General features: G+C 41.8%; 1 protein-coding gene across 1 annotated transcript; it reads left to right on the top strand.

Annotated features, from left to right (window-relative positions):
• Window positions 1-18730: 18730 nt before the first annotated feature.
• RGS20 (regulator of G protein signaling 20) lies at window positions 18731-120610 on the top strand. The gene is made up of 5 exons (XM_033934005.1): window positions 18731-18878; window positions 92095-92243; window positions 107196-107282; window positions 114965-115199; window positions 119404-120610. Exons 1-5 carry the CDS (start codon window positions 18774-18776, stop codon window positions 119590-119592), a joined length of 765 nt encoding a protein of 254 aa, XP_033789896.1. The 5' UTR covers window positions 18731-18773; the 3' UTR covers window positions 119593-120610.
• Window positions 120611-139987: the final 19377 nt, after the last annotated feature.

The raw sequence follows: 139987 nt of genomic DNA, 5'->3' as shown, positions 1-139987 counted from the left end.
CTGTTTCTATTCTGACCATTTATTCCGTTTCATGGTCATTACAAAAAATATTTTTTTACATGGGGGGGTGTCAAAAAATGATGGGCCCCGGGTGCCACATACCCTAGTACGCCACTGCCCAAATGCATTACTCTGCATTTCTTTGCATTGAATTTTAGTTGCCAGGCATTAGACCATTCCTCTAACTTTTGCAGATCCTGTACTAATTGGTGCCAGTTTTTTTTAAGGACACTAATCTAATCTAATCTTCCATTTGTGAGTCGCACAAACCTATACAAGCTCAAGGCGACAGATCAAAGAGGAAATGGGAAAGAGTAGGGGTGGGGGGCATGGAGAAGCACAGGGAGGAGCCTAGAAGTAGGGGGGTGCTATACAGAAGCTGAAACAGTTAATTGTCAAAGAGGTGGGTCTTCAGGTTTTTCCTGAATGCGGTGTAGTTTGTCTCCTTACTGATTGCCCCATATGTACATCTATGTTAGTGCCTATTTTATAGACTTGCTCAAATTCATATATGTGGTACAATGCGGCAGAAAGTATGGCACCTTGAGAAACCTTCTTGCCCAAATGATCCAAGAGCTATTCTTTGGTTACCAGGAGGTGTACTGAAATATTTTCTGCACTTTGATGCTTTCTTCTTATCCTTTCTTTATGTTATCCGTCAAGCCCCTTACCTTGTTTAAAAGCGGACTGAAAACCCACCTTTTTGATATTTATTTATTTATTTAGTTAATTTTCAAGCCCAGGAGCCAAGAACATGTTACAGTGAGACATTCACAAAGTTTTGAGGCATACAAATAGGGATACATTCACATTACATTGCCATAAGGTACATTGACATTACATTTCCATAGGGCAGTGATTCTCAACCCTGTCCTGGAGGAACACCAGGCCAATCGGGTTTTCAGGCTAGCCCTAATTAATATGCATGAGAGAGATTTGCATATGATGGAAGTGATAGGCATGCAAATTTGCTTCATGCATATTCATTAGGGCTAGCCTGAAAACCCAATTGGCCTGGTGTTCCTCCAGGACAGGGTTGGGAACCACTGCCATAGGGTACATTCACATTGTATTGCCCTAGGACAGGGGTAGGCAATTCCAGTCCTCGAGAGCCAGAGCCAGGTCAGGTTTTCAGGATCTCCACAATGAATATGTATGAGATGGATTTGCATGCACTTCCTCCTTGAGATGTCAATCTATCTCATGCATATTTATTGTGGATATCCTGAAAACCTGACCTGGCTCCGGCTCTCGAGGACTGGAATTGCCTACCCCCTGCCCTAGGACTAAGGGTATAGTCACACTTTTTTTCAGAGAGAAAAAGATAAAGGATATAGCAGCTTATTCATCATATATTGGTGGCACAAAGGGCTCCTTTTACTAAGGTGTGCTAGCGTTTTTAGTGCACGCACAAGATTAGCACGCGCTAGCTGAAAAATTACCGCCTGCTTAAAAGGAGGCAGTAGCGGCTAGCACGTGCGGCATTTTAGCATATGCTAAGCATGCGCTAAAACTGCTAGCGCCTTTGTAAAAGGAGTCCAATGTGTTGTACTTGACATGTACTCAATCTAAGCATATAGAGATGCCATCCTATTGAATTAGAGGTTTTGTGGTTAGAGTACAGTAATTGGCTCTCTGTTTTTCCAGTGTAGCAAAAAGACTCTTCCCTGACGCAGCGGGGATGTAATTTGATCCCGCGAAAAGTAGGCCACGTTGGACTGAGAGTAGCAAGCAACGGTCCTGGTTCTTAAAGATCTTAATAACAAAGCTAAGTACTTTAAGCTCTATGAGGTTTAAAAGTTTACAGCACATATGCACTTTTTGGAATGACACTTTATGAAACGGCACTTTAAGCACTAGTGCACTTTCTGTCGGTCCAGAGTCTCTGAAATGAACTGTGAGGTTTAAATAGTTTTTATTATGAATGAAGTATACAGTCCCTCTAGTGTTAAATAGTAGTAAATAGTATTAAGCAGTAGTCTTATTGAAAATCAGTGAAGAAATAAAATTATATTTAATGTTAGAAAGATGGTAGGAAGGATGGGTTCAAGCCAGTGATGTGAATGTGAGTAAGAGAAAAGAAGTGTATTTTTCTTTGAAAGAGCCCTGAATGGGTGAAAATTTAACACTCAATATTCTGAGGCTTGTTCCGGTCCATAAATAGAGAAAAAAAGAAATTATCTCCAGTGTCATTTTGGTTTATTTTGGTGGTTCTATATATTATATTTAATTGATAGGCAACCATCCGGTTTTTTCTACTTTTGAGAAAAGGAGAGCCTTCAATCCATAACCCTACTCCCCACTGCCCACCAACCCATAACTGTTCCCCTTAACTGTATCCATGACATCCTATTTGTCGGTTTAGATTGTAAACTCTTTTGAGCAGGGACTGTCTTCTCTCTGACGCTGTACAGCACTGCGTACGTCTGGTAGTGTTACAGAAATAATTAATAGTAGTCATTAATAGTAGTAGTAGTTATGAAATACTAGCCATATGCTAGTACAGCTAGTACAGCTAGTTACAGCTATGCATGTAACTTTTGGCATAACTGAACACTTTCTCTAGCTCTATGGCAGACATAAATGTGTGTGCCTAAATGCAACACTTATGTGCATAACAGATAATATTCTCAAAGCTTAGGCCCTCTTTTACTGAGCCACAGTAGAGGTTTCTACCGCAACCTGGGGTGCTAAATGCTCCGATGCTCAGAAATTCTATTGAGCGTCGGAGCATTTAGCACTCCGGGCTGTGGTACAAGCCTTTATCGTAGCTTAGTAAAAGGGGAGTTAGTGCGTGACTGCTTCCTTTGCCTCTGCCCCATCTCAGCCCCTGCCATATTCATGCCCTTCTCACAGTTATGAGCTATAGAACTTAGACACTATTATAGACTATCACCTAAGCTTTGTCTGTATGTGCAGTGTTGCACACTAAGCACGAAAATGCACACACAAAATTAAAGGATGAGGGAGATAGGGGCAGGATCTGTCCAACCATTGGGCAAAACTAGGGGGTTGCCTAGGACTGCTGCCTCTAGGGGTCAGCAAAAAAGCAGCTGATAGCCACACACACCCCAAGAGCCATCAGCGCCTACTTTTACCTGTAAATCAAAACTTGAAATTTAAAAGCGTGATGCCCAACTATATCTTTTTATAAAATTGCTGTGGGATGATCATTAAATTGTTTATTTATTTATTTTTAAATTCTTTATTGATTTTCAAACTACAAATGCGCCATAAATGATTCACATATATGTACATTGTATAATAAGTGCAGCAAACTACAACAAAGAAATTTCCCTCTCCCTCCCAGCTAATATACAACCAAATAAATCCAACCTTCATGAAACCATTCATAAAATCATAAAATTCCATTACCTTCCCTCCCCCCCCCTCCCAGGATGTGTATGTGTACTTGTTTATAAAATGATCATCATTTTAGAGTTTATCAAAATCTTGGAGGAGGGGAGCCAACAGACTAGGGATCAGAGATTAATAGTGGGGAAGAGGGGGTGTATTGCTGAAGATTCAACTAAAACACCTAATAGTCTTAAACCTGTGCGCGCGCCTCATCCCCTTACCTTTTTGACTTTGGCGCAAGCAGCCACCAACTTACTGCCCACGTCAGCTTTAGCGCTCTCTTTCTGACATCACTTCCTAGGCATGGGTCCCAGAAGTGATGTCAGAGAATGTGCTGAAGCCGACGCGGGTAGCAAGTTGGTGGCTGCTCGCACCAAAGTTAAAAAGGGAAGGGAGAAGGGAAGGGGCGAGCGCACGGCAGAGGGAGGAGTGGAGGGCAGAGGGAGGGCATGGGGGGCAGAGGAGGGGTGCCAGCCCCCCCATGCAAGATGGTGCTCGGGGCGGACTGCCCCCCTCGCCCTTACTACACCATTGTATGCAGGTCTTTATCTGCCATCATTTACTGTGCTGCTGTGTTACATTAGGAATAGACCTGGTATAAATATGGGCATATAAATGTGACAAGGATGCACAAAACTTATAATATTCTGTAAATTTTGCATGTAATGCTCATGCATCTCCTTCCCACATGTATGCTCCCCTTGCAGCTACACATTATAGCACTTTCATTTACCCATGTGCAATAACAGGGCGCTCATGCATGTCAATGCTATATTTCCCTGCATTTATACACGCACAAATACAAATGCATATTTATAGGACGGATCTGTGAAGTGTGCTATGCCGGGAGTTGTATTAAGACCTGCACTAAAATATGACTGTTTGCTATCAGGCCGCTTCAGAGACTTTTCTTTCTCTTACATTTGTTTTATTTTATTTTAATTTTTTACCTTTTCTATTTCTTTGATTTTTGATCTTGGAAATGTATTACATATTTTTTTATTTTAATCAGGTACTTTAGCTAGATTGTGAGCCTTCGGGACAGATAGGATAGATTTTCTCAAGTACCTAATTTCATTTTAGTTTGATACATTGTAAACCGTTTAAGTCAGTAAAATGCAGGAGCTGTATATCAAATCTTAAATAAACATATATGACTGTTGTCCTTTGTATGCCTAACTCTATCTTGCTTGTCAATGAAAAATGAAGGTTACATCTAATCATTGGCATGAAAAAAATAGTGGAGGTGGATACACAGCTGTAACCTTAGGTGCACCACAAAGGATAATGGTGTAGTTACCATACCCGACCACTTGGGGACACACAGGAATTGTTACACTGGCAACCCTGCTCTTGAGTACTATCTACCAAGTTTGATTTCTTGATTAGGAATCACTGCTCACAGGGAACATTAAAAGAAGAAGAGAAACATGTTACACTCACCTACAATCCTGTGATTTCTCCTTCTTTGTCTCTCATTGATGCAGTAAAGAGGAAAAGCTTTGCTGCTAAGCACTATTTCCAGAATGAGGAATCCAGGAAATTATAGCTTCCCTTTTAGTTTATATTTGGTTACCAAACATTCAAAGCCATGTCACTGCTTGAAAGTCAAGTTGCTGAGCTGGATTTGTAAATAACTGATGGCATGAGACTTTAGATAGTGCTATCTTACCCTTACACTTTAAGATCATCACATACAATCACACCCAAGTCCCGCTCTTCTGTCGTGCACATAAGTTCTTCACCCCCTAAACTGTACCGTTCCCTCTGGTTTTTGCAGCTTGAATTTCTTAGCATTAAATTTTACCTGCCAAATTTCACATAGTGAGTCTTTTAACTAAACTTAAGAGGATGCAACTGCATTAGCAGAAAGCAAAAATTCCCTTGTGTGCTCTCAAGCTGTCTAATCTCTGTTTAGGATTTAAACTATCTAATCTTTGTTTAGGGCTTAAATTACCATCTTGATCAGCACATACTTGACTTTCAAGCCACTGTTACATAGAAACATAGAAAAATGACGTCAGAAAAGGGCCAAACCCCATCAAGTCTGCCCACTCTAGTGACCCTTCTCCTTGATTTTGCTCACCACCCCCTGTCATTACATCATTAGAGATCCCACATGAATATCCCATTTATTTTTGAAATCTGCCACGCTGTTGGCCTCAATCACCTGCCGTGGGAGTTCATTCAAATGATCGACCACCCTCTCGGTGAAGAAATACTTTCTGGAGTCACCATGAAATTTCCCTCCCCTGATTTTCTCACATCTCTTTTGGCACTGCCTTTCAGCTGCAGAGGGCAACCTTTGAAGGCATTTTTATGTATAGAGCTATGTGGGACCTACTTATTAAAGTGTGGTAGGTTTTTAAGAACATAAGAAGTGCCTGTTTCATGTGTATTTTTGTTTAAATTGCTGAAATATTGCCTCCAAACGGAAAACTCTCAAAGTGGTGTACATTCAGGTAAAGTACATATTTTTCTGTCCCTGGAGGGTTCACAATCTGAGGCAGTAGATGGTTAAGCGATTTGCCCAAGATTAGAAGGAGCTACAGTAAGATTTGACCTGGGCCTCCCTGGTTCTCAGCCCACTACTCTAACCAACAGGCTGCCCATCCACAGTTAATGCAACTTGTTAACTCTTACCCCCTAATTCTAGAAGCTTCCATGCCTAATTTTATGATTAGCGCACAAAGTTGCACACGCAAGTTATAAAATACTGTCATTTGCATGCATAACTTAATTTAATAATTAGATGCTAATTGGCATTAACAACCAATTATTGGCTATAATGTGTGCTGACTGGCGCTATTTGGCACTATCGGAAGTTACACACATAACTATTCTAAGTCAGTATTCCAAAAACTGCATGCAATATCCAAAGCGAGTAATTGCAAGGAGGTTATGGATCTTGGAGAGTCAAGGCCTGCACTTGCATGCACAGGGATGCGGGGGGTGCAGTATGCCCCAGGCGCGGTCTTACTAAGGGTTCAGTGCCACCCCTTCTCCTCTCCGCATCCCCCCCCCACTTGCCTGTCTGCCTACTCACTCCCCACTCCTCTCCCTGCCATGTGCGCCCCTTGCCTCCTCCTATATCTTTTTGGTGCTTTCTCTGACATCACTTCTGGGCCCTGCTCCTAGGAAGTGACGTCAAAGGGGAGCCAACATTGACGTGGGCAGCATTCTGCTCACGCTGGAGAAGTTTAAAAGGTATGGGGTGAAGGAAAGGGGCACATGTGTGGCGAGGGTGGGGGTGGAAGAGGGGCAGGGGAAAGGAGAGGGGAGGGACACCACCACCCTGGGCACTGCTCACCCTTACTACGCCACTGGTTATAAAATACTAACATTTTTGTGCCTAATTGCCTACAATTAGGTGCAAGCATTTACTCCACCTTTGAGGTAGCATCAGTGCTCACATGTAAAGTTAGCTGCATAAATTTGACTTATGCAACACAGGGAGAATCTATTCTATAATGGCTTCTCGGCACACAGATTCCATTATAGAACACTATCATAAGATGGCTTCAGCCTGCCTAACATTTACCTGCCTGCAGGACAGACGTCTATAGTCTATGTCCTTCAAATGACAAAAGACAGATGACACACAAACAATTGCCATTACAATAATTACCAACAGGGAAGAAAGAATGATGCAGTTGGCTTCTTATCCAATGTTATTTTTTTTTGAATACATATTTTATTAACTGTCTTCTGCATTATTGGTCATGCCATTCATGGGCTATGGTAATCACTGCTTTGCTATAACTGCCTGGCTATTCCTGAAAATGCGAGAAACATCCCAAACAAAAAACACAGAGGTTTTGCACCTAATTAGCCTTATCTTAGGATGTTAACTTGCATTAGGTACAAAACCTTAACACAAATTACAAATTAGGTCCTGAGTACATGAGTTTTCACAAATACAGTAGTGGGTGCAAATTTGTGCTCATATGTTTTCTTAATTTTCAGAAAGGGAAAATTTTCCCTTTTGAAAATTGACATAAATACTTACACAAACTCTGCAGCAGATGTATTGTTTAAAGTTGGATTGCAGTGTCCTTGGGAATCCTTTGTCGCTAAGTAAAGTGCTCCTGATGCCAAAACATGTAGAAAAAGCATACATGGGCATGGCTATAGGAATGCTTTCCAATACAAATTTATACGAGATCTGACAATTAATTTCATGAACTTGCCACAGTGTGCTTATGTTGGCAGTACCGTATAAACAGCTTGGTAACACATAACATAACAATCGGCTTTTATACCACAGGACCATAAAGCTCTGTGTGATTTACAAAAGAAAAAATTATTACAATTGAATGAAATAGCTTAGTTGCTCAAATATTTAGTAAACAAGTATGTTTTTAAATGTCTTCTAAATTCGAAATAGGTACTAGAGGTCATAATTAAAAGGTCTAAATCTTTACCCCAGAGTAAGATAAGATAAAAGGCGGTGATGATATTTTTAAAATTTGCATCCTTTAACAGATGGAAAAATGAGGTTTGCATGAAAATGTCTAGTGTGTTTACTATTTTTAATTGGTAAGGTTTCATAACCTTTGTATATCAGTGTCTCACAGCTGTGTTCAAGTTGACATGGCGGTTTCTTCCTGAGTGGCGTTCATTATTGTTGTTGCATGTTTTTGTGTGCTATTGTAAGAACATCAGAGCTTGAATTAGAGCAACAAACAAACATTAAATTTATTGTTAAACTTGGCAAGAGTGGAAGTGAAGTCAGGGACATGTTAGTCTAACTTTATGGGGATAATGCCATGAAGAAAACAGCAGTGTACAAATGTATTAAACTAAACTAAACTAAGCCTTAGGTTTATATACCGCATCTTCTCCACTGAAGTGGAGCTCGACACGGTTTACAGAGTTTAAAAAATATGGGAAGAGAGAAGAGAAAGAGTTTACAAAGCATAAAAAGATTAAATGTTTTTCTGAGGGGAGAGAAAGCGTCACTGATGAAGAGCGGTCAGGGCAGCCAGTAACGAGCAGAACTGATGAAGACATTGCAAAAATTCATTGAATTTTCCGTCAAAATCATCAGCTGACTGTGAGAAGCTTAGCAGACCAAGAAAACATCAATAGAGAAACAGTAAAATCTTATCTGAGAATCTTGGCATGAGAAAGGTGTGTGTAAAAATGGTCCCTTGTGGCTCTTGGATCACAATAAGACACCATCTCACATAGCACTGTCTGTGAGGGAGTTTTCAGACAGTAAACAAATAACTTTATTGGACCACCCTCTCTAATCACCTGATCTGGCCCCCAATTACTTTTTTTTTTACCCAAAGATAAAGGACATATTGAAAGGAAGACGTTTTGATGAAATTCAGGACATCAAGGGTAATACTATAACAGCTCCGATATTCATTCCAGAAAAAAGAGTTCCAAAATTGCTTTGAAGGGTGGACTAGGTGCTGGTGTCAGTGTATAGCTTCCCAAGAGGAGTACTTTGAAGGTGACCATAGTGATATTCAGCAATGAGGTATGCAGTACTTTTTCTATGATGAGTTCATGAACTTAATTGTCAGATCTCGTAAAAGGGGCATTGGTTGGGGCTTGTTTGAGGGAATGGAGAGTGTCATGCATGAGGGAGTACAAATGAGGTTGTTTATGCGATGGGTGATTAAATTTGCGGATGATACGAAGTTATTCAGAGTAGTGAAGACGCAGGGGGATTGCGAAGATCTACAACGTGTCATAATCAGGCTCGAGGAATGGGCAGCGACATGGCAAATGAGGTTCAATGTGGATAAGTGTAAAGTGATGCATGTCGGTAACAAAAATCTCATGCACGAATACAGGATGTCCGGGGCGGTACTTGGAGAGACCTCCCAAGAAAAGGACTTGGGAGATCTGATCGACAAGTTGATGAAGCCGTCCACGCAATGTGCGGCAGCAGCAAAAAGGGCAAACAGAATGCTAGGAATGATAAAGAAGGGGATCACGAACAGATCAGAGAAGGTTATCGTGCCGCTGTACCAGGCAATGGTGCGCCCTCACCTGGAGTACTGCGTCCAGCACTGGTCGCCGTACATGAAGAGGGACACGGTTCTACTCGAAAGGGTCCAGAGAAGCTGCCGTACAGCGAAAGATTAGAGAAACTGGGCCTCTTCTCCCTTGAACAGAGGAGATTGAGAGGGGACATGATTGAAACATTCAAGATACTGAAGGGGATAGACTTAGTAGATAAGGACAGGTTGTTCACCCTCTCCAAGGTAGGGGAACGAGAGGGCACTCTCTAAAGTTGATTTCGTACAAACGTAAGGAAGTTCTTCTTCACCCAGAGAGTGGTAGAAAGCTGGAACGCTCTTCCAGAGGCTGTTATAGGGGAAAACACCCTCCAGAGATTCAAGACAAAGTTAAATAAGTTCCTGCTGAACAAGAACGTGCGCAGTTAGGGCTAGTCTCAGTTAGGGTGCTGGTCTTTGGCCAGAGCGGGACGCCACGTGAGCGGACTGCTGGGCATGATGGACCACTGGTCTGACCCAGCAGCGGCAATTCTTATGTTCTTATGGGTATGTGGAGATGTGGAGAGTCTATGAGCTCCTTTTACAAAGCCACGCTAAGGCCTTAACACGCTAAATAGTGCACGCTAAATTGCCATGCGTGCTAGCCGCTACCGCCTCCTTTTGAGCAGGTGGTAGATTTTTGGCTAGCGCGCACTAATCCAGGGCGTGCATTAAAACCGCTAGCGCGGCTTTGTAAAAGGAGCCCTATATGTGGAATATAGGGCTATATGCAGGCTGATGGTACAGGCATGTATCTGGTAAGATATATGATTGTGTATGTTTTTCAGTGGCTAGGGGTTGCGTGAGTGGGAGGGATTTGTGAAATGACTGTCTATATGTGGCTGTGAAAAATGTGCTCTTTTAAGAATATGGTTGTGTTTCTAGGTAGAAAAAGTGATTATAAGGCCATGTATGTAAGGGCATTTGTAGAATGGCAATTTAAGCTTGCAGGTATTTATGTGGATGCTTCTTTGCTTGGGAATGTTTGCAAGTGTACATATTTCTGAGCATGTAAGTGTGCATGTGTATAAGTGTAAGAGAGTGGTGGAAGGTCAGATGTGTGTGTTCAGATAGGTTCTTTAGGGGTAATTTGTGGCACTATTTTATATGTAAGAAAAAAATGTAAGGCTTATGTAGGTATGCAGTTGTGGAAGGGTCAGGGATATGCTTGGAGCAAGTTTGTACAGGGTGTGTGTGCTCATGTGTGTGTGTGTGTGCCCATCATTGTCCTTTTTTTCTGAAGTGAGTGCAATCCCAGTCTTTTAGGAATATAACAGTGACCAAAAGAGTAGCCCTTTCTATATCTTCTACCGTGCCCCCCCCCCCCCCCCCCCACAAGCAAGCTCAAAACATCCAGGTTATCAAGTCCATTAGCACCTCTTCTGTTCATTCAACCCCTCTACTGTTTCATACTCCTGCCAATAGGAAGAAGAACTCTTAAAGAATATTTGAAACCTCTCTCATGTACTTCCAAAAGAGTTCCAAAGTTAAACAGAAAACCAATGTAGGGAAATTTTCCATAAATTCAGGGCTATCCAGAAGATCTCAGGCTTTTCCAATTTCAAAAGTACCATAGTTTTGTCTTGAATAAGATTCAGTTACACCAGGTTTGTCAAAGTCCCTCCTTGAGGGCCGCAATCCAGTCAGGTTTTCAGGATTTCCCCAATGAATATGCATGAGATCTATTTGCATGCACTGCTTTCATTGTGTGCTAATAGATCTCATGCATATTCATTGGGGAAATCCTGAAAATCCGACTGGATTGCGGCCCTTGAAGAGGGATTTTTGACATCCCTGAGTTACACAAACTGATGCTTGGTCATGGACTGCTCCACCTTCCTAATCTTTTCTCCCTGTTGGCAAACAACAATATCATAAAATCATATCCTAAGTTGGATATCTATAATCAAAGCAGTTAAAGATGAAAGAAAGTGTTCTACAGAAGCCATGCATTTCCAGAGACTGTTCATAGTAACTACCTATAAGAACATAAGAACATAAGAAGTTGCCTCCGCTGAGGCAGACCAGAGGTCCATCTTGCCCAGCGGTCCGCACCCGTGGCGGCCCATCAGGCCTAATTGCCTGAACAGTGCCTCTGACTAATTTTGTAACTGCCTCTAATCCTATCCCTATAACCTACCTCTACTCCTATCTGTACCCCTCTATCCCTTTGTCCTCCAGGTACCTATCCAAACCTTCTTTGATAAGAACATAAGAAGTTGCCTCCGCTGAGGCAGACCAGAGGTCCATCTATAGTTTAAATAAACCTGGCTTCTTTTTAACAGCAGAGAAAGCCCCCATTCTCTCTAGGAGGACAGTCCCTCGCTTCTCTGACATTGTATTTGCAGCACTTACTACAACTGACTCAGTCAATGCAGGAACTTCCAGGCATTTAAAGGGCAATACTATAGCAGCATGACTCTATATCTGCATGCCTATTCTATAAAGGAAAGTAGATACCTACTTTCTTTTATAAAATACTAGCATAACATGTTAAATGCACCACTATAATTTAGGCACAAGCACTTATACCAGTCATAGAGCTGGTGCAAGTGCTCATGCCTAAATTGCTAAAACATGTAAATAAATATAGTGGAATTAAAAAAGGTACAGAGAAGGGCAACAAAAATGATAAAGCGAATGGGATTACTTCCGTATGAGGAAAGGCTAAAGCAGCGAGGGCTCTTCAGCTTGGAGAAGAGATGGCTCAGGGGGATATGACAGAGGTCCATAAAATACTGAGTGGAGTGGATCAGTAGACATCACTTGTTTATTCTTTCTGAAAGTACTAAGACTAGGAGGCATGCAGTGAAACTACTTAGTAGATTTTAAAACAAACCAGAGAAAATATTTATTCCCTCAACATGTAATTAAACCCTGGAATTCACAGTCAGAAGCTGTGGGGAAAGCAGTTAGCATACGAGGGTTTTAAAAAGGTTTGGATAATTTCCTAAAAGTTTATAAGTTTAAGATGGACTTGGGAAAATTCACTGCATATTTTTGGAATACGCAGCATAAAATCTGTTTTAATCTTTTGGGATCTTGTCAAGTACTTGTGCCCTGGATTGGCCACTGTTGGAAAGAGGATATTGGGCTTGATGGACCTTTGGACTGTCCTGTGTTGCAAATCTTATATTCTTAAATTATAGTATTCTATAATTTTTGCATGTAATTGAATACCCGACCCATGCTGTACTCAAGCTCTGCCATGTGTTTGCCCTCTTTCAAACCATGTGCCATTGCATTTTGGCAGCTTTTTCATGGAATAGTGCATAGCTAGAATTTTGCTATTTACATGCATTTGTGTGCACATACACATGTCTATGCTAATATTCTGGTCATATACAAATTTAGCTGGTGTCTACTTTATAGAATTACCTCCATTGTCACTGAAGTTCCACCCCTCATGAAACTGCCGGCAGTAGCACAATGAGTGGCACTCCGCCATACCTCACACCGCTAATGCAGGAAGGGAGACTGCTCCAATTCCATTGACTCATGAGATAGAAGTAGCATGGTAAGAGGGCCTTCAGGAATCACAGAAATCTCTAGCCCTAGCCAGCCAGTCATTCTGATGCCATCAGCAATGAGCTCATCTCATAGTGTATTCCAAGGCTCAGCTGCAATTAGCCTTGGAACTGATGACTAAGTCCTTCCAAAGGTTTGAGACTTACCCACAAAGAGCTTTATTATACTTCTCCATCCAAAGTTGAAAAAATAAAGAAGGAAAATCCAGAGCTCCAGCAAATGTGTCTCATCAAGACATTATCTTGGATCCCACTAGTAATAGGCATTTCTTATAAAAAGGCTGGCCCCTCTTATTTTCATTTAAAAACAGGGGTTCTCAGTCCAGTCTTTGGGACAAAACTAGCCAGTCATATTTTAGGATATCCACAATGGATATGCATGAGATAAATTTGCATGTACTATCTGTACTGTAAACAAATCTATATCATATTAATTGTGGGTATCCTGAAAACATGACTGACTAGGTGTGTCCTGAGAAGTGAATTGAGAACCTCTGCTCCAAAACAAGCAGAATCATCAAAAAGGATACCTTCCAATTTGGAGGCAAGGGAAATTTTAATAGCAAAGATTTTTCTGAGCAGTTTCACAGTTACCCAGACAAGACTTGTGAATATCAGCTTTTGTGGATATATTACACAGTGGATTTTAAAAATAGTATTTATGCTAGGTATTCTAATAACATTTGAGATACATTTGCATATATTTAATCTCCATGTCATGCAGTTCTTCTCATGTATATTCATTGTGGATGTCTTGAACTGGCTGTTGACTGGCTGTTGTCACAAGTTTGGGAAAATTCTGCGTTAGCATGAATTCACTCACTTCCAGTTCTAATTTTCCTACAGGGTAAGGGCAGAATTAGTGTGAATAGGATTCAGCACCATGGACAGTACCATAATTAGAACAGCGTAGAAGTCATTGTAGAAACCGTACATGGCTTCTACATGTGAAAATAGCAGCATTTATCTGTATTGATTGACTGCACATGTAAATGATGATTTCAAAATGCCACTATTTAAATCTGGAAATGCCTAGAATGAGCAGATTCAAATACAGTGTGTCTTGGACATGGCTTGGGCTGACCAAAAATTATATGTGCTATTTCACTTTTTACAATGGGAATGCACTCCTATTTTAAAAATCTCCCCATCAGCTTTTGCTCCATCTTTGAGTCATTCATAAGATTTAACAAAGTGTTCTTTTCAGCCAGAACTTGAAATAAATGAATGAGGGAATACATGTGAATAGCTAAGAGTTTCTTTATGGCAATGAAAAATTTAAAATCCACATTTTGGGCGCTACACACATACATGCACACTAACACATGTGCATTTAAATGAAACCAGTTTTATATAGTGCGAGCTAATATCCTCAAAGCCCCCCATAATATACCAGACAAAATTACAAACCTTCCACACTTGTACATTCTCCTGGACTTCCCTGGTGGTCTAACATGGAGCAGGAATGATCCCCAATGTCTCTTCTCTATAAAGCACTGATTATCAAAATTATGCTTTTGACGCCCTAGAAGTAATCTTGCAATAGGTCCTTTATGAAAGGCATATGCACCTCTTATAAGAGATTTAAGAAGGCCAAGCCTTCCCTGCCCCTAGCTATGACCTCACTAACTCTAAATCAACATGGAAGGTAGCAGAGCCAAGGTAAATATGGCAGTATTGCCAGCCAGGGAAAAAAATTACCCTTGCCCCTCCCAACCAGCATATTTGTTCCTTCTTCCCTCTCCATGTCTCCTCTTGTTGCTACTTGTCAGTAATTGACTATACTCAGATTCAGCAGTGGCCTTATGCTGCTTTTCTGTTTTTACTATTGCCTCCAATCCCAGGATGTAGCAGCAGGCAGAGGGGGATGAATAAAAGATGGTCTGTCTGTGTTCTGCATGTGTGAAAGAGATCAGGTATTATATTGGCCCTTAATGTTTATGTAAGATTGATCTGTACTAATCTGGCTTGTTTAGATTTCCCAAGAAATGTATTGATGTTCTAGTGTGATTGCAATGTTTAAAGGTGTTCCTTTTCTTAGGTAGGCCCTTGTTGTGTGTGGGTCCTGGAAGTTAGTGCAGTTATGATATGGTAAAATTGCTCTATGGGTCCTGAATGACTGTTTTAGAGATTTCTGTTACTTCATAGTATGCCTGGTACTAGATTTTGAATTTAGTTCATGCCTTTCTCAGTAGCAGCTCAAAACGAGTTACATTCAGGTACAGTATGTATTTTCCTGTCTTTGGAAGACTTACAATATGTTTGTACCTGAGGCAATTGACGATTAAGGAGCTCTTTTATCAAGCTGCATTAAGTATCCCTTCCTCCTAGCTTCCCCCCACCCCTCCAAACATAAGAAGCCCCCCTCCCAGACTCACATGTAGGTTGCCATCCCCCCCCTTTCCAAATCTAACTTACCTCCCTGGTGGTCTAGTATCTAGTCGGGACAGCAATGATCACTAGTTGCTCCTGCCATCTCATGTTCATAGTAAGAATGGCTGCCAAAACCTTCTTCCAGTCACAATCTCATAAGACTGCCACTGCAAGTCATGGCAGCCATTCTGATTGTGAACACAAGATAAGCAGGAGTGACTGGAGATTATTCCTTCCTAACTAGATTACCATGGTGATAAAGTAGGATCAAAGAGTAGCAGTGGTCTATGGATGAATCCAGAAGGAAGGCTTCTGTCTGGGAGGAGGGAAGGAAGAAGTGGGAGGAGGGAGAAAGGAGTGGGGGCTGTTCCTGTTTGGTGCCTTGGCCAATTTTGGTTTTGGCCAAAACTAGGTGGCAAATTTAGGTTGTAGATTCAGTTTTGGCTGAAATAACAACAACAAAACAGTTTCAGTTGCCCTCTAATGCTAAGCAACATAGGGGAACTAATGTTAATCTAGACCAGGGGTAGGCAATTCCGGTTCTCGAGAGCCAGAGCCAGAGCCAGGTCAGGTTTTCAGGATATCCACAATAAATATGCATAAAATAGATTTGCATCTCAAGGAGGCAGTGCATGCAAATCCATCTCATTAATATTCACTGTGGATATCCTGAAAACCTGACCTGGCTCCGGCTCTCGAGGACTGGAATTGCCTACCCCTGATCTAGACAAATTGAAGATGCTTAATTAAAGAAAGATTGATCCCTTCATAAACTGTATTACAATAGTCAAGATGCTAGTGCAGTGTCTCAAACTTTTTTAGCTCTGGCACACTAAATAGAGCAAATGTTTTTTGCAGCACATTATACTTTAAATTATAAAATTGCAAAACCAACAAAAAATTAAATTTGAGAGTTATTTATTTAAAATTCTTTAAGCTATGTATGGGTAATACTGTAGTAACAACTGTGAAACTAAAGTAGATAGAACAGAATTGCTAATCAATACGATGAATGTGCTTGTTTTTGAGTGCAAATTAACTCAAAACGTGACTCAGTAGTTGACAAGCAAACACGCATTTCATCATCCACCATCTGCAGTCGTTCTCTTTTTTTTTTCAATTTAATTTGTTTGAGCTGAAAATCCAAGTTCGCAAAGATAAGAAGATCCAAATGGTAACAAAGCCTTGATTGCTTTGTTGTTCAAGTTAGGATATCAAGTTAGGATATCTATTGCATAAAAAAATAAAACTAAAATTACTTGCCGTTAGTTTTCAAGGACCAATCACGTCAAAGAATGTTGCTTGTCTGGGCAGTTGCATTCTTATTCACACAGACTCATAACATTGATTGACTCTTGCGTATATGTCATCTATTCTAGTATATTTTATGAAGGGAATTTTAAAAAATAAAGTAAAATTCTGGAATCTCTTGTGGCACATCAGGAATCTCTTTGGGGCACACCACTGTGCTGTGACACATAGTTTGAGAGACACTGCACTGGCGCATAGACCATTTTTTTTGTGCCAGCTGGTGCGCTGAATGCTTTGCGCTGCTCCCAACGCTCATAGAGTTCCTATGAGCATCGGGAGCAGCGCAGAGCATTCAGCACGCCAGCCAGTGCTAAAACCATTTCTGTGGTTTTTTAAAAGGGGGGGGGGGGGGGAGTAAGGCAAATTGGGCTGCACAGGGCAGAGTCTGGGCACATCAAGGGTAGATCCGCATTATACACATGTATTTGATAATATATGCACCTGCTCACATATGCACCTGCTTTGGAGCAGGCATTTGTCCACACCTTGAAGGTAGATGCTTTTGCTTCAGGATTTCCACCAGTATTTTATAAAAACACCTAGGTATCTTCTTCCTCACTTAACCCAGGTGTCTTTTATTTGGTCATCTTTCTTCTGAGCTCTGACAGGCTGGCAAATAGGTAAACACCTGGCATATCTTTATTAAGAGTCACACCTGTGTCCTTTAGATTTTATGACAACAGTTTGTTGATTTATGCTTTCAAATCCAGCCCCATCTGAATAAAGTGATTGATAATCATGCCAGATTTTCTCCAAAAGGAAGTTAAAGAGCCTTGCAACAATTCTAGGATTAGCCAGGAGATGGCTGAATTCTCACTGAGGTGTGCAATCCATTTTAGGGTTTGAGTTATGTATTTTAATAGCTTTGGGGAATAAAACTAAAGCTATTTTACACTCAGTTCCTCTTGGCGTACAGTCTTTTTTTGTGTGTGTGGCACAGAAGCCCTGTAAGTAAGTGCAGGTAGGTCTAATTTTGTGGTCTGTTCGTGATGTTCTCTGTATCCAGGGAACCCTTATTACAAGTCCAGCAAAACCAGAGGAAGTGACGTTCATGTTATTTATTTACAGGGATTCTTTCTTTTTTTTTTTTTTTTTTTCTTACAGCAGGAAAGCGCCAGTTAGAGCAACAGCTTGCAAAAGCTGAACCTGCAACAGGAAAAAAAAAAAAAGGAACCTTTCAACACTGGGAGATTGGGGAGGGGGGGGGGGTGGTTTGAGACAGATCAGTCGCCTTCATGTATGTTTAGTGCTATCCCAATGCCACTAGAAAAAAAAAATCCAGGCTCATTCAAATATTTATTAAAGTGTCCATCTTCTGTGCCTATATGAAGATAAATAAATGCCAATGATCTGAGCTATTGAAGACATTATGATAAGATGTAATCCAAAAATGTCTTTCCAAGAAAGAATTCATTTAACACTCTTCAACAGTTCATGCTACTTTTTTTTTTAAGTATTCCTTATTAAACTACATAGGATTGCATTTTAATGAAATCATGTGGTTAGACAGTGTAGTAATACAGATTTAAAAAATTGGTGTTTTCTAAGTAGAATCTGTAAAGAAGGCAAAATAAAATAAAGCACACGTATCAATTGTAAAAAAAAAAAAAAAAAAAAAAAAGGAAAAATCTCTGTGACTCAGGGCTGAAAGCAAATTTCTGCTACTGACCCAGAATAAAAGCCAGATTGTTCTCCAGTTTTCTTGAGCACACCTGGGTTGTGTAAGTTCCTGTACAAAGATGATTTACTTTTTTCCATAATCACTTGTGCATTTCACAATTGGTTGAGGATCAGTGATTTTTTTTTTTTTCCTCTCAAAAGGTCCTTCCCAGGCCAGCATAGATAGACTTCCATGCTAATACTGTCTAGGGATTTGAGGGAAGGAAAGCTGTTGTCTGCACGTCTCAAATAGCAGCATTTTAATCGGTCTCACTGGTATTCACGGTTCATTTCTCATTTACTCCGATATAATCACTTACTGCTCCCAATCCTGGGCTCCTTCCCCATCGTACTGCCTGAGCTCCGCAAAACAACACCCTGCTCCTGGTCCGTGAGTGTGATTCAAGCCTGGATTCATGTGAACGGAGCACTCAAAAGCGTTCGGAAGAAAGACAATCAAGGCAGTGGATCTACACAGTATAAAAATAACCCTTAAGACTTAAAAGAAAGGGGGAATCCAGGGAGACGCATGCGCATGGATGATGAACAGCTGGTCCTGGGTGAGCAGCCCAGTGCTAACGGATGTGAATCGGGCAAAGATTTAGAGCAATCTCCCGGCGTTGATGGTGAAATTGTAAGTAGCAATCCGAAAAATAAACCCCCCCACACTCAAGGTCTGTGATGGATGGATGGTGGCGCGGTGGCTGTGCCTGGTAGGGGGAGGGAGCTGATTTTTACCCTGCTTCTGGCTTTTGAGAATGTCCCAGATTTTCTGATGACCTGGATTTTTAGGGACATGGTGAGTGCATCTCAAACCGGAGAACGATTTCGCACAGTTTGGGGTTTTGTGGTTTTTTAATGGTGTGGTAGGCGGGGGTAGAATTTGGTGGCTGTTGCCTTTTATTCTGCATTATCTTTATTTCATCTCTATGATTATGTGGTACATAAAAAAAAAAAACAACAACCCCTCGATGATTTTACACACTTTATTGGGGATTTTCTGGTAGTATACTTTAACTTTTCAGAGGTAGGTCAGGATCAAAGCAAGAATCTAAACGTGGGCTGTACATTTCAATCTTTTCCCTATGCTGTTGCATTAGAATCACAGAATATTATCAAGAGATATTTAAATAGGACCAGCATATCAGCTGATTGTGTTTGGTTTAGATGCCAGGGGTGTAATAGAACTGGCAAGGAGCAGAAAGGTGAACGCATTCCAATGCAACAGATTACTTGGCCATCTTTCCCCCTGACCGGGGAAGATGGAAATGGGTAAGAAACAGTATTAACATCTGATATACATGTATATTGAGCATAGTGTGGGTCACACCGGTGCTCTTTAGGTTTTATGACAATCTACTGGGATGTGCTGAATCCTCCATAGGGTGTACAGTATATCCTACGATCTAACTATAACAAGTAGCAGCAGGGAATTTAGTCTAAGTGACGCTCTATTATTCCTTTCTTTTCCCAATGAGATGATCGTAAGTGGCAGTGGGATTAAAATTCTCAGGAACACTGTCCCAAATAGCTGAAAAATCAGGTATGCTGGTGTAGGGACTATGGGGGAAGATGAATCTGATAACCGTTTCTCCATCCACAGGCACAATATAATGCAAAGCTCTAAGGTAGAGAGGCCTCAAACACAGAGATTCATAGAAACAGTCTTCAGCTTGGTGTTCTCTTTAAGGTTAAGTGTACAGTAAAAAAAAAAAATATATATATATATATATATATATCATGTGCTGTAATGTTTTTGTCCAAGTGAGACGAAACCAAAAAAGCATTGTGGAGTGACAGTGTTCCTTAAATGGACTTTATTAAGAATGTCAAAGATCCAAAGGTACAATAGAATCATCCATATAAAAATAAAATAATCCACATAAAAACCTAAAGGACCTAGTCCGCTAAGGACGCAGGACCCAACACGGTCCGTGTTTCGACAAAAAGTCTTCTTCAGGGGTCCCTGAGGGTCCTATAGTGGTGAATACGTGGAAGAGCTGATATATGGAGAGCCTCAAGTGAAATGCTGTTTGCAACCAAAGCCTATCGTATCAGCTCTTCCACGTATCCTCCACTATAGGACCCTCAGGGTCCACTAAAGAAGACTTTTTGTTGAAACGTGGACCGTGTTGGGTCCTGCATCCTTAGTGGACTAGGTCCTTTAGGTTTTTATGTGGATGATCTTATTTTATGTGGATGATTCTATTGTACCTTTGGAACTTTGACATCCTCTATAATAAAACTCTAAGTGCATATGCGCACTTAGGAGGTCGTGATCCCTGCCACCGTGATGTGTGCCTCTGTGCCGAATTCCATTTGCAGCGCGTGGGGTGGCTTACAGTGCATGCACCGACTTGGGGCAAGAATTGAGCGGTGGTTTGTCTCTAAAATGGCAGGAGTGTGTCATGCGGGTGCTGCGAGGTGGCCCATGCTGGTAAAATGTGAAGGGGGAGATGGAAAGGGGGCTGCTTTGGGGTGTGCTCGGGGCAGACAGCAATCATGCTTTGCTCTGGGAGGGGAGAAAACAGAAGAGGGCCATGGAGAGTCAGGCAGGCATGGCGCAACAGAGAAATACAGGCAGGCAGGGGGCCAGGGAGAGAGACAGACAGAAAGAAAGACGGACAGACAAGGGGCCAGGTTAAACAAAGGGAGAAGGGCTGCTGCTGGACAGGGGGAGCATGCAAGGGGTGCTGATGGACAGCTGAGGAAAGAGATAAACAGAAAGAAAGAAAGACAGACAGCGGCCAAAGAGAGAGATAGAAAGAAAGACAGACACACATCTGTTCTAGCACCCATTAATGTAACGGGCTTAAAGACTAGTTCTTAATAAAGTCCATTTAAGGAACATCGTCACTCCACAGTGCTTTTTTGGTTTCTTCTGGATTTTCTTCTCTGTGGATACTTTGGGGTCATCTCTCTTTGGTTTTGTCCAAGTGAGACACCAGCAACCTTTTCAGCTTATTATCTGGGAGGCGCAGGTGTGCCTGGAGTAGATGAGCTACACTGCACACAGTATAACAAGAAGGTAATGTGTACTCCCAGAAGATGTACCCAAGAATCCATGTGATGTTCTGATTCACAAGGCTATATTTATTCAACTAAACAGACATCTAGGTACATGGTATGTTCCTGTGGGTGAATAAATCCCAGTAAATCAGGGGTGAGCCTCAAGGACCAGAACCCAGTTGGATTTTCAAGATTTCCCAGTGAACATGCATGAAATTTATTTGCATGCAATAGAAGCAATATATGCAAATCAATCTCATGCATATTCATTTTGGAAATCTTGAAAACCCAACTGGGTTGTGGCTCTCAAGAACTATGGTTGCTCATCCCTGCGATAAAAAAGTAGAATATGTTGTGTTTTTATCAGTGACAGTGGTGCTGTTTGGTTGTTTTTCCTGTGGAATGCCTCACACTATGTGGTCCTTTTTACTAAGGCGCGCTAGTGCGTCTTAGCGCACGCTAAAAATTAGTGTGCACAAATGCTAGCGCATTCTAACGCGTCCATAATGGACACGTTAGTACATGTTAGCATTTAGCGTGTGCTAAGACGCACTAACTCACCTTAATAAAGTAAAGGGGAGTAACACTGGACCACAGCCTGACCATGAAAGACAAGGTAGACTCCTTGATTAGAAAAATCTTTCTCACCCTCTGGAAGCTTCGGTCCATCAGAGCTTACTTCGATGTCTCATCATTTCGAAATCTGGTACAATCCCTTATACTGAGTCAACTCGATTATTGTAACATCGCCTACTTGGTACTCCCCCAGAAGAATATGCGGCGATTGCAACTGGTACAAAATGTAGCGGTTAGCGGTTACTTTGTGGACTGAAGAAGTTTGATCACGTAACACTTTCCTATCGACTTCTACACTGGCTGCCGATGGAGGCACGTGTGAAATTCAAGTTTGGTTGTTTTTGTTTCAAGGTACTTTATGACTTAGCCCCTAAATATATAACAGACCTTTTCTCTTTCACAACCAACAGACACAAGCGAAGCTCACACCCGAACTTTGTTTCTCCACCGGTTGGAGGTTGTAAATTTAAGTCATCACCAACATCTTTTCTCACATCAAGCAGCACTATGGGGTAAAGATCTAGAACAATTACTCGTGCCTACTACTTATAGGGAATTCAGGAAACGCCTAAAAACACACCTGTTCCTGAAATACTTAGGAAGCCAACCCATACAATCTTAGTCCTCAACAAATGATCTCTGGAACTGTTAATCACTAAGTCTGAACTTTGTTTATTCCACTCAATCTGGAACATCCTTAATCATTGTAAACCGCATAGAACTTCACGGTCCTGCAGTATATAAATTGTTATTATTATTATTATTATTATTAAAGGGACCCCTATGTATCTGTAATGTCCATAGGGTGTACCCATCTTTATCTCACACTTTGCACTTTCCTTACAGGGCTTTTACTTTTCTGTTTTCCAGCCTATTCATATCTGATCTGCTGATTTCTCAACCTTTTCAGATATATATATATATTTTTTTTTTTTTTAATAACGAGAAGAAGCCTCTTTCTGTAGTTTCCATCCCTGTTCAAGATCTCTCCTCACGTTTCCCTCCATCTCTCTCTCTTTATCTTCAGTCAGTATTGGGAGCTTTCTGCCATCCTTGCTGTATATGTACTCTTATTTATTTAATTAAAATATTTATAATCTACTTAAATCCCAAGCGGCTTACAATAAAAACATTCTTAAAAAGGATAGACAAACATCAGCATCAAATAAGACAAAACCCTCATATCTTCCCTTACAAAAGCTCTATGACAGAACTGATTCAAAACAAATTCTCAGCCTAAAAATAAATTTCTGATATTACTTCAGTGTAAAGCCTCTAGCTCTGGTTCCATACCTCTCTTCACGTGTGTACAAAAAGTCCCAGTTTTTGCAATGTCACTTCAGTTTCTTTCATGTCTATTTTTACTGCTTGGATGTTCACTGTCCAAGCACTCCCATCTGGGTCTCCTAACTTTGCCTCTGTTCTCTCTTCTATTCCTCTCCACTCTTATTCATATTGTATCATATGGCCAGTTTTGTGAGCAAGCTTTCCATTGTATTTATGCCTGCCTGTCCTTCCAGTCCCTGTCTCCACATTCTACAATTGCCCATCTCCTCTGCCCTGACATCCCACCAGCTGACAGTTTTTTTGTGTGTATCTGGCCCTCATTATAATCTGTTTTCATAACATGACAAAGCATAAAATTTTATTTGTATACCGCAATACACCGTGAAATTAGAAACATAGAAAAAGACGGCAGATAAGGGCCGCGGCCCATCTAGTCTGCCCACCCCAATGACCCTCCCCTATTTATCTCTGTGCAGAGATCCCACGTGACGATCCCATTTCTTCTTAAAATCAGGCACGCTGCTTGCCTCGATCACCTGAAGTGGAAGTCTATTCCAGCAATCAACCACTCTTTCAGTGAAAAAGTATTTCCTGGTGTCGCCGTGCAATTTCCCGCCCCTGATTTTCCATGGATGTCCTCTTGTCGCCGTCGGACCTTTGATAAAGAAGATATCTTCTTCTACCTCGATACGGCCCGTGAGGTATTTGAACGTCTCGATCATGTCTCCCCTCTCTCTGCGTTCCTCGAGTGAGTATAGCCGTAATTTATCCAGCCGTTCCTCGTTCGGGAGATCCTTGAGTCCCGAGACCATCCGGGTGGCCATTCGCTGGACTGACTCAAGCCTCATTACATCCTTGCGGTAATGAGGCCTCCAGAATTGTACGCAGTATTCCAGATGAGGCCTCACCATGGATCTATACAATGGCATAATGACTTCAGGCTTGCGGTTGACGAAACTCCTACGTATACATCCTATGATTTGCCTAGCCTTAGATGAAGCCCGCTTCACTTGATTGGCAGTCTTCATGTCTTCACTGATGATTACCCCCAAGTCCCGTTCTGCAACAGTCCTTGCTAGGATCTCGCCATTTAGGGTGTAAGTCTCGCATGGATTTTGGCTGCCAAGGTGCATGACTTTGCATTTCTTGGTATTGAAGCTCAGTTGCCAGGTCCTAGACCATTGTTCCAATAGGAGTAGGTCGTGTTTCATATTGTCTGTTGTGCTCTTGCTTGTTATGTTACACAGTTTGGCGTCATCGGCGAATAACGTTATTTTACCGCGAAGCCCCTCAGCCAAGTCTCTTATAAAGATATTGAAAAGGATCGGGCCCAAGACCGAGCCCTGCGGCACTCCGCTGATCACTGCCGTCTTTACGGAGGGGGTGCCATTCACCACCACCCTCTGAAGCCTACCACCAAGCCAGTCCCCAACCCATTTAGTCAAAGTGTCACCTAATCCTATAGAACTCATTTTGCACAATAACCTGCGATGAGGGACACTATCAAATGCTGTTAACAGAGGTTAAATAGAGGATAATATATAAGAGGTGAGGGTACAATGACAAGTAACATAGGAGTGTAAATAACAAAGGATCGTGGCAGGCCTGAGTCAAATACAATACAGGTGAGGCGATATAAGGAGAACTCAGGAGATAAACAGAGTTTAGATCTCGGTACAGATATACAGGCGAGGCGATATAAGGAGAGCTTAGGAGATAAACAGAGTTTAGATCTCGGTACAGATATATAGGTGAGGCGATATAAGGAGAGCTCAAGAGATAAACAGAGTTTAGATCTCGGTACAGATATACAGGTGAGGCGATATAAGGAGAACTCAAGAGATAAACAGAGTTTAGATCTCGGTACAGATATACAGGTGAGGCGATATAAGGAGAGCTTAGGAGATAAACAGAGTTTAGATCTCGGTACAGATATATAGGTGAGGCGATATAAGGAGAGCTCAAGAGATAAACAGAGTTTAGATCTCGGTACAGATATACAGGTGAGGCGATATAAGGAGAACTCAGGAGATAAACAGAGTTTAGATCTCGGTACAGATTATAGATTAGGCCATTTTGATAAGAGAGGAATGAGTCCGTACCTAGAGCTTTCCTTCGTCACCTCTCTCACTGTTCAAATCCCCTCAACTCCTTCACTGCCCTTCCTCATACTAATACTACTGTCTTCTGCAGGTGATAGAATTCATTTTATAAAGTACTAGCTGAGTTAGAAATTGACCAAAACTGCTTTTTTTTGTTTGTTTGTTTCAGCCCAAACTGAAATTGCAACTGAGATTCATCACCTGGTTTCAGCTTAAAACTGAAAACTAAAATTTGGTTGTGTTAATGTAGACCCGTGAGGGCTGCTGGGGATTATCAGAGCTTGCAGTTTGCAACCTTCTGCTAAACCCACCGTATCCAAGCTTGAATATAATTTAAAGAAAAAGAAAGGAAAATATTTTCTCCCGAAACAAAGGGGCCCTTTTATTAAGGCGCGCTAAATGCTAAGGCATCCATTATATTCTATGAGCACCTTAGCATTTAGCGTGCGATTATCTTTAGCGCACACTAAATCAATTAGTAGGTGCTAAATCGGTTTGCGTGCCTTAATAAAAGGACCCCAAAATAGCCTCCACATATATGGACCACAGTTAATGAAAACTAAGGGCTCCTTTTACTAAGGTGCGCTAGCGTATTTAGCGCGCGCTTAAGATTAGTGCACGCAAACCATGCACTAAATGAAAAATACTAACACAAGCTCTATGGAGGCGTTAGCGTTTAGCACGCACGGCATTGTAGTGCGTGCTAAAACCGCTAGCGCACCTTAGTAAAAGGAGCCCTAAGTAAAAGCCAGAGTGCTTTTACCGTGGCTGATTCTGAGCCACACTTGGAGTGTCAGCTGACATCAGAACTCCACAGAGAGAGGCTAATACCTAAGGAGGTTATCATCTCAAGTTTATGGACCTAAATTCCTGCTAAAATTTTGTGCAAAAGCATTTATTTGGAGCACTTTATTTATAATATAAACTATAGCTGCATTGCTTGCAATTGCAGTACAAAAATGATAATAAAAAGACTACAAAGAGTACTGTATCCCCCATCCACATCCCCAACCCAGGGCTTACAAATCCTGTGATCTAGAGGTGAAGTCAGGGCAGGAGCAAAGCCCCAATCACGGCAACCATTTTGAGAGTAGAGTCAGAATGGTCAGGAGTAACTGGAGATCGCTACTGTCCCAACTTCACTGGTAGACCATCAGAGATTGTAAAATAAGCCTGTGGTCTACGGTTGGGGGGGGGGGGGGGGGCGCAGGAAGAGAGGCAACTCCTGTTTGGTGGGTTAGGGGAAGGAAGGAAAGACAAATAGGACAAAGCACATGCTTTGAGCTTCCACTGAAACCACATGGTCATTTTCAGCTGAAACCGAAAACAAGGCTGAAAATTAAACTAACCATTTGGCCGGCAAATAACAAACTGAAACTAAAATTTGGTCAGTCTCTAAGCTGAGTTACCTTAGCAAGTTCAGTATCTAATGGCTGACAAATTAGAAAATGGTAAAAGTCAACAAACTGTAAAAAATATATCAAATCGGTGGGGGGGGGGGGTTAACAAAGCATTGAGATTCAGGGCCTACTTAACCATTGGACCAGGTGAAGCTCTAACCCATGGCACCAGTGATTAAGGGCACCAAAACACTCAGCCTCTAACCTCACCTGGCCTACAGGTTCAGCCTTTTTTCTTCCCCTCCCCCTGGTCTGATCTCCCCCCCTTCTCTCTTCCCCCTCCCCATGGGTCGAGCACTGCTCCCTCACCTCTCTCACTCCCTCACAGTCCTGGGGCTTCCCACTGCTGCATCCTACCTTGTCTGATGCATTTTCCTGTGGGCGGGATGCAGCAGAGGGAAGACTCAGGAGCTGGTCAAATGCAACCTGGAATGCTGCTGCTACTACTACCAGTGACTGATGTATACTTTACCAAACCGTGAGAGAGGTGCGGAGGCAGTACTGGATATGCAGGAAGGGGAAAGAGAGACTGGACTGGGGGGGGGGAGAGATGCTGAACCTAACAAGGGGTAGGCGGAGGAGAGACGGCACTGAAAGCATTGGGGGGCATAGCAAACACAAGTTAGCTCAGGGTACCATTATTCCTTGAGCCATCCCTGTTAAGTTGCATGTGCATCTTTGTTTTAAAGTTAGGAGCAAATGCATATAAACTTTTCCCGCTTCGAAATGTTGAGTATGCTACAGTGTGACATACAGCTGCCTATGTGAAAAGCAAGGAAACTTTAGGATAATACCTGCTAGCTTAACAAACTGTCTTTGTACTTTATTGATAGATAGTCAATGAGAGCATAAGTGTGTGTACAGTATTTCTCAGTGCAAGCCAGAGAGAGTGAGAGAAAGCATGTGTGTGTGTTTTTTTATAATTAAAGGAGGATCTCAGTTTGAAGCCTGTAGCAGAGGGGTAGGGAACTCCGATCCTCGAGAGCCATATTCCAGTCGGGTTTTCAGCATTTCCCCAATGAATATGCATTGAAACAGTGTATGCAAATAGATCTCATGTATATTCATTGAGGAAATCCTGAAAACCCGACTGGAATACGGCTCTCGAGGACCGGAGTTCCCTAACCCTGCTGTAGCATGAGAAGACTGGAAAGTTCAGGTACAAAGTAACCCTTAACCTTCTACTGGAACAAAAGGCATCTCCCTATCGAATTTGGCTGCATCTGACTGAATGGTCTACAAAAACATAAAGAATAACACATTTAAATTTTTTTTTTAAATTATAGATTTTCTAAGCATAAAGCATGTTTTACACTCTCTAGTACAATGGTCTCAAACTCAAACCCTTAGTGGGGCCACATTTAGGGTATGTAGGTACTTGGAGGGCCGCAGAAAAAATAGTTAATGTCTTATTAAAAAAATGACAACTTTGCATGAGGTAAAACTCTTTACAGTTTATAAATCTTTCCTTTAACAGTTAAAGGAAAGATTTATAAACTATAAAGTGTTACCTTATGCAAAATTGTTATTAATTATTTTTTCTGTGGCCCTCCAAGTACACTATTTTTTCTGCAGCCCTCACATTTAAAGTTTAATATCTTTCCTTTCTCAAAACTGACACATTTCAATCACTATATTGAAAATAAAATCGTTTTCCCTACCTTTGTTGGCTAGTGACTTTATTTTTCTGTGCTTTTAACTATGTTTCCAGGGCTTTCTTGTCCTTTGACTGTTTTTCTCTCCGTCTTCACTTTCTGCCTTGCATCCATCTTTGGCATTAACTTAATATTCAATTTTTCTGTTTTCTTTTCAAAATCTATGTTTCTATGTCTCACCTTCCCTTCTATCTCTCTCTTCTTCCGTCCCTATTTCCATGGTCTGACATCTCTTTTTTTCCTTTCTCTCCCTCCCTCCTTCCTTTCCCCTGGTCTGGCATCTGTCTCCTTCCCTCCCCCAACTTTCTTTCTCTCTCTCTCCATGCCCCCTTTCTTTCTATATGTCTGTCTTTCTCTCTCTCTCTCCGTGCCCCCTTTCTTTCTTTTTTCTTTCTCCATGCCCGCCCTTTCTTTCTGTCTTTCTCTCTCCATGTCCCTTTCTGTCTGTGTCCCGTCTCCTTTATTTCTTTCTGTCTCCCTGTCCCCCTCTTTCTTTCTTTATTTCTCCCTGCCCTTCCCCAAGCCACCACCATTGGGGAACAGGCCGCCACCGCCGTAATCGGGCAACAGGCCAGCGCTGAGGTCTTAGCTCTCACTGCTTATCTTCCCCAGCGCGGGGCCAACCAATTCTTGCCACCCAACGTCAATTTTAACGTCGGAGAGGAAGTTCCGGGTCAGCCAGGCAGCGATTGGCTGGCCTGGAACTTCCTTCCTGACGTTAGAATTGACGTCGGGTGGCAAGAATTGGTTGGCTCTGAGCTGGGGAAGATAAGCAGAGAGAGCTAAGACCTCGGCGCTGGCCTGTTCCCCAATTACGGTGGCTTGGGGAGGGCAGTGAGACGGGAAGGGAAGCAGATTGGGGACCCCTGTTTTAGGCGAGCCATGAGCCATTTGCCGTCATTCCCTCCAGAGAGACTTCTGCAAGTCCAATTACAGCAGTCGCGGTCTGTACGCGATTGTCCTCTCCACAATTGGAAAACTTGTGAAGTGGATCGCGGGCTGCAAAATAGTCCTTGGGGGGCCGCATGTTTGAGACCTCTGCTCTAGTAGATAGAAACTAAACACGTTACCGGGCAGAGCTCTGGGTTTCTAGCCCAGAAATATCTAAGAAAAAGGTCCATTTAAATTAAATGATTAATTTATAGAGCATGTATGGTTGGGCAGACTGGATGGACCATTTGGGTCTTTATCTGCCATCATTTACTATGTTACTAACCCCCCCCCCCTTTTTATCCCTTCCCCCTTTTACTAAACCACAATAGTGGTTATTAGCGCAGGGAGCCACGCTGAATGCTCCATGCTGCTCCCAATGCTCATAGGAATGCTATGAGCATCGGGAGCAACATGGAGCATTCAGCGTGGCTCCCTGTGCTAAAAACCGCTATTGCGATTTAGTAAGGGGGGGGGTATGTTACTTGTACTTTTAGAGGAGCCACAGGCAGGTGTTGCCAGGGATATAGTTTGAGCAGAGCAGGGTCATCATTGTGAGCCATCTGGGTGCTTTATAGAATACAAGAGTATCCATACATAATATACACATAAAGTACATGTAAAGGGTCATGGATTTGATATACAACCTACAAGGGTACAACCAAAGTAGTCTACATACAGTATATATTATATGCCTACTCTGTCCTTAGTGGGCTCACAATCTTTGTACCTGGGGCAGTGGAGTGTTAAATGATTCATCTTTGCTTCGTCTTTTCAGTGTCCAAAACCACAGCTGATTTATCATCACTTGTAAGTAAAATCGATTTTTCTGTTCAGAATCATTTGTGCACTGCTGGAGATTATTCAGGGGGCCTTTTTTTTTTTTTTTTTAGACAGGCGCACTTGCGCATATATGTTGCCAGTGTAAACTAGGTACATGGACCATTCAGGTCTTTATCTGCTGGAGTGGGCGTCAATGGCAAATCCAGGAGTGAGAACCTAACGACAGTACTGGGCAGACTACTATGGTCAATGGTCTATTGCCCAAGAATATTAAAGAAAAGACAATTTAAACATGAATGTATAATGAGTGTGACTGTTGGGCAGACTGGATGGACCATTTAGGTCTTTATCTGTTGTCATTTACCTATGTTTATTTAAAAAATTTTGCATAAGCTCCTGTTATAAAATTACCCCCATTGCCAGCATAAGAACATAAGAACATAAGCAACATAGTGTTAATGTCACAGGTCAACAGGCATCAGATTAACCAATAGCATTGCTCAGATCTGTGTTATGCTAAGCAGAAGCAAGCTGCATTGGCAAAATTCCACAAGGAGGTGGCAGTCACTAGTCGACTCAACTTGCCATTGGTTGAGCAAAGTCCCGCTGCTCTGCCTCTGCAATCCCCCAGATTTCAGCAAAATCCAACTGACTGTGTGTTCATGGCAAGGGTTTCACAGACAGACAGACAAATGAGCACACTCCACCTTGGATAGAGGTGGATCATAAATGGATCTAAATATTTTTCTGAAGATATATTTTTACATTACATTACATTATTGATTTTTAATCCGACATTACCTTGCGGTTCAAGGCGGATTACAGAAGAGGATTTCTGGACATGTCCAGAGGTGTTATAGAGTAGAGCAGGTTGCTTCAGAGGATTGTAATGTTTCATACGGTGTTAGTTAGTCTTCATGGATTTCTTGAATAGCAGGGTTTTTATTTCTTTTCTGAAAGTGTTGTAGTCTGGGGTCACGATTAGTAGATTGGAGAATTGGTGGTCTAGTTTTGCTGCCTGTGTTGTTAGAAGGCCATCGTACTGTTTTTTTCCATTTGATGTCTCTGATTGGAGGGCATGTGAAAGATGTCTGGGTTCTCCTGTGTCTGGTTGTGGTAGTTTGGATTAGGCGGTTGTTCAAGTAGGCTGGGCTGTCACCATTTATGGATTTAAATAATAGACAGTAGAATTTAAATAGTATTCTTGCTTGAATTGGGAGCCAGTGTGAATCGAGGTATGCCTCGGTGATGTGGTCGTGTTTTCTCAGTCCAAAGATTAAGTGAACTGCAGTGTTTTGCACTAATCTCAGTTTCTTTATTGTTTTTTGTGGGATACCCAGGTAGACGATGTTGCAGTAGTCCAGGGTGGATAGGATCAGCGATTGTACCAGTAACCTGAAGGATGTTATGTCAAAGTATTTTTTAATAGTCCTTAGCTTTCATAGTGTATAAAAACATTTCTCACTATTACGTTTGTATGGTCAGCCATGGTCAAGTGCGTGTCTAGTGTGATACCCAGAATTTTTATGGTTTTGGAAAATGGATATTCGTGGTCGTTTATTTTTAGTGATGTTCTCGTTATTTTGTCATTGGAGCTTGCCAAGAAGACTTTTGTTTTATCTGTGTTTAGTTTCAGTTTGAAGTTGGTGGTCCATTTTTCAATTTCTATCATAATGTTTGAGAGGTTGTCTATAATTTCAGTTGAGATGTCATTTAAGGGGATTAGGATGGATATATCGTCTGCATATATGTAGTTCTTTAAGTTTAATTTTTGTAGTTGGTGACCTAAGGATGCTATGTAGATGTTGAATAATGTAGGTGATAGAGGGGAGCCTTGGGGTACCCCTGACGGGTTTTTCCATGGGTTGGAGTGATTTCCCTTGCTGTCTACTCGGTAGGATCTGTTTGTTAGGAATTCTTGAAACCATTTCTTTACCTTTCCCGAGATTCCCATTGCATCAAGGCATAGTAGCATGATTTCATGGTCTACTAGGTCGAACGCACTACTAAGGTCTAGTTGCATAATCAGTGCGCTTTTGCCTTTGCTGAATAGATCATAGAGGTGGTTTAGTATGGAGGCTATGACCGTTTCTGTGCTATATCCTTTCCTGAAACCTGATTAATGTTCGCTGAGGATGTTAAATTTGTCTAGGTAGTTTACTAGTTGGAGGTTGACCAATCCTTCTAGTAGTTTAGTGAAGAGAGGAATGCTTGCTATGGGTCTATAGTTAGATGTCAGTGCTATAGAGGTTTTCTGATCTTCGGGAATAGGTGTAATCAGTATGTGACCCATGTCTTTGTTTAGTGTTCTGTTTGTAAGGGCCGTTGTTAGCCTTGTGAATAGTTCCATTTTGAATTCTGGAGGGGAAATTGTCATGATTTTAGGGGGACATTCGCCGAGTAGGCAGTTTGATTTGTTGTATTTGTTGAATAAATTTAGGACCTGATGCCAATTTGGGAATTTGAAGTGGTCCCAGATCATGTCTGCTCTGGTATTCTGGTTGTGGGGTTCGAGATAGTGGAGGATATCGTTTGTGGGTGTGGGTAGAATTGTTCTTAGGTCTGTGATTTTGTTTTTAAAAAAATTGGCTAGGGCTTGGGCAGATGGGGTGCTCTCATCCTTTTTCAGGATTCTTGTTGTGTCTCTTAGTGTTTTTACTAGTTTGAACAATTCTTTGCTTTTATTTTTTCTGTACCTATTTTTTGTGCGTAGTGTTTTGTGCGTTTTTCTTTGATCATATTTTTATATGTTTTCATTTTTTGTTTCCAGGTTGTCTTATCCGTTTCTTTGTTAGATTTTTCTAGATTCTCTCCAGCTTTCTTAATTCCTGTTTATTGGTTAGTAATTCTGAGTCAAACCATTCATTTGGTGATCTATTTTTTCTTTTTGTATGTTTGGTAAGGAGCTATTTGGTCTAAGAGTTCTTTACTGAATTTTTTCCATCTTGTAGGGAATTCCTGTGTTTCATCGGTTATAGGGCGAAGCTCATAGTGGGCCCAGAATTCAGTTGGGTTTATAGTACCTCGGCTGGTTATTGTTTTCGTGGTTTTGCTTTTGAGTTTAGGCTGGGAATTCAGTTTTTTCCAGTGTAAGTGGAAATTGCCAATATAGTGGTCCGACCAGATACATTTTTCCCAGGACCCTGTATAATATTGTATTTTGGGGTCTAGGATTTCTTTTTAAAAGAAGGTGACTAAGTCAAGTTTGTGGCCTTTTTCATGGGTTATCTCTTTGTCTGGAATAGGGAAGTCGAGTGACATTAGGAAGTTGGCAATTTCGGTTACTTCTGGCTTTCCCTTTTGTTCTAAGTGAATGTTTATGTCCCCTCGTAGTAGATTGTATGGGCCTTTTAGGGTATTAGCAGTTAGAAATTCAAAGAATTCTTCTCTGGCGTTTGATCACTTTTTGGGAGGGATATAAAATAGAGTTGTTGTCAGTGAGTCTTCTAACTGAGCATTAGTGATTTTGCAAGTTAGTATTTCTAGGTTTTCTTTTAAGTTTTGGAATCTGTCTTGGTGTAGTTAAAGGGTTCTTTTAGTATAATCGCTAGGCCACCTTCTTTTTTCTAGCTTCTTGATAGTGGGAGTATTTTGTATCCCTGTGGAAGGATTTCTTTCATGATAGCGTCTGTGTCAGAGACCAACCATGTTTCTGTCAGGAATAGAAAGTCCAGTTGTGTTTGTAATATCCAGTCATATATTATGTATGCTTTGTTTCTCACGGAGCAGGTATTCAGATAGTATCCTTTAATGTTATCGTAGCTGGTTGGGATTGGAGTTTCAGAGTATGTTTTAGAGTATGATAGGTTTTTTAGGTTTCTGTTATTGGTCTTGTTTTTGAGTGGTTTGTGGTGTTTGCGGGTGGTGTTTATCACTGGGATTAGAAGTGGGCCTTGTTCTGGAAGGTTTTTTTGGAGTTGTGTGGAGTTTGTTGCTTTGGTTGGTTTGACTGGTCTTGTGCCAAGAGGGATAAGTGTGAATAGGTTGAGGGGATTTGTCTTCGTTGCCCCAGCATCTAGAGCAGATTAGGTACAATATTCCTAGGAGTAATTGGTGTTTGTTAAAAATTGCCACCCTAAAAACACCCTAATAGGCACCAACTGAATCCACTAAGGAAAGTTACAGTAATCTAGATATGAACTTACCGCTAAGAGAAGAAATTGAGCAAAATCATCCTATGAGAAAATCCCACAAACTCTCCTCATCTGCCTTTGCTGAAGGAAGCACCTTTCTAACCCCAGCTGAAATTTGAATTCCCTTTAGGTGACTATGCTATAGAGCAGTGTATCTCAAACTGTATGCCTCCCGAGATTTCAGGTGTGCCGTGGCACTCTGGGGAGGAGGAGAGGCACTGGCTGACTGACTACAGGACATGCCTTTTGCAGTGAGAGGCACGTCCTGTAGGCAATCAGCCAGTGCCTCTCCTCTCCAGCCCTCTTCCCTGCTGGCATTCCCCCCCCCCCCCCACTGGAGTCTTGGGGCCCATCTGAAGGGCCTTCACGCATGCTCGGATGTCGACATGATGATGTCACACATGCGCGTGACCTCATCATACCCTTCCGTGTGCCTTGAGCTGCGGTCACTACCTTTAGTGTGCCGCAGCTCAAGAAAGTTTGCAGGACACTGCTATAGAGGGACGTAGGTGGAGCCTAGAATATATCTAATGGCATCAAATGAAGGCCCTTGGATCTGAATTACAAGACTTAGGCAGCAAACCAGCTAAAGAATTTCATGACCAGATGGTGTTCATGTTTGTATTCCTTTCCTCATTCCCCGGCATAGCTAAACAAAGGAGCTCACAAATACAAAGCATTTGAAGCAGTGAAATTCAGAAGAGACTGAATCAGCATTCAAACAGGGCATGGTATGAGTAACTGAATGCAGCAGAAGGTGAGTCGGTCCTCACCTAGCAAGCCACTTCTCCATCCATGTCACCATCAGCCAGTTCCTGTACAGTTTGCTACAAGTTGGCTGGTGGTTGAAACTGGCAGCATAAGATATGAGTCACTCATCAACACGATACCTTATGACTCAGTGCATCGCACTCTGCTGGCGCTGAAGCTTATAGGCAGAAGAATATGAGATGAGTCAGGTTCTAGTACAGTAGTGTTGGCTTACAGAACCCATTCACAATATTGTATGAATGCTTCAACATGATCTGATGGAAATCGGCATCCACGACGCCATGTTATGAATCAGTTCACCTTGAAATACACACTGTGCATTGACGAGTCAGCCCTGTCATATTGTTAGAAAGTTGCAGTGCAGCCACACACATATATGCACATAACAACAGCGTATAATAGCTCACCAAATTTCTTGTTTTAAAGAGTAGTTATTACATTAATAATATTGCAATTACATTTTATTATAACTGCATACAGTTATAGAAGGCAGTCAAACATATTTGTAAATCCTGATTAAAGAACCATACAAAAGCAATTATAAATAGCCGGAAATGTCCCATTAGCATGTTTTGTTTTAGTTTTAAAATTTTTGGTAATTGATTTGTAAAACAATGTGGCAATAAGTGTTCACTGTATAGAAGTATGGTCTGCAAATTTCTATATTTATTGAGTGAAATTTCAGTTATTTCTATGCATGCAACAATGCTGTTAGTACAGAAATGGATTTTAGCATGTAAATCCACCTTATGTAACATACCCCCTCCTTTACAAAGCCACGCTAGCGTTTTTAGCACCAGCCATAGTGGTAACAGCTTGGGCGTGATGTGGCAGAGGGTAGGGCCCGATGGGAGAAAACCACGAAGCAGCCTGTTTAAAGTGCTGCTGACGCTGCTGTTTGGAGGGAGGTATGTCGGTCTTGTGGTGGGAGGATCAGTGGGGTTCAGATGGGAGGGAGAGATGGAAAGATGCTGCGCAGGGTGATGGGTGGGAGGGTCAGCGGGGTTTGGCAGCGTGGTAGGGAGGGGTGCTGCTGCAGGGATGGAGTTGGGAAGTGTCGGGGACATTCGGGAGGGGCTTTGGTGGCAATCTAACTAGAGCTTATTTTGGGGGTAGGACTTATATTAAGATCTATCCCAAAAATCATGCTAGAGCTTATTTTTGGGGAAACACGGTAGTAAATTATGGCAGATAAAAACTAGCATGGCCCTCTAGTCTGCCCAGAAAGACGGTCAGGGTTGTACATGAGACTCTAGGCAAGTTACACCCTTTAAGTTGTAGGTTTGATGCCTAGTGCAGTTTACCCTTCTCTACATCTTTTTTTATTTAAAGTGTGAAAGTTATTTAATATTTATTGTACATGGAAATGCTCTGTACCTTAAGTCCATCTTCACACCATATAGAAAACCTCTGTGTTTCTCCAATGCTTATTTGAATGCCTTTGTATTGTTCTATGGTGCAGCTACATCACGAATACTGTGCAATTCTGGCCACTTATCAAAAAAAGATATAGAATTTGAAAAGGTACAGAGAAAGGTGATAAAATGATATAGGGGATGAGACAACTTCCTTTTGAGGAAAAGTTAAAAACAGCTAGGGCTCTCCAGCTTGAAGAAGTGACAGCTCAGGGGACATATGATAGCGATCTACAGTATATATAATTCTGAGTGGAGTGAACCAGGTAAATATTAATTGCTTGTTTAATTTTGAAAAAATACTAGGACTACGGGGCATGCAATGGAGCTTCTAAGTAATAGATTTAAAACAAATTAGAGAAAATATTTCTTTACTCAACATGTAAATAAGCTCTAGAATGCATTACAAGAGAATGTGGTGAAAGCCATTAGCTTAGCAGGGTTTATAAAAGGTTTGGACAATTTCCTAAAACAAAAGTCCATAAGCCATTGTTAAGATTGGCTTGGGAAAATCCACTGCATATTTCTAGCATGAGCAGTATAAAATCTGTTTTACTCTTTGGGATCTTGCCAGGTACTTGTGACTTGAGTTGGAAATAGGATACTGGGCTTGATGGACCTTCAGTCTGCCCCAGTATGGCAACTCTTATATTCTTATGTCCACCACTGTTTTAACTATGCAGGACCACAGCTTTTTCTGGCTTCATTGAAGAGGAAGAGCTGAGGGGGGGGGGGAGTTGTGCATGAAGTGTTACTACTATTTGGGTTTCTGCCAGGTACTTATGACCTGGATTGGCCACTGTGGAACAGGATACTGGGCTAGCTGGACCATTGGTCTGACCCAGTATGGCAGTTCTTATGTCCTTATCCCAGAAGTGCTGGACTGTGGTATTGGCATCTGGAGTTGTATGTGCACACTTCTATGCATAAACAGAAGTAGTGGAAAAATTGCATGCACAGAATAGCATTCTAGCACATGTGTAAATGCACAGTCATGCAACTCCAGGGCCAAGACAATTTTGTTGTGTGCCAAATATAGCTGCCACTAGGGCAGATCCACATGCGTATGCATCTGGTATGTTCATTTGTTAATGGATACATGCTTTGTTCTGATGCATATACAGTAGACTCTCAGTTAACCGGCAACCATGGGGAATGATAGATGCCAGATCAATGTAGTTTCTGGTTGCTTGAGAGTTACTATTAAAAATTGGCTGAACTAATACTATACCCCATACTATACTATGCCATACCATAAACTGTTCTAGACAAATTACCGGAGATATGGTAGGCAAAGTGTGGGCATACTCAGGTGTGTCAAGACAAGTTTACATTTAAATTTCCACCAGAAATTGATTTTTATTTTAAGTATTACATTATGCTTGATTTTTATTGCTGGTTGCTTGAGCGTTCCAGTTAACAGAGAGTCTACCATATTCCTATTTATCCCTGTTAGACAGAGGATCACATAAAACAGAATTGATATTTTGCAGACAAGGACTTCTGATACCAAGGGATAAAGATTAATGGACTGACTAAAAGTACAAGGGGGTGCTGAAAAGTTGTCAACCCAGCAAACCAACTTCCTAAGTTCTGAGTGTTATTTTGCCACGGTAGCTGAAAAGAGTATTATAAGTGTCAATTGATAGAAATGAAATTCTATGTTTTTGATATTGTTTCAGATCATTGATTGAATCATATCCACGTCATTCTCTTCTTGGTTGGGCTGACAACTTTTCAGCACCCCCTCATATACATCTATTGGGCCTCAGTATTATTCATATTATTAAATACGGTGCCATGAACAGACCTGGATTTAAACTATATTGAATCCCTAGATAAACATGCATTTGTGGAACTCCTACCATGGAGCCCCATTTTTTATTTCCTCATCCCCTTCCCCCACCCCCCTTAATCTCAAGTCACATTCCAGCACAAGCTTGGGAAAAAAAAGCTTTTCAAGCAGTAGCTGTGAGACTGACAGTTTGGCTGTCTTGCCTTTCTCTTTAGTACACTGTGGGTGTTATTGGATGCAGACTCTGCTCTTTGACACCTTTTGACACACTCCCCCCCTTTTTTATGAAGCCACGTTAGGATTTTTTTATTGCCAGCTATGGCAGTATTATCTCCAACACTCACAGGAATTCTATGAGAGTCGGAGCTAATACCACCGCGGCCGGTGATAAAAAAGCTTAAAGAAGCTTTGTAAAAAGGAGTGGGGGATAGTAACACATCTGACAGAATATTTGTGACCTCTGAAGCAGGCAATTATCCACCGAAACACAGCCCCATGTCGGGTCTTTTTATCTGTCTGTGCTTTGCCAATAAAAGAGTGCTTTAAATTCTACACTTGTGAGCAGGACTGTGTTTGGTCCACCCCTACTTCTGTGTGTTCTTTGGTTTTTCTACATAGGGGTTTTCTCCTTTCTTTGTTTTTTTTCTTCTGGAAAAATAAAGTACCCAGACAACAAAGGTAGAAAAAATGTTTTATGTTGAATTTATTTGATGGAATATGTTAACTTTCAGAAATGTGTATCATGGATTCTTCGTATTTTTTTTTATTATGTACAAGAGGAAATACAATTCTATTTTTATTTATCCTATGTTGTGGTACATGCCTAGTTTGACTTATTGGGGTTCAGATGTTTTCTTTAATAATGAATAGATTTCCATTTGCTAGAGTTTTCCTTCAGTTGTGGATATGCAGAGCACAGTATCATCGCAAGCAGTGCTTTGTTTAAAACCATATGGTACCATATATGGTGCATGCAGGTTTTTTTTGTGTCATCTGCTATTAATGTACCTATGTATGTTGGACTTTCTTCAATTAGATTGTACATCATTATTACGCTTGAAAATGAGGCAGGGATATTTGCCAAGACATGGCCGTGTTGGGTCATCCAATAAAGTTTGTTTCTACACCAGTTCTTGAGGATATTTAGTTGATAGAATCATATTTCCACTTTTGTTTGAAGGTACATTGTCAACCGTTACCTCTTTTGTTGGCCATTTGGAGTGATTCGGGTTTGTGTTCCTCTTCTTTTTGGTCAAGAATAAAAAAGTAACCACAATTATATTACTTTCATTAAATAAATAAATAAATAAATAATTAAATAAATACAAGGGACTGCTGAGAAGTTCTCAGTCCAACCAAGAAGAGAATGATGTGGAAACATGAAACTTAAAAGTTATGCCATACTTTTCTTGACACTTCGTATCATTTCACATCATTGAAATGAAAAGTGTCAAGAAAAGTGTGGAATAACTTTTAAGTTTCATGTTTCCACATCATTCTCTTCTTGGTTGGACTGAGAACTTGTCAGCGGTCCCTCGTACAGAATACCTCAGCTTGACTAAATTGCTTTGGCTCTCAATACAGGAATAGATCCTTTTTAAATCAGCCTGTTTAGCATTTCAAACATTTTACAGGCTTACTTCTAAACTAGTGGTGATTCTGCTGAGAGCGCCATTATTCATATATTCTTCCTGAGTTGCTAGTTGCAAATTATCAGCATTGATTAATCTTTTTAAACAATTAAGGGGTGATTTTATTAAGGCGGGCTAACCAACAGTGTCAAGAAAAGTGTGGCCTAACTTGTAAAGTTTCATGGTTCCACATCATTCTTTTCTTGTTTGGGCTGAGAACGTTCGGTGGCCACGTGTAGCAACTGCAATATATTACCTTTTCCTTGCAGTAACTAGTGACTTTAGTATATTATTTTTAAAAAGTAGCTTGCCCAACTCTGAGTATGTTCAGCTGTGCCTCACTGAAGATGCAGTTGGGTTTTAAATTGTTAACCGCTTGTGCTGGATAATAACAGATTCTATTCGCCCAACGTTCCGAATCTGGTGTAAGAAACATCACTGGATTCGGTTTGTTTCTTGATATCCAGTAGCATTTTTATGCTTTTTTAAATCTCTTTATAATCATGTGAATCTTAAACAAGCAGCATACTTGTCAGAGAAAAATGGAAAGCAAATAATAACGGACTCCTTTTACTAAGCAGCATTAAGAGCATTTTGCCACGGGCCAGTGAGGTATATGCTCTGACGCTCATTGAATTCCAGTGATTTAAGGATTTCATTTATCTTTATAAGAAGATAAGAAATCCAGCATCATAAGACATTTTAAATGTGAAGGGTGCAAACACTCTACAGCAGTGGTTCTTAAACCTGTCCTGGGGGGCCCCTAGCCACTTGGGTTTTCCCTAATGAATATGCATGAGAGACATTTGCATGACTACTACCTACTTTATAGGCAAATTTTACTCATGCATATTCATTAGGGATATCTTGAAAACCCGACTGGCTGGGGGTCCCCCAGGCCAAGTTTCAGAACCACTTCTCTACAGATAAAAGAATTTGTGAATCCTTTTGACAAGAAAACATGAAAGATAAAACAATTCACTAATTGTAAAACTGATTTTGTCATATACGGGATCATTTGTCCCTGTTCGAAACTGGTACCAATTTTATTAAGAGTTTAACTTAGGCTCTTGATTGACCACTGAGGTTTCTTTTCCACCCTATATCACTATAGTTTGAAGATTTAATGTGAAGCTCATAATTTTTCACGTTTTTCTTTATGATTGTGCAATCAGTATAGGAAGATACTTCTGGCCTTCCCTTCCTTTCCCTCCTCTCTCCATCTTACAAGGCTTCGTTTCCTTTTATAGTCTTGTGGTGCTGCATCTACTCACACTATATTAAATTTCCCATAATTATGTTCTGTGCATAGTTCCAGTTGGGACTAACTATTAGCATTGTCTTCCTAAAACAGGGGAACAATCCAATGTGGGTCAAGGTCAAAGTTAAGGGACTCGCTATTCAGACCGCAGGAGACAACCCGAGATCAGCAGCAAACCCAGAAATTCAATGTCGAGCCATATCAGGTGACTGGCACTGAATTTCCAGGGTTTTTTGATTACTAAAAACATACCCCCCCCCTTTTTTTTTTACAAAAGTGCAGTATCGGCTGAAATGCTTGACACCCATTGAATCCCTATGGGTGTCAGAGCGATTTCCGCAGCTGGCTAATTTGTAGCATCTAAAGATACAGGAACCTGCTATTTTTGCGGGTCTAGCTGGTTGCTCAACTTAGCCGGTCAGCCAATGAGTATTGGCACTAAGGCCCAGATTCTCAAAGCAGCACCAAAATTGGTGACTGCCTTAAAGTGGCCACTGATCGTGTGTCAATCATGCATTGGCACCGGTTTCAGAATTGCACCGATGCAATAGATAGGTGCTGAAAATGTAGGCCAGAGTTTTCCAGGCCTACATTTCCAGCACTTAACTTCAAGTGAATTGTACCTACGTAGGAGCTTTAGGCCGCCTAACACCACTTCTGACATTGGACATACCTACTTTGATGTTCAGCAGCCTATACCACCTACGTAGGTGCAATTCTGGCACTGATTTTACGAGGCTGCCTGGACAGAACTTATACGTTGTGACTTAGGCGATCTAAAACCAGATCTAAATGCCCAGAAGGTATCCAAAGTGACCAGATAATCACTGCAGACACAAAGTACAGACCCCACACACACACACTCCCCCCATGATCACTGGCAGCGCTTCCCCCCCCTCCCCCCGCCATAAAAATTGGAATAAAAACATACATACCTGCCTTCAGAACATCAGCACCTAGCATAGGAAAACCTAGTAGAGCTGCACAGAGGTGGCTTAAGTAGTCTGGGGTGTTGGCTAGTGAACCATAGAGAGGAGGTTCCAGGCCCATAAGCCACTTTAACCACTGCATTCTTGGTGAAAAATGTGAGTCCCCCCAAAAAATCCAAAACCCTACTGTATTGCCATATAGGTGGCACATGAAGCCATAAGGGCTATTGGGGTTGTAGACAGGTGGGTATAGTAGGTTTTGAGGCTATTTGGGGGGGGGGGCTTACCATGACCTGTAGGGGAGCTCTGGTGAGATGTTTATGTGGCACCCTTTTTGTAGTGCCCTGTAAGTTGCCTCACTTCTTTGTTGCCATGTCAGTGTGGCCAGTCCATCACTTTGCTGGCCCCTCCCACGTCTAAAAGGTCTTGTTCTAGGTGTTTGGGATGATTTTTTGGGATGAGAATGTAGTATACAGATAGGACAATCAAATGGTTGGACATAGAAGTAGATGATTTTTGGGGAAAAAAAAATTTTGGACATATTTTTCGAGAATGGACTTTGTACGCTGCTGATTTTGGGCGACTAGCACCCTAGGCCCAATACAGACTTAGACCTTTATTTTGATTATGCCCTCAATGTCTCATAGTACAACATAGGATGAGGTGCAAAACTTGGACTACACAACTTTACAGTAGAAAATAAATAAGAGAATTACTAGAAACTTACACGGGTTACAAGAGGCTTGTAGGGTTGTCTCCCATAGCTATATCACTTGTAAATCTGACCACTTTCACTATGGTCCTCCTTTTGCACAGTCTTTCTGAAAGCCACAGTTTGTCTTTTCCATGAGTGGCCATGCTATGGCTATGGTTATGATGGCCATGTTAGTCTACACTTTAAGATAATATGTAGAAATAAAACATAGCAAAAAAACCCAAAACCTTTTTTATTGGACTAACTGCCCCTCCCCCCTGCCTTTTACAAAACTGTAGTGTGGATTGTAGCACCGTCCATGGCGGTAACAGCTCTGATGCTCACTATGAGCTTTGGAGCTGTTACCACCACGGTCGGTGCTTAAAACCACACTCCGGTTTTGTATAAGGAGAGGGGTTACTGGAGTTTGTGATTAGCTTTCAAAGGAAGAAGGGGTTACCTTCGAAAGCTAATCATAAACTATCTTTAGTCTAATTAAAAAGGTATTATTTTTTTTCCTTTATGTTTTTATTTCTACATATTTCCATGAGCAACACATGTGCCCTGTTCTCCTTTGAACAAAAGCACCTTTTCTTATGATGCATGCTTGCCCACACAGTTCCAGGTCCTCATGTCTCACTTCCCTAACATTGCTTAGTAGAGCAGAAACTCAGGGGTTGATACTGAGCTCACAGCAATCAGCTTTTTTAAAAAACACCAGTTACCATGAGTAAAGGGAGAAACCCCCCAATATATTCAGTGCCAGTATCCTAGTACTATCTTGCACTAAATATCCTGGAACTGTTGCTGCTGACCAGTGGTGCCATCCAGTTAGCAGCAATATTCAGACCACTAACCAGATAACTACCAGATAAAGATATGAGAGAATTTTTGCTATCCTAACTTTATCCAGTTAGCTATCTGGTTAGTGATCTGAATATTTTATTTATTTATTTAAAAAATGTATATTCCGCTCTATCAAATAAACTAATTAATAGGGAAATAAATATCTGTATCCTGTGATGAAGATCTTCTGCAATTATAATTATCACAGCTCTACTTATTTTATAAACTATATAATAAAATACTATTCAAATTAAAGTGAAGTGCTCAGACCTTATAACCAGTGCTTTAGTGATGTCACTAAATTGAGGTTAACAAGGGGACCATCATCGCCTTCACTGTCCCCTGACCACCCCTAATGTATATGCTAGGTGCTCCAAGTGCGTTGTTATATCCTATGTTGTACTTATCTTTGCTGGGTGGTTGATTGTATAATGTTATTCCTCAATGATGATAAAGTGCTTAAAACTTGTGCTGGTGAATTAAAATAAGCCGTTGTAAGCCATTCATTCTATAGTCCCTGTCCCCCCGACCCGAGTTTCACATCTTCATCAGGGAGGGACACTAATACTAAAAACAAATAAAAACAAATGTTTATTAACTCAAATGACATTAAAAGCCTGGATATCGTATAGTGTATCTAATTCTATTTCAACGTAATTCTTATACCAAACAAATTCAATACAATCTCATACCTGTTATTGGCTCACTAGGACAGGACTGATCCAAAGTATTGGGAGAACTGAACCCCCGAACTCAGGACACTTGGTTTTATGGGTAAACTAACAGGCGGGGCTACCATAGGCCAAATTGGAAATGATGTCAAAAATAAGGAACAGACAGATTCATACACCTTCCTTTATACTAATAGCCATTCAATATCTGAATTTAGATCCTCCGGTATTAAAGTTCTCCAATTGTAAATGAAGCGTTGTTCCTTTTGGATCAACAATTTAGAGGTATCCCCCTCAAATTGTTTGATGTGTATCAGTACCGTATATTGTAAATCCTCTAAAGAATGGGATTCACTTATCCAACGAGAAACCAGGGGGGCGGAGACTCGTCCTGTACAAATATTACTCAGATGTTCTATAATTCGAGTCTTAATCCTACGGGTTGTCTGCCCAATGTAAATTTTTTTACATGGGCACTGGATGCAATAAATCACCCCCGTGGATTCGCAATTGGTACCGGTGTTTAATTTGAAGTGGCGACTCCTGAAAAAGGTATTTCCACTTGGGTGACGTCCATAACGTCCCCCTGATTTCTCATTGGATAAGTGAATCCCATTTAGAGGATTTACAATATACGGTACTGATACACATCAAACAATTTGAGGGGGATACCTCTAAATTGTTGATCCAAAAGGAACAACGCTTCATTTACAATTGGAGAACTTTAATACCGGAGGGTCTAAATTCAGATATTGAATGGCTATTAGTATAAAGGAAGGTGTATGAATCTGTCTGTTCCTTATTTTTGACATCATTTCCAGTTTGGCCTATGGTAGCCCCGCCTGTTAGTTTACCCATAAAACCAAGTGTCCTGAGTTCGGGGGTTCAGTTCTCCCAATACTTTGGATCAGTCCTGTCCTAGTGAGCCAATAACAGGTATGAGATTGTATTGAATTTGTTTGGTATAAGAATTACGTTGAAATAGAATTAGATACACTATACGATATCCAGGCTTTTAATGTCATTTGAGTTAATAAACATTTGTTTTTATTTGTTTTTAGTATTAGTGTCCCTCCCTGATGAAGATGTGAAACTCGGGTCGGGGGGACAGGGACTATAGAATGAATGGCTTACAACGGCTTATTTTAATTCACCAGCACAAGTTTTAAGCACTTTATCATCATTGAGGAATAACATTATACAATCAACCACCCAGCAAAGATAAGTACAACATAGGATATAACAACGCACTTGGAGCACCTAGCATATACATTAGGGGTGGTCAGGGGACAGTGAAGGCGATGATGGTCCCCTTGTTAACCTCAATTTAGTGACATCACTAAAGCACTGGTTATAAGGTCTGAGCACTTCACTTTAATTTGAATAGTATTTTATTATATAGTTTATAAAATAAGTAGAGCTGTGATAATTATAATTGCAAAAGTATTCCGCTCTATCAGCATTTCTAGGCGGATTCCAACAAACATACATAATTTGTAACAAACAAATACATTAAACAGCAATTACTTAATAAACTTGAAAACACTTTAAAAAAAATTCTAAAAATTCAACATTGATATACCTCCCTAAACAAAAACATTTTCGACAGAATCTTGAAACAGTCAAAATCGCCAAGCCCTTGCAGTTGCTAAGATAATGGGTTCCATAATTGTGGTCCATGCACATAGAATATAGATTTCCTATACAGTGTTCCCCCGGTCATTTGCAGTCGGCGATTCACAGTCCCGGTCATTTGTGGTATTTTCTGACCACGAACCGCCGACCAGGAGAAGACAGCTGGAGAGGCAGGAGAGAGCAACCAGAGTGCCAGCGAGTGAAGGAAATCACTCACTGTATGCTCCAACCGCCTCGTCCTGCACTAAAGTTGGGCCTTACCAATCAGGAGCTGCTTTGACACGCAGCTCCTGATTGGTAAGGTCCGACTTTAGTGCAGGACGAGGCGGTTGGAGCATACAGCGAGTGATTTCCTTCACTCGCCGGCGCTCCGGCTGCTCTCTCCTGCCTCTCCCACTGCCCTCTCCAGTCTCCCCCATGAAAAGCAGTATTCGCGATTTTTCAAGATTTGCGGGGGTTCCTGGAATGGAACCCCTGTGAATAGCAGGGGAGTACTGGATTTCACAAACAGATTGTTCCACCAGGGCATTACTGTTACAGGGAATGTAAGTTCCATGTTGGTCAATAAATACAAAGGGAGTCTAACAAAACTAGAGATTTCCCGCCAGCCAATATTTTAAAAACAAGTAGCAACAATTTATAACAAATGCGATACTCAATTGGCAACCAGTGCATATGCGGAATATATCTGATAACCACTGGTTCTGCTCACAGGATAATGCTGAGATGGTCAGAGGGAATAGTCAGTAGCACTATCCAGTCTGGCTTCTATAAGTTGTTTTGAAAATATTTTGTCAGCCTTCCATCAGCTTTCTGGCAAGGGTCCAGAGGCATTATTATAAGACTGCACTTTTAGAGAATATTCTGCTTTATAATTCAGCCAATTAGGTTATAGAAAAATCTTACTAACACTGATATAGCAGCAGCTTACTTTCCTGTACAGAATACTGTAGTAATGCTTTATCATATAAAAGTTTCTTCCACCTCTGGAAAAATCAATAGCTAATTGTTTTGCCTCATTCTTTGCTACTTTAAAATGCCTTTCAGTTTATTTGAGCTTTCTTAAAATTGCAGTAACACATGCTTTCATCCTAAGTACATTGGTAATGGTAAAACCTTTACTATTTCAATGAAAGATATCAATCTTGTTAACAAGCGAAAAGATTTCAGCATGCGGGAACCTGCTTTATCTCTGATCCTCTGTTTCATGGCTAATGGTTAACAATGCCTGGAAAGGGCCACAGAGGGACTTCCTTTATTACAGTTTTGCACCGCTGTAAAAACTATACCAGAATTATCAAAGAAAATAGCCCATCCTTCTGTAAGTGGACCCCTGGCATTGCTGTGCATAGGACATGTTAAACAGGTTCCAAATGCATCCATTCTGACACCGAATCAATTAAACCTGATTCTGAAGCCCTAAACTCTCAATTTACCCATCTTTCCTCACTGTCGAAGCTTCTTCCATACTGCACCATGGTGGCAAAATTTTTTTTGCAAACAGAATCTTAGATCTGATACTGTGATTCTGTAATTTGTAGTAAGGGATGCACATGACACTCGCAAGCTATAATAATCCATAAACAAGATGATAAATTTTTACCACCCACAGAGTGATTCATAAATCACAGGGCAGGACCCCCAAATTTACTGGTGCACTGGGAATCTTTTGCAGAAACTCTGCCTTAACAATCATCATTTTTACCTTTTTTTAGACGCCTTCACCTCGAATACTAGGATCCAAGACTATTATCTTCTCAAATGTATGGTGTAAGTGTTTAGTACTTAAATAATGGAGAGCTCTCAAACTACATAGAATTAGTTGTCTATTAGTCAACAAATACAAAATAACAACATGGGGAAAAAAAATCCAAACCCCATCTAATGCTCCATTCTTACAACACAAAAAAGAAAAAAAAGCAATAAGGTCTTCAGAAAAAAAAGGAAACAAACCCCCTCTTTTACGAAACTGCGATAGCAGTTTCTAGCACAGAGAGCCGCACTGAATGGCCCGCACTGCTCCCTACTGATTTAGATGCCTACCAGCCAATTAATTTTATTTTTTTGCCAAATATGAGCAAATGGTGCTAATTAATTATAGAAACATAGAATATGACAGCAGAAAAGGGCCACTGGCCCAACAAGTCTGCCCACTCTAAGGACCCTCCCCCCTAAGCACTTTCACGAAGTGAACCCACATGCTTATCCCATTTTTTCTTAAAATCGAGCACGTTGCTTGCCTTAATTACCTGTAGTGGAAGATCATTCCAATGATCAACCACCCTTTCAGTGAAGAAATACTTCCTAGTGTTGCTATGAAATCTCCCACCCCTGAGTTTCAATGGATGTCCTCTTGTTGCCTTAGGTCCTGTAAGAAAAAAGATATCTTCTTCTACCTCAATACGGCCAGTTACATATTTGAACGTCTCTATCATATCTCCCCTCTCTCTGCGTTCCTCGAGAGAGTATAGCTGCAATTTACCTAGACGTTCCTCATATGGGAGATCCTTGAGTCCTGAGACCATCCTGGTGGCCATTCGCCGAACCGACTCCACTTTCAGCACATCCTTTTGATAATGTGGCCTCCAAAATTGAACACAATATTCCAGATGAGGTCTCACCATGGACCTGTACAACGGCATTACAACTTCGGGCTTCCGGCTGACAAAACTTCTTCGGATGCATCCCAGCATTTGCCTAGCCTTGGATGAAGCTTTCTCTACTTGATTGGCAGTCTTCATATCTTCACTAATAATTACTCCTAGGTCGCGTTCTGCAGCAGTTCTTGTTAAGGTCTTACCATTCAGAGTGTAAATACTGCATGGATTTCTGCTGCCAAGGTGCATAACTTTACATTTTTTGGCATTAAAACTCAGTTGCCAAGTTGCGGACCATTGTTCCAGTAAGAGTAGATCCTGCGTCATACTGTTGGGCATTGTGCTTTTGCCCACTATGTTGCACAGTTTAGCATCTTTGGCAAATAATGCAATTTTGCCTCGAAGTCCATGAGGCAGGTCCTGTACAAAGATATTAAATAGGATGGGACCCAAGACCGAGTCCTGCAGCACTCCACTGATTACCACCCTCTGAAGTCTGCCGCTGAGCCAGTCTATAACCAATGCCATCAATGTTTCCCCTAATCCCAACGAATTCATCTTGTTCAATAACCTACGGTGTGGGATATTGTCAAAAGCCTTACTAAAGTCCAAGTACACGATATACAGGAACTCTCCCATATCTAGCTTTTTCGTTACCCAGTCAAAGAAACTGATCAGATTGGATTGGCAGGATCTTCCCTTTGTAAATCTATGTTGGTGGAGATCCCTTAGTCTCTCATCATTTAGGATCGTATCCAATTTGTGTTTAATCAACGTTTCCATAAATTTACACACTATCGATGTGCTAATCTAGCTAATTCAAAATTTTTAAGTTAGGCACCTAGATCAGCCAGGCACACCAATCTAGACACCTAACTTCAGGCACCATTTATTGAATCTGAGCCTATTCTAGGATGGTATCTGGGTGCCCAGATTACATATATAGAATATTAGCATAAACCAATATCAGTGTGCCTCATGTTCCCATGGTTACGCCAGCCATAAACCTGGTATAAGTGTATGCGCCTTAATGTGGCAAGGGTGTGAATAACGTACAATATTCTGTAAAGTGCGTGCATAAATGGTAGCCTCACCCATGTCCATCCTATGATCCCCCCTCTCTTATATTTATACACTATCCCCCTAGTTTTATAAGTTGCACACTCAATTTTGTGACTAGCGCAAACGGTCGTGTGCATTACTTAATAAGCTAATGAGATAATTGGTATTAATGATCAATTATAGATTATAATTGGTGGCAATTGGTACTAATTGGCGGTAATTATAAATTATGGATGTAACTGCCCCTAGTCAGTATTCTATAAATTGCACTTGCAAATTCCAGAGCATGCAACTGCAAGGGGGGGGGGGCATGGATATGGGAGGGCCATGGGTAGATCAGGGACATATTTTTCCTACTGAGCATTTACAATACCAAAGTATTTCATTAACATAGAAACATGATGGCAGATAAAGGCCAAATGGCCCATCTAGTCTGCCCATCCGCAGTAACCATTATCTCTTTCTGAGAGATCTCACATGCCTATTCCATGTCTTCTTGAATTCAGTCTGTCTCCACTGCTTCTTTCAGGAGACTGTTCCACACATCTACAGCCCTTTCTGCAAAAAAGTATTTCCTTTGATTACTCCGGAGCCTATCACCTTTTAACTTCATGCTATGCCCTCTCATTGCAGAATTTCCTTTCAATTGAAAGAGACTCGGCTCATGAGCATTTATGCCACAGAAGTATTTAAACATCTCTCAAGATCAAAAAAGTAGTGACAGTAAAACCCCAAAAAATTACAAAAATGTCACTCACCAGCAGTGCTGCATGCTAAAAACGTTTTTGAGGCTTTTTCTCCATCTGTTTTTGAATTTCAATCTTGGATCTTAGAGAGGTGGCCCACTGCTGGTGAGCGACATTTTTGTAATTTTTTGGATTAAAATGTCTCTATCATATCTCCCCTCTCCCATCTATCCTCTAAAACAGTGATTCCCAATCCTGTCCTGGAGGAACACCAGGCCAATCGGGTTTTCAGGCTAGCCCTAATGAATATGCATGAGAGAGATTTGCATATGATGGAAGTGATAGGCATGCAAATTTGCTTCATGCATATTCATTAGGGCTAGCCTGAAAACCCAATTGGCCTGGTGTTCCTCCAGGACAGGGTTGGGAACCACTGCTCTAAAATATACAGTAGGGCAGGGCCCAGCTACTCTAGATTTGCTAGGGTTATGTGTGAGCATACAAAGACCTTGCACTTTATATTGCTATCAAAATCTATGCATTTACTTATAAAAAATTTACCCTAGTGCTTCTATCCTGCCCACTCCATCACAGCCAAGCAGGTAAGTCAATGGACAGGACAGTTTTGGAACTGCTATCTCCCTTGTGCCCTGTGTTGGTGTGTTGTATAATTCTTGCATATTTTGGACTCCTTTTACAAAGCTGTGCTAGTGTTTTTAGTGCAAGCATCAGATTAGCACGCGCTACCCAAAAAACTACCGCCTGCTCAAGAGGAGGCGGTAGTGGCTAGCTCGTGCGGCATTTTAGCGCGCGCTATTCCACGCGTTAAGGCCCTAATGCACCTTTGTAAAAGGAGCCCTTTGTTCTTAATAAAAAGCAGCCATTCTAACCACACATAGCTTGCTACAGCATTGCCAAAAAGTAGTGTGAGACCTTCTTGTTTGCCCTTACTTTTCTTGGTATTTGAGTTTTATGATGACTCTTGACTAACATTTTAAATTGACCTTATTTGGTCTTATTTTCCATTTTAGCTATTCTATAATCCATTGTACAGTATTTTGAATCACTCCAGTGTTAATTTGTTATCCATTCAGAAATACTCCTGATGAGCAGGCCACAAATTTGTTATAAATAAAGAAACAAACCGAGGCCAGCTTGGTGTCTTAAGTAATAATTGCTGTGCATTCCCATGTGTAAGATGCTGCTTTTATCCCTGCATGGAACCTTCTATTCCCTATATCAACAGAGAATGCTGTGAAGGCAGAATTTGCAGTCCTGGGGATGGGAGTGAGGAGTTGTGTCTATTACTTACTGGTGACCCCTAGTGGCCAAAGTCAGGGCTCATAATTTTATGATTCCTCACAGACCCACAGTGCATAATTCATGGATAAGGACAATTTGCACAATGAACAGAGTAGAAGACCAATTTTGCATAGCATGTCTAGCTGGGAACTGGGATGTCCAAGTTGAGATGTTCCTAGTTCCTCGAGTATTTTAAAAGGACTATTTTACGGAAGGTTTTGCTGAACACAGCCTTTTGTAAACTATTAGGTAAAAAAATAATGTTATTTGGAAAATTATGCTCATTGTTTATGCAATTAATAGCCTGTGCACTTCTTCAACATGACCTGGTATACTTTTGCTGCAAAACAAACAACAAACGGTTTGAAGTTCCAACTCTGTCAAAAGCAGACAAGCAGATTTCAAAAGCCTCCATTTAGCTGTCCTGCAAAGGAGTTTGAAATGCTCTCCCTCTGTGCTTCAAACAGATTTTCCAATCACTCTCTGGGAAACAATAATGAGGACTGTGCTATAACTGGAAATCCCAATCAAGTGCCTCAGACTGAGTTGAAAAGCAGGAGCATTATCTTTTCAATAAAATGTCCTTAGCACGCTGTTCTCCAGTCATTCTTCTCCCAGGCGATATTCTCCCATCTCCTTTATTTCTATTTGAGCCCCAAACTCTTTTTATTTATTTTCTATACTGTTCTCCCAGGGGAGTTCAGAATGGTTTACATGAATGTATGCATTTTTCCCTTTCTGTCCCTGCGGGTGCACAATCTAATATACCAAGGGCAATGGGAGGATTAAGTGCCCAGGGTCACAAAGAGCAGTGTGGGTTTGAACCCGCAACCTCAGGATGCTGAGGCTGTAGAGTTAACCACTGTGTCACACTCTTTTATGCTTGACATTGTACTTTTAATGACATAAGAATTGCCGCTGCTGAGTCAGACCAGGGGTCCATCTTGCCCAGCGGTCTGCTCACACGGCAGCCCTTAGGTCAAAGACCAGTGCCCTAACTGAGATTAGCCTTACCTGCGTACGTTCCAGTTCAGCAGTAACTTGTCTAACTTTGTCTTGAATCCCTGGAGGGTTCCAGTTTTCTACCACTCTCTGGGTGAAGAAGAACTTCCTTACGTTTGTAACTGAATCTATCCCCTTTTAGCTTTAGAGAGTGCCCTCTCGTTCTCGTAGAAGAAGGAGGAAGTAACAAAAGGTGTGTATTTCTCTGTTGAAATTGCAGCCCCCTGATTTGAAACTTTCTTCTTCCTGCCGTCTGTCTTCACTGTTTCTTCAATGAGATTAATGACTCTGCCAGGTCATATTTCAGATAGAAAACTAGACAGACTACTCGGCAAACATGGATGAAAAACTTTCTAAGGACAAGTTTTATATATTTTAGAAATTAATTCCAGATACCAGATTGGGTAGGTTTTTTTGATTTCATATCTGTGACGAATTTATAAGATGAACTAAAGAATTCTGAAAGAGTAGGCTTTTCTTTCTCTGTTAATGGGGAAGCTGTGATCTTTCTTGTTTTGTTTTTTGCAATACACCAGCAGCAGATTTGGCAGGTTGTAAATCAGTTGTCATAAATTACCTTTCTGAGACTGTACCCAAAATTATACACAGGAGTACATGGGAAACATAGATATGGTTGAGCAAAGCCCACCCTGGACCAGAAGGAAGGAGACATTGAGCAGCATGCAGCTCCATGAGCCAGCGGAAAGCACTCTTTCCATCTAGGCAGCCTACTTGTATGAAGCTACCTAAAACTATCTGCCCAAGTCAAGATACTATTGTTTCTCACATCTGTGATCATCCTGGGCTTGGTCAGGAATTGCTCAAGTGTTGCCTCAGACCCTGCCCCCTAGTACTAATTGTAATGCCAGAAATCCCAGTGGTTCTGTGGTGGCAGTAGCAACAACTACAGCAGGAAGAGACAACTGACCTGAATTAGTAGCAGTTTGTGTTGTACATTGGTTGTTTTTTTTTGTAAATTCTTTATTCTTTTTTAAAATCTTACATCAAGTGAAATATATGTAATACATACAATTTTAAACGAACACTGGAAATATCAAACAATTACTCTTATATTGTAAAGTAAAGAAACCCCTTTTAACAGAATTGTATATCAAATTACCCTTACAATGATTTACCCTCCCCAACATTGTATTAGGGATCCGATTATCTTAAGGTGGCTAAAAAGGTAGAAAGGGTAATGGCCAAAGTCAGAAGGAAGCATAGGAAGAGGACCAAAAATGGGTGGTAATTGCATGGAATGAGCTCCCACTGGAGGTGGTGGAAATGAGGACTATATCTGAATTCAAGAAAGCATGAGACAGGCATGTGATATCTCTTAAGGGATAGGAAGATATAATGGGTGATATATGGATGGGCAGACTGGATGGGCCATATGACCTTTACCTGTTGTCAGTTTTTAATGATTCTATGCATTCACTGGGGTGTTGGTCCAGCACAGGGCTGCATCACTGTTGCTCTTGGTAAATATGATGTGGCTAATAAATATCCTGTGACAGTATCTAACTAAAAACAAGTGGCAGTGGCTGAAGGATAAAGGAGATTGGGTAAGTGTTTATCACCCATCTGCTGCAACTGGCTCAGCTCTTAGAATCATATAACAGCCACAATTTTAGTGTGACTTTTCCATGACTTGGCATCTAGACATCCTCTTCTTACATCTAATTTTTATATAATACTCAAGCTTTTATTTTAAATATTCATAGAAAGGACTTTAGGCAATAAAATTGGGCCTTAGGCCCCTCCCTGATGCATCATGTGATGCACCGGGGCGGGGCCTAAGGCCCTGATTGACTCAGACGCCTTGGAGGGACATGAGGTGTCTGAGCCAATCAGGGACTTAGGACCCTCCCTGTGCATCACATGATCTACTGGGGAGGGGCTTAAGGCCCAGTGTCATCATCGAGGGAGGAGGAGCAGGAAGATTTTTCGGTACCTCCTGCTCCAGACTTTTAAGGTACAGAGCAGGGGGGCCTGGAGGGGGAGTAGGAACCTTCATGACAGGAGGGAGTAGGCATCCCTCCTGCCTTTTTTCAGGGGGGAGGGAGTAGACGTTTTCGTGACAGGAATGAGCGGGCATCCCACCTGCCTTTTTTTTTGGGGGGGGGGAAGGAGGGAGTTCCTTCATGGCAGTAGGAAGTGGGCATCCCTCCTTCCATTTTGTTGCAGGTCGGCGGGGGATGGGGGTGGACGGTGGCTCGGGGTGCCAGCGCAGGGTGGGAGGGCATGGCGCGGGGGCTTTTCTTTTTTTTAATGGGACAGGTTGTATTTAACACAGCACATCTATGCCCTTAAAAGAAAAAAAAAATCTAGAAGCCCTAACAGCAATGACAGGAAGTTCCAAACATTTATAAGAATAACTGAATATTTCCTTCAACCTGGAAATCCCTAAGAGCCTTAATTGTCTTCTCTTCTATCAATCAATTTGTATTTCTTTTCCCATCCTTTCCTCGTGTTTTATTATGTTTGTAAAGTTAGTCTTCAATATGCTTTGTAAGGTTTGGCTCTCTGGTTTTTTTTTGTTGCCCCCCTTAATTTTGTAATTTTACTGATGTGTTCATCACTTAGAATTTTGAATAAGCGATCAATCAAATTTATAATAAACTTGAAACTTGAACTTGAAACTTGTTACCTATACCAGTAAATGGTTCAAAGAGTCAATCATTATGATTAAATTCAAACCTAACTATAGCTAAATCAAAAATTTTATGGAAAGATTGGGTTAAGGCAGGTATTAGAAAAGTGTCCTTCAATCCGTCTGGTGATATGAAGATCTTTATTGTTCAAACATCAAATTAACACATTGACTCGACTCGACTCGACATGCGCATGTTTCGGCCATCAGGCCTGCCTCAGGAGTCTTAGAAGTCACAAGTGATGATATATGAAATGTGCTAACACACAAATGAATTTGGCCAGAAATCAAACAAAGAAGAGTGTCATGCCACGAGGAGTTCGAGTGCTGTCTGCTGACACCACGCATATAGTTGTGTTAGCACATTTCATATATCATCACTTGTGACTTCTAAGACTCCTGAGGCAGGCCTGATGGCCGAAACATGTGCATGTCGAGTCGAGTCAATGTGTTAATTTGATGTTTGAACAATAAAGATCTTCAGATCACCAGACGGCTTGAAGGACACTTTTTTAGTGCACATCATTCTTTTTTGGACAATTCCACTCTGGTTGCTGCATATTTTTGTGTGTGTGGTTTTCCCTGTTTCTTTCTTCAAGGCAGGTATTAGGACAGTCGAAGATGTATGTTTTCATGATAATTTGGCATCTTTCGCCCATTTGCAATGTTCATTTGGATTCGCAAAATCACAATCTTTTAAATGGTTGCAGTTATAGCAAGTGATCCAGAAGGGAATTCCCCAATGGAGATCATTATTGGATCAACATACCTTGCTTTTCTTATGCTTCCAGGTGGATTTCTCAGGTCTCTAAAGCCCAAATCTGGCTTGTGTGACATTTGGAGTTTAGAGATAAATTACAATATCTCAGCAGTACAATGGCCCACTTTATGGAAACGCAGACAGTCTTTGTACTTTTTATTATACGAATTCCTTGGACCCCTATGAGATTGCATAAAATTGACAAAACATGATCTAACAGATGTTGGCATTGTAATTTGGAAATAGACATCTTAGATCATCTTTTTTATTGTCCTTTGATATTCTCATTTTGGCAGTCAATTTGGAGTAAGATAATATATATTCTTGAGGTGCCCATACTGTTATCATATAGAACGATATTGTTTGGTACCTCATTTATGACTAATGTTTCACTCAAAAAGTACAGGGATAATCTCCTAATTATGACGGGTGTGGCCTTACAAATGATTATGAGAAACTGGAAGCAATGGGATCGATTGAACTTATCCTATTGGTGGGAGTCTCTTTGTTTGTATTATCGTTATGAGAAAATACTAGCAGAGGAAATTGGGGACTCCAAAATATTTAAAGAAATTTGGGGACCACTGGAGTCTTATATCAAAGATCTCTGATAAGGTTGTTTGTTCCTGTCTGCTTTTGATGTTTTATTGTCGTTTCCAGACTTGGGGATAATGGGTGGGAGAGGGGGGGAAGAAGGGTGGGGGGAGGTATTTTACATTTAGGGTTTATGGTAGAATATAAGTGTTTCGCTGTATCTATTGTTCCATATTTCTTGCACTTTCTGTATGTTGTTCATAAAATTAATAAAAATATATAAACTAGGAGGTTTCTTTCCTGTCACTGCTGTTAGGGCTTTGTGCATGTGTCAATCACTGAGCGATGGAATCGGTCGTGTTTGCATGCAAATCCTCCGTGCAGATCATTTGCATGCAAACTTGTTTGTGCATCGATCGCTGTTGGGGAATCGGCCAGTAGCAATCCGGTCGGTAATACTGACTGACTTTTGTGCATCTATTCTAGGCCTTAGTGCATATTTACAAAAGGATATACATGGGGGTAGGGGTAAGCATAGCTGAGACATAGGCAGGGCTCCCACATACAGAATACGAGCATCCCTACTACATTTTGGCACCCACACTTACTCTGGTTTAAGTGTGGGCAGCTAAATGTTATATCACTTTGCAGTGGCATACCAAGGGGGGGGGCGGGGAGGGGGGCAGTCCGCCCCAGGTACACACCTTGGGGGGTGCACAGCCGTCCGGTTTTGAAAGCGACGTTGGACTGGCAAGCTTAGCTGTCCTGTTCTCACTGCCTCTAACGCAGGCGCTGCAGCTCCGGACTTCCCCACACCTGCTCCCCTCCCCCACCCGATCGCTATTATTTTAAATGTTATGGCAGCCGCGGCGCTGTATCCATCGGCGGACACTTCTAACCTCGGCCTGCCCTGGAACTCTTCCTGCAGCCGCCTCCCGCCTAGACAGGAACAGGAAGTTGCTGTTGCAGGAAGAGTTCCAGAGCAGGCCGAGGTTAGAAGTCTCCTCCGATGGATACAGCGCCGCTGCTTCCATAACATTTAAAATAATAGCGATCGGAGGGGGGGAGAGCAGGTGTGGGGAAGTCCGAAGCTGTAGGGCTGGTGTTAGAGAGACTAAGAGCTGATGGTGCCACAGGGTCCCGCGTGGGGGGGAGGGAGGAAGAAAGAAGAGTAACCGAAGCATTGGCAATTTGGGGAGAGCAGGTGTGGGGAAGTCCAGAGCTGCAGGGGAGACTGTTGCTGTACCCAGCTGGAGGGAGAAGGAAGATGAGGGAGGGAATGAAAGGAGATGCCAGGGCTTGGAGGGAAGGTGGAAGGGAAAAGGGAAAAGGAAGGGGGAGATGTCAGAGCATGAATGGGGAGGGAAAGATGGAAGAAAAGGAAAGGAGAGAGATGCCAGAGAATCAGGGAATGGAAGATACCAGACTGTTGGGGGCGAAGGAAAGAAAGGAGAAGAGAGAGATGCAAGAGCATAGGGGATGGGGTGGTGACAGAGAGAAAAAAAATGGAGAGGTGGCAGAGCTGAAATCAATCATGTACAAAGGAGAGAAGGGGGCACAGGATAGATAGTTATGAAAGGAGCATAGAAAAAAGGAAGATGTCATATGGGAGAGAGAGAGAGAAGGCAGACATTGGATGGAAAGGGCAAAGAGAGCAATGACTGGAAGGGGCGAGACAGAAGGTGAACAGTAGATGGAAGGGGTAGAGAGAGGGGCAGACACTAAATGGAAGTGTGGGGGAGAGGGGGAGCAGACGCCGGAAGGAAGTGGGGAGGAGAAAGAAAAAAGGGCACATGCTGGATTGAGGGACGAGGATAGAGTTAGATACTGGAAGGGGTGAGAGAAAGAAGTGGCAAGCTTTAGATAGACAGTAAAAAAGGACATTGATGAGAGGGTAGTAAGAACGTAATCTAGACAGATGCAGAAAATAAATTGAAAAGGAAAATAAGGGGAAAAAGGGAAAGGGATTGTAGAGGAGAGGTGTGGGAGAGGAGAGAGATGCCAGACCAATGGGGGTGAAAGGAAAGATGGAAGGGGAGGCATACAGTTTCTGGAAGGGGCATAAAAGGAGAAAAGATGCCATATAGGGGAAGAGAGACGGCAGACAGTGGATGGAAGGAAGAAAGTTACAAGAAGATGAGAAAAGCAGAAACCACAGAAGACAAAGGTAGAAAAAAAATTTCTATTTATTTATTGCTTTAGGAGATATATGTCACTGTTTCTGTGGTGCACTGTATGCAGAGTCCAGCTTCTTGCTGGTTCAATTTAACCTTTGTCTATGTATTTGTATTTAATCCCCCTTTTACAAAACTGTGGAGTGTTTTTTAGCACCAGCCGTGGTTGTAGCAGCTCTGATGCTCCGAATTCTATGAGCATCAGAGCTGTTACCACCATGGCTAAAATCCACACTACATTTTTGTAAAAGGGGGAGGGGTTAGTTTGTGATGACATATTCCATACTAGGCGAAGGTGTTTTCTGTGTTCTGTGTGTTTGAAAGAAATGGGTTTCTGTTAGGATTGACGGTGTAGGATTGATCTATACTAGTCTGGCTTGTTTAGTTTTACAGTGGGTGTATTGATGTTGTACTGCTCACTGCAGTATGTAAGATGCTGCCTTTTCCTAGGTACACTGTTGTATGACATGTGGATTGTTACTAAAAGTCATGTTTTCTGTACAGATGGGGGGGGGGTTGTCAAAAAATAATGGGTGTCACATATGCTAGGTACGCCACTGTCACTTTGCCATTGTCTTCCCAAAGAATTAAGAGATGAAGCAAGTGTTACAAAGTTTAAGAAACTGTTTTCTTTTTTTAGACAGGTATTTGGGGAAGGTGCAATAGGAAAACTGTAAAACATGATTCTGTTTATGTTTTGTTTGACATATATTATATGTGATTAAGGGCTCCTTTTACTAAGGCGCGCTAGTGTTTTTAGTGCACGCAGGACATTACCACACGCTACGCTTCTAGAACTAATGCCAGCTCAATGCTGGCGTTAAGGTCTAGCGTGCGGGGCAATGTAGTGCGCGCTGTTCCGTGCACTCCCAAGACTTAGGGCTCCTTTGACGAAGCCGCATTAGCGGCTTTATTGCACTCATATTTTTAGCGCGCGCTAACCCCCGCGCTAGCTGAAAAACTACCGCCTGCTCAGGCAGTAGCGGCTAGCGCAGCTGGCAAATTAGCGCACGCTATTACGCCCGTTAAACCGCTAACGCGGCTTCGTAAAAGGAGCCCTAAGTCTTGGAAGTGTGCTGTATCTTTACTATCTGAAGATTAAGGACTTCCTAGAACTGTGAGTCGCTAATTTCTAACTTTATTAGTTCTACTCAATGTGTAGCATTTTTAATCCTTGTAAACCGCAGAGAACTTCACGGTCCTGTGGTATATAAACTGTTATTATTATTATTTCATCTTTATTATTTTTATTTTTTTATACATTTTAATTGTACACCACTGAGCATTGTAAAGATTTAGCAGTATATCAAGTTTTAATAAACCATAAAACATAGAAAAACATTAGGTTGCACTAGTATTCTATAAGGAGCTTAGGCACCTGGGTTCCCTTATAGGATAGGTACTTACCATAGAACCTCAGGATGCCTAAATAGAGACATCCATTGCTTCCATGACTTTTTAAGTTCCTACTATATATTAATATCAAACTTTGGATTCCAGGTTTGACTGAAAATAGGCCAAAGATTTTGAAGTTTACATATAGGCACTCTTCTTCTTTTACTGGTTTATAAATCTTTATTCATTTTCTTATGTTACAACAAGTGTTTCAAATAAATTCATTATAAACTTGAATAATCACACTTGATTAACTTACAGATTAATATCAAATTTAAAATTTCTTTAGAAAATCAATATTTTATAAAGTTATAATATTATGTAAGAAATCTAAATTAATATAATTATTATTGAATATAATAATCTCCCCTCCCTCTCTCCCTCCCTATCAATATTGAATGAGAAATCTTTATTCATTTTCATATGTTACATCAACAATATAAATTCATACTAATATTTCAGAAAACTAAATTTATATAACTCTTCTTCTAAATATCAGATCTGATGTATTTAGAAAATAACCAACTGAATTGGTCTAACAAAAAAAAAAAAAAGAAAGAAACTACTGAAACTGAAAATAAATAAAGCATTTTTATCACTGTTCATTTCTGATATGCCTTCAGAGCACAGGATCTACAGTGATTCAACCCTGTCTGGTGATTAACGGGAAACATTGGCAACCTGACGAGTCTACATAGCAGATTAAACTGATTCAATTCTCTGTAGCAGATAAGAAACCCCAGCCTGAAGCCAAACTTATGTAAGCTGCATTATTATCCAATTTTCCCTTCTGTTTCTCTTTGGGAAGCGCACATGCCTGAGGCAGGACTTAGGAGATGCCAGAACAGTAATAACCTACTGAATGAATGAAACAGCATTAAACTGCTTTTGAAAGGAGAAATCATTTCTTTCCCTAACCATTGCACTTAGGGCTCCTTTTACTAAGGTGCGCTAGCATTTTTAGCGCACGCAGGATATTACCCCGCGCTACACCGCGCGCTACACGGATAGAACTAACGCCAGCGCAATGTTGGTGTTAAGATCTAGCGTGCGTTAATGCCCTAACGCAGCTTAGTAAAAGGAGGCCTTAGTTATATCTCTGAGGGGCCTCACTAAATGCAGGTCCCATCCCCACTGAGTCTACAATGAACTGAGTGTTAGACTCACCAGATCATGATGCTTTTGTTGGCTAATTGGAATAAGATGCTTAAGCAGAACAATAGCTACTATGCTAAAAAACAAAAAAAAACCAGACCCTTTAGGTATTTTGATTTTACTCTCTTTCCACACAAAGACCAGGGGACACTCAATGAAATTGCATGGAAATACTTTTAAAACAAATAGGAGGAAATTGGGTTTTTTTCACTGAAACAATAGTTAAGTTCTAGAACTCATTGCCAGAGGTTGTGGTGACAGTGGTTAGCTTAGCTTGGTTTCAAAAAAAGGCTTGGGCAAGTTCCTGAAGGAAAAGTCCATAGTCTGCTATTGAGACAAACATGGGGGGAAGCTACTGCATGGAATGTTGCTACAATTTGGGTTTCTTTCAGGTACTGTGGCCTGGATTGGCCACTGTTGGAAACAGGATACTGGGCTTGATGGATCTTTGGTCTGCCCAGTATGGCAACTCTTATTTTCATATGACAGTGCCACTGAATAACAGCAATCTCTGGTTAGTGCCAGGATAATTCAGGTGCAAAGTTCAGTGCCAGCACCTGGATAACTAATTGAGAAAGCATAAAAAGCAGACCTAACTATGTTCGGTTAGTAGTTTGGGTACTGGCACTGGATATTAGCTAGACCCGGATAACTTCCAGCAACAGTAATTCAGTGCCAATACCCAGTATAGGCTCAGCATTGAATACTCATATCTACTTCAACCCAACCGACTGCTGTAGGCTTTGAGAATGACACAGGGGAAAATGTATCTCTATCCCTGTCAGATCTATCTCCATCCCCGTCCTATCCCTGCAAGTTCTGTCTCTTTCCCTGTTCCATCCCTACAACTCTGATCTCATCTTCACTAGCCTCAAACACTTATGATTTTAAAGTGTTTGAGGCTTATGCAGCTGAGGACAGAGCTTACAGGGATGGGGCTGGGACAGGGACATCTCGCAGGAATGGGATGGAGAATGGCGATAGATCCTGTTGGGACAGAGACAAGTTTGTCCATGTGTCATTCCATAGGCTGAATATCAACTGGTATATGTTCTTAATCTTCCAAGCAATTACACTCCAGATATTATCACCCCAAACCCCACGTACCCTCCAAAACAAGTACTTATATACCCCCTAATTCTATAAATAGCACCAACAATTGTGCTCGCAGTTTTCGTTGTGTATCCGAATGGTGGATAAGAACATAAGAATAGCCACTGGGTCAGACCAATGGTCCATCAAGCCCAGTAGCCCGTTCTCACGGTGGCCAAAGCCTAGTACCTGTCCAAAACCCAAGATCCAGGGCAAGCAGCGGCTTCCTCAATAACAGACTATGGACTTTTCCTCCAGGAAATTGTCCAAAAACCATTAATTTAATTGAACAAGCTAATTAGCACCAATAATTGGCATTTTAACAAGCAATTAAGGGTATTAAGGGTTAGGTGTGTAAATTTAGGTGCAGGAACTCTCCCTCAATTTTATGTGGCAGTCATAAAAGGGGAAACAGAAATGGGTGGGGCATTGCGGACCAGGGGCATTCCTTTAAGTTAGAGAATCAGGACCTCCATGTTTACAATAAATGTAGGTGTGGGCATTTGCACCGTGTTTTCATTGGTACAAATGACTGCCTAAATTGAGCTGCAGTTCCCAGGAATAAGCACTGTTCTATAAACTGTACCTAACGTTAAGCGTGGTTTATAGAATAGCATTTTTTTTTTTTCAGTGCTGGTTTTTTGGACACCATGTATACAGTAGAATTTATCCCATAATGTGTAAACTGCTCAGGTTGTACCACAAAAAAGAGGTATCTCAAATGCATGACCAAATGCAAGCAACATCTTAACAAAGAAAATGACTAATTATAGCCTTTTTCTTGAAGTCTAAAAAATCCTGAGTGGTGTAGAACGGGTAGAAGTGGATCGATTTTTTACTGCATCAAGATGTACAAAGACTAGGGTACACTTGATGAAGTTACACAGTAAATTCTTTTAAAACCAATAAGAGGAAATATTTTTTCACTCAGAGAATACTTAAGCTCTGGATCGCATTGCCAGAGGATGTGGTAAGAGTGGTTAATGTAGATGTTTTTAAAAAAAAAAAAGTTTGGACAAGTTCCTGGAGGAAAAGTCCATAGTCTGCTGTTGAGACAGACATGGGAGAAGCCACTGCTTGCCCTGGATTGGTGGCATGGAATGCTGCTTCTATCTGGGTCTTTGACAGGTTCTTGTGACTTGATTTGGCCTCTGTGAAAACGGAATACTGGGCTAGATGTACCATTGGTCTGACCCAATAAGGCTATTCTTATGCTCTTATGAATTTCTTCTATTGGGAAAAACTCTTTACAGGGAACCCAAACATTGCGTATCCAGAGAAACTAGCTCTATGGGTGCTGAGCACCCCTAATATGAGCAGGCTTCTTCATTATGTTCAAAGAGGGGTGATTTGTACTGTGTTTTGCACCCTAATCATTAACAAAATATTAACAATTCTATACACATCTGTAAGCTGGGATTCCAGTGGTTGTGGGTTTCTTGTCCTTTAATTGTATCTAAGCAGCAGAAGTCTATGCCAAAATACATATAATTTTGCAAAAATCTAGCACAAAGGCAGTAGCGTACTAAGAAGTGAAACCAAAGGCCCCTACAGATGAGAACATAACATAAGAATAGCCTAAATGGGTCAGACCAATGGTCCATCATGCCCAGTAGCCCATTCTCATGGTAACCAATCCAGGTCACTAGTACCTGGTCAAAACCCAAAGAGTAGCAACCTTCCATGCCACTGATCCAGGGCAAGCAGACACTTCCCCCATGTCTTAATAACAGACTATGGACTTTTCCTCCAGGAATTTGTCCAAACCTTTCTTAAAATCAGCAATGCTATCTGCTTTTACCATAATTTGTGGCCACTTCATTTTTAAGCTTAGATCTTTCCTTCCAAACAGAGACCTTGCTAGATGTCAAATACAGAAAGAACAAGGTAACTTCACAAGGACTTAGCTGTGCAGGAAATGTGAATCTCCTCATACACCCACCATATAGTGCAAAAATGTGCAAAGCTCTGTTTTTTTCTTTCGATCACTACATAGTCTAATGCCACACAAGCAGCGCTGTTACAAACATATTCTGAAGGTCAATGCTAAGGTTAACAAAGTTTCCTTCCTTGGACCACAAGGAGATACTGAAAAACCAGTAGAAGAGATCCCAAAACAACTACCCAGGCACAACACCCAAAGACCCACTCAGTGTGTGAACCAGTTGAGTGGAGTGGACTAACTGGGGGGTGGAAATGGGCCCAGAGTTTGCTCAGCAGAATTTCCCAGACCACCTCTTCCTCTCAACACATTGACACGCTGCCGCCACCACCACCACCATTAGGAACACCTCAATGGGTAGGCTAGCAATACTTATAAACTTTATAAAACACATTATTATATTTTCTTATAAAGCACATATTTTAATTGAACTCTCTGACATCCTCAGCCTTGCCATACCCAAAAATAGAAGGAAGAAAAGTTCCCGTTTCCTGCTGTCTCATGTCCCCGGCCTATACAATATTTTTCTTCTGCAGACCCTTTAAAAGTCTGACCAAATCCTCGTTTCACTTGCATTATAAAGTATTGAGGATGCCATCTCTCTCCTAAAGTCTAAGACAGTAGTGCAAACTAGTGCTGCCCAATTCAAGAAAAAAAAAAAATTTCGATTTGATTCAGCCTATTGAATTGGTTTTTTGATTCAACTTTCCTGCCCAATTGGGTGTTTGTTTGTTTTTTTTTAAACATCCTGGTGGGTTTATTTTAAAGCTTTTTCAACCCCCTTTGGCTTCTCCTAACCACACTGGCGCTGTGGTGTAAATAAAATAAAGAAACAAAAAGGACTTTTCCTCTCTGTTAAATCCTAGCTCACGTTTGCGGTCTAACACCAGCTCTGGCAGGATACACATTTCAAATCTGACATATTGTAATCATAAAACAGAAAAAAATTAGTTTTTCTACCTTTTGTTGTCTGGTTATTTTTCAAATCTTATTGGTCCAAGGCTCTGGTTGTCTTTTGATAACTTGCTTGCCAGGGTCTCCTTCTTCCTTCTTTCTTCATGCTAACCATCCATCTGCCATCTCTGTCCTCTCCATTTCCCTTCCCTCCCCAGGAGGTCTGGCATCTATCCTTTTTTCGTCTCCCTCCACAGATCTATCTTTTCTTAACTACCCTTTCATCCAGCATCTCTCCCTCCTTCCCCACCACCCCAGGGTCCACCATCTCTCCCTTTCTTTTCCCAACTACCCTCCTATCCAGTATCTCTATCCCCCCCTCCATACCATCCCTTGTGTCCAACTTCTCTCCCTTTCTGTTCCTTCCCTCTCTAAAAACTATGGTCCATCATCTCTCCCTCTTCTCTATTTTCAGACCCATTATTTCTTCCCACCCAAAGTCCGGCATATGCGCGTCTCTTTGAACCCCCTCATTCCCTCCGTGTATTTCTACACCAAGGCCCCCCTCCCTGAAGGCCTGTCCCCCCCCTTAAAGGTCTGCATCCCACCCCTGAAGGCCTGCACTCCCACCCCGAAGGCCTGCACTCCCCCCCGAAGGCCTGCACCCCCCCCAAAGGCCTGCATCCCCCCCTCCGAAGGCCTGCACCCTCCTTGAAGGCCTGCAACCCCTGCCTGATCCCCTTGAAGGCCTATCCCCCCCTTGAAGGCCTGTCCCCCCCTTGAAGGCCTGTCCCCCCTTTGAAGGCCTGCCTGCCTGTCTCCCCTTTGAAGGCCTGCCTGTCCCCCCCCTTGAAGGCCTGCCTGTCTGTCACCCCTCCCTCCCCCTTGAAGGCCTGCCTGCCGGCCTGCCTGCCCGCCCCACCCCGAAGGACCGCTCGCCCCCCCTGGCCTCCCTGCACCACCTGAATCAGGCCCTGAGGGGGTGCTTCCGGCCTTGAGTTCAGTCCCCCCCCGAAGGACCGCTCGCCCCCCTGGCCTCCCTGCACCACCTGAATCAGCCCGCAGCGGGATCGCGATGTCAGCGATCCCTTCGCTGCTTTAGAGCTGCTTCCTCGGCCGCGATCCCGCCCCTTCTCTGATGTCAGAGGAAGGGAGGTGCGGGACCGCGGCGCAGGAAGCAGCACCGAAGCAGCTCAGGGATCGTCGACATCGCGATCCCACTGCGGCTGCTTCATAGGTGGTGCAGGGAGGCCAGGGGGTCGAGCGGTCCTTCGGGGGTGGGGGGGACTGAACGGCAAGGCCGGGAGCACCCCCCTCAGGGCTGGCACCCGGGGTGGACCGCCCCCCCGCCCCCCCCCCCTTAGTACGCTACTGGGTGTAGCAATATTAGTGAGTAACAAATATAGTGCTACGTTTAAGATGATTGCTGCGGATCCTGCAGGAAGATGGATACATGTAGATATGAGCATGGGAAATACTACCATGGCGTTAATCAATCTATATGCACCTAATTCGAATCAGAGTAAATTTTTTTAAATCTTTACAACCATTGTTGTTACCACTGTCACTTTCTCTTCCTGATCTATCTAGTCATACATCAATGAAGAGGTGGGAAGGTGGACAGTGACGGTGACCAGTGTACTAAAATCACCTCTTAAGCCAACTTATTATATTCCCTTACAACGGAAGGAAGCAGGCATTTCTGTTGTAAATTTTATGATATAGGTAAAATTTAAAGAGATAAGACAAGATCTTAATTTAGGTTATCAAGAGCAAGCACTAGCTCAGAATTATCTAGATGTCACATTTGCAATGGTGGTTCTAATGGATAGTAAATTTGACTCTGATGCTTCTGCAGTCGAATCTAAAGTTCTACATGGCTCTGTAATTTAGCCTCATCTTTTCAATTTGCATTTTCTAGCATTAGGCAAATTGTTTCAAGAATGTGAGATCAAGTATTTTAAGAATGTAGATACTACTACTATTACTACTACACTTCTCCCTCCATATCCACGGTGGTTAGGGGCAGAGCCGGCCTGTGACTATTAAAAAACTGTGAATAATATTCAGGCTGGTTCTGCCCCTAAGCCCTGCTTTCCCCCGGCTATTTTAATTTTTCAGGCTATTTTAAGCACTGTAAGCCCCCCCCCCCCCCCCTTTTAAGCCTTACCTGGTGGTCTAGCGGGTTTTCAGGGCAGGAGCTATCTTCCTGCGCTCCTGCCCCGTGCAGATCGCTCACAGGAAATGGCTGCTTTGAGCTCCCGTAATCTCTTGAGCCATTTCCTGCACAGGGCAGGAGCATGGAAAGATCACTCCTGCCCCGAAAACCCGCTAGACCACCAGGTAAGGCTTAAGGGGGGGCTTACAGGGCTTAAAATAGCCTGAAAAATTTAAATGGTTTTTGGGGTTTAAAATCGCGAATAACCGAATCCACGGAGGCTGAAACCGCGGATTCAGAGGGGGAAGTATACTATTCATTATTTACAAAATGTTACAAGATGCACGCTACGTTGTACAGCAAACACACAAAAGACTGTCCCTGCTCAAAAGAGTTTACAATCTAATTAAGACAGGCATAGGACAAAGGCCTATACATGTTACTTAGGTGAGGAAATATAAGGGACTAGAGGTAGGGGAATAAAGAAGGAATGGCAACAGATATGGGTGTGGGACGGTAGGGCATAAACACAGTTTCAAAACAATGGGGTTTTAGCCTGGATTTGAACACCATGCAGATGATTTATAGTTTAATTTACCAGAGGGTCTGAACTGAGAGTTAGCTCTTATGCAATGTTTGTTTGAAGCTGGCATCTGGATGAAGGCAAATTGGTCGCGTTTGAATATGCAAAAGACTGAAGTTCTTTGTATAGGAAAAGAAGGGTCTAATGAGGGAAAGTGTGGTGCAGTGGTTAAAGCTACAGCCTCAGCAATCTGAAGTTATGGGTTTAAACCCACTTCTCCTTGTGACCCTAGGCAAGTCACCAACCCCCCTCCCCCTCACCTCAGGTACATTAGATAGATTGTGAGCCCGCCAGGACAGACAGGGGAAAATGCTTGCATACCTGAATAAATTCATGTTAACCATACGGAGCTCCCCTGGGAGAATGGTATAGAAAATTTAACAAATAAAGATAGACACACTTACCGCTCTGTGCACATTTCAGAAAGCAGTGTTATTTTTTCTGGAATAAGCTTGTGAAGTTCAGTTCAAGCTGTGTTATTCAATTTACATAATAATGAGGTATTTTACATGCATTTGTATGATTTGCACCTTATTATTATACTGTATATCCCATGATAACTTCAACTTATTTATTATTATTATTTAATACGATTTATTTACTGCCTTTTTGAAGAATTCACCGAAGGTGGTGTTCAGCAAGAATAAGCCGAACCTAGACATTAGACACAATTACAGCAGTAAAAATATTCCAATAACAGTTTATAGTATAGCACACTACGCTATTTTCAGTGTCAACCCAATACGCAGTAAAACATTTTAATAGACAGCATAGGGTGTAAGCCAAGATGAAACACATAGACAGACAAGATATAGTAATAGGAGTTAGAAAATAAGGGATCTAATTTAAAGAAAATTGCATGCCCTCCCCAATCCCTGTCCCTGTCTCCCACTGGAGTCGCTGATGGTTCGGAGGTGTGGTGGGCGGAGGCAGGCTTTCTGTGCTGCTGCCCCGCTGCTGGCCCGATTGGATGCTGCCATGAGTTCTGGCTTCAGCCGCTAAGCAGTATCAAGTAGGAGCATGCTTTGGTGCTGCTGCTCAGTGCTGAGGCCGGAGCTCGGGGCAGCGACTGATTAGGTTGGCAGCGGGGCAGGAGCGCAGGGGGCTCGTTCCTGCCCGCTGTGCCTCTGGACCACCAGGGATTCCAGCAGCAGAGGAGGTATGAAGAACAGGGCAGGGAGGGGGAGACAGGGTGGAGAGCCTAAGAGGGAGGGAAGGGAGCTGTGTGCAGTGCCTGGCAAGGAGGGGGCTGGGTGCAGAGCCTGACAGAAGAGGGAGGGAAGGGGGCTGGGTGCAGTGCCTGGCAGGGAGGGGGCTGAGTGCAGAGCCTAACAGGGGAGGGAGTGTGCGCTGAGTGCAGATCCTGGCAGGGCACTTGAATATTAAGCAGCCCAACTTATTTTCGAGTCAACCGTATTTCCTCCTTTTGGGGGGAAAAAATGGGGGTCTTGACTTATAAGAACATAAGAATTGCCGCTGCTGGGTCAGACCAGTGGTTCATCATGCCCAGCAGTCCACTCACGTGGCAGTTCAAAAGACCAGTGCTCTAAATGAGTCCAGCCTCACCTGCGTACGTTCCAGTTTAGCAGGAACTTGTCCAACTTTGTCTTGAATCCCTGAAGGGTGATTTCCCCTATAACAGATTCCGGAAGAGAGTTCCAGTTTTCTACCACTCTATGGGTGAAGAAGAACTTCCCTACGTTTGTACAGAATCTATCCCCTTTCAACTTTAGAGAGTGCCCTCTCATTCTCCCTACCTTAGAGACGGTAAACAATCTGTCTTTATCTGCTAAGTCTATTCCCTTCAGTATTTTGAATGTTTCGATCATGTCCCCTCTCAAGTCTCCTCTTTTCAAGGGAGAAGAGGCCCAGTTTCCCCAATTTCTCACTGTACGGCAACTCTTTCAGCCCCTTAACCATTTTAGTCATTCTTCTCTGGACCCTTTCGAGTAGTACCATGTCCTCCTTCATGTACGGCGACCAGTACTGGACGCAGTCCTCCAGGTGAGGGCGCACCATGGCCCGGTACAGCGGCATGATAACCTTCTCTGATCTGTTTGTAATCCCCTTCTTAATCATTCCTAGCATTCTGTTTGCCCTTTTCACCACCGCCGCGCATTGCGCGGATGGCTTCATCGACTTTCAAATGCAAGCAGTGTCTCACTTCCGGTCCTTTCCATTGCAAATGCAAGCAGTGTCCCACTTCCGGTTCACCACACAATTGTTTCCCATGTACTCACCTTTATAGGATCCCCAGGGACCCTTGAAGAAGACTTTTTGTCGAAACGCAGACCGTCCTGTATCCCTAGCGAACTAGGTCCTTTAAGGCTCTTATGTGGATGATTTACTTTTATGTGGATGGAATTATTTTATGTGGATGATTTTAGTGTACCTTTGGAACTTTGATACTTTCAAATAAAGTCCATTTGGGAACATCGTCACTCCACAGAGTTTTTTTGGTTTTCTCTGGATTTTCTTCTTTGTGGATATTTTGGGGTCAATTCCTTTTGTTTTTTTCATCGACTTGTCAATCAGAACTCCCAAGTCTCTTTTCTGGGAGGTCTCTCCAAGTACCGTCCTGACATCCTGTATTCGTGCATGATATTTTTGTTATCGACATGCATCACTTTACACTTATCCACGTTGAACCTCATTTGCCATGTCGATGCCCATTTCTCGAGCATGATTATGTCATGTTGCAGATCTTCGCAATCCCCCTGTTTCTTCACTACTCTGAATAACTTCATATCGTCCGCAAATTTAATCACCTCACTCGTCGGACCAATGTCCATATCGTTTATAAAGATGTTGAAGAGCATGGGTCCAAGAACCAAGCACTGCGGCACCCAACTGGTGACGCTCTTCCAGTCCTAGTATTGTCCATTTACCCCAACTCTCTGTTTCCTATGCTCCGGCCACTTTTTAATCCACGTGAGTATTTCACCCTCGATTCCATGGCTCACAATTTTCCGAAGTAGTCGTTCATGTGGAACCTTGTCAAACGCCTTCTGAAAATCAAGATATACAATGTCGACCAGGTCGCCCTTATCTATCTGCCTGTTTACTCCCTCGAAGAAGTGCAGAAAGTTCGTCAAACAAGATCTGCCTTTGCTGAAACCATGCTGGCTGGTCCTCATCAGACTGTGTTCGTCAAGGTGATCAATGATGCGGTCCTTTATCAGTGCCTCTACCATCTTTCCCGGTCTGAAGTTTCCCGGATCTCCCCTTGAACCTTTTTTGAAGATCGGCGTAACATAGTAACATAACATAGTAGATGACGGCAGATAAAGACCCGAATGGTCCATCCAGTCTGCCCAACCTGATTCAATTAAAATTTTTATTTTTTTTTTTTTTCTTCTTAGCTATTTCTGGGCGAGAATCCAAAGCTTTTCCCGGTACTGTGCTTGGGTTCCAACTGCCGAAATCTCTGTTAAGACATACTCCAGCCCATCTACACCCTCCCAGCCATTGAAGCCCTCCCCTGCCCATCCTCCTCCAAACGGCCATGCACAGACACAGACCATACAAGTCTGCCCAGTAACTGGCCTAGTTCAATCTTTAATATTATTTTCTGATTCTAAATCTTCTGTGTTCATCCCACGCTTCTTTGAACTCAGTCACAGTTTTACTCTCCACCACCTCTCTTGGGAGCGCATTCCAGGCATCCACCACCCTCTCCGTAAAGTAGAATTTCCTAACATTGCCCCTGAATCTACCACCCCTCAACCTCAAATTATGTCCTCTGGTTTTACCATTTTCCTTTCTCTGGAAAAGATTTTGTTCTACGTTAATACCCTTTAAGTATTTGAACGTCTGAATCATATCTCCCCTGTCTCTCCTTTCCTCTAGGGTATACATATTCAGGGCTTCCAGTCTCTCCTCATACGTCTTCTGGCGCAAGCCTCCTATCATTTTCGTCGCCCTCCTCTGGACCGCCTCAAGTCTTCTTACGTTTTTCGCCAGATACGGTCTCCAAAACTGAACACAATACTCCAAGTGGGGCCTCACCAATGACCTGTACAGGGGCATCAACACCTTCTTCCTTCTACTGACTACGCCTCTCTTTATACAGCCCAGAATCCTTCTGGCAGCAGCCACTGCCTTGTCACACTGTTTTTTCGCCTTTAGATCTTCGGACACTATCACCCCAAGGTCCCTCTCCCCGTCCGTGCATATTGGCTTCTCTCCTCCCAGCATATACGGTTCCTTCCTATTATTAATCCCCAAATGCATTACTCTGCATTGAATTTTAGTTGCCAGGCATTAGACCATTCCTCTAACTTTTGCAGATCCTTTTTCATATTTTCCACTCCCTCTACGGTGTCTACTCTGTTACAAATCTTGGTATCATCTGCAAAAAGGCACACTTTTCCTTCTAACCCTTCAGCAATGTCACTTACATACATATTGAACAGGATTGGCCCCAGCACCGAACCCTGAGGGACTCCACTAGTCACCTTTCCTTCCTTCGAGCGACTTCCATTAACCACCACCCTCTGGCGTCTGTCCGACAGCCAGTTTCTGACCCAGTTCACCACTTTGGGTCCTAACTTCAGCCCTTCAAGTTTGTTCAACAGCCTCCTATGAGGAACTGTATCAAAGGCTTTGCTGAAATCCAAGTAAATTACATCTAGCATATGTCCTCGATCCAGCTCTCTGGTCACCCAATCAAAAAATTCAATCAGGTTTGTTTGGCACGATTTACCTTTTGTAAAGCCATGTTGCCTCGGATCCTGTAACCCATTAGATTCAAGAAAATATACTATCCTTTCTTTCAGCAACACTTCCATTATTTTTCCAACAACTGAAGTGAGGCTCACCGGCCTGTAGTTTCCTGCTTCATCCTTGTGACCACTTTTATGAATAGGGACCACATCCGCTCTCCTCCAATCCCCAGGAATCACTCCCGTCTCCAGAGATTTGTTGAACAAGTCTTTAATAGGACTCTCCAGAACCTCTCTGAGTTCCCTTAGTATCCTGGGATGGATCCCGTCTGGTCCCATCGCTTTGTCCACCTTCAGTTTTTCAAGTTGCTCATAAACATCCTCCTCCGTGAACGGCGCAGAATCTACGCCATTTTCTCGTGTAACTTTGCCGGACAATCTCGGTCCTTCTCCAGGATTTTCTTCTGTGAACACAGAACAGAAGTATTTGTTTAGCACATTTGCTTTCTCCTCATCACTCTCCACATATTTGTTCCCAGCATCTTTTAGCCTAGCAATTCCATTTTTTAGCTTCCTCCTTTCACTAATATATCTGAAAAAATTTTTATCTCCCTTTTTTACATTTTTAGCCATTTGTTCTTCCGCCTGTGCCTTTGCCAAACGTATCTCTCTCTTGGCTTCTTTCAATTTCACCCTGTAGTCCTTTCTGCTCTCCTCTTCTTGGGTTTTTTTATATTTCATGAACGCCAACTCTTTCGCCTTTATTTTCTCAGCCACTAGGTTGGAGAACCATATCGGCTTCCTTTTTCTCTTGTTTTTATTGATTTTCTTCACATAAAGGTCCGTAGCCATTTTTATCGCTCCTTTCAGCTTAGACCACTGTCTTTCCACTTCTCTTATGTCCTCCCATCCTAACAGCTCTTTCTTCAGGTACTTTCCCATTGCATTAAAGTCCGTACGTTTGAAATCTAGGACTTTAAGTATCGTGCGGCCGCTCTCCACTTTAGCCGTTATATCATACCAAACCGTTTGATGATCGCTACTACCCAGGTGAGCACCCACTCGAACATTAGAGATACTCTCTCCATTTGTGAGGACCAGATCCAATATCGCTTTTTCCCTTGTGGGTTCCGTCACCATTTGTCTGAGCAGAGCCTCTTGAAAGGCATCCACAATCTCCCTACTTCTTTCCGATTCCGCAGACGGAACATTCCAGTCCGCATCCGGCAGGTTGAAATCTCCCAACAGCAGAACCTCCTCTTTCCTTCCAAACTTTTGGATATCCACAATCAGATCCTTATCAATTTGCTGCGATTGAGTCGGAGGTCTTTAGACTACACCCACGTAGATAGAAGTTCCATCTTCTCTTTTCAGAGCAATCCATATCGCTTCTTCCTCTCCCCAGGTCCCTTGCATTTCGGTCGCTTGGATATTGATCTTTACATAGAGAGCTACTCCTCCACCTTTATGACCATCTCTGTCCTTCCTAAAAAGATTATATCCCGGTATGTTTGCATCCCATCCATGTGATTCACTGAACCATGTCTCTGTGATAGCAACAATATCTAGATCTGCCTCTAATATCAGGGCTTGCAGATCATGAACTTTGTTGCTTAGACTGCGAGCATTTGTGGTCATCGCTTTCCAGCTATTTTTCAGCGATAATCTCCTTTTTCGTATGGATTTTTGTGTCGTTTCACTTTCCTTTGCAATACTAAGAAATGAGTTGCTGATATTGCTTATGTTGCAGCCTTTACTACTATCACATCTTTTCTTTTGCCGGGGGTGGTCTCTATAATTGTCCTTCGTACATACACCACCCCCACCTTCTAGTTTAAATGCCTAGAAAAATATTGTCTAAATTTCTCTGCAAGGTTTCTTTTTCCTGCTGTAGTAATATGTAGCCCATCAGTGCAATATAGCTTCTTGTCCTTCCATGTATTTCCCCATCCTCCTATGTACCTGAAGCCTTCTTGATGACACCAGGCTCTGAGCCATCTATTAAAGTCCTCTGTGTTTTTCATTCTTTGCTCTCCTTTTCCATATGCAGGCAGTATTTCAGAAAAAGCTAAAGTCTTTACAAAAGGTTTCACTCCCTCACCAAGCTCCCGAAAAGCTTTCTGTGCTGCAAGTGTGGAGTTGTTGGCCAGGTCATTTGTTCCCAGATGGATAACAACATCAGTGTTAAAATCCTTAGTTTCTTCCTTAATTATAGTCAGTATTTGCCTGGAACTCCTGGTAGCTGAGGATCCTGGAAGACATTTCACTATTTTGGTCTCCTCGCCCTGTGTTCCAAGGTTAATGCCTCTGATGATGGAATCCCCCAACAGTAATAGTTTTCTGTTTTTGGCTTTTTTATTTGTACTTAGGGTGCTCTTGTTCTCTTGAGTTTCCTTCATTGGTTCCAGTCCCACCTCCCTTCTGTTTTCCTGAGTATCGCAGTGCACTAGTGGAGCGAAGGAATTCTGTAGAGGTAATATTAGTGAAGGTGGATGTTTCTGTGTTACATGTCGCAGTCTTCCTGAGCCTACTGTGACCCATTTATTCCTGGGCTGTTTTATTCTTTGAGGTAGAGGTGGTAAGTTGGTATGATTTTGTGGAGTGATGGAAGCTGCTTTAATTGTATTCAATTCCTGTTTAAGTTTGCAGAGCTCCTCCTTAATACTGGCAAGTTGAAGACAGATGGGGCAAGCCTTAAGCCTCCAAATAGTATGTCTTGGAATTAAAGCACCACAGTGATTGCATAGAATAAAGGTCATCTTGATTGGTTGTGAAGTCCTGATTATATGGGTCTCTATATATGAATAGTGGTCCCTGGGGTTGGTGGGACTATAAGTAAGACTACTAGTAATGCAGAAATATAGGCTCTATACCACCTAAAACACAGTATTTTAAACAAAAATGCAGGTTCTATCAGTGCTACCCTAAAACACAGGATTTATAACAGGATTTTCCCTACTTTAGTCACCCTGAGCCACAGGCACCAGAAATATAGGCTCTATACCACCTAAAACACAGTATTTTAAACAAAACTGCAGGTTCTATCAGTGCTACTCTAAAACACAGGATTTATAACATTCGCCACCTTCCAGTCTTCCAGAATCTTTCCCGATTTGATCAACAGATTGACTATTAGTTGACTTATATTTGAGTATATACGGTATGTTATAAGCTGACTGCATTGCTTCATATGAACCTTTCAGTTATGTCTGAAAATATTTCTTCACACGTGTAATTAAACTCTGGAATTTGTTGGTGGAGAATGTGGTAAAATCAGTTAGCTTAGCAGGGTATAAAAAAGGTTTGGATAATTTCCTGAAAGAGAAGTCCGTAGGCCATTATTTAGATGGTTTGGGGAAATCCAATACTTATTCCTAGGTTAAGCAGCATAAAATATGTTTTACTACTTGAGATTTAGCTAGGTACTTGGAACCTGGGTTGGCCACTGTTGAAACAGGATACTGGGCTTAATGGACCTTCGGTCTGTCCCAGCATGGCAATTTTTATCTTCTTAAATATAATCTCTGCTAGGGTAGGAGTGGATAAGCAAGTCCTGCTACAGTATGTGCAGGACTGGTGTTAGTCCTCATGTGTGTGTGACTAGCAAGTGAGTTGCTTCTCTTCCATTAAAGGAGGTAGTCTTAAACTGACTTGTTTTCCAGTAAAGTAACATACAGTGGCATAGTAAAGGTAGGAGGTGCACGGGGAGGTGGTGCCATCCTCACCCCCCTCCGCACCCTCCTCTCCAAGCTCCTGCTTAGTCCCATCCCCCACTCCACACTCACTCTCTCCCTCCCCCCCCCATGCCTCTAAATCTTTGTCAGCACAAGTGGCTTCTGCTGCATGCTCCTTGCGCCAGCGTTGGATTTCCCTCTTATGTCACTTCCTGGCCCCGTAATTCAGAGGGGAACCAGGCTGGCGCGAGCAACAGGCAGAAGTTGCTCTTGCTAGTGAAGATCTACAGAGGTACAGGGTGGGGTAGGGATGGCCCGAGAGTGACGTGGTGTGGCGGGGCAATATAACACTACCATACTCAAAAAATGTGCAATATATCACATACTTATAAAAATCTTCTCTCCTGAACACGTAATTCAAAACAAAAATGGGAAAAAAGCAGAATTCATGTAACAGCCAACAGTTATCGTGATGAACCCAACAGGACCTGTTTCGCTGGACAATACCGGCTTCCTCACAGGTTTCAATATTAGGCTACTTCACTTTTGGCTACAGCGCAAAAGGCTGAACATTTCAGAATGGCACTGTTTGCTTATACACAGACTTCACAAGAACAGATATAATCCCTGACATTCCTGTTCATAGTGAGCCACTATATCGAACAGCTCGATAAACATATGGTCTTATACGCACCTGGATGCCCAGCTTGTTTGCTGTCATGAGTCTTAAGACAGGACAGATTAATATAGAGTACTGAGGACATAAAAGCAAATTAGAGGAAAATTTTGGTGAATTTTCAGCTGGCAAACTTAGGCTCACACTGAAAATAAGTGGCAAATATAGGCACCTAACATAAGACCCTAAACTTAGAAACTCAACATTTTTCAAATATCAAGCCCCAAACTTTTCCTAAGAAAGCCTCTTTGGGCTAGATTCACTAACCCCCGATTCCATGTCCGATCCGTGCCCAATTGCATGCAGGCCGACAAATTCACAAAAGGAATATTGCTACTATTTGAATTTTTGCCAGGTACTTGTGACCTGGATTAGCCATTGTGGACACAGACTAATCTACAACCTGAGAAAATATGACACGATTACAGACTTCATCAGGCAACTGCACTGGCTACCTATCCCATCACGAATAACCTTCAAAACTGCAGGCATCATTCACCGTATACTTTACGGAAACTCCAAGGCTCCTCTCATCCAATTCTTCTCCAAGGCATGATCTACTTCCCGCAGAACTCTCAACAGAATACTTCTAAATCTCCCTTCCACAAAAAATCTGCAATACAAATGTGTTTTCCATTCCATGTTCACCTTTCTAGGCGTAAAAACTTGCAATGACCTTACTGAAATGACCAGGATGGAACCTAACTACATCATATTCCGGAAGAAATTGAAAACTCATCTATTTGACACTTAATCACCTGTATTCTCTCCCTCCCTCTCCTACCCTCCTCCCCCTTCTCCTTCCTCACCCCCCTCTTTAAGTCGCCTTAAGCCTACCTAGGTATGAGTGACACAGAAATAGAAAATTAGATTAGATATTGGGCTAGATGGACCATTAGTCTGATCCAGTACAGCTGTTCTTATGTCAGCATCTACCTACTTCCAATGGCATGCAGAAATTTATTCATTAATGGAAAAAAGAAAGCATTCAATGAGAGGGAGATGCCCAAATACAAGATATTCTTTATCTTTTATTTAGGAGGGGTATTATCAATCTCTCCCAACAAGAACACAAATAATTAACTGCTGATTAGGAATGAAATTTGTTAGATAAGGAAGGGAATTGGAGCAGGGAAGAGAAAGAAAATATGATAGAACTATAAAACAAATGTCTTTTGTTCTTATTCTTGACTGTTGCTAAAAAAAACCACGTATGTACCAGTCTGTATGTTTCAATATACAGATTTAAACACAAAATAAAAGCATTAGAGTCATTTCTCAGTCATGATAAACATATAGAGGCACGGCAGCAAAATAAAACCAAACACTGTGTTAATAAAAGCATAGTTGTCTAATCAAGGGCCTGGGGCCTCAGTTTCCAGGGGCCTCCGAAAGGACAGCGCTATGATTTCCCCTAGGAATGGAGCGATTCTCCACCTGGGTTTGTTTGGTTTCCTTTTTTTGTTTATTGCATCAAGGTTTCTACTCCTGTTGTTCAGATGGAAAAAGAAAGTACTAGTTGCTGAATACTTCAGGGATGAGAGTTCAGCCCCAGGGCAGTGCCTGCTTGTCTTCAGTGGCTACGCTGTTCCTAAAACCAACAGAAAGCAGTTTTCTTTGAGGTCCATGTCTGCCACACAACATTTGGAAAAAGGATCTAATAGGTATCCAACAGGATTCACAATAGCATACCGCGGTCAGAAGGAAGAGGTGATATCATAATGGGTTGAGTAGTTGGAAGAAGCAAAGGGCATCCCATATGGATAGGGTTATCATATGGCTCCAGAAAAAGGAGGACGGATTGAGGCATCCAATGAAAGCAATGGGAATAAATCCCAAATATCTCATCTGTCCTCATTGCTTTCAATGGAAGTAAAACCTGGATGTCTCAATCCGTCCTCCTTTTTCTGGAGCCATATGGTAACCCTATCCATATGGGATGCCCTTTGCTTCTTCCCAACTACTCAACCCATCATGATATCGCCTCTTCCTCCTGACTTGGGTATGCTAATGCGAATCCTGTTGGATACCTATTAGATCCTTTTTTCAAATGTTGTCTACAAAGTGGCATCTATGTCCTCTGGATGCCTAAGTACCAATTATCGCTTGTTAAGACCCTTAATTGGCTCATTAACTACTTAGATTGGACGCCTAAAGCACGCCTAACTTTAGGCATGACTTAGATGCCCTTACAGAATCGGGGCCTTAGGGCTTCCCAAATTCATCCATAGACTTCTAATACCCCACTCCCTTAACCATACTCTCCGATCATCCAGCCAAAACTTACTTGCAATCCCTTCATTAAGACATGTTAACTTCATGAGAAATAATATCTTTTCAGTCACTGCCTCTTCGCTCTGGAACTCAGCACCGAATTACTTACGAGAGATTGCAACTTTAAATAACTTTAAGTCTAGCTTAAAAGCTATGCTTTTTAAAGATGCTTTTGCAGCATAACCGTCCTTTTAAGGATATTTTAACTCCTTCATATCTAGTCTCCTTGGCTAGCCCAACCATTCGGATTGAGCTTTTTTGTTCCCCTATCCTTCTGTTCTTCCCTTTCTTTGTTCTTTCCTGTTATTGATTGTAGTTCTTCCCCCTTCCTCTCGTGCCAGTTTGTGTAGGTTAGTCACGTTTGTCAAGAAAGTCTGTTTTTTGATATTTATCTGATGTAAAGTCCTTGGTGTTCTTTGTTCCCTATATTTTGCATCTTTTTTATTATGTAAAACCGCCTTGATTACTGATAAGGCGGGATAACACAATTTTAATAAACTTGGAAACGTCACTTGCTAATCTGTTATCTTGCGGCGATGTAGCTGTGCTAACCAATAAGCGCAGTGCACACCTATTCTCCACCTCCAGCCATGCTCCTGGTGCTAAAAAATAAAATCTATCTTGTAGCATATGGGATGTACTGTACATGCCAATCCCGAAACTACCGCAGAATGCCTGTATTTTTAACCTGCAGTAAGCACACATTAGTGCTTACCGCAGCTTGGTAAAAGGGACCCACAGTTCCATACAAGACGCGGTAAGAGGGATCATTTCAGCTCGATGTCTCTCCTCTTTTAGGGGTCCTTTTACTAAGGGGGGGGCTAGCCTATTTAGCGCGCGCTAAATGCTAACGCATCCATAGAATATGAGTGTGTTAGCATTTATCGCACGCTAAATCAGCGCGCCTTAGTAAAAGAAGGGGTTAGTGTTGGCTCCTTCATGGCATGTAGCATCCCTAGATTGTGCTTCTATTCAGTGGCGTACCTAGCATATGTGACACCCGGGGCCCATCATTTTTTGACACCCTCCCATCTATATGAAAAATATGATTTTTAGTAACAATCTACATATCGCACAACAAGAGTGTACCTAGGAAAAGGCAGCATCTTAAACACTGCAGTGAGCACTAGAACACCAACACATACATTGTAAAACTAAACAAACCAGATCCTGCACAGTCAAATGATCCTGTACAGTCGATGCTATCAGAAAGCCATGTCCCTTTCATACACACAGACAGATACACCCTTGCCCAATATGGAATAATCAGAAACTAAAAATAGAAATATGTAGACAAAAGTTAAACTGAACTGCCAAGAAACCAGACTCTGCATACAATGCAACACCACAAAAACAATAATACATGTCCTCTAATACTGTGCAAAATATAAAGACAGTAGATGTAAATTTGAAAAAACTGATACATAACAATCACCACTTTACAAATTAACAAATAAAAATAAAACAAATAATGAGAAATAAGAAAATACCATTTTATTGGACGACACCACAAAAACAGTAACACATGTCCTCTAATACTGTGCAAAATATAAAGACAGTAGTTGTAAATTTGAAAAAACTGATACATAACAATCACCACTTTACAAATTAACAAATAAAAATAAAACAAATAATGAGAAATAAGAAAATACCATTTTATTGGACGACACCACAAAAACAGTAACACATGTCCTCTAATACTGTGCAAAATATAAAGACAGTAGTTGTAAATTTGAAAAAACTGATACATAACAATCACCACTTTACAAATTAACAAATAAAAATAAAACAAATAATGGGAAATAAGAAAATACCATTTTATTGGACTAATCCCCGTAAGCTTGGTCCTCATCCCCACAAACCACCTGATTCCATCCACACAAGCCTTGAATTATTTTATATTGAACTTATTATATTAAAGTATAAAAAGAAACAATATTCTGTACAATTGTCAATATATAAATCAGCGTCTTTTCCCCACTCTCTGTTTCTCATTTCCTTTCAGCGTCCTCAACCCACTCTCTCTCCACTTTCCTTCAGCGCACGCACATAAAAACAAGCAAGTAATTTTATATTATTTTCATTCTATTCATTCATATAAATTAAAGTCTAAATAATGCTAGTCACATAACAAAACATGATTTTACAAAAATAATTCCCTGCACAGTCAAGCCTGCAAGGATTACTAGATGTCTTTCAGCAGCTCCCTTTCCTCCCTCCCCCTTACCTTCGTGGCCAAGTCAAAATGATCTACCAACAATAAAATTTTAAAAACACAAAGCATACTGTACGCAGAGAAAATGTTAATTATCATTTATATTCTGTGGGTTTTCAAAGAGGTCAAGGCAGATGACTATGCAATGTTACCTCAGTAACAACTATACAAAAATAGACAAATATACTCCCTCCCTTTTTACTAAACGCGATAGCGTTTTTTAGCACAGGGAGCTGCGCTGAATGCCCCACGCTGCTCTCGATGCTCATAGGCTCCCTGCGCTAAAAACTGCTATTGCGGTTTAGTAAAAGGAGGCCATAGTGGAAAATATAGACAGCAGATATAAATTCTCAAAACGGACACATTTTGATCACTAAATTGAAAATAAAATCATTTTTCCTACCTTTGTTTGGTAATTTCATCAGTCTCTGATTGCACTTTATTCTTCTGACTGTGCATCCAATATTTCTTGCCTTCTTTCAGCCTCCTGTATGCTTCCTCTCCTCCAGACCTAATTCCCTCCCCCAACTTTTTCTTTATTTCATCCTGTCCCCTTCTTTCTTTTTCTCTCCAAGCCCCCTTTCATTCTGTATGTCTGTTTTTCTCTCTCTCTCCCCATGCCCCATTTTTTTCTTTCTTTCACCTTGCCCCCTTTCTTTCTTTCTGGCTCCCTGTCTCCACCCCCTTTCTTTCTTTCTCCCTGCCCTCCCCCATGCCACCGCCGCCACCACCACCATGCTGCCACTGGCCATCGGAAACAGGCCGGCGCTGAATTTGCTCTGCTTGTTTCCCACGGGCCGACCAACTCTGGCTGTCCGACGTCAATTCTAACGTCGGAGAGGACGTTCCGGGCCAGCCAGGCAGCGATTGGACGTCGGACGGCTAAAGTTGGTCGGCCCATGGGAAAAGAAGCAGGGCGAATTCGGAGGGAGGGAGAACTGGCGCCGGCTTCTTTTGCGGCAATGGCAGCCTTTCCCTGTGGCAGGCCAGCTGTGCACCCCCTTGGGCCCGTGCACCCGGGGCGGACCTCCCCCCACGCCCCCTCCTAGGTACGCCACTGCTTCTGTTCTTCTTCTAGTTTTGACATACAGTATTACCTTTCCCCTCATCTCTGTAGTTCAAGGTGGAAAGAATACTTTGTTTATAATAGTTAACTCCCAACTCTTTTTTTTTTTTTTTTTTTTAATAGAATATAGAAAACAACAGCAAGCAGGGTCATTAAGCCCATTTAGACTGCCAGTATCATCCCCAATTCAATATCATAATTCTAACCCAAATATGACTCACCCCTCACTTTACCACTAAGGGTTTCATGTTTTTTTGAAGGAGGTGGGGGGAATCTCTTAAACGTAGGCACCATTTCTTGCTCCTTTGGGCTCCCTACTTACATTCTTTGACTCCTCAGGGGCGGAGTCTTATCTTAAACACCCTTGTCTGACTGCTGTGGGTTGACTTGCTGCCTCGCTAGTTTGGGCCCTGGATATCTCTCTGCTCTGGGTTCCGGGGGGAGTGGGTTATTGGCAGGCAGATCGTGCCTTGGTGGCTGTCCTTTGGTCAACAAGAGTCCAGGCCCTGAGGATTTCCTTCACCTCTTGACTGGAGCTCTGGTCTGCCGTGAGCCCATATTAGCCTTCTGCTAAGGGACCACACTCTCGGGGGGGAGGGGGTTTGTTCGGGGGAGGAACACGGGGACCGGTATGGATGGGTGGGAGGCTGGGAGGGAGGAATGTATATGTTACAAACTTGTACCGTCACTAATGTTCTATGGTGGACTTTCTATATTTTTACCCTTGCACTTTGTTTGTATTTCTTGTTGATCCGCATTATGTTATGTTAATAAAACCTGTTTCAACTTAAATTCTGTTACCATTTTTTTCTCTACCAATTCCACTGGTAGTCCATTCCATGGATCCATCGCCCTTTCTGTGATGAAAGATTTTTTTCATGCTGGTCCTGTTTCTACCCCCCTGAAGTCTTCTATTGTAAACCCTCATTCTAGAACATTCTGTACTCTGAAAAAAATGCTTATTCCTAGTGTCTGACGTATGTTTTTGAGGTATTTGAAGGTCTCTATTATATCACTCTTGTGTCTCTTCTTCTCTCCTGTATATAAATTTAAGTACGAGAGTGTAGAACAGTGGTTGGGGAGAGTATGATACAGTGGTACAGCCGCAGCACCATGAGGTTGTGGATTCAAATCCACACTGCTCCTTGTTACCCCGGGCAAGTCACTTAACACCCCTCTCCCCACACACCATTGCCCCCCAAGTACATTAGATAGATTGTGAGCCTACCAGGACAGACAGGGAAAAATGCTTGAGTATCTGGACAAATTCATGTAAACCGTTCTGAACTCCCCTGGGAGAACCGTATAGAAAACTAAATAAAATCATGTTATTTGAATATTAAAATAAGGCATAAATACAGCTTGCATAGCTGGAAGATTGAGACTTATAAACTTGAGGAATTTGTTGTCTTTCTTGTGGTGGAGATCCAGTTACAAAATGACTAATGCGAATGGCTGTGCAAATAGTTGAAATAATTAAATATGCCCAGGGGAAGTATGTAAGGATGTTAGGAGACATTGCAGCTCAAAAAGGAATGGTGAGTCTTTCCTGCCATTTAATTAGCAACCCAGCATTAATGTAAGCAAATCGGTTTATTGCTTTAATAGAACAACAAAAGCCTCCTTGCACACCGTGTACTTGCCGACAAAGCAAGATGTCATCTGGTCTAGTTAGCAAAGTTTTGCTCTCTATGAAATACAGCATAGCGTCATCACAACTCAGTTGAATAAGTGAAATAGAATGACTGGGGTCACCTGGAGATTTCTGAGCTGAAATCTATTCCTTAGTGTATGGTCTTTAAATAGCATTCAGGTGATTCAAATGATCACTTCAGTGATTAAGAAAGAAGATATGATATGGGGACAGATTAATATTATACTTGAATCATCAATTCTATTGACTTATGAAGTAGTCATATGTGGGACATTATTACATATTAAGCCCCCCATGGACCGCAATAAATGTCGGCTCTTCCTAATTATGACTATGCAGATGATAACATGTAATTGGAAAAATTATGATCGCCTCAATTTTCCTTTCTGGTGGGCAAATTTATGCTCCAGTTATAGATATGAAAAAATGCATGCTGAAATGCTGGGGCAAAGTAAGGTATTTAAACTGGTTTGGGGCCCATTGATATCTTTTATTACTTCTCTATAGTTATCTTTTGTCTTTAATTTCTGGTTTCTTTCCTTACACATCCAGGGTGGGAGGGTGAGGGGTGAGATTGTATTACTATTTTAAATAAGGGTAGGTTATTGAAAGAATACGTGCATTTGTGTTGTTATTGATTAATCAATGGGTGGGTGGGATAAATGTTTGCTTATGTATATCTGTAAGATGAATGTGCTTTTCTTGATTTGTTATATGTTCATATATCTGTGTATTGCACTGCTATTATTTGAAAATTAATAAAGATTTAAAAAATAAAAAAAAGAAAGAAGATAACACTTCATTTTGAGCCAAGATCTTATGAAGGTGGCATTCATGTTCAATATTTTCATGTACTGTACTGAGAAAGTAAGAACTTTGCTTCTGAGACAGAGTTCTGGAGATACATGAGGATAAAGAGGATCTTTTTCAAAATTATGTTAAGTTTAAAGCATGTTGAGTACAAAAGCTATGCAGTAAATATAGGAGACATTTCTGGCACTAAGTTGAAGGCAGCAGTGCAACCAACATGGAACAATTGTCATTCCACACACTATAACAGTGTAGACTCCTTTAAGGTGTCATTAATGTAAATTAATACCACCCATGTCAAGTGCATGAGTCCTAATCTTGCCGCTTATTCCTCTCCCCTTCCCTGACCTCTAAGAATTTCAATGTTAGGTGCTGAATGCAACAATTAATACATGTTAACAGTTAATACATATTAAGGCACTTGTTTTGAAGCACATGGATGTCTCAAAATGCCCAAATGGACGTCCATGTGTTTGAAACATCTAAATCCCAATTTTGCAAAGGTAGAAAAGGAGACATCCAAATAGCAAGGGGGCATGTTTTGGGTGGGACTAGGGAGTTTGTCCAATAGTGATTATTGAATGGGAACAAATATCCACATCTAAAAAGAAGGGCAACCTTATTTAGACTTGTTTCAAGCACATCTAGAGTGCATAAACTTGCTCTGATTAAGCAGCTGACCACTGGAAGAATTAAGGCATGACACCTTCTTATCCCCCAGTAGTTGCTGTCTCCTCCCTCATCCCTGAAAGTGAACTTGAAAGGGGATAGCAAGGTATTATGAGCATTCTTAGCAAAACATGAAGCAAGTCTGAGGAGTAGTCTAGTGCTGTGGTTCTTAAACCTGTCCTGGGGGACCCCCCAACCAATCAGGTTTTCAAGATATGCCTCATGAATATGCATGAGGCAAATCTGCATGCTTGTCACCTCTAGTATATGCAAATCTTCCTCATATTCATTAGGGATATCTTCACAACCTGGCTTGATGGGGTCCCCCAGGACAGGTGTAAAAACCACTGGTTTAGTGATTAGTGCAGTAGACTTTAAGCTAAGGGACCGAGGTTCAAATCCTACTTTAATTCTTTTTTTAAATCTTTATTGTGAGCCCTCCAGAAGCAGAAAAATACTGCATCTATTGTACTTAAATATATAAGTCACCTGCAAATTTAAAGACTATTGAAATGGTGTACATTCATGTATAGTAGGTATTTCTCTGTTACTGGAGGGCTCACAATTATGAAATAAAACAGTTAAAGTGGATTTGAACCTAAGCCCCTTGGTTTAAAGTCCACTATACAGTGGTACCTTGGTTTACGAGCATAATTCGTTCCAGAAGCATGCTCGTAAACCAAATTACTCGTATATCAAAGCGAGTTTCCCCATAGAAAGTAAGGGAAACTCGCTTTATTCGTTCCCACCTCCCCCCCAAGGCCAGTGGCACTGCTCTATCCCCCCCCCCCCCGAGAACCGGCATTGCTCCTCCCCCCCACTCACGAAGGCCTCCTCCTGCGTGATCTGCCATCCCCCCCGCTATCTGGAATCCCCCCCCGCTCGCATCGCCCCCCCCCCGCTGCGATCCGACATCCTCCCTGCACCCATCACCCACCCGAACACATCACTTACCCCCCATCTGGCACCCGGCACCGGCACCAATGCACAGGACATGCCGGTTCCAGTGCCCGAAGATCTGTCATCCTTTTCGCTGGGCCTTGAGCATCTGCGCATGCTCAAGGCCTTAGTTCCTGCTCTCTCCAAGATTCTCGAAATCAGTCTGGAAGTATCCCAAGATTCCTGACTTGTGATTTTAGGAGGATCTCATACTTCCCAAGAGGTATTTTGAAGTCCACTTGTGTTAAGTACCCAAAGAATCTCAGTTTTGCTTGGGTTCAAACAAAGTTTTTGTGTAGGCATTTGTTATGTCACCTTTCATTCAAACCAGCAAAATCAATTTATATATCCAATAAACAGAATAATAGATAGGAAAACAGAAATCAGGAAAGATCAGAAAAGAAAGAAATCTCCTCCTATAGACCTAGATATGCATGATACTATACTACCCCACAGGGATACCCTAATGATCATTTGTCAAAAGCCTTAGAGAAAAATATACTTTCAATCCCTTTTCAAAATGTTTGAACGTGGACTTCATCCTACAGTTATGAGGAACTAGTGCCAAATAAAATTTAAAAATACCAATTGTTGGATGGTTTCGTGCTGGGTAAATTTAAGAGATGGAACAGTAAGATAGATTTGGTCTTGAGAATATAGAGACCACTTAGGCACATACTGGACAAATAGGTTAAAAAAAATAACTGGGTAGACTAGCCTAAAAGGCTGTATGTGCCGAGATTAAGATCTTGAATTTAACGCAGAAGGAAACTGAAAGCCAGTGGGCATCTTGAAGCAATCAAGCAACATGATCAAATTTGTGAGAATCAATGATAAGACTAATTTCAGTTTTCCGTACAAGTTGGAACTGATGAGTCAGTGATAAGGATAAGCCATTGTACAGTGAATTACTGTAATCCAACTGGTTTATCAAGAGAGTGAATAAGTGTGAACAAGGCAGACTTATCAAGAACAGGTCAAATAGGCTGAGTCATAAAGATCCACAGAATCAGAAAACAGGTCTTGATTCCTGATGTTCGAAAGAAAGCTGTGAGGCCAAGTAACAACCTAAAATCTTCAAAGAAGAATATAAAGGAAGGAAGTGCATTCCACAGTACCCAAGATTACACGGAAACTGTGAGGAGAAGGGAAAAGTGAGGAGTGAGACATGCTCCCATAAGTAAAAAAAAAGTGAAGATTTGTTATACACTTAAAAATCAGTTGAACCCCTGAACACGTGATGCCTTAAGAAGGAAAAGATGGGATCATCAAGATCTTAACATGTCCTCAAGGAGAAGTAAAAACAGAAAAACTGGAACCAGTTCTAATTCCAAATTGAGAAAAGGATCAAAACCCAGAAGTACTCTGAGTGCATGCTGGATACCTGTGTGATAAGAGGCAGGGACTGAAGCCCTGGATGCATCCTGCTTTCCTAGACTAGAGAGGTTGAACATGAGGAACAATTGATAAGGAGTGAGGAGCTTTAAGTCCTAGAGAAGAGAAAAGGGCTTTCTTAAGCACTGAAAAACCACAGTCTGTGAGGACCATGACAAGCAGAGGAGTAAAAGGTTGCAGTCCTGATTGTGCAATGCCTAAAAAACTGACTACACCTCAGAGAATCTAGGAGAAAGCGATTGAGGCTATTAATAGTTCTGAGTGAAAAGGCACTTACCAAAGAAGAGAGAGGTTCAAAACCTAACAGGAGAATAGAGCATACCACAAAAGAGATAAAGAACTATAAATATTTTAAACACGTTCGCTAAATTTTTGCCATCATCTTAATTTGGCACTGATGTAGAAAGCTACTGCCAGCCAAACTATGTAACGTGCAAGTTATTGGCCAAGCAATGCAAAAATGATTGCATGTAGCTGTTAGCTTGCATGGTAAACATGACTGCCCTTCCTTGTTCCGCCCCCAGCCCCAATCCGCCCCCAGCCCTGCCCCCACACAAACCTCATGTTTCCTTCCCTGAGCTTTGAGCCTCCGCACATGTGTGGATGTCAATGTGATAAAATCATGCTCATGTGCGCATGTATGTGATGTCATCATGTCAACATCCGCACATGCTCAGAGGCCCTCCAGACACAGCCCTGAGCTCAGGGCCTTCCAAAACCCAGACAAATATCTTCCTACTTGAGGCCATGACACCAATAAGGTTGCACGACATTCATTCTACCAGAACACCTGACCTTGGTCACACAAGCAGAACACAGATAAACCTATGCAAATACAAGACCACAAACTAAAAGTCCTAATATACATAAACGAAACCCTAAGATGCCAGGCTCTGCATGCTGTACAACAGGGGTGCCCACACTTTTTGGGCTTGCAAGCTACTTTTAAAATGACCAAGTCAAAATGATCTACCAACAATAAAATAAAATTAAAAAACACAAAGCACACCATACGCAGAGAAAATGTTAATTATCATTCCTATTCCGGGTTTTTTTCAAAGAGGTCAAGGCAGATGACTCTATGCACTGTCACCTCAGTAACAACCCATACAAAAATAAACAAATATATTCCCTTCCCTTTTTACTAAACTGCAATAGCAGTTTTTAGCGCAGGGAGCTGCGCTGACACATTTTGATCACTAAATTTAAAATAAAATAATTTTTCCTATCTTTGTTGTATGGTGATTTCATGAGTCTCTGGTTGCACTTTCTTCTTCTGACTGTTTATCCAATCTTTCTTCCCTTCTTTCAGCCTGAATGCTTCCTCTCCTCCAGACCTCATTCCCTCCCCCAACTTTTTCTTCCTCTCTCCCTGCCCTTTCTTTCTTTCTTTCTTCGTGCCCCCTTTCTTTTTTCCTGTTTCCCTTCTTTCCTTCTGTCTCCCTGTCTGCCCCCTTTCTTTCTTTACTTCTTTCTTCATGCCCTCCCCCAAGCCACTGCCGCCGCCATCGGGGAACAGGCCCCAAAGCCAGGCTGACCTGAACTTCCTCTCCGACGGCAGAATTGACATCAGGGAGAAGAAGGCTGATCGGCCCGGTAGATCGCCAAAACAAAGTGAGTCTATCACGGACTCCTGGATGAACTCCGCGATCAACTCACTTTGCCTTGGCAGTCTACAGGTCGATCATGATCGACCTATTGGACACCCCTGCTGTACAACATCAGAGAAACAGAAAGATATATATTTCTTCCTGAACAGTGCAAAATATAGAAACAGATATAAATTCTGAAAAATGATTAAATGAAAATAAAATCATTTTTCCTACCATTGTTGTCTGGTGATTTTATTTTTCTACTTATCTTTTCCCAGTCTCTGGTTTCACTTCCTTCTGTCTCTGCTCTTAACTGTTTCCATGGCCTTCTTATCCAATTGCTGTTTTTCCTTCCTTCATTCTCTGCCCATTATCCATCTGTGGCATTAACTTTTAACTTTCAACTTTCTTCCATTTTTTTTTGCTTCCTCCTCAAATCTATCTACCTTTCTATCTCTCTCCCTTCTCATCTATCCATGTGTACCATCTTCTCCCTCTTTCTTCTCCCCTATTCCCATATATTTATAAAAAGCATTTCTTTTATTTTCTTCCCTTCTCCACTCCTCCCATTCTTATGCACCATCTCCTCCCTTGCTCTCCCCTTCTCTTTCCCCACTCCTCACATCCTTGTGCACCATGTCCTACCTCTCTCTCCCCTTCCCCTCCATCCCTGTATACCTTCTCCTCCCTCTATTTCCCTCTATTTCCATGATCTGACATCTGTCTTCCCCTTATCTCCCTCTTATGATCTGGGATCTTTATCCTCTCCTTCCCATAGTCTGGCATTTCTCTCTCCTCCTTCCTTTCCCTTCTCCCTCCTTTGTGGTCTGGCATCTTTCTGTCTTTCCCTTCTTCCCCTTCCTCCTCCTTCCTCTGACATCTCTCTCCTTTCCCCTCCTCCTGTGGTCTGGTATCTCTATCTGCCCTTTCCCCTGGAGGTCTAGGGCATCTTTCCTTCCCTTTCCTCCCCATTCCCATAGTCCAGCATCTTTCTTTCCAAACCTGTGCTTGCTCATCCTTTGCTGCTGTAAGCCTTCGGCCATTGTCAGCATCAATGAACTAAATACACTACTTTCGGTGACCTGGAAGCTTTTTCTCTGCAGAGAGAAACTTCCGGGTCATCGAAGGCAGCGTGTTTAGTTCATTGACGCTGATGACGACCGAAGAGTTACAAAAGCACTAGGTGAGCAAGCACAGGATTCCACGGAGAGGAAAAAGGAAAAGTGCCGGGAAGGGAGATGGCCCAACAAAGGGAAGAGATGCCTCAACAATGGAAAGAGATGTCTGAACCATGGGGCCCCCTGGAGCTGTGGGGCCCAGGGCAGCTGTCTTGTTCCTCCCCCCCCCCCCCCCCTTAATGCTGGCCCTGTACATATGAGCAAACTATGAGACTCACACTTATGCACATATTACTCTAGCTCTATGGCTGTCATTAAGGGCCGGATTCTCTAAAAGGCATCGCTAGTGGCAGTTGCTTAGAAAAGTGGCACTGATCATGTGTCAGTCATGCGATGGTGCCATTTAGAGAATTGCAGCCATGTTGAAAGTAGGCACTGGAAATGTAGGCCAGGGTTTTACATTTCCAGCATCTACTTTTGATGAGAATCATGTCATAGAGGTGTCTACCGGTGCCTATGTCAACATCCAGTATAAATCACGCCTATTTTAGACGTAGGTGCCTCAATGGATGGGAGTTGGCCACCATCATTTGTAGGTGCTTTCATACGCCTACATTTTTATTTAAATTAGATGTTAATTGGTTTTAAAAACACGGTCAATTACTGCATCCTTTATCATCAATTAAGCCATTTAAGTTAGGCGGTGGTAGGGTAAGGGGGGGCGCTCCGCCCTGGGGCACCAATACTCATCCTCCTCTCCAACCCTCCGCTCTTTCCTCACCCCCCACTGCTGCCCGGGTGCATGTGTCACTTCCCTTCCCCTGTACCTCATTAACATTTGCAGAGCGAGCAACAACCCCAGCCTGCTACTCACACCAGCGTTGGCTCTTCCTCTGATGTCACTTCCTGAACCTGCGCCTAGGAAGTGGAGTGCACAATATTGCTGGTGAGAAATTAGGTGGTTCTAATACAAACAGATACATAGTTACATCTGAAATGTATACTGTTACTAGAGAATATTAAAATCACTATCTGCAACTGTCAAAACATATTCATATTCAGATGCTTTTATACTTGGTGCAGGATTAGGCTGAACTTAGAGAGAACTTTCTAATTTGGTAGGTAGTTGCATACAGGAGCATGCTACCTAGAATAGCAATGAAACTTCTGTTGCTGGGAGTGTTTTAGAGCAGTGTAGGTTTATGTACAATGAATCTTGTTTGAGGTAGGGCAGGGGTAGGCAATTCCGGTCCTCGAGAGCCGGAGCCAGATCAGGTTTTCAGGATATCCACAATGAATATCTATGAGATGGATTTGCATGCACTGCCTCCTTGAGATGCAAATCTATCTCATGCATATTTATTGTGGATATTCTGAAAACCTGACCTGGCACTGGCTTTCGCGGACCGGAATTGCCTACCCCTGAGGTAGGGGGGATAACCCTGATGATCACTTGTACCTCCGTCCAGCTCTTTCTCTCTGTGTCTCTGGAATTATTTCTATTACACTCTTCGGGTGCAGTGCAAACCTGCATGGTATCTTTCTGGTTGGATTCTTTGTAGAAAGTGACCTCCATGTCTTGTATTTTGCAGCCCATGGGATCAGAGCGGATGGAGATGCGCAAGCGGCAGATGTCAATGCACCAAGAAACGTTGAGTTCGGCACAGGCACAACCGGGTGTGGGAAACCGAGGCTCCAATGCATGTTGCTTCTGCTGGTGCTGCTGTTGCAGCTGTTCATGGTATGTTCTTCAGTTTTCCAGAAAGCCAACAGACAGAGCAACACTACACAAAACAGACCTAAATTACAGGGGAACTGTCTTTATAGCAGGCCTACACCACTTCGGCCCTTGCCAGGCCAGGTTTTCAGGATTTCCCAAATGAATATGCATGAGATCAATATGCATACAATGGAATAGATCTCATGCAAATTCAATGGGGAAATCGCGAAAACCCAACTGGATTCGGCCCTTGAGGACCAGAGTTGTGCAGGCCTGCTTTATAGAATACTAAGGGCTCCTTTTACGAAGGTGCATTAGGGCCTTAACACGCGGAATAGCGCACGCTAAAATGCCGCGCATGCTAGCTGCTACCTCTTGAGCAGGCGGTAGTTTTTCGGCTAGCGCGCTATAGCATGCACTAATTCGGTGCATGCGCTAAAAACGCTAGCGCACCTTCGTAAAAGGAGCGCTAAGTGGTGGTATTTGTTTGAATTATTAGAATTTTTCAAATACATCATTTCAGAAATATCCATCCATGATTCACAAATTAATAAATGCATTATTAAATAAAGTAATATTTAAAGGAAATAAAAGATCTCTATCTTGTGTCTACAAAAAGTAGGAAAATCAAGAATCCAAGATACAAGTGGAAAAAACAGAAAATATAAACATAATATTCCCTCAGCTGTCTTTCAGCCTGCCCTTACAAAAAAAATTTAACTGCTTTGGATCATAAAATATATAAGACTTTAATTTAAACAATACCACACAAATACAGGGAAATTTCAAAATAAAGGTTGCCCCCAGAGTTACTACTCTAGGGCATAACACCTGGAAATCCTGGTGTCTCTCCTGGGTACTTTTAGAAAGATCAGGAAAAATTCTCACGATAGATCAAAAAAAAACTCATATCCCTCCCTCCCCCCCCCTTTTTTTTTTTTTTTTACTAAGCCGTAATAGAGGTTTATACTGCAGCCCAGAATGCTAAATGCTCTGACATGCTCCGAAACGCATGGGATTCCTATGAGCACTGGAGTAGCGTCAGAGCTTTTAGTGCCCCAGGCCATGATAGAAACCTCTACCGCTGCTTAGTAAAAGAGAGCCATAATTAATATATCTGAAGTAAAGACATAATATATTGTTGTGGTCCATCTCTAATACAAAAGTTACAAAGTGGTTCTCAAAGTTACTACCTCCATAGAAGTCTCCAAAAAAACCTGTTAGATTAAGACTAGTTTGATCACATTGTTTACTGCTACCACCTTCTGAGTTTTTCAAGATCAAATATAATGAGCCCTCACAACTGGGAGTAATGATTTAGAAGGAATTTATAGTACTATCATACAATATTTCTTGACCATATCAATAGGAGCGACTAAGGGTGACTTAGGGAAATTAAAAAAAACAAACACAGGTTATTACGTCTAGATAGATTTTCGATATGCTCCAGCTTCTGATGGAACAAAGCTTGCGCTTTAGCAATAGCTTGAGATAGTTGTTTAATCTCCTCACATTTCCCTTCCACAGTACACACTTTAGTTGTCAATTCCTGTAATTGTTGTGAGGGTTCTACAACAGTTCAAGACAGTGTTCTAACAGAGAAATTCAACTCACATAAAGACTCCCAGAGTACCTCCACAGTTATTACCGCAGGTCTCTCCAATTCCTTCAAAACTCCACTGGAAGGTTCCTGTGCTCCCATCTGAAAAGGGAGTTACTCATAAGAACATAAGATTTGCCACTGCTGGGTCAGACCAGTGGTCCATCGTGCCCAGCAGTCCGCACACGCGGAGGCCCTTAGGTCAAGACCAGTACCCTATTTGAGTCTAGCCTTACTTGCATATGTTCTGTTATAGGGTGCTTTCCCCTATAACAGCCTCCGGGAGAGCGTTCCAGACCTCCACCACTCTCTAGGTGAAGAAGAACTTCCTTACGTTTGTACAGAATCTTTTCCCTTCTAACTTTAGCGAGTGCCCTCTCATTCTCTTCACCTACTAAGTCAATTCCCTTCAATATCTTGAATGGTAGTCATGCTCTGTTTCTTATATTGTCTTTATATAAAATGTGCACATTAAGATCCAATGTCCTCAGTTATTTTATAGTTGAGTTATAACTATCTACTATTTTAGCTAAATAAAATCTCCTCTGTTCTGATCTGATTGGAGGAGTAGACTAGTGGTTAGGGCAGTGGGCTGAGAACCTGGGGAACTGGGTTCAGTTTCAATGTTACTCTTTGTAATCCTGGGCAAGTCACTTACCCCCCTTCCTTTTACTAAGCTGCAGCCGAAGTTTCTACAAGAACAAAGAGTCTTCCCTGCCCAAAAAACAGGATGAAGGATAGAGGCAGCCTAACCAAAACAAACCGACCTACAATTAATAATTAATGTGAGTGAGAAACCCTCAGTCTCACAGCTTGCAGCGGGAACAAGTCTCTAATGCACCAGCTGTCACAATCAAAGCCCAGAAAGGGTATTACTTGTGAAACATCCCTGGGTTTCCCACCTAAATTTAATTAGTGCACAAATGTGCTAAAAGTGAAAAATAAAGTGAATAAATGAATGAAAAAAAATCACTAAAATGCAGTGAATTGGTTCAACTGTCTCTATCCCCAACCCGGGGGTCAAGTGACATCCAAAATCAACCGGGCTGGCTCAAACACAAACAAAATAAAAAAGAACAAGAGTACTGTACTTAGCTTCTCCGAAAAGGTCCAGAGGGCAGAATGACCAACTTGAAGTAAACCCGTCCAACAGGGCTCCGTTTCAAGAGAAGAAACCCCTCTTCCTCAGGAACTAGCTGTGAAATCCAACTGTACTCTCAGATGCCAGCCGAAGAATGGAAAGTCCAGAATGAAAATGGCGCTAACCAGAGGAGAATGCCTCCGCGCATTTAACTACAGAACTTCTGATGTAACAACGTCAAAACCACTAAATGCTCTGACGCTGCTCCAACACACTCCAGGCCACAGTAGAAACCTCTACTGCGGCTTAATAAAAGGGGGGTTAATTCTTCATTGCCCCAGGTACAAAAAACACATGGAGGGGCATAATCGAAAGGGACGTCTAAGTCCGTTTACGTCCATCTCGCAAGTCGTCCAAAGTTAAAAAGAGCCTAAGACACATTTTCAAAAGAGACATCCAACTTTTTTTTACTTTCGAAAATCGTCTAATTATACGTCCTGTCGATCTTATCATCCAAGCCGCTAAATCGTCCATCTTTATACCATATTTCCGTCCAACTTTCCGTCCAAGTCCAAAACACCTAGAGCAAGCCCTGTTGGACGTGGGAGGGGTCTGCAAAGTGATGGACTGAACACCTGGACATGCCACCTAAATAGTGGGGTACCTTACAGGGCACTGCTGTGAACTTCACAAAAAGAGTGCCATGGCTTCTCCTCACTACAGCTCCCTTATAGGTGATGGTGAGCCCCCCCACCCCCCCAACCACCTCCAGAATTCCCTAGACCCACTTATCTACCACCCCAATAGCCCTTATGGCTGCAGGAGTCACTTATATGCCAGTGCAAAAGGGTTTTGGGGGTGTATAGGGCAGTGCACATGTTTCAATATCAATGCAGTGATTAAAGGGGCTTATGGGCATGGGTCCTCCTTTCTGTAGGTCCCTAACCCACCCCCAAGATGACTTAAGCTGCCTCTGGGCTGGACGACTAGGCTTTCCTATGTCAGGCGGCCAGGTGATGATGGTCTGGAGGCTGAAATTTAAAGTTGTGAATAAAATTTTTATGGGGTTGGGGGGGTTGGTGATCACTGGGGTAGTGTGTGGGGGTCTGTGTTATGTGTTTGCAGTGCTTATCTGGTGACTTTAGGTGGGTTTTTGTGACTTAGACAATGTTTTAGATGGTCTAAGTCACAATGTCCAAGTTCCGTCGATCCTGGATTGTATAACTTTCGGTTATACATGCTGTACGACTAAGTCTAAGCCAGCCCACGTCCCGCCCAACTCCCACCCTCGACATGCCTCCCGAAATGCCCCATTTAGTTTTGGACGTTGAGCGGCACTTTGAAGGCCTAGGTCATTTAGAAATACGACCAAAACACATTTTTATTTTCGCCGCTTGGACGTTTATGAGAAATGTTCGTCCAAGTGTCGACTTAGGCCAGTTTTTGGATGTTTTTCTCCTTCGATTATGAGCCCCTTTAGACTGTGTGTGAACCCACCAGGGAAAGAGAAAGTGCATGTATATAATAAATGTAAACTGCTTTGGTTGTACCAGAGAAAAGCAGTATATCAAATTCATGACCATCATATTGAATATATATTCTCTATTAATCATTTTAATCTTTAGTTTGCAGTTTTAACTAGATCCTCTCTAACTTTCTATATTATCTTTTATTATTCAGTAGCTCTAAAGTCTACCATGGCTCTTTATTTATTATAGATGGTGGGGTTTTTTTTTAAAATCTAATGGGTTCTATTTTATCATTACCATTTTAGGCTCCAGCTTTCCCCCCCCCCCCCCCCCCCCGCTCCCTCTCATCCCAAAATTAGCCATGTGGCTATGCCACTGAAATGTACATATCCCAAATCCAGTTAATAAATTCAAAATGAAACTCTTTTTTCTACCTTGTTGTCTAGGCATTTTGGTTTTCCATCATCTTGGTCCCAGTTTCTCTTTCTGCTTTTTATCTGTCTTCTAATTTTCTTTCCAGTGTTTGCTGTCCATTTTTTCTCCTCTTCTCTCTTACTCCATTCCCCTCACTATGCCTATCTCCAGCATATTGATTTTTCCCTTTCAACTTTCCTCCTTTTTTACTTTTCTGTCTATGTCCACTCAAATCTAGTCCTCATTCTCATCCTTCTCCTTTTTACATTTTCAGCTACCTATCAATTTTCCATCTCCTCTTATTCTGTAGCTCTCCCATTTCCCATCTTACTCCTTTCCCAGCCTCCTATTTCCTTCTATCTACTCCCCATTACCACCACTGTAATCACTGCTCTCTCTCATCCTGTCATCCCTCTTTTGGCCTCTTCAATGTGGCTCAGCACTTCTAGAATCCCCCTTTCTCTATTCTCAGGCTATATCTCCCTTCCACCCCCAAACCTAACATTTCTCCCTCCCTCCCCGCCTTCCATCCCCAGGTCCAATTTTTCTCCCTTTCTCTTCCCAACTGCCCTCCCATCCCATATCTCTCCCTTTCTTTTTCCAACTATCCTATCCTCCTATTCTATATCACTCCCTCCCTCTAGTCTACACCACCCCTAGGTCCACCATCACTTCCTTTCTGTTTCCAACTGTCCTCCTTTCAAATATCTCTTTCCCCTTTCCTTCACAGGATCCTATATCCAACTTCTCTCCCTTTCTCTTCTCTCCCTCCAGACCACTTCCAAACATCTCTCTCTATATATAGTACCCTCTATTTCTGGCCCTATAAGTTCTTCCTCTTCACCCCCCCCCCCCCAGGTCTGGCACTTCTTTGAAATCCCTCCCCCATTCTACTTTTTTTTTTAAAAAAAAAAGCAGTTGGTCCAGGGAGCTTCCTGGCTCGTCATGTTCTCCCCCTTCTAAGCACACTGGTCCAACGTCACGTTTGTTCAACTACTCATCCATTTTAGTTGCAGGGAACTGGCAGCTGTGGCAGCAACTCTGAAATGCATCCTGCAGCCTCCCTTTGTTCTTTCCTTTTCCTGCGATTTACCCAAGCAAAAAAAAAAAAGAAAGCGTCATTGGCAGCTGACCAAGGCAGAAGGAAAGCAGGGAAGGAGGCCACAGGCTGCGTTTTAGAGTTGCTGCCACAGCCTCTCGTTCCCTGCTACAAAAATGGATGAGAAGTTGAACGAAGAATGAAAGTGATGACGGGCCGGCTTGCTTAGAAGGGGGAAGATGTGTCGGCCCTAGGGTACCACCAGAGCCTTGGGGAATGGTACATATCCTCCGTACAGCGGAACTGTGTACACAAAAAAAATGCCAAACTAACGGAGATCAGTCTTCAAAGAACAAATCAGTTATGGTCCTGCTTTCTTTGAACTCTTTTAGCTTGGGAAATGTTATACAAAAGGACAAGAAAATAACACTGTGTAAACCCCCTTCTTGCTTTAAATCAGTGTGAAAAGCATTGTGCAAGTTTTCATTTTTTTCTAAACCATTGAAACACAACCTTTGCCATACTCACTTGGCCCTGCATCACGACTCTATCAAAGCTTTTCAAATCCTATCGAATTTTAACCTTCAGGAAACATCTTGCCCTTTCCCTCAAGTTTGCAAATGATCTTTTTCAACACATGATCTCTGTACCCTGTAATTTTGCAGGAGTTCCTTGAAAGCTTCCCTTTTTTTAATGCAAGAGTTTGGACGCGACGCAAGCGTGCAATCAAGTTGCAGGCTCTTCCCATTACTACTTCCAGCCCAGCTGCTGCTGCTGCCTTTCTGTACACTGAATAGGCACTTAGAAAGGTGCTACCAACTCAGTGGAAGGCTGGCAACAGTCCAGAATTGATAATTGGGGCATTGCAAAGTGGGAGTTGGAGAAATGGTGGAGATTCTGAAGCAATTACCGCAGCTGCATTTGATTGTCTCTACAGTTTACAGTAACTGTACTCTGAGAGAAGCACTTTGAAAAGGAAATGGAAAAGGGAAATGTGCACTCTTAATTCATTACCATTTACAGAGATGACAGGCTGATGGATTATTGATGGAATACCTCGAGCAGATGTTTCTGATCTAGATGTCAGGGCTCCAACAGAGAAGATCCAGGATCTGGATTAAAGCTCTATGGGAAATCAGAATGAAAATTGATTTCCATGACATTAAGAGCACTACAGGGTAGAGGAGCTTGACTAAAGCAAAGATCATCACTGTTATTTTTGTAAAACACTCAATTAAGCATAACACATAAATATATCCACTGTGCATTAAAAAAAAAAAAAAAAAAAAGACTCATTTAGTACAGAAGCTCAAGAAACAATTTTTGGGCAATTCTATAGGTGGGTAAGAACATAAGAATAGCCTTACTGGGTCAGAGCAAAGGTCCATCTAGACCAGCAGTCAGTCTTCACAGTGACCAATTCAGGTTACAAGTACCTGGAAAAAACCCAAATAGTATCAGCATTCCATGCTACTGATCCAGGGCAAGTAGCTTCCCCCCTTGTCTGTCTCAATAACAGATCATGGACTTTTCCTCCAGGAAATTGTCAAAACTTTTTTTAAAACCAGCTACATAGAAACATGATGGCAGATAAAGGCCAAATGGCCCATCTAGTCTGCCCATCCGCAGTAACCATTATCTCTTTCTCCGAGAGATCCCAAGTATCTGTCCCAGGCCCTTTTGAATTCAGACACAGTTTCTGTCTCCACCACCTCTTCCGGGAGACTGTTCGATGCATCTACCACCCTTTCTGTAAAAAAGTATTTCCTTAGATTACTCCGGAGCCTATCACCTCTGTGATAGAGTGGGGCAGCTTACTCAGGAGAACGGTTGCCTAGCCAGACAGACAGATCACATTCTGGGCATTTAAGAAAAAAACTATTTTATTCATAAGAACATAAGAACATAAGCAATGCCTCTGCTGGGTCAGACCTGAGGTCCATCATGCCCAGCAGTCCGCTCATGCGGCGGCCCAACAGGTCCAGTACCTGTGCAGTAATCCTCTATTTATACCCTTCTATCCTCTTTTCCAGCAGGAAACTGTCCAATCCTTTCTTAAATCTCAGTACCGTACTCTGCCCTATTACATTCTCTGGAAGCGCATTCCAGGTGTCCACCACACATTGGGTAAAGAAGAACTTCCTAGCATTTGTTTTGAATCTGTCCCCTTTCAACTTTTCCGGATGCCCTCTTGTTCTTTTATTATTTGACAGTTTGAAGAACCTTTCCTTCTCTACTCTCTCTATGCCCTTCATGATCTTATAAGTCTCTATCATAACCCCTCTAAGTCTCCTCTTAGGGAAAAGAGACCCAGTTTCTCCAATCTCTCAGCGTATGGAAGGTTTTCCATCCCTTTTATCAGGCGTGTCGCTCTCCTCTGAACTTTCTCGAGTATCACCATATCCTTCTTAAGGTACGGCGACCAATATTGGACGCAGTATTCCAGATGCGGGCGCACCATCACCCGATACAATGGCAGGATAATTTCTTTCATCCTGGTTGTGATACCCTTCTTGATTATACCTAGTATTCTATTTGCTTTCTTAGCGGCCGCTGCGCACTGTGCCGTAGGCTTCATTGTCATGTCCACCATTACCCCCCAAGTCCCTTTCCTGGGTACTCTCATTCAATAACATCCCTCCCATCATATAGTTGTACCTCGGGTTTCTGCTTCCCACATGCAGTACTTTACATTTCTCAACGTTGAACTTCATCTGCCATCTCGTCGCCCATTCCCCTAGTTTGTTCAGGTCCCTTTGCAATTCTTCACAGTCCTCTTTAGTACGAGCTCCACTAAATAGTTTGGTGTCGTCTGCAAATTTTATTATCTCACACGTCGTCCCTATTTCTAGATCATTTATGAATATATTAAATAGTAGTGGCCCAAGCACTGAGCCCTGCGGAACACCACTCGTGACCCTCTTCCAGTCCGAGTAGTGGCCCTTCACCCCTACCCTCTGTTTTCTACCCGCCAACCAGTTTCTGATCCATCTATGTACGTCTCCGTCCACCCCATGGTTCTTCAGTTTCTGGAGTAGACGCTCGTGAGGCACCTTGTCAAAGGCTTTTTGGAAATCTAGGTATACGATGTCTATGGGGTCTCCTTTGTCCATCCGTTTGTTGATTCTTTCGAGGAATTCAACAGTAGTGCAGAACCTGTTTCTTCACAGGCTCCTATAAGTTTGTGTTCTTCAAATAAAACAGTTAGGCTTTTACCCAGTCTTTCTCAAACAGAAGTCCCCTTCTCCATAGGGCGTACCAAGCCCCAAACAGTCTTTATTCCATGTGCAGGGAACAGTTAGGCAGCATTATGTCCCAGGTCTTAGCAGGCACTAGAACAAAAGCAGGGTTGTTAAATGCAGTAGAGTCTTACCTCCTACAAACGGTCAGTGTCAGGCCCTTCAACCAGCTTCTCCAGCTCCTAGGTTCCCTCTAGTATACACCCCTCCTCCTGGGTCTGGCTTGGTCTTTTAAGTTCCCCTGAGTCACTTCCTGGTTTCCTACTTTTCTCCCCTCCCCCTCCCTGTGAGAAACTCTTTCTCAGTGCTGCTTTGGTTGTGAGACAATTTAGCCAGGAGGGGGAGTGCCGGGTTTTCCTGAGGTTTATTCTGAGTCTGAGCAGCAGTGTCAAGCAAGGGAAGTGGCAGAATTTCATACACTCTGTCACAACCTCTTAACTTCATCCTATGCCCTCTCATTGCAGTTTCCTTTCAAATGAAAGAGACTCGACTCATGCGCATTTACATTCCGTAGATATTTAAACATTTCTCAAGAAAAAAACAAGAGTAGCAAAATAACTAAAAAAAACAAAAACTATATTACTCAGCAGGGATGGGCTCAGTACCCCCGATAAACTTTACGTGCAAAACGGTGGAGAAAAAGCCTCAAAACTTTCAAATACTTCAGCAGTAAACACTCAAACTGATATAAGCTTTAATCTGCTTGATTTCCTATCATCGGTAAAAAAAACCTCCACCACCACAAAATGTTTATTGGGGATACTGAGCCCATCCCCGCTGAGCAATATAGTTTTGTTTTGTTTTTTTATTTAAACATCTCTATCATATCTCCCATCACCTGCTTTTCCTCCAAAGTATACAAATTGAGATTTTTAAGTCTGTCCCCATACGCCTTATGACGAAGACCACACACCATTTTACTAGCCTTCATCTGGACCGACTCCATCCTTTTTATATCTTTTTGAAGGTGCGGTCTCCACAATATTCTAAATGAGGTCTCACCAAAGTCTTATACAGGGGCATCAATATACCTCCTTTTTCCTATTGACCATACCTCTCCCTATGCAACCTAACATCCTTCTAGCTTTCGCCGTCACCTTTTCAACCTGTTTGGCCACCTTAAGATCATCACATACAATCACACCCAAGTCTCGCTCTTCTGTCATGCACATAAGTTTTTCACCCCCTAAACAGTACCGTTCCCTCAGGATTTTGCAGCCCAAATACATGACATTGCATTTCTTAGCATTAAATTTTAGCTGCCAAATTTCAGACCATTCTTGAAGCTTCGCCAAGTCTTTCTTCATATTATTCACACCATCCAGCTTGACTACTTTATTGCAGATTTTGGTATCATCCGCAAAGAGGCAAATCTTACCTGACAAGCCTTCAGCAATATTGTTTATAAAAATGTTAAAAAGAACAGGCCCAAGAACAGAACCTTGAGGCACACCACTGGTAACATCCCTCTCCTCAGAACGATCTCCATTGATCACTACCTTCTGTCGCCTTCCACTCAACCAGTTCATGACACAGCCCGTCACTTTTGGGACCCATCCTGAGGGCACTCAGTTTATTTGTTAGATGTCTGTGGAACACCATCAAAAATTTGCTAAAATATAAATACACCACATCTAGTGCACATCCTCTATTCAAATCAAAGAAATTGATCAGATTTGTCTGACAAGACCTACCTCTAGTGAATCCATGCTGCCTCCAGTTCTGTAATCCACAGGATTCCAGAAACTTGACCATTCTCTGTTTTAAAAGTGTTTCCATTAATTTGCTTACCACAGAAGTCAGACTTACCGGCCTGTGATTCCCTACTTCTTCCTTACTTCCACTTTTGTGGAGAGAGACCTCATCCATCCTTCTCCTGGTCTCCGGTACCACTTCCCACTCTAGAGACTTGTTGAAAAAGTCAGTCAGCGGAGCTACCAGGACTTCCCTAAGTTCCTTCAACATCCTCGGATGTACACCATCCGGCCCCATCACTTTGTCTACCTTTATTTTAGATAGCTCCTCATGAGCACAACCCTCTGAAAATTGATCAGGGTCTATTACTCCTCCATCCCTATTCATGTTTGTCTTCTGCGATCCTGCTCCCGGTGCTTCAGCCGTGAACACAGAACAGAAATATTTGTTAAACAATTCGGCCTTTTCTTTATCAGCTTCTACATATTCCTCCCCTTTACCTTTGAGTCTCACAATGCCACTTTTGCACTTCTTCCTATCACTAATATATCTAACAAAGTCTTGTCTCCCTGTCTTACCGTGTCAGCTGTTTTTTCTTCCATTTGTATCTTTGCTTTCCTTGCCCTACAGATCCTGCAGTTGTATGGTTTTAATATGATCTTTAACATATAACGCTACTCCTCCTCCTTTTCTTCCTACCCTCTCTTTCCTGAACAGATTATAGACTGGTATAACTACATCCCATTCATGGTTCTCTGTGAACCATGTCTCTGTGATCACCACTATACCAACTCCTCTTCTTCCATTACAATTTCTAGATCCAGAATCTTGTTTCCCTTACTTCGAACATTAGTATACTGTATACTTCTTTCCAGACATTGCCCACTTTTCCCATTCGTGTAGAGGTATTCAGTGATTTACTTATCTGAGGTCTTATACTCACCCGAGAGCTTTGATCACCCTGCCCCATCACTTCTAGTTTAAAGCCCTCTTCAGTAGATTAACCAGCCTGCTGGCAAAGACACTTCTTCCCTTCTTTGATAGATGCACACCATCTCTGCTCAGCATCCTTGGAAAATCATCCCATGGTCCAGGAATCTAAAACGCTCTTGACGACACCATCCACGTAGTCACACATTCATCTCCAGAATGCAAGTTTCTCTGCCCTGGCCTTAACCGCTCTTACCACATCCTCTAGCAATACATTCCAGAGTTTAGCTATTCTCTAACTCAGGGGTGTCAAACTCAATCACATTAAGGGGACGAAATCCAAAGCACAGGCTAAGTTGTGGGCCAGACCCCGCCCAAACTCCACCCCAGACCCTGCCCCATAATAATACTAATTATAACACAATTTTTTCCATTCATTTTTCATATATACACACACACAATATAATCTTATTAACATATAATGGTAATGGTTAACCACAAAATTAAACTACACAAAACACACAAAACATTCATTCCTACCAGAACACAGATAACCCCTATGCAAATATGGGACCAAAAACTAAAAGTACTAATATATTAAAAAGAAACAAATGTATTTCTTCCTGAGCAGTGCAAAAAATAGACAGCAGATTAAAATGCTCATAAATAACACAATTCAAACACTAACTTGAAAATAAAATCATTCCCCCTACCTTTGTTGTCTCCTTCCCTCCATGCTATGCCTCCCTCTGGCAGGTGTCTAACCTTCTGGCTGACTCCAACCTGGCCGCTTTATGCAGCCCACGGTCCTATACCCCCCCACCCCCGGTGCTCCCTCCTCCTCATAGCCGTAGTGTACACGGAGCCACATGCAGCAGGTCCTGCACCTGAACCGAAAGTCTTCTCTCTGACGTCGCAACATCAGAGGGAATGCTTCTGGATGAGGTATGGGATTTGTGAGGAGCCACTGCACGTGGCTCCGTGCACACTACGACTGTGAGGAGGAGGGAGCCAGCCACAAGGTAACACTGGGGGCATCGGACTGCAAGCCACATAAAATGACCAGGCGGGCCGAATTTGGCCCGCGGGCCTTGAGTTTGACACCTGTGCTCTAAGTGAAAAAATATTTCCTCTTATTGGTTTTTAAAGTATTACTCTGTAACATCATCAAGTGTCCCCTAATCTTTGTAACTCTTGATGCAGTAAAAAAAAAATCAGTCTACTTGTACCCATTCTACACCACTCAGGATTTTGTAGACTTAAACCATATCTCCCCTCAGTCATCTCTTTTCCAGCTAAAGAGCCCTAACCTCTTTAGTCTTTCCTCAGGCGAGAGGAGTTTCATCCCCTTTATCATCTTGATCACTTTTCTAGTTCCACTATATCTTTCTTGAGATAAGGTGACAAGAATTGAATGCAATACTCAAGGTGAGGTTGCATTTTGGTCTTGTTAACCATCCCTTTTTTAATAATTCCTAGCATCTTGTTTGCTATTGTGGCTGCCGCCACACATTGAGCAGAAGGTTTCAGCATATTGTCTACAATGACTCATACATCTTTTTCTTGGGCTCTGACCCCCCCAAGGTGAATCGTAGCATCTGGTAACTATGATATGGGTTATTCTTCCCAAAGTGAATCACTTTGCATTTGTCCACATTACATTTCATCTGCTATTTGGATTCTCAGTCTTCCAATTTCCTAAGGTCTGCCTCAATTTTTTAGTCTGCATGCATTTTAACAGTTTTGAACAGCTTAGCATCATTGCAAATTTAATAACCTCATCTATCGTTCCAATTTCTAGACCATTTATAAATAAGTTAAATAGCACTGGTCCCAATAAAGATCCCTGTGGCACTCCACTATTTACCCTCCTCCACTGAGAAAATGGCCATTTAACACTACCTACTGTTTTCTATCTGATAACCAATTCCTAATCCACAACTAAATATTGCCTCCTATCCTATGACTCTTTAATTTTCTCAAGAGCCTTTCATGAGAAACTTTGTAAAAAGCTTTCGGAAAATCTAGATACATTACATCAAACAGCTCACCTTTATCTACATCAGAGCTGCCCTATTCTGGTCCTTGAGATCTATTGGTAGGCCAGATTTTCAGGATATCCACAATTAATATGCATGAGAGAGATTTGCCTGCACTGCCTTCTTGGTATGCAAATCTTTCTCATGCATGTTCATTGTGGATATCCTGAAAACCTGGCCTGCTAGATCTCGAGAACTGGAATTGGGCAGCTCTAATCTACATGTTTATTCACACCTTCAAAGAAGTCAATCAGATTGGTGAGGCAAGATCTCCCTTGGCTGAACCCATGCTGACTCTGTTCCATTACATAATATTTGTCTACATGTTCCACAATTTTATTTTTTATAATTTTTTTCCACTATTTTGCCCGGCTCTAAAGTCAGGCTTACCGGTCTGTAATTTCCCGGATCTCTCCTGGAACCCTTTTGAGGGAATTACCGACAATTTTAGTGACAGATTACAGATCAACAATTTCATGTTTGAGTTCTTTCAGTACCCTGGGATGTATACTATTCAGTCCAGATGATTTATCACTCTTTAACTTGTCATTGTAGGTTTAGTACATCTTCCAGGTTCACCAAGATTTCTTTCAGTTCTTCCAAATCATCACCCTTGAAAACTATTAACGGTTCAGGTAGATCTCTTTTTTTAAAAAAAATTCTTTATTCATTTTAACATTAAATACGTGGAGGGGCATAATCGAAAGGAACGTCTAAGTCTGTTTTCGTTAAAGTCGCAAGTCGTCCAAAGAAAAAAACAGCCTAGGATACATTTTCAAAAAATACGTCCAAAATTTTTTCTTTCGAAAATTGTCTAATTAACCGGGGGGTGGATTGTCGATCTCCCGGGAGGTGGGGTGGGAGGCACTGCCGATTTTTCCCGGAGGGCCCACGTTACCAAACAAAAAAAACCCTGAGTCCTCTGTTTCTTCATCGGGCCCCCCTGACTACTTCGGGCCCTAGACAAGTGCCTACTGGGCCTACCCATTAATCCAGTCCTGGTTAAAACTTTTGACTGGTTTGAAACTGGTTTTAAAAATATATGTGGAAAAAATGAAACAGCATTTGCCTACAAATTGAAAGGGGATAGATTCCGTACAAACATAAAGAAGTTCTTCTTCACCCAGAGAGTGGTAGAAAACTGGAACGCTCTTCCGGAGTCTGTCATAGGGGGAAAAAAACCCTCCAGGGATTGAAGACGAAGTTAGACAAGCTCCTGCTGAATCAGAACGTACGCAGGTAGGGTTAGTCTCAGTTAGGGCGCTGGTCTTTGACCAGAGTGCTGCCACGAGAGCAGACTGCTGGGCATGATGGACCACTGGTCTGACCCAGCCGCGGCAATTCTTATGTTCTTATGTTCGTAATAGGATTTATATAAGCACAGTGAAATATTAAAGTATCTAATCTAATCTAATCCAGTATTATCTCATTTATTCTTTCACATATAAATCTCTTTGTATTTTTCAGTCTTACTGTTAGGAACCAAGAAGAAGAGAGAGCAAGGAAACCATCCAATGAAATCAGAGTTAGAAGCATCCCAACCTTTGAAGAAAGGTAGATTTTTGCATACCAATTAGAAGATCCCTCTTTGACAGCTAAAGCTGAACCATAAGTGGCCAGAAATGTGTCAGACATTACCACCTCTTTCCTAGCAGAGCAAAATTACTGCATCTGTAGTTTACTAGTTAGCTGTGAAGAACCACAGCAAACGCATAATCATCAGTGCTGTCTGTTGCAAGCTGGAAGACCATAGCTCTGTTATTAGATGTGGTTCTCGTACATGGAAATAGCAGCATGTACAGTATATGTGTAGATTGCAGAAAGTCACTAGGGCCCATATTCTATAAACAGCACCTTAACTTAGGCGCTGTTTAAAAGTTATTTTAAAAGACATTTCCAGGTGACTACCAGCCTAAACAAATTGCACCAGAATAGCACCTCCGGAGGCACCCACCGGCGGGTAACACCACACTAATACTGGAAGTGGCATTAGAGAATGGTAGGTGCCTCCAGAGGCGTGATTCATGTCAAAGGTAGGTACCGGAAATGAGGACTTTGAAAACCATGGCCTACATTTCCTGCACCTACCTTTGCCGGATGCACAGTTCTCTAAATCAGGGCTGCCCAAGTCCGGTCCTCGAGATCTACTGGCAGGCCAGGTTTTCAGGATATCCACAATGCATATGCATGAGAGAGAGATTTGCATACCAAGAAGGCAGTGCAGGCAAATCTCTCTCATGAATATGCATTGTGGATATCCTGAAAACTTGGCTTGCCAGTAGATCTCAAGGACCGGATTTGGGCAGCCCTGCGCTAAATGGCACCGTTGCCTGATTGACGTGCAGTCGGCAGCCACTTTTAAGGCAGCCGCTGACAACAGCACCATTTAGAGAATCCGGGCCTAGGTGTAGAGATTTTATGGAGGCGTTGTTTGGCCAAAAAACTGTCCGTGTAGGGGAATTCAGGTATATATTAAAACATGTCCATGCTGGTTTCTGTACCTGCTCTAAGGCATGCACAAATGCTAGCTACCTTTTCATTTGGACTTGCAGGTCTCCACCTAGAAGTCACAGGACAATTTTGTTACCCTCTGTGATATCTAATGCCACCTCAACCATTCAGTAAAAAGAGTTATTTAAATCAGCTCCTTAACCAGCTACTTTGGTACATGAAGCTTTATAAAATCAGGAACATAAACATATAAATGCCAGCAAATACATATGTATGTTGTGAGATTGGCATCTACATAAGTAGATGACAGGCCATAACATGTAGAGCCCCAAATGATGTTGCTTTTTTGAAACATTTTTTTTCTTTAAAGATTGATCCCACCATACATGCTGGCAAATATATACATACTTGCTGACACTCATGTATTTTACAAAAAGCTATGCATTCAGCAGTACTATCTGTAAAATATTGGGGGAATTGTGAGTGTCCCAATCTAGATGCTCCAATCCCTTCCTTGACATTCTAACATAGTAGCGTTGTAAATGACAGCAGATAAAGAACTGTGTAGTTCATCTAGCCTGCTCCACAGTTACATTCATTCTCAAGGTAACAAACCAGTAAAATTATTCGTTTTACTTGCTAAGTTTCAGTATATGATGTTTTCCCCTCACCCTGAGATCAGTAAGACCTGTACTCAAGTCTAAAAAAGGTATAATTGCTCCTGTTCCTTCTAGCCACGTATGGGACAGAGACCATAGAAGTCTGTCCGGCATTGGCTAAACCGCCCCACACTGTCCATGAGTACTTAGCATACGCTGGCAAGTAGTTCTAACAGAAGAAACTAGTAATTTATGTGCTTACATTATACTGCAAAATTTATAGCTAGATAACAATTGAAGAAACCTAAATTTATTGATCAGGCTTCTTGCTTTAATAAGGAAAAGCTAGGCATATCTTATGAAGAGGCACATTAAATCTTAAAATTCTATGGAGGCCATCTCTCAGACCTTTAGCGAATGAGTAATACTACTACTGTTAATTATTTCTATAGTGCTACCAGACGCACGCAGTCACAAAGAGTAAGAAAACAGTCCCTGCTCGAAAGAGCTTACAATCGAAATAGGCAAGACAGACAAACAAGATGTCATGGATACAGTTAAGGGGGAACGGTTAATCTGCTGGCTGGGTTGGAGGGCAGAGGGGAGTACAGGACAATGAAACTATTGTGACATCACTGATGAGGTTGGCTCTTTTTGGTGGAATGAGGCATTATGACATCACAATCTCAGCTCTGATTCCCAAAGACAAACAGGATGTCATGGATACAGTTAAGGAGAACAGTTAATTAGTGGGCTGGGTTGGAGGGCAAAGGAGTAGGGTTATGGATTGAAAGATTGAATGAGTAGACTGAAAAGTGTACAACTGCCAAATGACTTAGTTTTTCCTGCACAGAATGCCACTGAGTTGTAACAACAGTGTTTGATATTACAGTCACAAAAGTTTGTGCCTGTTAGTGTTTCCAAGATTGTGTGTTCTCACTTAATATTTATATGATTGTGCATTTACTGTAAGATTATGACTCCTGATGCAGGTTTCTAAGTGCCGAAATACAGCCCCATGTTGAGCCATGGCCTCTTCTCCTTTTTTGGGAAGACCATTTATCTGGCCCTACTTTTTTTTGGCTTGTTTACCAATGGGGGGGGGGGTCTGTCGCTTTCCTTTTTTTTGCTTTAGCGTTTCAAACGCAATGGAAACCTTCCCTTTAAGAATGCCTAAAATATGAAAATTCCAGATCTCACAGAAATTTGTGAATGGTATGCAAAATTCACGTATGCACTGTAGATTTTAGTGGATAAAAGTACGCCGCAACTATAAAAGAATGCAGAAGCTTTGCAGACATTATCACAAGATTTTCCAGCATTAAATACCTGCCCCTCAGTTCATCCAAAATTTGAACACCAAATTCTGTGGTGGAAAGATTCAAGTAAGTTGTTTTCCACAAGTTTTTCTACCAAGACAAAAAGCCTAAAATCTGCTTGTTCTGTTGATAAACTACTTGCATATCTTTAGCCATATCTTTAGATTGGCATATTTTTTTAACCTTTGGCAGAGGTGGAAAAACTGATATATAGCTAACTAAAATGTTTAAATGTTTAGCTACTTATTTTTCCCGGATGATAAAGGAAGGCCCCATTGGGAGTAGAGAAGTGAGAAAGATGATAATGGGGAGCTGCAATATTGTACTACATAGTAACATAGTAGATGACGGCAGATAAAGACCCGAATGGTCCATCCAGTCTGCCCAACCTGATTCAATTTAAATTTTTTTTTTTTTTTTTTTTTTTTTATTAATTTTTCTTCTTAGCTATTACTGGGCAAGAATCCAAAGCTTTACCCGGTACTGTGCTTGGGTTCCAACTGCCGAAATCTCTGTTAAGACCTACTCCAGCCCATCTACACCCTCCCAGCCATTGAAGCCCTCCCCTGCCCATCCTCCACCAAATGGCCATACACAGACACAGACCATGCAAGTCTGCCCAGTAACTGGCCTAGTTCAATATTTAATATTATTTTCTGATTGTAAATCTTCTGTGTTCATCCCACGCTTCTTTGAACTCAGTCACAGTTTTACTCTCCACCACCTCTCTCGGGAGCGCATTCCAGGCATCCACTATCCTCTCCGTAAAGTAAAATTTCCTAACATTGCCCCTGAATCTACCACCCCTCAACCTCAAATTATGTCCTCTGGTTTTACCATTTTCCTTTCTCTGGAAAAGATTTTGTTCTACGTTAATACCCTTCAAGTATTTGAACGTCTGAATCATATCTCCCCTGTCTCTCCTTTCCTCTAGGGTATACGTATTCAGAGCTTCCAGTCTCTCCTCATACGTCTTCTGGCGCAAGCCTCCTATCATTTTTGTCGCCCTCCTCTGGACCGCCTCAAGTCTTTTTACGTCTTTCGCCAGATACGGTCTCCAAAACTGAACACAATACTCCAAGTGGAGCCTCACCAATGACCTGTACAGGGGCATCAACACCTTCTTCCTTCTACTGACTATGCCTCTCTTTATACAGCCCAGAATCCTTCTGGCAGCAGCCACTGCCTTGTCACACTGTTTTTTCGCCTTTAGATCTTCGGACACTATCACCCCAAGGTCCCTCTCCCCGTCTGTGCATATCAGCTTCTCTCCTCCCAGCATATACGGTTCCTTCCTATTATTAATCCCCAAATGCATTACTCTGCATTTCTTTGCATTGAATTTTAGTTGCCAGGCATTAGACCATTCCTCTAACTTTTGCAGATCCTTTTTCATATTTTCCACTCCCTCTTCGGTGTCTACTCTGTTACAAATCTTGGTATCATCTGCAAAAAGGCACACTTTTCCTTCTAACCCTTAAGCAATGTCACTCACATACATATTGAACAGGATTGGCCCCAGCACCGAACCCTGAGGGACTCCACTAGTCACCTTTCCTTCCTTCGAGCGACTTCCATTAACCACCACCCTCTGGCGTCTGTCCGACAGCCAGTTTCTGACCCAGTTCACCACTTTGGGTCCTAACTTCAGCCATTCAAGTTTGTTCAACAGCCACCTATGAGGAACTGTATCAAAGGCTTTGCTGAAATCCAAGTAAATTACATCTAGCATATGTCCTCAATCCAGCTCTCTGGTCACCCAATCAAAAAATTCAATCAGGTTCGTTTGGCACGATTTACCTTTTGTAAAGCCATGTTGCCTCGGATCCTGTAACCCATTAGATTCAAGGAAGTACACTATCCTTTCTTTCAGCAACACTTCCATTATTTTTCCAACAACTGAAGTGAGGCTCACCGGCATGTAGTTTCCTGCTTCATCCCTGTGACCACTTTTATGAATAGGGACCACATCCGCTCTCCTCCAATCCCCAGGAATCACTCCCGTCTCCAGAGATTTGTTGAACAAGTCTTTAATAGGACTCGCCAGAACCTCTCTGAGCTCCCTTAGTATCCTGGGATGGATCCCGTCTGGTCCCATCGCTTTGTCCACCTTCAGTTTTTCAAGTTGCTCTTAAACACCCTCCTCCGTGAACGGCGCAGAATCTACTCCATTTTCTCGTGTAACTTTGCCAGACAATCTCGGTCCTTCTCCAGGATTTTCTTCTGTGAACACAGAACAGAAGTATTTGTTTAGCACATTTGCTTTCTCCTCATCACTCTCCACATATTTGTTCCCAGCATCTTTTAGCCTAGCAATTCCATTTTTTAGCTTCCTCCTTTCACTAATATATCTGAAAAAATTTTTATCTCCCTTTTTTACATTTTTAGCCATTTGTTCTTCCGCCTGTGCCTTCGCCAAACGTATCTCTCTCTTGGCTTCTTTCAGTTTCACCCTGTAGTCCTTTCTGCTCTCCTCTTCTTGGGGTTTTTTATATTTCATGAACGCCAACTCTTTTGCCTTTATTTTCTCAGCCACTAGGTTGGAGAACCATATCGGCTTCCTTTTTCTCTTGTTTTTATTGATTTTCTTCACATAAAGGTCCGTAGCCATTTTTATCGCTCCTTTCAGCTTAGACCACTGTCTTTCCACTTCTCTTATGTCCTCCCATCCTAACAGCTCTTTCTTCAGGTACTTTCCCATTGCATTAAAGTTCGTACGTTTGAAATCTAGGACTTTAAGTATCGTGCGGCCGCTCTCCACTTTAGCCGTTATATCAAACCAAACCGTTTGATGATCGCTACTACCCAGGTGAGCACCCACTCGAACATTAGAGATACTCTCTCCATTTGTGAGGACCAGATCCAATATCGCTTTTTCCCTTGTGGGTTCCGTCACCATTTGGCTGAGCAGAGCCTCTTGAAAGGCATCCACAATCTCCCTACTTCTTTCCGATTCCGCAGACGGAACATTCCAGTCCGCATCCGGCAGGTTGAAATCTCCCAACAGCAGAACCTCCTCTTTCCTTCCAAACTTTTGGATATCCACAATCAGATCCTTATCAATTTGCTGCGATTGAGTCAGAGGTCTGTAGACTACACCCACGTAGATAGAAGTTCCATCTTCTCTTTTCAGAGCAATCCATATCGCTTCTTCCTCTCCCCAGGTCCCTTGCATTTCGGTCGCTTGGATATTGATCTTTACATAGAGAGCTACTCCTCCACCTTTATGACCATCTCTGTCCTTCCTAAAAAGATTATATCCCGGTATGTTTGCATCCCATCCATGTGATTCACTGCACCATGTCTCTGTGATAGCAACAATATCTAGATCTGCCTCTAATATCAGGGCTTGCAGATCATGAACTTTGTTGCTTAGACTGCGAGCATTTGTGGTCATCGCTTTCCAGCTATTTTTCAGTGATAATCTCCTTTTTCGTATGGATTTTTGTGTCGTTTCACTTTCCGTTGCAATACTAAGAAATGAGTTGCTGATATTGCTTATGTTGCAGCCTTTACTACTATCACATCTTTTCTTTTGCCGGGGGTGGTCTCTATAATTGTCCTTCGTACATACACCACCCCCACCTTCTAGTTTAAATGCCTAGAAAAATATTGTCTAAATTTTTCTGCAAGGTTTCTTTTTCCTGCTGCAGTAATATGTAGCCCATCAGTGCAATATAGCTTCTTGTCCTTCAATGTATTTCCCCATCCTCCTATGTACCTGAAGCCTTCTTGATGACACCAGGCTCTGAGCCATCTATTGAAGTCCTCTGTGTTTTTCACTCTTTGCTCTCCCTTTCCATATGCAGGCAGTATTTCAGAAAAAGCTAAAGTCTTTACAAAAGGTTTCACGCCCTCACCAAGCTCCCTAATCCTTTGTCACAATGGATTTTCTTTATTATTGTATTTTTACACATTTACACATGGTCATTGAGGACCAGATTCAGTAAATAGTGTCCAAAGATAAACGTTGTTAAGATCCACACTAAAGGCCAGTTCTTAATGCTTAGTGCAGATTCCTTCACCCAATTTCGGATATAAGGACTTGCACCTGCTGAAATCTGGTGTAAATCTTTGCGCCCAACTGATGGCAGTTGAGCATGTAAATTCAAGTATTCTATAACATCATGCTTAATGAGAATGCCCCTAACTGTCCCATATTCCTCCCCTGGCCACATTCTCTTTTGAGTTGCACAGTATGACATTTAAGCATGCATGTTATAGAATACTGTAGGACAGAGGCTCCCAAACCTGCTCCTGGAGGTATCCAAGCTAGTCAACTGTTAAACTTGATTTGCATACATTGCCTCCATTCTACGCAAATTTCTTTCATGCATATTCATTGTGGATATCCTGAAAACCTGACTGTCAAGGGGGTACTCCAGGACCCAGTTGAGAAACTCTGCTCTACTAATGCTTTCAGCCAGTTCTTTTGCCATGTACCTGTATCGTAATTGTGAAATATTGATGTAAATGAGCATCACGGGGAAAAACTGTTAACTGATGAAATTTTAATAATCAAAAATTGTTGTGCTAACATTTCATGACATGAGACAGCATATTCTGTGAGTTCAGTCTGTCTCTCTCACATATAGAAAGAAAAAAAAAACAAACCCACTGAAATGTACAAAGAAATCAGACAGATTAGTTGATTCGAACTGATATTATAAATCATGTGGGATGGGTAATGTTTTGACCTGCCAAGTGTGAGTAAACCTGCATCACCCTCAGCTGAGGTCAAATGGTTGGTACAATAAGTGGTGACCTTTTTTTCATTAGCTGGTGTAAAACAACAAGATTATTAAATTAATATTTTGTTTTTATTTCTGTCTTTCTATTCTCTACACTACACTACAAAACGCAAAAGCCCAGCTCCTACACTTGAAGATGTAAACTCCTGGGCGCAGTCATTCGACACATTAATGAGCACTCCTGGGGGCAGAAATGCTTTCCGGGAATTTTTGCGAACAGAATTCAGCGAGGAGAACATGCTTTTCTGGATGGCCTGTGAGGATCTAAAGCGGGAAGTCAACAAAAATATAACTGAGGAAAAAGCAAGGCTAATATATGAAGATTATATCTCCATCCTGTCTCCTAAAGAGGTTTGTGTTCATTCGATTCCATCCTCTCCCCAAACAGAGAAGTTTATTATTTATTTATTTAAAAATTGATATACCGCATAAAAACTATGCAGATTACAAAATTACATGCATACATATTAAAAATACTAAAACATGTTTCGACAGAATATTAACTAAGTATCATTATTAAAACCTTTAATATCTCTGTTGAAAATAGAATGAGAAATCAACAGTTGTTATCCATATCTTACCCACCCCCCTACCCCCTTTTACAAAGCCGTGTTAGGCTTTTTTTTTATCGCCGGCTGCGGCAGTAATAGCTCCAATGCGCATAAAATTCCTAAGAGCATGGGAGCTCATACCACAATGGCTGGCGATAAAAAAGCCTAGCGTGGCTTCGTAAAAGGGAGGGGGGGGTTTAATAAATATCACTGTAGGGTTTCTTTTCTACTTCATTCAATAAGATAAACATTTCTGAAGTTTCCATCTGCGACACTCTGAAAACTAACCAGCATTTGTGTCGTTGTGTGCATACAGTGACACGAAAAAGTTTTACCCCCTTCTGATATCCCCTATTTTAGTATATATGCCACACTGTGAGCTTTAAATAAAATGTAATTTTAGATATAAGGAACCTGAGTTATCAAATAACACCATTTTTAAATTATTACTTCATTTACTTTTTACTTCAGAGTTATCAAACACCCATATCTAGCAAAAATGGTGCCGTACTCAAATGCAAAGCCATTCGGTAGCCAGGCTCCCTGTAACCACAAAATCTGTGAAAAAGCAGAAATGAGTGTGCAGAACTTGGGCTCTTTTATTAACACTTGGGGGGGCCAAGGGTCATTTTTATCAAGAAATGGAAAAGATACCAGTGCTCAGTACCCCTTCAAAAAAAAAACAAAAAAACGCTGCCCATATCACTCATATAAAAAAGTAATTGGTTGTACCACCTCTAGCAGCAATAATTCCAATCAAATGTTTCTGTCTTTGGTATCAGTCTTTCGCATCACTGTTGAGAACTTTTGGCTCATTCTTCTTTGCAGAACTGCTTTAATTCAGACATCTTTATAGTTATTCATTCCAGTCACAGCATCTCTATTGGGTTCGAGTCAGGAGTTTGATTAGGCCAAACCAAAACTTTAATTTTATTTTTCCTCAGCCATTCAGATATACACTCCTCCCTCAATATTCACGGGGGTTAGGGGCGGAGCTGGCCCGCGAATATTGAAAATTTGCGAATAACTTATGGGCCGGCTCTGACCCACCCCCGCCTCCCTCCCGCCTTCCCCCAGCATCCCGGACCTTACCTTGTGGTTTATCAGTATTTCGGGGCAGGAGCAATCTTCCTATGCTCCTGCCCTGTGCTGATCACTCATACAAAATGGCTGCAGTGAGTTACTGTAGTCTCTCCTGTATTAGCACTGAAAGATGAAGAAGCAGACAAGTTGATAGTAGGTTAAAACCCTTTATTGCAGATCACATAAAAAGATGCCCAGCAGCTGCGTTTCGCCCAGAGGAGCTGCTTCAGGTAGGGTATAAATATACACCCTGAGGTAGCTCTGTATGGCGAAACATGGCTGTGTCAGGCACCTTTCCATGTGATCTTTTGCAATAAAGGATTTTAACCAATGTTCCTTCTAAGGACCAAGTTGACGTGAACAAAAACATTTCTTCACGAGCAAAAGACTGAGTTGATGTGGGCAAGCATTTCCCATTACATTACCCTGTGAGCACTTCTTACAGGGGCACACACACCTATACATATTCTGTATGTTTTTCCTACTTGCTCATGTGTGATTTAACTATGGGGTCCTTTTACTAAGGTGCGCTAACTGATTTGGCGCTCACTAAATCAGCGCACCTTAGTAAAAGGACCCCTATATTTATTTATATAGCTACTATAATCTCATAAATTTTACCCTGCTACTGGAAGTTTAGCGCAACTTAAAGGAAGGCTCCCCCTGCAAATGCAAAACTAAACTTGAATGAATCTCTGTGGACCGTCGTATGAACCTAACTCGGCAATGTATTCGCTGGGAGAAAAAGTTTTAAATCATTATCATGTCGGTGGGGATGCTCCTTCAGCATTATTTTACTTCCTCTTATTCCCAGTCTTTCACTAACTCTGCCATTTTTCTCTCCCTTCTATATAGTGTTTACTCCTACATCTCCCCTTTCTTTCCCCTTCCATCATTGTCTCTCCTCCCCAAACATCTGCTCCTTTCTCTCCCGTCTTCCATTCAGCATCTGCCTCCTCTCTCCTCCTTTCTTTCCAGCATCTCCACTCTCTTCCCCTTCCATCTGTATCTCTCTTATCAGCAGCTTTTTACTTAGTTCCCCATGCTCTGTTACTGTCTTGTTTAAGTTTCATTGTGTTGACAGTGGGTCCAGGATGGTGATGATTCAATGGCAAAGACAATTTTCATCAGTTTAGCCATGCTTGACCAACCCCCTGTCAGTCCAGCACCTCCAAACGTTTGTCATGGGTTCCTGGCAGTGGCAGTGATGAAGACAAGCTGCCTCCACAGTAAGTTGCATCAGATGATTGGATGCAGAACAAGTCAAACAGAAGGCCATGAGGCTAGACTGAGGCAGCATGTCTTCATTGCTACTACTGTAGACTGCCCACAGCTAGCTTGGAGGACCACAAAATGGGGGGAAGGATTGAAAGAAATGCTGGGTTCACAGGAGGGAGGATGAGAAGAAAAGCATGAGAGAGCTGCCAGACCATGGAGGCAGGGAGCAGAGAACCTGAGAGAAGGGTACCAATCCAATAGCATGTGATTCCCTGGATACAGAGGAAGGTGACTAAGACCTGATTGACTCAGATGCCTAAGGCTCCTCCCTTGTTCGAAAGAGCTTATAATCTAAGCAGACAAACAGGATGTCATGGATACAGTTAAGGGGAATGGTTAATCTGCTGGCTGGGTTGGTGGGCAGTGGGGAGTAGGGTTATGGATTGAAGGCTATATCCTCTTGCAATTTAACAACTTTGAACAACTTTGTGTCATCATCATATTTAATTATCTCACTAGTTATTCCCATCTCTAGATCATTGATAAATATGTTAAAAAGCAGCGGTCCTAGTACAGACTCTTGGGGAACCCCACTATTTACTCCCAAAAAGACCTCTCTTATTAAGCTCTTAATTTCTCTTTTAAATACAAACAGCGGTGAGTGCTTTTCTATTAAACTTATCTCAGACGTTAAATGTTGAAAAAGTTTTACAGATCCCCGTGCGTTGTCAGTATGTTAACTAAAACAACCGCACTAGATAGCCCCACACCCTCTCCTGCCTAGCAATCTGTTCAATAATCTTTTAGTTCTATTGTGTCAAACTCATTTGTCAAAAATGTCAAATAGAGAACTTAGCTTAGGCAGGGTTAGGATCAAATGCTGCAGGTACCGCTATCACAGTTTTGTAAAAGGGGGGAGGGTAATTTTGCTGGATCCAAAAAAAAGATAGTATTACAATAATCCAAGCAACTTGTTATAAAGGCATGGATTAGTTTAGTCAAATTTTCTTTGGTCAATAAGATGTTAATTGACGTAACACACACATGATAAAAACAGGGTTTATTTGAGGCTTATCATTACAGTGCACTCCAAATGTGGTTAAATGCGAAGAGAGAGACAATTGCTGACCATTAAGAACAAGGAAAATTTTCAGTTCCCTTTGCTTGCAAGAAATCCACATTGCGGAAGATTTTTGAATACTGTAAAGACTGTGATCAAACAGTCAATAAGTTAGCAAATGTATTTTGACATGAAAGTCAGACATAATTGCTTCTTGGTTATCATCCAGAAATACAAGTAATTGGATGTAATCTGCAAAAAAAAAGAAAGAAAATCAATTCCCCAGGAATTCAGGAGTCTTGCCAGGGGTTCCAAGTACAGATTGAAAAGAATTGGAGACAAGAAGTCGATGTCTAACTGCTTTGAAAATGAGACCCCCATATCATTTTGTTCTAAGGGCCCCTTTTACAAAGCCATGGTAGCGATACTGGCACAGTAAATGCACCAAAACACACAAAAATTGAATAGGCTTTACCGCAGCAGCTTCGCTACCCTAAGCGTGTTAACCCACCTCCCCCTTTATGAAACAGAATCTGGTATCTAGATAAGTTGCAGTGATTCACAGATGGAGGCATCAAGCAGAGAAACCTTTCTTCCTCAAGGTTCTTCTGGTAATTTTGACAATTTCTCCTTTCCTACTTAGGTCAGCCTGGACTCCAGAGTGAGGGAAGTCATCAACAGGAACATGCTTGAGCCATCGCAAAACACTTTCGATGACGCACAGCTTCAGATTTACACACTAATGCACAGAGACTCGTACCCACGGTTCATGAACTCTGCAAACTACAAGGACCTCGTTGAGGCCTTGTCAGAGACCACCGCTGAATCTTAGGAATTTTCTCTCTTTTTTAAAAATTTATTTATTTAAAACTGTTTTTGAAAAAAAAAAAAAAAATAGGCACTATCAGTGGCAGGGAGTTTAGAGCTAATAGGATCTTCACCTGAAAGTAATACTCAGGCATATTTTAATATGGACTTGTAAACATTTTTCTTCTGCAGAGGGCTTCTAAAATGAATGGCCATTTGCATCTACTGATCAACATTAGTGACACTTTCCAAAGGAAGATGGAAACATTTGATGTAATATACATGTAAAAAAAAGAGTAGTAATTGTATTTTTACAACAGTAAAGAGCATGTACTCGATGACAAGATTTTGCCTGGTGGAAGTGCCTTGAAGTTTGCTATTACTTGAGTATGACAGACTGTAACCTCACACATGTAATGGCAGTGATACATGCTTAGTACCTAGTAAAGCTGAAATGGGTACTTCCACATGTCTTAGAGTATATACTTGTGAGAAAGATAAGTAGTGTGCTGATGGAAATCAAAATGACTCAACCTCAAACTCATGCAAGCCAATGGTATGGGAATTGCTCCCTATCAGGAGACTTTTTGTTGACAGAAAAGAAACCTATTATTTTATTACCAAGGATTGCTTGAAATGCACTTTTTTTTAAGTTGATAATTTGTGAATGTTTATAAAAATTAGTTTTGAGGAGTTCGTTTCCAGTTAACGTTTTTTTGCAAAATTAAAAAAAAAAAAAAAAATAACTAAAGGACAAAAGCGTGGGCATTTACGTTATTCAAAGAAAAAAAATAAAGCACAAGATTTTTATCTCAACGGTTGTTTTCTTTTAATCCATACTACCTGCATGCACAGACTAAATGTAAAAAAGAAATACTTTTTTAAGGATTTTTAAAGGTGATCTGGCCGATCTTCAGCTGGTGGCTATCTACGTTTTATGTCTACTGTTGGCTGTATTCCCAGATATTTAACGCTGGGCCATATCCAGGTACCAACATTGAATATCTGGTTATATATTGGACACTACAACTTATGCTGTTAAGTTAATATTCAGCCCTTAACTGCATAAGATGAACCGCATAAGATAGAACTGCTTTTTTGGCCCAGTTTATGTATTTATCTTATGCAGTTAAGGGCTGAATATTAACTTAACAGCATAAGTGCCCATTCTGCCCCTAGAATGTCTACAAGTCAGCTATTTTTGTCTCAAACATTAATCATGAATATTCAGCAGCACTAAACAAGTGCTACTGAATATTCATGGTTAGTCACGGACAAGCCATTTAAATGGTCTGGAACCTCAGCAGGCCATTTAAATTGCTTTGAATATCAGGCAGACTGTGTTTAGAATAAATGGCTATGAAGCACTGACATGCAGTATTTGTTATATACATAAAAAGTGACAGGAAGAGCCATTTTCCACAACACAACTGAGAGAATCAGAAAGCACACAGAAATCAGCTATTAAGCTAATAACTGGCATATTTCCTATTGATTTAAGAATTGTATTTTATTAATTTGGTTACTGCACTTAAGAATAAAAATTACAAAAATGTTAGAAAATTATTTAAGGGGCCAATATTCAGAGGGAGATATAAGTTCACCAGTAGTTGGTGAACATATAATTCTGTTATCCATATATTTTAATCCACTATAGGGGTAGTGTTGAGCTGAAAATCCCGCTAACTGACCTGACACAATCTGTATAGTGATGAGGGGAGAGGGCAGAATGAGGGAGGAGCTGAGAAATTGTCTAGATTGTGGGGATATTCAGCCATATCCAGTTAAGCTCTAAATTTAGATTAGGCCTGATGAACAAGAGGCCTAAACTAAATGGATAGTGATAGTGGTAATCACGGCACTAAGGTGGCAATTTTATGAAGGATTTTTCATGTATAAATGCCTTATATAAAATTGCCTCTAGGCACTGTTCCCTCTAAGCTGACTGTGTGCCCTCCAACTGCATTGCTACCAGTAGGGGGGGGGGGGGTGTTTTAAATCACTACGGACAGACAGGTTTTTTGGAGTCCTGCAGAACTTGTCTGTCCTTCACTTTTGAAAATGTGATTGTGCAACAGTGCCCTCAACTGTCAGGACTCTAGGTGGAGGACTCCAGCTCAACTTAGAGGGAACAGTGCCTCTAGGGTTACACATATAAAAGTGATGAGGAGCATACTTGATGCTTGATACTTGGGCAGACTTGATGGGCTATAGCCCTTATCTGCCGTCATCTTTCTATGTTTCTATGTTTCTATACTTTTGTCTCACCCAAGTGTAAGCATGTTCTGAGGCAGAGTTTTGGTGGGGAATGGCTTGAGTCATAATTTACATATATATTTTACACGCTAATGCTTTTTTTCTGTTCCAGAGCAGTCAAATATGTCTATAGCTTCAATCTAGCCATGATTACTGTCAATTTACCCCTAGATTTTATGAAGACCCTTTGGCACCTGAATATCTTTATAAAATAGGCTCTCCAAACACAGGTGACAGGTTATAAAATTATCTTCCACTACCGACTATACATGTGGTGGTACCAAATATGGAATCAGTGTTAAATTAAGCCACTCATCTTCATCACTGAATATCAGGTAAGTTCCTATTTATGCTCCTAGATAAAGCAATGCAGTTGCTGCTTTAGTCTATTTGAATATACATAACGGTGAACAAAAATCCTTTAAATGATACCTTTTTAGGAGAAAGGTTTCAAATTGCTTTAGTATATAGTCCATAGCTACCGTACATTTTTTCTATAGCATTCACAGCGAATTTCAGAGGGAAAACACATCCAGAACCCATGGGTACAACGTAGCCACAGTTTTTTGCAGCTGAAATTTTCACAGAAAATAATGTGCTTAGGGTTTGAAACTGCAATCTACATACATTATTTTCAGAACCAACCCACAACACATTCCTAGAAATGTTTCTCTCCAGTCTAACAGTATGCACACAGTAGATTCCACATGCATGCTTTTAGCTAGAATGAGAAAAAAGGGAGCTCCAAAAAACTGCCAAAAAAACCTTAAAAAGAAACCAGCAATAAGGCAGCGCTAGTCAACAAGGTTCAGAGAGTGGTAGCTCAATGACAGAAATCCTCTGTAAGCACAACGCAATTATAGCGTAAGAATTCTAAAATAATAATAAATGTGAATGTGAAAGGGTGCCCTCAGTGTGAAGGAACAGTGAGGGGAGAAATACTCCAGCGCTTCACATTAACAGACAGAGGCAATATGCCCCCACCTACACACCATCATCGGGCACCCAATGTGTGCTTTAAATAATATAAACTGTGTGTCAAACTTCAAAATAACAAGTGAACACAGGAGAAATCAATCAGCAAGACCACTCTGAGAAACCCCCCCCCCCCAAGCCAACTCCCAAAAACAAAATTCAATAAGGCAGCGGACTTAGCTTAGAGGTCTTGTTCAGATCAACCAGAAAGCACAGGAGCTGAGCGAGGAGGCACCACTGAATACCAGGTCCAACCACGCCTGGTTTCGGGAACAACGTCCCTTCCTTAGGAAACCAAATGAAGAAATCACTGACGCAAGTCCGAGCTGGCTGGAGAGAGGGCGGAGCAGGTTGAGGTTTAAACGGTATACAAATTTTTAAAATAAATGACCTGCATTCTTGCTGAATATAAGCACGGTCATTTATACCAGTTAGAGGGCTGGCAAAAGTGACTTGTACAACAAGCGTACCTAAAGGACTTCTGCATATAATTGTCATCAATATATGTAAATCTATGTGCTCATAAGCTCTCAGACGCCTGCACTGATTAGTCAAAGATTTTTTAAATCAGTTTAAGCAGGGATATGGTATCCTTCATTGAGCTTTGAGCTAACTAATATTTTTTATGAAAATATATTCTAAAGTACAAAATGCTTTGTGCAAAAAATAATAAAGTGCTTGATATTTAGTGCAACCGTAGAGCTTAATTCCCAGCACTTATCTTTTTGTTCGTTGCTGGTACACCTGCTTATTAAACGTAGCTCTTTATGGCCCATGGCCCTACGGGATCCGTTTCGCCTTCTTGACAGCTTCTTCAGGGGTCTAGATTAAGGCTACAAACATAACATACATCAAAACTTATCCTATAAAAACTATATATCAAACAATTATTATAACATTACACACGGTTACTCACTGAACAGCTTAGCTTCGGTTATAAAGCAAAATGGCGCTGACACCTAACAGACGCCACGCATGCGCTGTTATACTCTAAATCTCTGATGCCACTCTTATTAAGGCACATGCACATTAAAAAACTAATTTTAAATACTTAAGCTAAAACTGATTGAAAACAGACAAAAATTTCATATGAAAATTCAAAAACAGTGGTCCATCGTGCCCAACAGTCTGCTCACGCGGCGGCCTTCTGGTCAAAGACCAGCGCCCATGTTGCTCTTAAATGATTCAGGTATGAGTCCATACAAAGAATTCCATACAAAAAGCAGACAGGATGCTAGCAATTATTTAAAAAGGGATGGTTAACAAGACTACGAATGTTATAATGCCCCTGTATCGCTCCATGGTGCGACCTCATCTGGAGTATTGCATTCAATTCTGGTCTCCTTATCTCAAGAAAGGTATAGGGCTCCTTTTATGAAGGTGTGCTAAGTGTTTTAGCGCATGCACCGGATTAGAACGCGCTAGCCGAAAATCTACCGCCTGCTCAAAAGGAGGCGGTAGCGGCTAGTGCACACTATTCCGCGCGTTAAAGCCCTAGCACGGCTTTGTAAAAGGAGCCCTTAGTGGCGCTAGAAAAGGTTCACAGAAGAGCGATCAAGATGGTAAAGGGGCTGGAACTCCTCTCGTATGAGGAAAGACTAAAAGCTTGGAAAAGAGACGGCTGAGGGGAGATATGATTGAAGTCTACAAAATCCTGAGTGGAGTAGAACGGGTACAAGTGGATCGATTTTTCACTCTGTCAAAAATTACAAAGCCTAGGGAGACACTCGAAGTTACAGGGAAATACTTTTAAAACCAATAGGAAGAAATTTTTTGTCACTCAGAGAATAGTTAAGCTCTGGAACACGTTGCCAGAGGATGTGGTAAGAGCGGATAGCGTAGCTGGTTTTAAGAAAGGTTTGGACCAGTTCCTGGAGAAAAGTCCATAGTCTGTTGACAAAGACAGGGGGGAAGCCACTGCTTGTCCTGTATTGGTAGCATGGAATATTGCTACACCTTGGGTTTTGGCCAGGTACTAGTGACCTGGATTGGCCACCGTGAAAACAGGCTATTGGGCTTGATGGACCATTGATCTAATCCAGTAAGGATATTCTTATGTTCTTATGCTGGAGAGATAGAAAAGGGAAAAAGAAGGTAAGCAGAAGAGAAAGTGGGCCTCAGGATTTTTTTCCTTTTAAGTTACAGGAGACCATTTTTGGCCAGTGTTGGTGCTGCTGTTGGATCCAGGGAGTTGAACAGCTGAGTAGGGGGGGAGGACAATTCTATTTAATTTTTTTTAAAACCTAGGGCCCTCTTTCTTTTCTTCTTGTCTGCATTTCCCCCCTTCCCCCAGCCTCTTTGGGTTGGTGGGAGAGGGAGAAGCAGGCAAGCAAAGGAAGAGAAAGTGGGTCCTTGGGGTGTTTTGGGTTTTTTTAAAAGGAGGCATTCTTTGCAATGTTGATGCTGCTGTTGGGTCCAGGGAGTTGGAAGGAATGGGTTTATTTTTTTGTAAAATATTAAACACAAATGGTTGTTTGTTGTATTTATCATTCTTTATTTGTTCAATAAATATCCAATTGAAATAGGCATATGCCCACATTAGAGTACATAAATACAGTACATTCCTCATTGGTCCAATAAAGATTTGTCTTCTTCATTAGTATTATTCAAATTCCCACATTAATGTCAAGAGAAACTATATCTGTATAATTCTTTGGGAGACTTGAATTTCAAAGAGTAATATTGGATTTACCTTACCATTTCAATTCAGTACTGTGATACCAAGGACAGAGGTCACAGGGACAGTCAAACAAATCTCCCCACCACCACCAACACCCCATTCTATACTGCAGCAGCTACTGATTAGTGCAGGGCAGGCATTGCTATGGGTGTGTGGAAATTTGACTGAGAAAATACAGTATATTTCATGCCATAATCTGAGGTCTTATCACAACTTTGTTATAAATTATGAAGTGTACTCATACCCATGATTTTGCTTAAAGAGGATTTGAGCTGCTCCAGTAAAGCTTATCATAGAAAGTGGTACTGCTGTGATTTGGCAAAGGTAAGTAATTATATTTCAAAATGTTGTATGATCAAACCCAGCATGTACCCAAAAAGAGGGAAAAAAAGCCTCAGACTACTGTAGCAGTATAGAACCAAAAGGTACAGATCAAAAGTGCTTTTGATACTTTCACTGACAAAAAAACGCCCTCACAGAACCGCTCAGGTTTAGAAAAGGGCAAAGCCACCCGGAGGCACATTCAAGGACTTAGCTGACAAAAGATGACTTGAGCTCCAACGCTGTCACGTCTTCTCCAATCTTCCCATTATATGAACATATTATATGTTGTGCTTCCTTGTATAATTAAGTAATTATATTTAAAATCCAATCCATTGAGACAGACTACTACAATGGATTACGGTAATCTACCAAATTTAACCCATTGTAGTAGTTTGTAGTGTGGTGCAGTTTTTTAATTGTCTTGTTGGTTTTTTTAGTTGGGTCATTCACACCATTTCTTTTTTTTTTCTAGGTTATCTTGTCATCATGCATAAATCAACAATATAGAATCTCATTGTTATAAAAAGTGAGCAATTGCCTTTTATCAAAAATGATGGAGCTAGTACGATGTGAAAGTCCTTTGTCATCATCTGCATGGATGGTCAAAGCAGCGGTTTCACCATGTGCAAGTCTACATTGAAATGGAAGTCACGTGGTGGTACCAGTGGACTGAAAGTACATGCAGTGAACTGTGGGTAGCTGTGACGAGAAACAATAATGCTAAGGACTTCTTACATAAAGTGAGGCAGAAGGACGAATCCAGAACAACCATACCTGCACAGTGAAAGCAGAAGTTACCGATGCAGTTACTTCAATGTTCACCATAGTCACCAGACCTTTCTCTACAGTCAAAGGAGTTGGATTCACTCACCTTGAAGAAAAGTTGATTTCCATTGGTGCAAAATATGGCCAGCTTTCTGTAGATCAGATATTCTCCACCACCAGAACAGTATCTAGACATATTTTTGTTATTGCTGAAAGAAAAAGCAGCATTATCTGATGTGTTGCATCGGCAAATTAAATTTGGGATTACAACTGATCTGTGAACTGAAGATAGAACTAGAATGCCATACGTAACAGTAACTGCACACTATGCAGATGACAAATTTTCATCTTCACTCAAGAAACCTTGCGACCAGAACTCTGCTTGATAAGCAAACAGCAGCTAATATTAGATCTACTGTGAAGGAAATTTTGGAAGAGTTTGGGACTTACCGTCAGGAAAATATAGTGGGTATCATGCGCAGGTCATAATTTGAATTGTGCTGGTTCATGGACTGAAGCACAATGGTGGCTCTGATGATTCTCCAGCTGCTGATGTAAGTATTTTGATGAAGCTCACAAAAGACATTGTCACACATCAAGCATTCAAGAATAACATAACATAAGAATATATTTCTAGACCCGCCATTACCGAAGAGTTCAATGCGGTTTACAAAAGATTAGCTATAATACGTAGTTCAAAATGATAGATGAGTTAGTTTTTAAGAACTAAAGAACTTTGAAAACAAAAAAGTTTTCAATTGTTTTCTATAATTAAGATAAGAGATAGACATTGATAACAGCCATTTGAAATCTTTATCCCTTAGTGCAACCTGGAAAGAGAGAGTTCTGGCATGGTATCTTTTGTACCTTCAGCCTTTAACTGGTGGAAAAACAAAAAAAGCTTTGGTACTACATGAACAGTGCAAAGTATAACCAGTGGCGTACCTAGCATATGTGACACCCCCCATCATTTTTTGACCCCCCCCCATCTGTATGAAAACATGATTTTTAGTAACAATCCACACGTCACACGAGTACCTAGGAAAAGGCAGCATCTTACAAACTACAATGAGCAGTACAACGTCAATACACCCATTGTAAAACTAAACAAGCCAGACTAGTACAGATCAATCCTGCAATCAATCCTAACAAAAAACCTTCGTCTAGTATGGAATATGTAATTACAAACTAACCTCTCCCTCTTTTACAAAACTGTAGTGTGGATTTTAGCCACGGAGGTAACAGCTCTGATGCTCATAGAATTCTGAGCATCAGAGCTGCTGCCACCACGGCTGGCACTAAAAAACGCTCCTCAGTTTTAGGTTAAATTGAACCAGCAAGAAGCTGGACTCTGCATACAATGTACCACAGAAACAGTGACACATATCTCCTAAAGCAATAAATAAATAGAAATTTTTTTTCTACCTTTGTCTTCTGTGGTTTCTGCTTTCCTCATCTTCCTGTAACTCTCTTCCTTCCATCCAGGGAGTGATTGGCTGGCCCGGAACATCCTCTCCAACGTCAGAATTGACGTCAGAAAGAAGATTTCTTGTCGGCGATTAGCAGCAGCAGTGGGGAGGTAAGGCTGCAGCGGCGCGGACCGGGAGAAAAGAAGGAGGTCAGGTCCAGTTGCACAGTAGGGCAGGAGGACCCGGACCTGGCCAGCTGTGCACCCCCAAGGTGTGCACCCGGGGCGGAGCGTCCCCCCCCCCATTCCCCCCCCCCCCATTCCCCCTTGGTACGCCACTAAGTATAACACAAGCTTGAGACAAGCCTTAAGCACGCTGTTCCAATAAGATGGAACAGCATCTATAAAATGCTGGAATCATTATCTCAAAATATAAAACATCTTAAACAACTGGCATCTAAGTATGATGATAAAAACTGCAGAGGCTGTTTTGGATTTGAATGAAGCACTATTAAATGGCACAATTTGTGTTTTGTCCACCTTTGATATGGCAATAAGAGTCTTGGCTGCTGATAAAACACCTACCCTCTGTGATGTCTTTCCAACATGTGTTCAGATGTTCAAACATCTGACTGCTATTGCAACAGATTCAGCAATTGCTGCTGGCATAAAGGAGCATTTTCACCAGATAATTGACACTTATTTCCCGGTTCATCCATTACACAGCATTGCTTCCCTTTTGCACCCAGGTCTGAAAGATAATTCAATTATCTTCCAAGAAGACATAAAAACGCAGGCAACCAAATCCTTCAGGAGGTTGTACCAACAGCTCAAAATGGAAGGCTTGAGTTCAACATATCAGGATTCTATACCTTCCACATTTCAAGAGAGTATCGCTGTGGAAGAGCTCCCAGGGCCAGGCCCCTCCAAAAGAATGAAAATGGATGCAACCGTTAGTTTCCTGAGTAACTTTAATGGAACAATGTCTCCTCGGAAGGCTGTTAATGATGAGGTGGATAGTTATTTATGTTCAACTGATGTTGATGATGCTGTTTTGACATTTTGGAAAAATAAGCAACAGAGCTGGTCAAAACTAGCAAACGTAGCATGTGAGATCCTGTGCATTCCAGCTACCAGCACATCTTAGGAGAGGACATTACAGGAAGGTCTGTGAAAGAAAGGAGAGCTAGACTGAATCCATGGATTAAAAAAAATTAGAACAGTTAAAGTAGAGGTTGTGCTGGTGTGTACTTCATTGTTGTAAAGAATGTTTTTCCTCCCTTTTATATATTAATAAAAAGACAAATATACAAAATCATCTCTTTTGAGACTTATATAGATGCTAGGGACAGAGTTCATGGGGACAGGGCAGGAATATGGACAGAGCTCACAGGGATGGAGCTCATGATGACAGGAATGGAGCTCACGGGGATGGGACAGAGCTCGCGGGGACAGGGCAGGGATGGGGACAAATCTTTTCCCCACATCATTCTCTACTACCAATCTCATCAGAATTATGTTTAAGATATTGTGTTTAGTATTTAAATCTTTGAAGATGGGTGTTCCTAGATATCTTTCAGGTATGTTCCAGCAGTATATTCCTCAGCGTTCTTTGCACTCCTCACAACATCAATTATTGCAACTTCCTTCCTCGTCAGAGGTCAGACTAGCATCTACTAGATATAGAGTTTTTTGTTATACTGGACCTGTCTTATGAAATGTCTTGACTAACAATATAACTGAAATTTCCAGCTATCTTAGGTTTTGTAAAGCCGTAAAAACTTGACTTTTTAGAAGCTGATTTACTTAGGGCAATGGTTATGGCTGGGACGTTGAACTCAATAGTATCATGTAACTGGTTTCCTTTTCTTTCTTTTTCTATTGAGGTTATAATGCATTTTCCCCTGAAAAGTATGGAGTATGATGTGTTGATGCAAGTCAGGTACACTGCCCAGAAAATCTGAAAAACATTAACCCCCCCCCCCCTTTCACAAAACCATAGTGCGGTTTTTAGTGCCGGCTGCGGCAGTAACAGCTGATGCTCATAGAATTCCTATGAACGTTAAAAAAGTGCTACTTTTATGTAAAAAAAAGGGGGGTGTAGGGAGTAAAAGAGGTATCAATTTTCAATAGCCAATGTATATGTACTGAATAACTAAGGGCCCCTTTTATCAAAACATTGTAGAGCTTTTTACCGCAGGCCAGTGAGGTAAATGCTCTGACGCTCATTCAATTCCTGTGAGCATCAGAGCATCTACCTTGCCAGCCTACAGTAACAAGCTCTACTACAGTTTGATGAAAGAAGTCCTAAATGGGTCTTTTGTGCTGTATAAGCATTTCCGTTTCAACTTTTTTATTAATTTCTTTAAGAACATCATACAATAATGCATGAAAGAAAATAACATTAACAATAATTCCATAAAAGCACTTATAATCTTTACATGAAACAAGAATAAAGAAACCCCCTTACCATCCCTTCCCTCCCTCCCTCCCTATTTCCGGATGTGTATTAAATTTCCAAACTGACAGGGACATATACATAAATTATTTTAAAGATCTTTTACGTAAATTTCCAATGGACCCCCAAGTCTCCTTAAATTTCCTGGAATCACCTTTTTCTTCTGCTAATATTTTCTCATACCTGTAATATAAACAAAGAGTTTCCCACCAGAAAGCTAAATTTAATCTTCCCAATTCCTCATAATCAATTGTAAGGCAACTCCAGTCATAATAAGGAGAAGATTATCCTTATATTTTTTAAGTGGCCTCTTTGTCATAAGTGAAGTTCCAAACAAAATTACTCCATAGGATAGAGGTATGGGGACCTCAAAAATAAAAATTATCTTTTTCCAGATAGACTTCCAAAAGGCCAATATTAATGGACAGTGAAATAAAAGATGATCTAAAGTTTCCACTTCTACATGACATAGCCAACATCTATTAGACAGTGTTTTATTTACTTTCTGCAGTCTCACTGGGGTCCAAGCAACTCTATACATCAAAAAATATAAAGTTTGTCTCATAGATGCTGACGCCATACATTGCATTTCTAGTCATAATTAAGAATATGAATAAATACAGTTTGGACAGATCAAGTTGGGAACAGAATTCTTGAGTTTGATGAAAGCCATGCATTTACAAGGGTGAATCAAAAATTAAAGGTAAATTATGCGATAACTGGAACAGAGCAAGCAAATTCCAACATATGTACTCATACATGCCTGTTGGATAGTTTGTCCACACACAGTGCAGTGCTCGGCCTTTAGTCATGTGACAGCCATGAAGTCTCATATATTTGATTTTACAGAGCCTGTGGATGTGCTTTAACTAGGAACTGCAGCCTCTCTCCTTCCCCCTTAAATATTCAATACCACTATTCCTTACTTTGTACAGAAATGTCCGTCGGTTGTAGTTCTATTCTTGGAGCCAAGATGTTTGACTAACGGAAGGAAGAATTCAGAACTTAAAAACATGGAAAAGTTAAGAATATCCTATGCCCACATCCTACCAAACATAAGAACATAAGAACATAAGACTTGCCTCTGTCGGGTTAGACCGGAGGTCCATCGTGCCTGGCAGTCCGCTCACGCAGCGGCCCCTCAGGTCCAGGACCTGATAGTGCTCCTACCCTAAAACTCACATACACTTTTCGATTTTGTCCTGTAGAGTAACCTTCTATCTATACCCTGCAATCCCCTTCACTTCCAGGAAGTCATCCAGTCCCTTTTTAAAACCCAGTATTGTACTCTGTCCTATTACCTCCTTTGGAAGCGTGTTCCAGGTGTCCACCACCCTCTGAGTGAAGAAAAACTTCCTTGCATTCGTTTTGAATCCGTCCCCTCTCAGTTTTTCCAAGTGACCTCTTGTTTTTGTTGTCCCTCCTAGTCTGAAGAATCTGTCCCTCTCCACCCTCTGTATGCCTCTCATGATTTTATATGTCTGTATCATGTCTCCTCTCAGTCTCCGCTTTTCCAGGGTAAAGAGCCCCAGTTTGTCTAACCTTTCGGCATATGAAAGGTTCTCCATTCCTTTTATCATCCTAGTTGCTCTCCTCTGGGCCCTCTCAAGTATCACCATGTCTTTCTTAAGGTACGGTGACCAGTATTGGACACAGTATTCCAGATGTGGTCGCACCATTGCTCGATACAATGGCAGGATAACCTCCTTCGTTCTGGTAGTGATACCTTTTTTGATAATGCCCAGCATTCTGTTCGCTTTCTTTGAGGCCGCTGCACATTGCGCCACTGGCTTCATTGTTGTATCCACCAAAACCCCCAGGTCTTTTTCTAGGGTGCCTTTCCCCATCACCCTCCCTCCCATCTTATAGCTGTACATGGGGTTCCCTTTCCCCATGTGCAAGACCTTACATTTCTCCACATTGAAGCTCATCTGCCATCTTTTTGCCCACTCACACAGTTTGTTCAGGTCGCTCTGCAGTTCTTTGCATTCCTCAACAGTTTTGACCCTGTTGGAGAGTTTTGTATCGTCCGCGAACTTGATAACTTCGCACTTCGTGCCCGTTTCCAGATCGTTAATGAATATATTGAACAGCAGCGGTCCTAGCACTGACCCCTGCGGGACACCACTCGTGACCCCTTTCCAGTCAAGAGTAGTGTCCTTTTACTACTATCCTCTGCTTCCTATCCGCCAGCCAATTTTGGATCCATCTGTGGACGTCCCCTTCCACCCCGTGGTTCCACAATTTCTTCAGCAGGCGCTCATGGGGTACCTTGTCGAAGGCTTTTTGGAAATCCAGATAAACTATGTCAATGGGGCTACCTTAGTCCAAATGTTTGCTTATCCCCTCAAAGAAATGTAGTAGATTCGTTTGGCACGATCGTCCTTTATAGAAACCGTGCTGGCTTGTTCTCATCAGTTTATTTTTTTCTATATGCTCATTGACACCTTCCCTGATCAGTGATTCAACCATCTTCCCAGGAACTGAGGTCAAGCTCACCGGTCTATAGTTTCCTGGGTCGCCTCTCGATCCTTTTTTGAAGATTGGTGTAACATTTGCTATCCTCCAATCTTCCGGGATTATCCCTGATCTCAAGGATAGGTTGCAAATATGCCTGAGTAACTCCGCTATTTCGTCTCTGAGCTCTTTCAGTATTCTCGGGTGGATCCCATCTGGGCCAGGAGATTTGTCAATTTTTAATCTATCTATCTGCCTTAGAACGTCTTCGAGGCTTACCTCCATGCATGATAATATACCCTCCTGATCCCCCTTGAAGATTTTTTCCAGTTCCGGCACGCTGGATGTGTCTTCTTTTGTAAAGACCGACGCAAAGAACTTGTTTAGTCTATCAGCCACCTCTTTTTCTTCCTTCACCACTCCTTTCTTGTCTCCCTCATCCAGAGGTCCCACCTCCTCCCTCGCTGGCTGTTTCCCTTTTACATATTTGAAAAATGGTTTAAAATTTCGTGCTTCCTTGGCTAGTCTCTCCTCGTATTCTTTCTTGGCTTTTCTGACCACTCGGTGACATTCTTTCTGATGCTTCCTGTGCTCTTTCCAATTTCCTTCAGTTTTGTCCTTCTTCCACTTCCGAAATGATGTTTTCTTGTCTCCTATCACTGTCTTTACTTCATTGTTTATCCATGCTGGGTCTTTAGTCTGATTCTTTTTGCATCCTTTCCTAAATTTGGGTACATATAGGTTTTGTGACTCGCTTACCATGTCCTTGAATAGGGACCAGGCTTGCTCCACAGACAGAGCTTTCTTGGAGCTGTTTCTGAGCTTCTTCCTCACCATTTGTCTCATGGCATCATAGTTCCCTTTCCTGAAGTTAAACGCTGTTCCCTTTGATCTCTTCCCCTTTGGTAATCCTACTTCCACTTGGAACAGAATCATGTTGTGGTCACTGTTTCCTAGCGGTCCCATTACTTCCACTCTCTTTGCAGGTCCTTTAAGCCCGTTGAGGATCAGATCCAGGATCGCTGCCCCTCTTGTTGGAGTCTGGACAAGTTGTTCCATGAAATAGTCTTGGACGGTTTCCAGGAACTCCGTTTCCTTCGTACATTTTGAATTTCCAAGATGCCAGTCTATCCCGGGATAGTTGAAATCTCCCATAACTATAGTGTTAGCGTTCTTGCATTCCCTCCTCAGCTCAGCTACCATTTCTGTTTCAACTGCCTCAGATTGCCCAGGTGGACGGTAGATCAGTCCCATTTTTATCTCAGATCCGTTTTTTACTGGTATTTTAACCCACAATGACTCTAGTTGTTCATTTGCTGCTGCTGTATACACACTGGTTGAGTAGATGGTTTCCCTTATGTACAGTGCTATTCCTCCTCCTTTTTGATAAGTCCTATCTTTTCGGTAAAGTTTATACCCTGGCAGTACTATGTCCCATTTGTTTTCCTCGTTCCACCATGTTTCTGTGATCCCTATGATGTCTAGGTTCTCATTTTTGGCCATGACTTCCAATTCCCCCATTTTGTTTCTTAGACTCCTTGCATTAGTGTACATGCAGTTCAAGTCCTGGCATTTAGTCTTCCCGGCTGTTTCCCCATGTGCTTCAGTCTTCTTTCTGTTCTCTTCCTGGCCAGCCAACTTCTGCATTTTATCTCCTTTGTCCTCCCTTTGTGGTATGTTTCTATTGCCTTGCCCATGTGGCATGTTTGTATTTTCTTCTTCCTGTGCCTTCCCATCTTCCCGTTCCTTTATGACTTCCCCTTGTAGTATGTTTATCATGTCCTCCTCTCTCTTCTTTTGTCTCCCTTGTTTTTCCATAACCTGTTGCTGTCCACATGTGTCTGCCCAGCATTTTTCCCCCTCAGTACCTTCACTGGGTACTGTCTCCCGAACCGTCGATATCAGGTCGACTGTCGGCTTTCCCCTTCTGTTTAGTTTAAAGCTTGTTCTATCGCTCTTCTGATGTTATTTGCTAGTTGTCTAGTTCCTGCTGTGCTCAGGTGTAGACCATCCTTCTTGTAGAGCTTGTTCTTTCCCCAGAACGCTGTCCAGTTCCTCACAAAGAGAAATCCCTCTTCCTCACACCATCTCCTCATCCACGCATTTATTGATTGTAGTTCCGTCTGCCTCTTCGTTTCTGCCCTCGGTACTGGCAGGATCTCTGAGAAGGCTATCCTCTGGGTCCCCATCTTCAGTTTCCTTCCTAGGATCTTGAACTGTTCAGTCAGTGCATTCTTGCTGTAATCTCTCCTGGTGACATCGTTCGTCCCGACGTGGACTATCACTGCTGTCTCTTCCGTCTCTGCTCCCTCCAGGATTCTTTCAATTCTGTCGACGATGTCCGTCGTTCTTGCTCCTGGGAGACATGTCACTAGCCGATCCTCTCTCCCTCCTGCTAAGTGACTGTCTACTTGCCTTAGGATTGAGTCTCCCACCAGGATTGCAGATTTCCCCTTTTTCAGCCTCCATTGCGGTCGCAGGTCTGTGTCCCTGGTGTTCCTCATTTCTTCTCGCTCTAGACACATATGATAGTGAGCAAAACACTTCCAAAATTTCTTGCATTAATAAAGTGAAGAAGAAAGAATTAGAAGAACCAGAGTCACTAAGAAGAAAATCCAACTACAGCAACAGTGAAATGTTTGTTCATCATAACCCAAAACATCACAGGTGGCAGGGCAATTGAAAACTGCATCAGATGGCAAGGTCATTTCCATCTAAAATCTTCCAGCCTGAAATAGTGAATTAGGCTCATTCTGTTCTAGTAATTAGTAGCCCACACAAACAATAATGCCTTCCTTAAGCAAGCTACTGTATCATGCTATGCGATTATTTATCACTGTAAAGCAGGGAATGAATTCATTATTAATGCACAGTAAAGACCACCCTAGAGCAGCATTCAAGAAACTATTGACTGGATATAAAGATCCATCAGCAGGGATCCACAGTGCTGTTGAATTAAATCCAGAGGACAAACTGATACACTAATGGATTTGACAGTTGTTGAAAACCCTGACAGGTAAGACATTTAAGACTGAAACTGTAGGCCAGCGAAACAAACTCCTACTTTAATATATTTTGGATTACTGTATATGTTTTTCAGACAGCAGAATGTGAAAATTTTGCAAAGCTGTGAGAATTTTTACAGGACACTTTTAGTTTAATTTTGTTTTGCACTTTATATATTTCTATGATCTGTACTGCAACATACACTCGTGTCAGGGAACTAGTATTTAGTATCAGAAAGACATGGGGGAAGCCACTGCTTGCCCTGGATCAGTAGCATGGAATGTTGCTACTCTTTGGGTTTTGGCCAGGTACTAGTGACCTGGATTGGCCACCGTGAGAACGGGCTACTGGGCTTGATGGACCATTGGTCTGACCCAGTAAGGCTATTCTTATGTTCACTTTGAGGTTTTGCCACAATTGCGAGTATTATTGGTAATAAATACTGTATTAACTTGATAGGTTTTTGAAATTATGTCAGACAAAAAAGAGGACAAAGTCAAGAACATAATCATATACGCCCTTAACAAACATCTCTACAAAAATGTAATTTTAGGAGGAAAAGCCTTAGAACACCCAGGTAAAATCCTGTATTGGTGCTGAACAGTCATTAACATAAAAACATCCCATAACTTCTTGTATTTCAAAAAGTGTAGAAGATACTTATCTTAATCAAGTGTAGTTTTTCATTCTTCAAAGTCCAATCTCAGCCAGCATTTTGCCAATCTGCTGTGGGGACTTTGAGAACGTGAGTCTGGTGCCGGTATTTTTCTCTCTCTCTCAAAGAGGAAGAACATAAGAATTGCCGCTGCTGGGTCAGACCAGTGGTCCATTGTGCCCAGCAGTCCGCACTCGTGGCGGCCATTTAGGTCAAAGACCAGTGCCCTAACTGAGACTAGCCTTACCTGCGTATGTTCTGTTTCAGCAGGAACTTGTCTAACTTTGTCTTGAATCCCTGGAGGGAGTTTTCCCCTATAACAGTCTCTGGAAGAGAGTTCCAGCTTTCTACCACTCTATGGGTGAAGAAGAACTTCCTTACGTTTGTACGGAATCTATCCCCTTTCAACTTTAGAGAGTGCCCTCTCGTTCTTCCTACCTTGGAGAGGGTGAACAAAATGTCTTTATCTACTAAGTCTATTCCCTTCATTATCTTGAATGTTTCGATCATGTCCCCTCTCGGTCTCCTCTTTTCAAGGGAGAAGAGGCCTAGTTTCTCTAATCTCTCACTGTACGGCAACTCCTCCAGCCCCTTAACCATTTTAATTGCTCTTCTCTGGACCCTTTCGAATAGTACTGTGTCCTTCATGTACGGCGACCAGTGCTGGACGCAGTATTCCAGGTGAGGGCGTACCATGGCCCGGTTCAGCGGCATAATAACCTTCTCTGATCTATTCGTGATCCCCTTCTTAATCATTCCTAGCATTCTGTTTGCCTTTTTCGCTGCCGTGGCAACACAGAAAGAGAGACACAGAATGAGGAAATGCAACAAAACTTTGCAGGAACCAAACTCTCATTCAAGAGGAGATCAATGACCACTTTTGGTATAAAAACATCAGTTGCCAGCCTGCAACAGCTCATCTGTATATCTGATCAATAAGACTGTAGCACTGAATACTATCGTAGAACTACTGAGCAGTGCATTCCCTTACAAAAAAATGAAAAGTTTACAGGATACAATTGATGTAAATAAAATAGTTCTTCTTAGAGCTAAGTCTCGTCCACATTATAATTTATTCTGTTAAAAAAGTAGGTGTCTACTTTTACATGGTAAGGAACAAGGGCAAAACATGTACATAGGGGTTCTCAGAGGTACCCAGATATCCATTTACCTCAAAATCTTATTGGATGAAATATCATATTTCCTATGCAGTGACAAGTAGCTTGTTTATATTTTGTTCTTCAAGCACTTGGACATTGTACAAGCAAATGCAAAAAAAACTTGTGGAGGCAATGATCTCATCCAGGAAGTGGTCAAAATAGTACCCTGTAATCACATGCATTACAATTTCATGATTAAATTAAAATGTTTCTTTTTCTTTGCTATTTATGGGCCATAGACCTTAAAAGTCTACCCGGTACTGTCCATAGGTTCCAACTATTGGAGTTGCCATTGAAGCTCACTTCAGCCTCTCCAAACCATCTCCTTTGCTGGATTTGGACTGTGAAAGTTTGTTCATTTATATTCTAATTAGTGATCCTCTGTGTTCATCCCAAGCTTTTTTGAATTCCATCACAGTTTTCCTCTCCACCACTTCCCTCAGGAGGGCATTCCAGGCATTCACCATCCTCTCCGTGAAAAAGAATCTCCTAGCATTACTCTTAAATCTACCAATCTTAAACCTCAATGTATGTTCTTTAGTTTTACCAGTTTCCCTTCTCTGATTTAAATATTTGAAAAGTATTAATATAGCACCAAATCTTTTCCAGAGAAGACGTCAACATGTATACTTTGGAGGAGAGAAGGGACAGGGGTGATATGATACAGACATTTAAATATTTGAAAGGTATTAATATAGCACCAAATTTTTTTGTCTGCATCATATCACCCCTGTCCCTTCTCTCCTCCAGAGTATACATGTTGAGGTCTTCTAGTCTCTTGTACTTCTTTTGGCGTAAACCTCTTACCATTTTTGTCGCTTTCCTCTGGACCGCTTCATATCTTTTTATATCCTTGGCCAGGTAAGGCCTCCAAAACTGAAAACAATACTCCAAGTGTGGCCTCACTAACGACTTGTATAGGGACATCAAAACCTCCTTTCTTCTACTCTTTACACCTCTCTCTATACAGCCTAGCATCCTCCTGGCTACAGCCACCACCTTGCCACATTGCTTTGTTGCCTTCAGATCCTCAGACACTATTACTTCAATGGTCTCTCTCCTCATCCATACATATCAGCCTCTTACCTCCCAGCACATACATCTCCATCGGATTTCTGCACTTATTTGCATTGAATTTTAGTTGCCCGACGTCAGACCTTTCTTCCAACTTTTGCTGATCCTTTTTCATGTTTTCCACTTCCTCCGGGGTGTCTACTCTGTTACCAATTTTGGTATCATCTGCAAAAAGGCAAACTTTTCCTTCTAACTCTTTGACAATATCGCTCACAAGCATATTGAACAGATCTGGCCCCAGAACCGTTCCTTGAGGCACTCCACTGCTCACCTTTCCTTCTTCCGAACAGGAACTACCTTTGATTGAAAAAAAGGCATTGGTTTTCTACCTACAACAGCCCATCTATCTATGTAACCAATGAAATTGCAGCATTCAATAGTATCACAAAACCAAGTAAACATGTACTTAGGAGTCCTCAAAGTGTGCAGCAGTTCATTTGCCTCATAATTGGCTCAGCTGCAATATGTTTCCTGTGGAATACTAGGTACCTCCTCTAGTATTCTATAAAGTAAAGTAGGTACCTATATAGATTATAAATAAATGTTTGCTTGCTCCCATTATGTGTGGCTGAGACATGGCTCAAAGAAGGAAAACTGTCTTATTTATATCAATCTTGCCTTCTACGCTTCTCATTTTTTATCCAAGCTCCACTGGCTTCTGATTATCTCCAGAGTCCACTTCAAATGTGCCTGCCTCACTTTCAAGATCCTACACAGTATCCTCCCTCCCTTCATTCCTCTTTCTTGGAACTCCTCTAACCCCAATTCTGCCAGATCCACCCAAAAACTGAAACTTTCCTTTCCCTCTCTAAAAGGTGTATCACTTGTAGGAAAACTAGGTTTTTCCCTCCCTTTCAGAATCACTCAGCTCTGGAACAACCTTACCTCCCCTCTTAGGAATCTGAGCTCCCTCCAACTCTTCCGTAAACATCTGAAAACTTGGTTATTCTCAAAAATGTAACTCCTCCTCCCTCTCTGGTTATTCTAGTCCTCTAAAATTTTCTCTTCATTTTGCCTCTTCCCTCCACTGGAGTTCCTTTCTACCCTAACTCTTGTTAACCGTGTCGAGCTTTACGAATGTACAGATGATGCGGTATACAAACCTAAGGTTTAGATTAGATTAGATATGGACCAAATTGGCAAGGTAGTTGAAAGGGTAAGGAAAAATAGGTTAACCCTCAAACTTGAAGAAGAAAGGCAGC

Source organism: Geotrypetes seraphini, chromosome 2, assembly GCF_902459505.1.
Source record: "Geotrypetes seraphini chromosome 2, aGeoSer1.1, whole genome shotgun sequence".
Classification (NCBI taxonomy): Eukaryota; Metazoa; Chordata; class Amphibia; order Gymnophiona; family Dermophiidae; genus Geotrypetes; species Geotrypetes seraphini.
The sequence above is the reverse complement of the archived record's forward strand: the minus strand, read 5'-3'. Positions and strand labels throughout refer to the sequence as shown.

Coding starts and splice junctions, on each gene's coding strand:
- RGS20 (XM_033934005.1), top strand. CDS start 18,774: ATGCGCATGGATGATGAACAGCTGGTCCTGGGTGAGCAGCCCAGTGCT. Junction 107,283..114,964: donor ATCCCAACCTTTGAAGAAAG/GTAGATTTTTGC, acceptor AAAACGCAAAAG/CCCAGCTCCTACACTTGAAG. Junction 115,200..119,403: donor CCATCCTGTCTCCTAAAGAG/GTTTGTGTTCAT, acceptor TTTCCTACTTAG/GTCAGCCTGGACTCCAGAGT.